The sequence below is a fragment of the Psittacula echo genome, assembly GCF_963264785.1.
Source record: "Psittacula echo genome assembly, chromosome: 7".
Classification (NCBI taxonomy): Eukaryota; Metazoa; Chordata; class Aves; order Psittaciformes; family Psittacidae; genus Psittacula; species Psittacula echo.
Window position 1 is genome coordinate 31321015 of NC_137740.1, and position 124986 is coordinate 31446000.

General features: G+C 37.9%; 1 protein-coding gene across 5 annotated transcripts; it reads left to right on the top strand.

Annotated features, from left to right (window-relative positions):
• Nucleotides 1–2425: 2425 nt before the first annotated feature.
• On the top strand, nt 2426–112213 carry PEX5L (peroxisomal biogenesis factor 5 like; the record flags this gene model as incomplete). 5 transcript variants are annotated; one of them, XM_080623679.1, is made up of 15 exons in its annotated part: nt 2426–2667; nt 68656–68721; nt 70505–70609; nt 86210–86321; nt 88159–88368; nt 89437–89563; nt 90730–90826; nt 97308–97403; nt 103999–104115; nt 106524–106667; nt 107515–107585; nt 109071–109268; nt 110567–110732; nt 111107–111264; nt 112009–112213. In XM_080623679.1, the coding sequence occupies exons 1-15, from the start codon at nt 2647–2649 to the stop codon at nt 112211–112213; spliced, it is 1893 nt and encodes a 630-aa protein (XP_080479805.1). In that variant the 5' UTR covers nt 2426–2646. The 5 variants fall into 5 exon arrangements, with proteins under 5 accessions (XP_080479805.1, XP_080479807.1, XP_080479806.1 ...); XM_080623683.1 differs by lacking the exon at nt 2426–2667 and adding an exon at nt 72070–72108 and having other exon boundaries at nt 68659–68721; XM_080623681.1 differs by lacking the exon at nt 88159–88368.
• Nucleotides 112214–124986: the final 12773 nt, after the last annotated feature.

Here is a 124986-nt window from a genome sequence, read left to right on the forward strand (position 1 = left end):
GGATCAGCCAGACCCTGCCAAACTGTGGCATCAGCATGTCAGTGCATCAACAAATTGTGAGATGAATGCACTTGCTTCTGATGCATTAGGAAAAATGGCTATTCCAACACACATTATACTATAAAATCTTATCTCTAGCATTTGGATCTTGCCAAATTCTACCAATGTTTGTCCCCCACCCACAAATAACATTGCATGAATTCATTCCTGAATTAATAATTATTCTACTATAAGTGTACTTTTTCCTACACTGTAGGAAAAAATTGAATCACGATGCATATAGTTCAATTCAGAAAAAATAGATACTGCTATGTGGTGATGTTGACAAATGTATCCCAGCTTCCCCCTCAGAAAAACGAAAGTGCCCTGTACTTAGAACAACTACAAAAAACAAATAGTCACATGCCTTGAAAACACTCAGCTAGTGTAAAAAACTTGCCCACTGACCCAGGAAAGGATAATCTGGACCTACTGTATTCAGAGTGAAAAGTGCACCTTCAAGATTACTAAAAGCTTAAGAGCTTAATACATTTCTGTTCAACAAACAGCAATGGCACCAAGGCTCCAAGTTTAAATGGGACTTACTTTTTCTCCTCTAGACCTAAACTTCCTTCTAAATTGAGCACTGAGGAAACCAAATACTTACAGATGAAAAATCTCTGCTCCATATTTTATATCGTAAGTGAAACCACAATAATTCAAATCTGATATTTTCATCTATGTAAGTGCAGTCACCTTTTGTATTACACACTGAAGTTTTACAGTCAGATATGTCTAAAACATGTATGGACAATCCCAAAGAAGTATTTTAAGCTCATCAGCTCTTAATTGAGGTTTTCAAAGCAGCTTAAGGGATTTAGACAAAAAAATATTCATTTCTTATTTCCTTTTATCACCAACACATTGCTAAACCAGGCTGTTTTGAAAATCTCAGTGAGCTGGATGCATATTCATTGGATGCAAGAGAACTGTCATTCTTGCTGTCTATATAAAAAATAAAACTCTCAAGCTTAAGCAAAAACATTAATTGGCTAGATACTGCTTGTACCATCACTGACAACTTTACAAACTTGTGTTCTGCAAAATCTCATTTTTTAAATCTGAATAGAAGACTTCAGAAAAGCGCATTTAGCTGAAACAAGAGCTGTGATGACACACATGCTGGTTTCAGGAATAAGAGATCTATTTTGTATTGCTCTAGTACTGGGACATGCTTAAGGTTGGATAGTTCTGGTCAATCAAAAGCATCATAAAGTTTTCTGTAGTTTCATAGTAAGACTTGCAAGCTCAGAGCCAAAAAATTGTACCATTTAGCAAGTTCCAGACACTGGTTGTTTTCTGTACTACTGAATATAGGTAAACTAGGTGGGACAGCAATTTGCAATGAAACTGTAGCAGCTGCTGGTGTTAGCAGATGGCAAGCTTAAGGTTTCAGGGAGGGGAGAGGCGAAAAACTGGATCCAAGATGATGCAGGTGTTGGTTTCAGGATTTAGACAGGACTGCTGTGCCAGTTTACAATGTCAGAATTTTACACGTATAGGCTATTATCAGAATTTTTCCTACATGATATCATCTTTGCTACGCGTTGAAAAACATGACAAGGCATATTACTAAAATTCCATTTAATTACATCTGCAACCTCAACATCCTTCTTGTTCTGCAATGCCAAACTTTTCCAGTGCTGCAGAGAGCAGCCAGCAGCCCTCTGCCAGCTGCAGCAGCGATGGGGAAGGGCTGGGAGCAGGGCGCAGCTGGCACTAGGTTTGGAGACAACCATTCCCTGGGATGCACCCGCTCCCCGACCCCTCTCTTTCCACGCGAGGAGGCAAAATTCCAGGAGGCCCCGTGTACCCGGTCCAGGTTTTGCTGTGCCCTGGCTATGGGACACTCAGATTTTTCTGTTCTTCTGCCTACTATTTATTTATTTATTCGTTTTAAATTGCTGCAGCGGAAGCCGCCAGCCCGTGGCGGGTTGGCTGAGTCGGGGGACCGCGGCTCCCTCGGGACTCCGGCAGGGCTCCGCCCGGTGCCCACGGGGCTCCGCGCGTTCCCTAGATACTGCGCGCTCCCTCTGCGGAGGGAGGGAGGAAGGGAAGGAGGAGAGAAGAAAAGAGGGAGGAGAGAAAGGAGGGGGAAGGGAAGGAGGAGAGAGCAAAGGGAGAGAAGGAGAGAGCCTGGGGCTGTCTCTGGGAGGCGGGGGGGGGGGGGGGGGGGCGCGGGCCAGGGCCGGCAGGCCGGTCCGGCTGGCAGCGGGACAAGGCGAGGCCCGCCAGCGGGCGGCCCAGCTCCGCTCCGCCCCGCGGCGCTCCCCACCCGGCAGCCCCGCCGCCGCCGCCGCTCGGTTCCGGCCCGCCTCCCCCCAGCACCCCGCGAGGAACAGCTCCTGTGCAGTTTGCAGCACCGCATTAAACAGGGAGAGCGAGGGGGAGAGAAGGGAAGGAAGCAGCCCGCAGCGCTGGGTTACGGAAAGCGGTAAAGGGGCTTCCAGGACAAACTGAATCATTTGCAAAAAATAGCTCATTCAGCAGGGTTAGGCGCCTTTTTTTTTTTTTTTCCTTTCCTTTAGTCTAGCAAACAGAAGTGCCTCTACCCCAGCGTACAGCCAACCTGTCGGCCTGAGGGGCACCTAAGCCAGTCGAAGCAGAATGTACCAGGGACACATGCAGGTAAGAGGCTGCAAGAGGGTGGAGAGGTGAAGCCCTCTGAAACGCGATTCTGTGAAGTTTCTGTGGGTTGAGCAGAGGGGAGATGCCACCCCGGCACCGTGCAACAAGTGAGCTGGTGCAGTGCGAGCATGGCACTCCAACTCATGGCAGAAGGGAAGAGCGTGCCTAGGGCTAACTCTGCTCAAGGGGACGGAGGGAAAAGGGGTTCTATCAACTTTGTAACTGGTAAAGTTTTGTGTATATTTATACATTTGTTATGCCTGCTTGTTCAAACAGATTTCAAGGGAGCATTCCAGGGTGAACAGTGTTATGGCATGCTTTAAGTGACACACGTCTCCTGCCATCCTCTTGATGCATCTCTTCCTGTATGTCAAGTGAAGGGCAAACAATAAGGGATAAAACAGAGCACTTCACTTGCTTTGCAAAATCTGCAAAGATTTCATGCCACACTAAAGCCATTGATTTGCACAGTGTGGCGTGTTTAAAGGTGATGGATTTCTGTTCTTCCAACATGGGATGAGGATCGATTTTGCTGAGCCCTGGAATGTCTTCGTAGAATTAATTAAAACACATTTCTGACTGACTTCAACATTTTAGACCAAAATCTTGTCTCATGATCCTACTGATCTGTATCACTGTAACAGAAAATGCCTCTCCCTGATAAAAAACATAGTAGTGGCTTGGACATGATGACTTTAACCTTGACTCCCACTCTCCTTCACATAGCTCTTCCTTGGAAAGCCAAGTCTGTTTTGAAGGGGGAGGAAATTCCAATCTGGAGTAAAGGTTTACACTAATCTCCCAAATTCATTTCTCTGCTCTCAAACCCAGTCTGGCTTTGTGTTCATTGCCAGGAATGATCAAATGCTTTTATCACGTACAGTGGCAGCCTCACATGTAGTGCTGTTAGTACTAAGGTTGTTTACAGAGAACCTGCAGGTTTAGTAGATGTAAGCTGACCACTTCTCCTTGGTGTGATTCTGCCCAGTATTTCAGTATCTGCTGAATGGTCATCAGGGATATGAAACTTAAGTCAATGTCAAACACAGGGTTGTGTACAGTATGTGAGTTGAGGACTCTGATTCAGCACTCTGCTTTCTAGAACTGAGTGATAAGAGTTACTCTTTCATGTTTGTGTTACCTGATCTCAACAATGATAAACAGCATGTCATAATACTGCTTGTGGTAGGAAAGCAAACAGGTTTTAATAAGAAATGTAGTCAATGGAAGGAGAATATGTATGGCTGTATAGTTCTGATAATAAGGTTCAAGTATGCATTGTTTATATGGTAACAGAAACAATCCTATAACTAATGATACTGACTTGGACATTGCCAAATAAGTATTTATATTGCTAAGAAAACAGAAGTTCTTTGCTATGAGTTATATATTGTAAGGTTGCAACAAACACACAACACTTTTTAGAAGGAACTGTAAGTTAATATTGAGCTGTCTGGCAGCACCCTGAATTTTCTGAGTCAGTAAAGGGTTGAAATCAAATTTGCAATAGGAAAATCAGGTCAAAACGTACAAACATTTTCTAGCCCAAATGTCATCAAATTCTAACCAAATTCTCTTTATAAGTTTGCTGAATTAAAAATGCTATTCATATTGAGTACACTTGTTTTAAAAAAAACCCACCTGAGTTCATCAACCAAACTTTTTAATATACTTCTTTCTAACAGGAAGCATTAATGTTCTTCAGCTAACACTTAAAAATAACTAAAGCATTAGCAAAGATTTTCATGTTTACTATATCCTTAACTACAGCCTTTAAGTGAGTGGTACAAAAACAATGCAGAGCTGATTTCTTTGCAGTGAAATAATCCACTGTAGTGTTGGAACACAAGCTGTTGAAGTTACCATAAAAGTACAGTATCAAACCACACACTAACAAAAATGTAGGCACATTTAAGCATTATGGGTCCTTTCTTACTGTCTCCAAGAGTTCTGGTAAGATGTGTATTAACTTGGGGGAAACTGTTTGCAATTACCTGCCAATTTAAAATAAGGTGAACCATAAAACCATCCAAACTTGAGTGGATTAAGTCAGGCACCTAAGTAAGTACCTGGAGTCCCAAACAAAAATAATCTTGTTTTTAAAGAAACCGAGCACTCACAGAGCTCCCACTTCCTTAAGTGAAACTAGAATGTTTAGCTGGGCCCTATCTGGCTACTTAAGCATCTACCTTTATACATTCAAATGCAAAATGATGTTCCAGTAGATAATGCCTGATCCTACACTCTTTAAAGCAAAAGCTCTGCTGGTTATAGTGATCAAACGTAGAATCTGATTTAGAATGCCAGCCGTCATTTGCCTTTTTCCTACTGCTTTGTTCTCAGACATAAAAGTAAAATAATAAATAAAAATAATAAATAATAAATAAAAATAAAGCAGAAATAGTTCCTTAGTCAGATTACTTTGAAAGATGTTTACAGAGCCCATGTTTTACTAAGACCCTGCTGTAACTCAGGTAATTCTTGGAAGACTTCTGTAAGGTGAGAATATTAACAACTGTAACTACATAATTAGCATAACTATGGAGACTATAGAGAATTTATCTATCTTGAATGGCATCAAGCATTATCAGCTTCAGTGGGGAATTTCTGACTAAGCTCAATAAACTCTGCATGTGTAGATGAAATACCTTTTGCATTTAAGCACCGCTGAAGTTCAGCACCTAAAGTACTTTACTACATCAGGCTTTACTACATATATCAGTATGTGTATCTGTTCTTGATTTTTAGGTTGTAGCACAGATTAGTTTTGGTTATTTTTCTTAATCCCAGAAAATCACTTAGTTTATTCAAAAGACCTAGGTTGTGCTTTCCCTCTTACTGTTTTATAAATGAATCCTTACAACACACTAAAACTAGAGAGGTCCCTAAGCTAAAATTCCAAAGTCAGTTTCAAAAAAGAAAAAAAGAAAAAAGAAAAGAAAAGAAAGAAGTTACTGGTTCAAACCACTGTCTTACTGCCTTTACATTTCCACGTACCTTTCTACAGAGCTAGCTGTTTTATTATTTATGCACAGCATACTTTCACATAAAATACTAGGAAAAAGGTGAAGTGGCCTTCCAAAGAGCCAGGAATAGGATGCAGAAAAGCACAGTGCCATAGGAGCCCTTTTAAACCTATTTCACTATCATAATAAGCATGAGCATTTGATTTAACTGTATTTACTAACCAGTTCGGTTTACACAGTAACTGTTTAAAACATAGCAGGGACTGGCATCGGTTTCAAGGCGCATAGCCACTTCTTGAAGCCTGCGCCTTTAAGGTGAGGCTTCTGCATGAGAAAGAACTTCAGATGAGATGTGCAGACTATTTGCCTACAAATGTACAACTTCAGTTATGTAGGAAGTCCTGTTTAATTCAGTAAACTCAGGCTACAACAGGATAAAACCTGATGGATACAGGAGCACACTCTAGGATTACCCAGATATGGCAAAAAACCTGAGTGTAAATCAGTGTAAATAGGACAGTGTGTGCAATCCAATGTGTGCTGGTTTCCATGTTCTTCAAGGAAACAGTAGCAGACCAGATGGAAGCAGAATATAAGCAGAGTTCATCCCACAGTCACTGTTCTAACATGTCTATAATTTTAACAACCAACAATAAGATGCTTTCAGTTTTTTACAGTATATTATATACCTGGTATACAATATACTTTTAAGAAGGTTCTATAAATGGATGGAGAGTAAATTAAAATCACAGAATGGGATTTTCAGCAGCATTTGGCTTACCAGGAAATTCAAAATAAATGCTTTCAAAACTGTTTGCCTTGATGCTGTATATAGTCAGCTTTCTCCAGCACCGGTGCTTGAACAGAAGTACTTCACCAAATGTTGTCATGGGATTTTACGTATGGCAGTGTTATGTTTCAAGATGGCTTAATTTAAACGAAGCACAAATGTTGACCACACATGGCTATCTGAGTTCCCCTGACACTTTTTCACAAGAAGAGACTTGTTAATCACGATGCCTTGGCCAAGTTCCAGGTTGGGTAGTCTCCTAAACTTTTAATTGCATAGGCAATCAACATCGTGCCCTTAATTGTTTTGCTGTGTTCTGTATTATTAAAGATAATTTAACATTCTGCTATTGGCATTTCATATTCACATGAAATGATCCATATTAATCATTCATATTTCAGTAAGATTTTGGTCAAACTCAAACCTATATGATTGTAGTGGGTCTAAAGAAAAATAACTATGTACACATGAAAATTCTGCAAGATGAAACCTCAAGGGCTTCACATGTCGTACTGGGCCTGAAAAGTGTCGCTAAATATTTTAGAGTTAGAAAAAGCATTTTTGCATTGAATTCCCAACACTTAAAACACAGCTGACTCACTGAGAGAAGTGAAGCAGAACTGTCTCGAGATCAGCTGTAGATGCATGTCCCATCTTTGCTTATTTGATAACCTATTACAAATACTGTAATAGTGTTGGTTACACTGCCACCTGAAATAAGCAAACCTCAAGCTATTAATCAATTATAAATAAAAAGCAATCTCTCAGCTATGCATTTTGACGTGAATATGCATTATACGTGAATAAAACAGATCACAAAGAACATGAACAACAAAATTTAATTCAGTGCTAAATTGAATTTTTGCTCAGCTGTTAAGATCAACATAAACTTAATTACTTTAAGCTACAAGGTTCTAAAATCTGGGCACATAGCTGGAATTCTAATTGATCCCTAGTGGTGTCGATGAATCATAACTGCTAGTTGAAATTCTATTACATTGATTATTTTTCCTTATTATAAGCCTTTTCCAAAAGTACTCACAATATGAGGACAGTGCTTACGGTGGTGTGTTTTCCATTTTGTCTTGATATTTTCCAGTTATTCACTAGTAGCTTTTCAAGTTTTGAACAGTAGATTATGAACTACTTATAAATGAAGTAAGCTAAAAATAAGCAGCTCACTTTCATTGAAAGAAGTTCATTCAAAGAAAGTAGGTGATAAACTGCTTTTGGCTAAGACACATACTAAAACTGTACAAATTATGAGTATTTGTAGTGCTGGTATAGAGAAGCATTCCTTAAAGCTGTTAGGCAGTTTTACAAGTTTTAGCAGAAAATCTTGCAAAGGCTCAGGAGCTCTTGGCACACAGTGTATTTTTGCTGTATGCAAATGAAGAGGAACTCTTACTAACTAAATAAGGATCCATCCGTCTATTCTGGAGTTATGTTAATTCAAAACACAGAAAAACAACAATCCCCAGCACTGCCATTTATTTATACAAATAAACCAGTATGTAGCTTTTACAAAAGAGGCACTCTTTACTCCAGAAATTATGCTGTTTTGTTTTCTTTTTATTATCTACCACTATTGTCACAATCTATGACAGCATGACACAGTTGCTAGTTTTTTAAACTACACATCTAGCAACCTGGATTTTACCTCAAGCTTCGTCTTATGACTTCGGCAAGCCGAGTCACCTTTCCACTCATCCATATTGCCCCACCTATGTTGCCTACTCTGAGCACCTAGCATGTAGGCTAAGCTTGAAGAGCAGTTACTTTTTTTTTTTAAATCATGTTTTCAAATACCCTATAATGCACCTGCACAACTACTAAAAACAAGAACTGATGATCATTAGCAAAATACTCAGCTGCATGAAGACTTACCCAGAGAGTCTATTTTGACAACTTGGCTTATATTTATTTGAAAGTTTAGGCTTACGCATGTTTGAAAACTAATTATTTTGATGGGACCCACTGTTAATATATCAGAGAGAGAAAAAGGCAGGCCAGCAGTGTCAGAATGGAAGAATGTAGAAGAAGCTGCTATGCACAGGAGGAGACCAAAATCCTGGAAAAAAGTCCACAAACTAGATCAGGATGAAATCTACAAGTAGGACAAGCTGCATTAAAGGAAAGATGAGATAACCACATAGAGAAGTTGAGTTTCCTTTAGGAAATGCTATTCCATCAACATTCATCTGTATAATTTCTGATTTATAATAATAATAATCTTATTTATAAGCAAGCTGATTCTCCAGAAATTGTTTTTATTATTAAAAAAGTGGGGGGGTTGTGTTTAAATCAGATCTGTTTAAAATGATTTTGTTTAACTTGCCACACTTTTTGCAATACTTAGAAACAAAAATGGTAAAAATATTAGAGTATCACTTCAAATCAATATGACCATCTTTGTTTTCTTACATACACAGCCCAAGAAGTATCTACTATTTGTTTGTGTCCCAGTATGTAAGTTTGCACAATTTCAGAGACAGCTGATACTGCAAAACTGAGAGAAGTAGTTCTCTTCCACATCAGGTGTCATGACAGTGAAGTCAGGAAGTGACTTTCTGTAGTTATGCATTTTCATCATTGTCCAATAACATTATTAACAAAATGCCTAAGGATTGTAAAGACTGTATTCAGCAAATTTTTCTACCAGGTTACAATTATTATGAGGAGATATTTCATTACTTCCTTCTCAGGCTTTTGAAATACTGAGTCACTGGTACATGAGTTTCACTTCCAATAGTTTTATTTGCATATAAATAAATTAAGTAAATACTAAAATATCAAGTAATTGAAACTTTTTATACTGAATGAAAAAAATAAAAACCCAAACAAACCAGGTCTTCTCAGATCCCTATCCCCATGAACAGAAAACACAACCCAAAGTTTAACATTTGCCCCTGAATGTGATTTTTACAGAGTCTGCACAATTAGTCACGAGTCTCAGCGTTACTGCAGTTCCTCCTAAACTGTTTTTCGATTAAACTTCCGTCAGGTTGGTATAATAGGTGTAAGCCCCAACTTTTCTCCCTTCACTTCTCCAAGGCCTATCAACACTTAAACAGATTTGCCAGTGTTTCTTCTCTGACCCTGTTCTGTCTGTTCATTTTCTCCTCCTTATCCTGGTTCAAAGACTTTCTTGAGATGTTTTTCCACCTACCACATTTGCACTGCAGTTTCATTTATGCTGCTTACAGAACAGCAGCCATGTCATGACTGTATGCTGTGTGCAGTGGTGTCTGGGTCACCTCTCGGCAGCACTTGGTCACAAGGCAAAAATGTTCCACAGTGAGGTTCACTGCCACAAGTAAAAAGAAACAAGCTCTTGGCTGAGGACGTGAGTGCCAGCAGAGCTCACTGCTCACAAACTAAATCTAGATAAGGAGACAACAGGGGACGACCAAGAAAAGGGAAGTAGCTGGCTTTAAAAGAGCAGCTTGACTTTTTGCCTACAGCTGCTACAAAGTTTGTAGTGTACAGCAATGCACATGAACTTTCTTTCCTCACATGTTATCTCTTTTGGAAATCCCTAGGGAAAAATAACCATACTACAGTATTTGCAAATTCCTCTCTAAAATATGGGAACTCTCTACTGTCTCATGTTCATTTGTCTTTAAAGCAATCTACTATCTTCTGGTAACTTGCCACTGTTAATTTCATATCAGTTCTTAAAACACCTATTGTCCCAATGTGGATGTTGAATATAACGCAAGTTACATACATACTAATGTATTTGGGCAACATTTTTCAATTAACTTACAAAACATCTATGCTTTTAGAATCTGTCAGTATAACAACAAAAGCATATGTGATAAGTACTGTGCAGTGAACTCAGACGAACAATCTTTCTTGATTACATTAAGACTTTGTTTTCTGTTATGAGATGCATAACGAATTCAAATACTCTTATCCACTGACATTTAGATATGACAACTTCAGAATGATTTTGGCATAAATTTATTTTAGGACCAGTCAAAGTTTTGTTTGTATTTTTTTCTGTAGATCGCTCATTTGGCTTTACAGAAAAGTTTTCCAAAGCTGAAGGGAAAAAAAAAAAACAAAACCAACTTCAAAATTTGCCTTACCAACATTAGAGCCAGCTGTATCTTTAGATGAATGAATATAAGTGGAAATCATACTGATATAAATAAGAGAATAATTGGCTTCCAGGGCTTTTTCATGTTAACCTCTGTCAGCAGTTGGGTTCCAAAGTTACAGTGTAGAGAATACATCATGTCCTGAATAGGGGCAGAAAAGCTGTTACAAATTGCTTTTTTCTTACTCAACATTTTCCAACAAGTATGCGTATCAAGAAAAAGGTTCAGGAGCTCATTCTCACTGCTGTTTTAGCCAACTGAGAGATAATACTTGCCTGCTTAAGGCTACCCTGGAATATAGGGATCTATTTCTTAGTAAGTAACACTAAATATTTAAGTTCATAAAATTTACTAAGGTCAAGTTTTCTAATATTAATACAGGAATAAGCAAAGGCTATAATAAATAGAAGCTGTTTGAAGATTTTTGAGTTCTATCTAAAACTGAGAGAAAACATCACCTTTTGATGCAACAGTAATCTGTCAGAGATTTTAAAATCCAAGAGAGTATCCCCTAATAGGAAGATCTGAAAAAAATCAGGATCTGGTATTTTTCATAGAAGAACAGATTGATATTATTTATGTATAGTAGGACAGCTTTAGTATTCACAAATGCTTTGGACGCTATTGTCACGGAAGTAACGACAGAAATGTCATGAAAGTGATTAATGAAATAATAACAGGTGTAGCTTGACATGTGTCTCATCAAATTGACAGGTTATTTCTGCTGTCATTCATTGAAGTTTAACAAGGAAGATAATTTTCCAGGTACAGGCTTCAGATATAGACAGATCTTTCAGCTTTTGATATTTGTCATCTAACACTCCTTCCAAGAACCAGGACAATTTTAAGAAGGCTTTGAAAAAGAAATACAAGGAAAAATGTTAGGTAAAAGAAGGGAGGAAAATTATGATGCACAACAGAGAAAAATAAGGCAAAATAATGGAAACTAGGAGGGAAGAAAGTGCTGGTTTTGTTCTGAACAATAGATTTTCTTTTTCTGTAAGAAAACATTATTAATATTACCACTGTACTTAATCCAGGTAATGTACACGATGTGTCAAGGTATTCAAAACTGGAAGGGATGCACAGGCTTGCCTGAGCCTGTGCAGCAGAACAAAAAGAACAAAGGAATCTTAATTATTAGGAAACAGCTGGATCCTACATGGAAATAGTAAAAGAAACCTTATCGCTGGAGCACTCTCAAAAAAAATTATGTGCTGTTCAGGAAAGATAGAAAACCAAAGGTGTTGGTCACATTAGGAACCTGCATACCAAGAAAGTGAGGGAAAATTTTGTAAGACACTTCAGTTGTTAAAATGTTAACGCTAAGCCAGGAACACACAAGGAATGAAAATAAAGGCTCCTGAAAGGCAGAAGGAAAAAAGTAAATCTTGCCTAAAGTAAAACTTACTTAGATCGTGAAAGTGTATTGAAACAACTGTTGAAAGTTTTTTAGTGACATGATTAAGAAGGAGGGAAGCAAAACATAACCACAGTGGCATTCATATTATGGATAACCTAATTTGTGGTGCAAAGCCCAAATGGTTATGAGGATATGAATCCTGCAATTATTACAAATGTGTGAAGCAAAAGCTTATGCAGAGGTGCACGCTATAATCCCTATCCCAAACTGCTGAGGGGACTGGAGTATGAAACTGAAGACTTGAGAACAAATACTTAATAGCCTAGTTATAATTCTGTTCAGGACAATAGAAAATACGTCAAGATTTGAGATAAGGTGAGAAAAATAGTGAGACTACTAACAGCCCAGATACCCATGTGACTATCCGTAATCTGCAAGGTTTTAGGGGTCAAACTTGAAGGAAAATTAAACAAACAGACAGAAAAATGGTAAAAATGCTATTTGAATTTATCAAGAGGAGATAATGTCAGGCTAACTTTGTAGCATTTTCTATTGTCATCATTGGGTTTTTTAGGCAAGGGAGACTGACTTACCTGTATGATCTTTGGTAAGCATTTGTTATGGTGTCACAAAAGAAATTATTAGTGAAGCTGGATAAAGTAAGGAATAGTAGAAGATCTGTGAAGAGGGCAAGAAACTCAGTCATGGGGAAATGAAAAATAGAACATTAAAGTAAGGACTGAGGATAGTTTAATAGGGAAGATCTCTCTGGATGACTGTTGGAACTGTTGTCAGATGTTTCATCCATAAACATATTAGAAACAGGAGTATGTTGATGTGCTCGGAAACATCATCAGTATTGGGAAACATCACCAGTACTAATGAGTTTAAGGTTACTATATGGAGGGAACTGTGCAAACTTCAATGATACAAATGCAATTAAATTTAACAGCACAATATGCTGTTGAACATCAGTAACAAGAAATTTCTACCCTAAGGTGTAAACTATCATTTAGAAATGATCAAGAAGACTTGCACATACAGATGACTATAAGCCATCAATATGAAATATCCATAAAAAAAAAAAAAAAGACAGATGCAGGTCTAGCTTTGGAAGAGTTTTTTCAGAATAGTCAGGAAAATATCGATGCCAGTTTACAGTGCCACTAGCAAATTTTCAATTGAGAATCTCATACAGATCTGGTCAAGAAGAGAGGCATGGAAACAGGTCCAAAGAAGGATGATCAAGGAGAATGGAAAGTCTCTTGTACAGAATATTTTGGCTTATTTTGTTGAGCAAAGTGACAGCTCAGCAGGAGCATAATCGCAGCATGTAAATGCATCAGAGAGATAAACACCAGATATGGAAAACCCTAAATTAGCTATGGACAAAACTGGCACAGGAACAAATGGATATTAACTGGCTGTGAATAAATTTAGGTTGGAAATTAGAAGAAGGTTTCTGATCATTAAAACAATCAAGATTTCCAATAGCCTTCCAACTGGAATAGTGGAGGGAAAAAAACTAATTACTTTAAAGGTAAAACACAATCAATTTATGAAAGACTTTCTATGACATGCTGCCTGTGAGAGCAGAAGACCGAGCCTCAATAATCCAGCAACCCTTCTTGTCTTCTGAAATTTATCTGACTTAGCAGAAACAACCTGACTCCTTTTCAGTAAGAACAAAATCCTCAACTTCAAGAAGTCAAAAATCTTCCTATTATGGCTGTGGAGGGCTTGATTGTCTTCACAGCTTCAGTAACCTCCTGCTAAGACAGCCATACATGCAGTGGCAAAACAGTCTCACTTCTCCTTCCATTGCCTATTCCAGAACATCTTTTTGACTACTCCTATTACTGAGCTTTACACTTAGAATACTCTGCCAGCTTCCTTATGGAGTCTCCCACTCATCTGAATGGACAGTTTTGCTACACACAAAACCTTAATAATCAGAGGAAATATATTTCCCCCATACAACTAAAAATGGTTCTTGCTAGATATATTGAAGCTTTTCCCCATCTTGTATTCATATTCCTGCAACCAGGCACTGAGAGTTTGAAATCACCAGCTGTGTTAACATTGTGTAACAATAAGCTGAAATTCAGTTTAATAAAAGCCAAAGTATATGTGCATGAGGATCTAAACTAGAATGCATCAGAACCAATAGGGATATTTTCCCTGACCTCAAGCAAAGCCAGGATACAGATTTTTCCCCATATTACCACCAGATCACTTTTCTCTCCTGAGCTCCAAAAATAAATGCAATAGTCATTATTTAGATCCTATGCTCTTAAATAAGAGAACTCAGTGCTCTGGTTTGCAGTCCTAGTCAGGAAAAACTACTGAACTCAATAACTGGACTGTTGACTTAGAAGGGATCATAAAATCCTTATAGTCAGTCCCTTCTAGTAAACCCAGAAGGTTATTTTTGGGTTAATTCAGGCTTATAAAACTACCTCAGGATCTCATTGCAGGGGTTCCTGTCCCATCTTGGATTATGATGGCTTCAATTTGCATCCCTCAATGTATCAGGCAGACAGGTGTCCATAAACACTCCATCAAAACTTGATTACATCATTATAGCCTTGCAGCTAGCAAGTTGCTAGCAGTTGCTGCACTGCAGTTTACTGAGCATCATGCTGCTACTCATATTTTAGAATTTTAGGAGTCATGCCGCAAGGAGTTTCCAAATAGGTGACATCACTGGATAATGGCCAGTCAAAGGTATGCAAAAGCATATTAATAAATTTACTGCACAAGGAAATAGGATGGTCTTTTGATGAGTTAAGTACTTTATCCTGCCAGTACACAAAAAATGAATGCTTATTTTCAAAGAAAAAAAAAAAAAAATTTATGTGAATTTACGAATTACAGTGTTTACTATTCCTTGCACACACACTTGACACTTGCTCAAGTTCTATCCTATATAAGTGTCATTCACAGAATTAGGGAGAAGGATTGTTATTGAAATGGCCAACCAAACATGATAGGCACAGACTAGAAAACTACATCCATCAAGACAAAACTTGTCAAACGGCTAAAATATATATACATAGTGTGCCCACACAGTTGGCTGAAGAATTGCAAATAGAAACATGGGAATAGTCAGGTTTTACTGACTTTTGTATGGTTATATTCACAAGGAAATTGTATGTTTGGCTTATACTAATAAACAATAAATGATCGACACTTTTCTTCAACTATAGTGAGTTGAAGGCCTGCATGGTGCTTTTGATGTATCACTGCTGACAGGCATTCTTTGATTTCTAAACTTTCTTGCTAAATTATCAGTTCTAAAAATTTAAATCATACCTAGCATTTCAGCAAAGTGGTTGCTTCAACTGCACGATCATTTGGACAGTGATCAGCAAGGAGTACAAAAGAAACACATTTACACTCCCATTACACTTAGCACTATTTTGTTGGGGTTCACTATGACATTTATATAATACATTCTGTTTATGTTTTATTTTGAAATCACTGAGATGATGGCTGTACAATCATTCCTACTTCAACTAACAATTATATACATACCTCTCAAAGATCTGCTAATACTACACAGAATACTCTTAAGTTAGCTCGTCAGGTACAATCATGCACCTATATTTTTTCATGGGGTTTTTTTGATTCTTTATAACTGACACTTCTTGAAAAGCAATAGAATTGCTGCTTGAGAGTTCATCAACACTTGTCATTTCTTGCTCTTCATATAATTGTTTTCATAAAGAACAAAATAAATGTATTACAAACATTAAATACGTTTTGCTCTAACTTATATTTAGAGGTTCTCACTAAATACAGGAGAAGCAATTAATTAGTGTACCTGGTTACAATTTGGTTCCCTCCAGTTTTAGTTTTTGGCAGTCCATCAGAATTTGGGTTTATGGGCAGTAAAATAATTTCTGAAATTTCTGACTTACAAGAAGCATAATTTCAAAACAGGAATTTCATTGCAGGTTTTTATCTTATGTCACCTTCTTATTAACACTTATTACTGGCAAAGGACCATGGCACCATGTACTCATGTGCTGCAAGATTCATTTAAAAAGATGCTACTCTATGTTCAAAGAAAAATTTATTTTTTTTTTTAATTTTTTATTTCATCCATTTTCCCAGCAAAGATGAGATTCTCCCAAGCGTGCATGTGCCAGGTCTAAGTCCTTCACTGGAACCGCAGAGGAACTTACCTGCTGGTTACAAATCTCTTACACTGGACCAACCCCAAATGCATTGTATTTTAAATGTAAGTTCTGTCCCATAACTTTCTGGATCCACATGCATAATGAAGTAGCCTCCAATGGTTATGGCAGTAGTACAGAGGGATCTGCAGTTGAGTTCCTGCTTTGCTGTTGCCATAGATTTTCTTTATGAACTTGGACAAGGCACTTATTGTCTATGCGACTCTGTTCGCCATCAGTAAGACAGGAATAAAAGCACTTTCATCTTCACAGGGTGTTACCCAGATGTATCAAAACCTATAGAACCACACATTCATGCAGTTATGGAGACCACTTGTGTGTAATTCCTAATCAGATTTTTTATTCTTATAAAAACGAAAAGTCATCTTAGATTTGAATCCAGGCTTACATTTATTTATATTTTAAACCAAGCTTTTTGATAGATCTCACACAGAAATTATAGCGTAACAACACGCTATATGATTCAGTGCCCTTCACATAACTGAATTGGTAAGGGAGTTGGAGATACATACAGATAATGGAATCCCGAATACGAGAGGGCTTTCTTCAAAACAGGGAAACACAGCCAAGTAAATTTAACTCTTCCTTCTGGGTGATTGCTGATAAGTCGTGGATAGAACAATGATTCACATAAGAGAAGCAGATAGGCACTACAATAACTGAGAACCATAAATGAACAGGAAAACCAAAAATAACGAAGGAACTCTGAAGCACAGTCCAGTCAGGAACATCCTGCTCAATAACAGCATACAGAACTGGGCACAAATTTCACACCATGGAAGTGGGAGCAGTACAGCACAGTCAAACCCCCAGTCACAAGGGGGGATGAGGAAGAAAGTCTCATTCTGAGCCAGGTTCAGTGTTTTAAAAGTGGACCTGACTGAACATGTACTTTGGGAGATAGTGCAGGAACACCCTATGATTTTATCCATTGGTTCTATGAAACTATAACGTGATTTTAGCACCACAATGTCCCAGTCTAATCCCAGCTATGTCTGGCTAATCAATTGTAATGCAGTTCATTCAATGCATTATTTCATAACTGTTGTATACTCAACATATGTAAAAAAAGGTAATACCAAGAACACAGTTAAATGGAGTGACACTGTGAACCCAGTCTTAATTTCCACTGCACTTGGGTACACCAGCAAATTATACAGTCTTCAGGAACAAGCTTACAACATTGCTTACCTTGGTTAGGAAGTCTTGTTTACCTGTCACTTACAGTGAAAGATTATATAGTTTCTCGATTTTTCACCTGTAATGCAGAAAAATAACAATGTAGTGCACTTAACTCTTTTCTAAAACAAGATTATTTGGTTTTAGAGTGGCTTCTAAGGCTGGTAACACATAATATGATAATTATAAGAGGATAAGGAACAGACTGGTGTTGAGCTATGGCATGCAAAAAAAACTCAGCTACTGTACCAATACATTTCGAAGTGGCTTTTCAGGATAAAAAGCTGTGAAAAGGCATGAAGAAAAAGAATTTATTCAAAACTGTAGAGCCTGTTTGAATAATACTGAGAGAAAGGGCATAGAACTGGTGTATGCTTAGAAACAACAGAGCACACCACTTGGATCATGGGAGGATGCCTAACACAGTAATTAGCATGCATATCAAGCTGAAATTTTGAAGAACATCATGAGATAACATCTCAAAGACTGTTTGATGCCTGAGGAAAGAGGTAAAGGCCTCAGAAAGAGACATTTGCAAGACAATTAAGATATTTTAGTCTCCATAACTAAATTCATATGAAACACTTTAGTGAACACTGGAATTAAGAGTAACACCTTTATATTACCTGGAGTACATCCTTGGCCATGTGATTCTTAATGTGTTACGGCGTCAAAAAGCAGCTATGAGAGTGGGCCAACCAGTTAAGATAGCTGAGACACCCAGTTTCTGCCATTACAGCCCTTCTACAGGAGAAGGCAGATGCCAAAAGTGTACTAAATATCACTGTGGTCACCAGCTGCTTTAACATTATGTCTCTACAGAGAGACTGCAACTTGATAACTGGTATATATCTCAGTCTGCTCCATGGGTAGAGGAAGATACATACATTCAGTTCCACCCTCATTTCTTAAGCTATGCTAGGACGGATGGCTTCAACAAAACTTGCTGGTTAGGGTTATAGCTTTTGATTTTATTTCTCAGTTTTGAATGCAGTTTTGTTATTAGACTACATAAGCTGCAGGCTACTGCTTGTAGAATCCCCAACCGGCTCTCCAGGGAAGATCACCAGCCTCTTGGAAAAAGTTAATAAGGAATGATAAGATACTTAGACCTCAATTCCTTAGGGATTCTTGTTTAGGAAGGGGAGGGAGTCCTGAGTCCTATTACCTCTCTACCCTGCACCACCTTTAGAGTTGCTGCTACTACTAATGATCATATCAAAAAAAGGACCTTAAGATCATCTAGTTCCAACCCCCCTGCCATGGGCAGGGACACCTCACACTAAACCATGCCACCCAAGGCTCTGTCCAACCTGGCCTTGAACACTGTGAGAGATGGAGCATTTACCACTTCTTTGGGCAACGTGTTCCAGTGCCTCACCACCCTCACAGTAAAGAACTTCCTCCTTATATCTAACCTGAACTTCCCCTGTTTAAGTTTGAACCCATTACCCCTTGTCCTGTCACTACAGTCCCTAATGAAGAGTCCCTCCCCAGCATCCTTGTAGGCCCCCTTCAGATACTGGAAGGCTGCTATGAGGTCTCCACGCAGCCTTCTCTTCTCCAGGCTGAACAGCCCCAACTTTCTCAGCCTGTCTCCATACGGGAGGTGCTCCAGTCCCCTGATCATCCTTGTGGCCCTCCTCTGGACTTGTTCCAACAGTTCCATGTCCTTTTTATGTTGAGGACACCAGAACTGCACACAATACTCCAAGTGAGGTCTCACGAGAGCAGAGTAGAGGGGCAGGATCACCTCCTTCGACCTGCTGGTCACGCTCCTTTTGATGCAGCCCAGGATACAGTTGGCTTTCTGGGCTGCGAGCACACACTGCTGGCTCTTGTTCAGTTTCTCATCAATCAACACCCCAAAATCCTTCTCTGCAGGGCTGCTCTGAATCTCTTCTCTACCCAACCTGTAACTGTGCCTGGGATTGCCAGTTGCTGAGCTATACCCCCTCTGACATCTGCAAGGACATACAGATGTAATTAGAAGAGAATCTGGTGCAAGATACTAGAAATAACGGCTAAATGTAATGGATTAATATTGAAAAGCTGTTTAGCAATAAAAGAAAAATTTATTTTTCACTAAATGCTGAAATACAGAACGTGCTTTAAAAAAAGTCTTGAAACCATTAAACCCAATCATTAAGACAAAGCTACAGAGCACTTTTTTCAGAAATAAAAAAAAAAGAACAAAGGGCACTGCTGCTGGCTAGGTATTTGTTAATTTTTCATGTGAATTTATTGCATATGTGATTGAATTAGTAGCACTGACAGGAACCCATGCACAGTAAAAGCTTCCTGTTACTGACACAGCACTGCTCAAGCTGTACAGTCCTGACCATTTGCAATACCGCTACTGAAGCCCTGAGCCTTTCTGTCAAGCAGAGTCTGCAGAGCACACTGGAACTGGACTGAGCGAGGTGTCCATAACAAAGATTAGAATGAGACCACTCCACTTTTTTATATTAATGACCTCATTTGGACTCTGATGCCAGGCTCCGGGGAGGAAAGTCCAGGGCAAGCTAATGTCATGCTACCAAAATACTGCAAGGTAAGTTTGGGGGAAAAATGTTAAGAGGATTTCGTCGTAAAGAGACTAAATGCAAAAGGGGATCAGAAATAAGTAGCTTGCAGAAGAGACGATAAGGCACAGAAATCAGAATGATTTCACGCCTTTGAGTGGGAAAAGAGGGTTGTTTTCAGACAGAGGCTGAGCAGTGAAATCTAGATCTTCTATCACAGAGCAATAGGTTGCTTCTGAACAGGGAAGCTTTGATAGCAAATTAGGGGAATGCAAATTGCATATCTCATAACTTAAGCATACAAGTCTATTGCCAGACATTACTATCTAAAAGGAATATAGGTATCACAGCTGCTATGAAGTCCTCAGGGAGGCTCATAACCTTTTGGGAACCCTTTCTCCCTTCTCTGCAACGTATTAACCTTTTGACCACATCAGTGCTTGGATCCGTGTAAAGAAATCATGCACACAGACTGCAATAGTTGGGGTAGTGGTAGAAACAAAACTGTGCAAAACACTAAGGATTCAGGATGCTGTGTGAATTCTGTATGAAAATCTCATATCCAAGAACTGATACAGATCTTAAAAATACCCAAAATATTTCAGATGCATTATGAAAGTGAGGATGAGCAGCCACGGGGAAACATTTCATTGCTGTCTTATAAACTAAATTCATGTAGTGTCTGCTTTTGACAACTTACAAGAACATAATACGAGATTTTGCTAAGAGTAATACTGCTGGATTTAATGGTGCTGCTAATGGAGTAAGATTTTTCTTGGAGTAAGGGTGCCATAAAGCAGCCCTCAGTCACCACTTCCCGTTTACTTCCTGTGGTTTATTCTCTAGAGTAAACACATATTTCTCTCACTTGAAACTTCTGCATATTACAAAAAAAACATTGCTTAATATTTTCCTTTTCACACCATTCATCCTCATAGAAGGATTCATTTTAAGTGAAACGTCTTACATGTGGAAGAGTGAAAGAATTATAGTCCTCCTATTACCAGATTGGTAAAGCTTCACTTAACGTGTTCTTCTTCAATGGGTCTAGACAGCCTCTTCTAAAATTTCATTTAGATATCATCTGTAATTCATTTGAACAATTTTAGTTGCTTAGTGAAGTTAACTTCAATATTTTCCTGTTTATTGATAGTTATTGCACTGCTGCAAGCAAGGTATTTCATTTGATGAATTTCCACATGGCTAATCCCAAAAGAGAGAGCACAAAATACGAAAGAGGCCCAAATTAAATTCTAATCAAATTTAACAATGGCTGTGGGGGAAATGAGGAAATATTAGTTACTCTAGAACCTCAGTCTCATGATTACATGAAAGATGAACAAACTATCTTACAAGAATATAAGAAAGCAGATAGGATTTTTAGAATTCTCAGGTAAGCTAAATTATAAGAAACCTTATAGGCATGGAGAGCGCACCCAGCTCAGGACCTGTGTAAATAAGGATATGAAAGAATCAGTTAAAAGTCTCTATCTTCTTGTTCCAAACACAGCATCTCAGTTCACTTCCAGTGGACAAAAGTGGCAGTTAGAGGAACAACCCTCAAGGCAGTGGCAGCCTCTTGCTATATATGGCACAAAATGATCTTACAGTGTAAAAGTTTCTGTTGCCTTTGGAGGAACCAGAATTTTACCTCTAGTCTTGTGGGAGGGAACTTTTAGAAACTTTTTTAGAAAACAGCTGGGTCAAGAAACAGTAAGGCTGCTTTGTAGAGTGACCTTAAAATCTATTCTCTTGTTTATGTCAAGAATGTGTATTCCTGTATATTATACTAAGCAAAATATAGTCTACCTACTCTAAATTAGTTTAATCATACATCTATTTTAGAATTTTCTCAGAAAGTTCCTGGCAATAAGAGTTTTTACAGTCCAGTTAACAGAATAGGAAGTGACAGTCTCTAAGCCTGAAAACAATGCCTAACAGTAATCTGGACAAGGCTGCAGATAAGTAACTCCTCTCTTTCTTATACATGGAAAGGTTATTTAACTAGCTACATAAAAGTGGAAGAACCATTTTTACCCACATAATGGAAGCAAAAGACAAAGGAGTTTGAATCTGTCAGTAAAAGAAATAGGTTAGCATATGTCTTCATTTGAGAAAAAGAATAAGCAATATTTAAAGACACTAAACAGACTACAGCTGGAGACAACCCTCTCATCAAGAGAATGCTAAAAGCCAAGGAAAGATGAGAGGAGAGCTGAAAGAGGAAATGTATTGTGCTGGTAAAGCAAGGTGTCAGAATAGCTGAGGTCAGCAAATGTGTTGACTCTACTACTAGCCTCTTATTTCCCTATGCAGTGGAAAGGGAAAATACTACACACAATATCGCCCACCCCCAAAGCTTACCATTTATGATAACCAAGCCAATGCTACCAGCTCTTACAATACTACTATTCTGTGCTTTCTATTTACATTCACTGGATTCATTTCTGTCATGTTAACTCTATGAAGACACTAATTTCTTGTATTAATTCCCTTCTTCCTATCTATTAACATAAATAGTAGTGATTTCTGTGTAACTAATACCAAAATGAAGTGCACTGACTTGGAAATGTATTCTGTGTACGTAGAAAGAAATGGAGTGACCTCGCCTGCAAAATACATTACTACAAGTTTGAACATTTACCTGAACTTGTCAGTTAGGGAATATTAAATTCATAGAAGCTTATATATTTTGGAGAGTATGACATTTAAATTCTTTCACAAAAATTATTCAATATCACTAATTCAAACCAAAAGACTTCTACCATATATGTTTTTAATGCTGGGTTAGAATTGAAGGCATGTTTTCACTATCCCTTCATGACAATATAAAGGCAAAAAAATCCCCCTAGGGATTCAGTAGTTGAATCAACTTGTTTATGAGGTAAAGCCTACTTGTTTTGTTTACAGTAGTCTCAGCAGACCTCAGGTAATGTAATGATTCTCTACTTGGTTGCTGTCAGCCTTACTTACCAAGCTCCTTCCCTTGACTTTCTAATATTTTGACCAATTTTTTTTTTTCTCCTGAGCTCTTTAATTGTATTTATCCAGCAATAAAGTTGATACTTAATAATTCACTGACAAGATTATGTGCCTGTACCTTTCCCTTGCAGCTGTATTTACTCAAAACAAAGCTATTCAAATAAGCCTTAATCAAGACACATCATTCTACCACAGTATGTGCGTGCAAATCTACTCAAATCCCTTCAGCTGGGAACACAAGCAGTGAAGCCCCAGACTAACAGGGCAGGTGACTAGCATGGCAAACGGAGTTCATTGATAGCTTCAATGTCACATTTAGCTGATTTAAAAGTCACCTGGGCTCCCCCTAAGTACTCGGCAAAAGAGATATTGTTTTATCTGTGCCTGTCAAATCATAGTTTGGAGTCATGTTTGGCAGTACAGCTCTTCCTAATCTAATGTTCTGTTGAACAAACAGTGTAGGTTTAAGTCTTTGTCCTGTACTGTAACTGTTTGCAGCTGGGGACTGTAACTGTAGGTCACAGTGAGCAGTTTCCTGACAAGCAGTGGCATGTAGAAAACAGTGTCAGTTGTTATCTGGAAATTCCTGGGGAAAGACATCTTTCTTTCTTAAAGCTTATTTTATTACAATTAGGGGTTAAATTACAGTTGAAACTATTGGAAATCAAATTACTAAAAGTTAAAATAATGAAAACCTTTATCAAGAACTACAGAGTGCTAAGAGTTTTGCTTAACTGAAACCTATCTCCTGAATACCATCCATCAGTATTATTTAAATAACATTTTGACAATCCAAACTATGGGGCTTTGAGCAACCTGGTCTAGTGAAAGGTGGCCCTGCCCATGGCAGGGGGTTGGAACTAGATGATATTTAAGGTTCCTATCCACCTAAACCATTCTATAACTCTGATATTGAAGAGTTTTTACAGAAACTAAATGTGATACACAAACACCATTTGAGGTACTTGCGATTCCCCCATATGTCAGACTTGGCGGCATTTTGTCACCCTACTCCATGTAACTCAATTAAAGCTAACTTTATATGAGTGCACACAAGTTAACAAGCTGCAGCTGTACTTTTGAAAAAGGAGATCATTTTACTGAGTAATGGTTGATACACATTCTTTTAATTACTTTTACTGCTCTATCACTCCATTATGTCCCACAAAAAATAGCATTTAAAGTGCTTTCTACATGAAAAGCGACTATGAGATGAAGTTAATTCAGTGCCTAAGACTTACCAATACATCAAACAGTGACAGTATAGTGGAAAGAAACAACAAACTGCTCCAAGAAAATAGCTTGAATGTCCTACCATGAGACAGAATCTTTTATCCTTTGGCTTTAAATTGTGGATCCTAAGCACTATATATATATATGTATATATACACAATGGGCAGATGCTAAAAGTAAGACAACCATTTTTAAACCCATGTAAACACTTAACAGTAAACTCATTTTGCCAATACGCTGTTGTGGGAACTTTCTGGTAATCAGAATTGATCTGCATATCTGAGTCGATTACAATGAGTGGACAAGGCCACAACTACTGCAGTTCACACTGCAGAAGGTGTAACATTCTATAACTTCTTAAAGTAAAGCTCTATATTTTTTATCAGTACAGCAATCTGAAGTTCAAGCATCTTGAACCATTTCTTGCTTTATCTAAAACATGAAATGTATTTAAAATGAAAGTTTTTCTGTAAAACTGGCATTTATGGCCCAATTACTGCAGAAGATAATGGGACCCTTGTGGGAAATAAAGCTAGTTGTGTAGGACTTATGAGGGACATTTTCCAAAGAGTATACTTTTGAATATATCCAGCTCTATAGCCATATTTACTTGAAAATGGTGATTGTAACTATGTGACTACTACTCTCAGATGGTAGATTTAAGAATGAACCAAAGAAATCAATCAAAATATGATTCTGCGTGGGTTTTAGCTCATATGTGTATACAAGAAATAAAAGAATGGAACTTTTCTAAGAAGGCGACTTGTATAACTAGTACTTAAAGTGGAGAAATGCAGGATTAGACTGAATCATTTGGAAGGTCACAGAAAGAGACTGCAAAAAAATTGCATTCTGGCTTCCTACCAGACTTACAATGAAAAAAATATTTTGTGATATTGTGAAAATTGGTAGAATTGTGATCTTTGCATAGTAAGAGCACTCTTGTCCCAGAAACTCAATAGCTGTGTCTTCATTAAAATAAATTATAAATGTGTTTTGGCAAAACAAGATTTTCTTCATATGTGTTTGTATCTACATAACCAGAAAAATAAAATTAAGGGATATATATTACAGTAATGCAAAGCTGCCAGTAAACACCAGCAAACAATCTCCAAAGGAATTACAAAAAGTTTTGCTCTGTGTATACAGACTTTAATATTTTCTTATTAAACCCTCTGTCTTGAATATGAACCTTAGTACCATGCTGGAAATCATCCCATACAGACCTCAGAGTTAGCATATCAACAATAAACATTTCACACCAATATTTTTTGGTATGTTTTCAGCCCTGCACATACTAGAGATCTTTTATTAGGATTCCAAGGTATTTGAAAAGTGACAGCACTATAGAAGACATTACTGGACACATGGTTCACTGTGCCTATAAATACAGTCCTCTATTTTCTGAGGTTCTCTGTGCCTCCTTTTCCCTCTTTATAAAAATTCTTCAAGGACGGTACCAATCTACCTTACAGAGTGGTTAAATTCACTGATGCCTATCAAATTCTAGATCTTTGGATTAAATAAAACTGAAACAGGGAAATGGTACTGTAATAAGCCTTGGCAAATAAAGTGTTCTAAACTAAGGTGGAGAACACACTAGCTTCCCAGAAGGCATGCAGGGGGAAAAGGAGCTATCCTCTTCTATGCAAAACACAGATATCTTTTTTTCATACATTTGTAATTAAGGTTAAAATCAGACTCCACGTAGCTGCAAATTAAATGTCTATCCCCTTTTCCCATTTTCATCAGTTTTATGTCATAATTTACAGTGCATTTCTGGCCTATCTTGAAGCCTTTCATCTGAGAATTAGCTTTCTCAACTCCATTCCCTGTCTTCCAGACCTACACAAAATGCAGAATTTACCTGACTAATTCACTGTCCTAACCACATCCTTTTCTTCTTAGGAGTCTTTCTATCATGCATGACACATTTAACTGCTCCACTTAATGGATACATGTGAAAATATAATCAAGACAAAGCCTTTAATTACCTGGTCAGTGTAAAAATCACGCTCAGAAAACCTTTCAGACCTGCCATCGCACATTTGTCCATCACTGTCCCATTGTAAATATATTCTGTCTTTAGCATTGCATTGAAATACCATGTCATTTTAATGTACAGTGAAATTTGAGACTGCTTCATACCAGGTTTTCATTTTATGTAATCTGGATCTTGAAATACCAGGAACTGTTGATTATTATAAAATAGCAAGATATTTTTGAGGCTTAAGATAGGAAATACTAAATTGTACACCATTAAAAATTATTCTGTACATCCATAGCCTAAGTCCAAGAAGAACATATACACTTTCACTAAAACCTCCAGGGCTGTGTGAAAAAACAGCTCAACCTGTTAAGAAACAGCCCACATCAGCACTTTCTGCAGTATGACCTAGCTACTTCATCTTACTGAGCTTCAGTGTGTTTTGCTGGCTGGCAGAAGTGAGCAAAGAGATACTTGAGAGAGAAGCAAAATGAAAGTTGGGGTGAGACATTAGCTTGAGAAAGCTGCAAAGGGAATCTCTTTATCTAGCTCCCTATTTCTCCCGGACTCCAAGTGAACTGCAAAAGCTTGCTCATTTTCCTCACATACACACAAGAAAAATTAACTTGCATCTCAGTCATATGCAGGCAAAGTACAACAGTGGTCAAAGAGTTCTGCCTTAAAATACTCATTGGAGTAGTGGGTGAATAGCAGAAGGGGGAGCCCAGCTCTGCTTAGAGGCTTGTATGCAATCACCCAACCACACTGAGGTTGCAGCAGCAACAAGTGTTGTACTTACCGTCTTTCTTACATGCATGGCTTTATCAGTATAGTATCTTTAGCAATTCTGACTTATTTCTAAATGTAACTGGAAATTGGGGCAATAGTTTTATCTCCATCTTGTAAATAGTAAAATGTAAAGAAAGAAGTCACTTTTCAATTGTCTGTGGCAAACTGGAAGTTAAAGCAAAATTTGTATACCTAAACTTCAGTATCTAAATTAGGTCCCCGTGTGCCTCTGAAATCCCCAAGCTTCCTGTGAGAGCAAATGCAGGCTATAACCTTCAGTGAATTAGTTAAGACAAGAGCCTAATGCTGGTCTGTATGAACAGCCATTCACTGACTCCCACACAATCCCACTCGACAATGCCGTGTTTTTACTTCATCTTGTTCCTCCCTCTCCCGAGAGTCAGTGCCTGAAAGAAGCATGGCATTTTGCAATTCCAGTAAGCCCATGGCATGTCTGAGGGTGATCTACAGAAAACTCCTTCTGCAGCCCCCCAAGAAGCAACAACAATTTGTTTGACAAAAAATCATGCTTTTAAAGCACAACTGGAACACAAACCAATTTGCAGACAGCAATTTTAAACAAATAGAAAAGTTACATTTGCCATTGCAAATCTTAACATTGTACTAGAAATCTTAATGACAGACATTGCCTGTCTGTTTTAAAATTGGTTCACACGCACAGAAAGGAGTCATAGAAAATCATAGAATGGTTTGGGTTGGAAAGGACCTTAAGATCATCTAGTTCCAACCCCCCTGCCATGAGCAGGGACACCTCACACTAGACCATGTCACCCAAGGCTCTGTGCAACCTGGCCTTGAGCACTGCCAGGGATGGAGCATTTGCCACTTCTTTGGGCAGCCAGTTCCAATGCCTCACCACCCTCACAGTAAAGATCTTCCTTATATCTAACCTGAACTTTCCCTGTTGAAGTTTGAACCCATTACCCCTTGTCCTATTGCTACAGTCCCTGATGAATAGTCCCTCTCTGGCATTCTTATAGGCCCCCTTCAGATACTGGAAAGCTGCTATGAGGTCTCCATGCAGCCTTCTCTTCTCCAGGCTAACAGCCCCAGTTTTCTTAGCCTGTCTTCGTATGGCAGGTGTAGCGTAACACGCAGCTTTTCTCGACCTTTCACATCTAGGAAACAGTAATATTACAGTGGCCTTGAAGGGCTTTCAAATTTCATTTTTCAAAATATAGCTTCTTTTTAAAGAAAAAATTCTTTTTAAAATAAACACTTACACGTTTCTAACAGCCTACAGGCAGCTATCCTGAGAACAAAGTCTGAGAAATTAAGCTAAATGCAGTTACCCTACAGGTTATGTTTATGCTAGTAAAAGGTCAGGAAAAGCTCCTGGGCACTGGACTGCAATCATCTCTACTGTTAATCTGCCATTGTGGTCCCTGACATGCTTTTGGCCCATATTAACTTGCAATTTTCCAAACAATTCCCAGGCATGATTCAGGAAGTGGCAGAGGACATTAACCACTTCCAGTGGCAGTTTGGTTGTAGACTACCTTCACAGGGGTAAGAGTTTGGTAGTATGCATGTCAGTTCTTCTATGCCAGTTAGGTTCAACAATGAGGAATGGCTTTAGATGCCTTTAACTTCCTAGGACACATGTAACCAAAGGAACTAAGGAACCTTCAATTTCTTCCACTTCAGCTTAAGTCCAAACAACACATACTCCATGAAAGGAGTCATTTTTGGCTCCAAATACTGACACCTCTCTCCTACTTCAAACACGTCTGCTCTCAGCAGAAATGAAGGCTTCTCATGCTGGTTTTCTATGGACTGATTCCAACAATATGGCACGTACGGCTTTTAACTGCGAAACAGACCACTATGATTATCTAGTCTGATTTCCAATAATGCAGACCAAAGAATATGGCTGGTTCCTCAGCCAGGTCCAAGAGACTGTATTTGGAATTCATCTGTGAGAAAACCAAGCAATCTTGATAGAAAGAGGAGACAAAGCTTCTGCATTCCTCTGTGCATTCACAGTTAACCAGTATACAGCAGCACACTTCAAACACACACTTTTGGTGAATTTTCAGCACTGTTACTTGCCTTGCCTAATCAGTTTTTCCTAATTGCGTAACCCAGCACTAACTGCATGGTCATAATGACTTAGGAGAAACTTTTGATTGCCAAGAGGTAGAGAAGGTATTTTGCTTTTAAATCTCCAAGTTGAAAATGCATTAATAGAAATCATAGCATGTCCATTATGCAAAAATATGCAGAATTATCTGAAAATGAACAGTCAGCAAAGGGCAGGTAGACTGTGCTGATATCTCCAGGTGATATGTACATGTTGCTGTCTTAGCCGTTCTCAGCAGTTTTTTTTGTCAAAAAAATAGATTATGCTTTCTGAAAAGAAGTCATAGGCAATCTAATGCTTGTTGCAGATTTGCAGCTAAGAATTTGTTAATTAACCTTTTCTTCAGACCAGGATACAATAAGGGTTTATTCCCTACATAATTCTCATATGGAAAGCCCTGATATTAAGTGAACGCTGGAGATTTAAGCCAATGATCATTTTCAAAAACTGTATCTGTAATAGACTATGTTTATAAAGAGTGACTGTGTGTTTCCAAATACCTGCATAAACTACTGTTTGGCTAAAGACACTTCTTATTCTTACCAGTCTGCTTAGCTTATGCTTTCCGTACCCAAGTCCTGTTATGGACAAATGTTTGGAGATTATTTCCTTGCAAGACTGAATCTCATTCTCAATTGATAGATAATCCTCACATCAACTCAGTCTTTTTCTAAAACCAGACAAACAATAAAACAAACAGCTGTCCAAGGGGTCCAATCTAATTTGACATTGTAAGGAACATCACCACTCTCAAAGCTATTCCTGCCAAACCCAAACTCTCTTCCCTGCTGATGGACGTGTTTGGGTTCTTTCAGTGCTAGCAGCATGAAATAATATAACTACTCTAGCATACAGCATGACATCAGATCTGTCATTGCAAGCCAGAAAATCCATCACACTGAGACTCTGTTCCCTCAAACAGTCATTTACTAGAGATCACTGAGCTACTTATTTATGCAAACTCTTCATGATACTGTACTAGACCATGTATAAGAGAAAACTTGTGCAAAGACAACTTACCTCCTAAGAGGCTAAAAAAAGAGTCCTAAATGCAAAAAGGAACACTTGTACCTACCTTGGTCATAAGACCAACTTGAGAATACAGCTGCTTTTGAGAGTCTCACAAGTGCTATTTTTGAAAGCCTGCAAGAATGCCAAGGGTCTGCCACCCTTGTTACTGTTTCAACTGGCACATAGTGCTTCAGACCTTAGGATTCAGGATCAATTATATGCTTGAGGTCCTGAGGAGTGAGCACACAAGCAGTTGTGTAGTCCTAGAGCTAGAGCAATCTTTGCACACCAAAAAGGAATTGGTGTGGTTCATTAAGGGAGCAGTGCTGTGCAGCAACAGCATGGGCACATACAGAGTATTTGAAACAGGTGCGTGCTACAAGCTAAGCTCAGGGTTTTCCTTTTATCAAAAGTATGTAGACCAGTTCAGATGCACTGTTTTGAAGAGAACAAGAAAAAAAAAGTCCTTTCCCTTTGTGTGCTCCCAATCACCTGAAAGAAAGTTGTCTAGATATATCCAAACATAATCACCTAACTGTGGTTTCTCAATTACAGTTTCCTCTTCAGCACAATTCACTAGCAGATTTCTAAATTGGAAGCCCAGTACAAACCCAATTGCCTTCCAAATTCGTCTGCTTGGCACAGCAATAAAAAAAATCCCAGATTCAGTGTCGTTAATCAACCTACCCCTTATACAACTACTTCCACTGTGAGCTCCACTCATGCTGTAGGAGTGGATCACAATCTGTTATTTATCATTTGGTTTTGATCAGAACTCACTTTGGGGAAAGCAAAATAGATAAAAGAAGAAAATTCACTTTGATCAGAACTTATTTTGCATAATCTTGATTACAGGACTTTACTGGTGTTTGCAGTATCTGACTTATCCCTTACCATCCTAAGGAACTCATTAAATAAAATCAGCATAAAATTAAAATCCCTGTAATTCTTGAAATTTTAAAATTATTTGGGATATAGGTAAAGTTTAGCTAGCACTTTCTCCCATAGAGTTATTAAATTGATTTTATTATTACTGTCATGTTCTAATTGTAATTAGATAGAATTGTAATTATCTAATAGTAACTGCAGTGATATTATTGCCTTGTAAGTATTTACAAGCACCTAACCATGTTTATACAAAGACCTCCATATGCCTTGCTGGTTAAGTAGGAATATTATTTTTTGAATGTGCAGCAAAGGGTGGTGACTTGCTTCATGAGTGCTAATCACAGAGGAATGAGCAGAGCAGAAGGTGAATTAATGATAATTATGGTATCTGTCTGCTTAATCATTGCTGCTAATAACACAGGTGAGGACTAATGCTTCAGTAGCACAAGGTCCCCTCCTGACTTGCTCTACAGTCACCATATATGCTCCATCTTTTTGTTTCCTTGGGCTCACTGGATTAAAATAATAGGGAACAGAGAGGAATGTACTGAGTATAGCCACCAATAGATCAAGCTCTCTCCTCCACACACTGTGCCCATATGTATTGCACAACATAACAGGTTTCCAGGTCACATGCCATGAAAGAAAAGGCAAACACAGCTTTTTGCTTCCTAATCTGGCAGAATTCACACAAAACAGAGAGGCAAAGTACAGTGACCTCAGACCTCAGTTCAGGTCCTTATAGGTCGTATTTAAATCTGAAATCAGTCAAAATTCTCTGCAATTCCATTAATTGATGTAGCTTGTTGTCAACATCAAGAATAGATTATAAACATTTTTTTATTGTCATGTCGTAGACTCTGGAGACCATGGGTGCAACCCAGGGTAGGACTTTATTTACCAACGTTTATAATGAAGAGAAGCACAATCTGAGAGCAATATCACTGAATGCTCTCACAGAGGAGTCATCAGATGCTCACCTTGTATAACTCAGTATAAGCTTTATTTGCATCAATTTAATATCTGATATGTAGAGAAACCCTTTCCAGAGGGTTTCAAATTGTCTCTCCCAGAGAAATTGGGAGGGTAGAATTTTACTTACAACATCCATATAAATACTCTTTTCCTCATATATATGTATATATACACACACAAATTTTTTTTTTAAGGAAAAGTTTCTCCTCCTACTGTACACCTAGGTAGATTTAAAAGAAGAAAAGGTTCAGTTGGCAGCATCTCAACTTATGTTTTCCCCCAGTGACCATATCTTACTTCACATAAGTTTGAATCCTGCGAGAGAAAAGTGAGAATGTAGAAGATCAGTCTTCAAGCACTAATGTAAATGATTGGTTCTGACACCAGTAAAGGCATGTTGTTTTCCCTCCAGGTTGCCTGCTTTTCACATAGGCAAGCAAGATTAGAGACATTAAAACTGCTTTTCATATGGGGAGGTGATAACCTGTCTTCTCAGAGTTATGTGATTATCTGAGAAAATGTGCAAAAAAAAAATGCACAAGAAACTTCCTGAAGTGCATTGTTTTGTAAGAGGTTTTTGTCTTCTGGTTGGAATATTGTTCATGAAAAGAGTGTATCAGTATCTCTTTTAAGGATAAAAGAAGCTATGTCTTTAAATGCATACTAATCAAGTGACTTTAGTAGTCAATGCAAAATGAAAATCGGAGAAAGTTTGTGCTTGTTGATTTAAATGCTGACTACCTACACAAAAGTTGTAGCTCCTGTAAATCAAAGTACCAGCCAGTGAAGAAAAAGTTAGAATTTCAGAATCTGGAATACTCCATGTAAAAACAGTACTCTGTCTGTCACTCACAATCAACACAAAGTCTCTGGATAACATGACAACCAATAATAATATACCAGGGAGGTTCAAAAAATCTCCCAACAGATATTTTGCCAAATATCTGACAGTACACTAGATGGGCATCTCTCACTTCACAAAGCAGTGTATGACCCCAAAGAAATTTCAGGTCTCAGTTCTATGAAGTACTTCACAGTACCTGGCAATTAAGAGTATCGCCAGTACCATATTGGTCTCATGTTAATTGTGGTACCGTAGAAGTACTTTGATTTCAAATAATGGAAACTGAATCAATGGTGGGAAACAAACCATTTCAATGGCTGATATAATTTCTGACATTCCTTAGAAGATTCCACTTCAGTTAAGAAACTGGATGAAGAGCAGAGGGGAAAAGAAAACAGTGGAAATAAAAAAAGTGTGAACTCCTGATTTCTTTTTCATCCAAACAGTTCGAATCAGCAGTACTTTGCTGCAAGGAAGTCTTGTGTTTATAAAATTATAATCAATTCTCAAATCCTAAATCTTCAGATGAGGAGTGAAAAGATAGATAAATGCAAATATTTTCATTATATTGTATTAACAAATTCCAAGGAATGGTGCCTTACTAATTGCAGAAATATGCTTTAATCAACACATCATTAAGATATATTTGCTTTAAACCCTCCAGCATACACTAAAGAAATGTGCTTCTAATCTCTTTATCTGCTACATATTTATTTACAACAATATCAAAGTGTCCACTTCAAATCAAGCATATAATAATGACATACATCCACACGATCAAGTGTTGTATTAAATTCTGCCGTTCTGCTTTGAAAAAAGGAACCACTGAGAAGCAAGCCATTTACCACACCACTTTGCATGGCCCCAGGATTCAGTGTCTTTTATGTAAAATGAGAAACGTTACATTCTAAACAACTAAAAATCAGGCCTTCATCTCAACTTAGTTTTCTTCCTGTCAGTTGTCTCCCAGGAGAAATACTGCCGAGCAGCCAGATTCTTAAGGTATTTTGCATGGTATGTTTGAGATCCTCCCACAAAACCAGCCCAGTTTATTTTTAGATTCCCTTAAATTTATTTATTGATTTAGGAGGATATGAGAAATGGGCATACAGTGAAGAGAGTTTTATAAAAATGGTATCTTTTATTAGATTAGCTGATACAGCTTGAAAAAGCAAGCATGCTTTTGGGCACAGGGTGCCTTCTTCAGCAAAATCTAACAATACAAGCAATTTCAGTTTACTCATATTGTTGGCAATGCGATTATGAAATAATGGAACTAAGTAATAAGAAGGGTTATGTTGAAGGTTTATTTAATTTGAAATTTCAAACTTCCACATGAAACCAAGTGAAGTACTTTCATCAAGACTATGGGGGAATAAAACATAGGATTTCTTTTAACTTCACCTTCCTTCCCCTCCCATGCTCATCACTGCTCAGCAACCTGACTCTCACTGTTGCTGCTAATCTTAAGTTCTAAAAAAGCAATAGCTATTCTAATGTTTCCATATAACAGTAAAGACACTATTGTCAGTAACATTCCACAGTTACTAGATACATAAAAGAAATGGTGAAATATCATTGTTTTTACACAGTCTTGTTCTTCTCCCAGTTTCTGTTAGGAAAAGACTAAGTTCTTGAAATTCTTTACTGTGAGGGTGGTGAGGCACTGGAACACGTTGCCCAAAGAAGTAGTGAATGCTCCATCTCTGGCAATGTTCAAGGCCAGGTTGGACAGAGCCTTGGGTGGCATGGTCTAGTGTGAGGTGTCCCTGCCCATGTCAGGGGGCTGGAACTAGATGATCTTAAGGTCCCAAACCATTCTATGAATCTAAGACTAAGAAGACAGAACGTGGGAGATACCCAACAATTGCTAGTGTGACTGCAACAGACTGAAAAACAAAGTGCAGTGAATAGAAGGCCATCATGTAGCTTCACTATTTAAAGTTCTAACAATAACAGAGAACCTGCACTAAAAGTGAAGAGGACAGGGAGCTAAACAAGACTAGAGAGAAACCACTGAGACCAGTAGGGAAATGGTCAGGAACAATATGAAGGTAGACTGCCTGAATGCTAAAATGTGTAAGAAGGACTTATAAATTGAGGAGAGTAAAGAAAATACCAGACAGCAATCTCATTAATAAGTGGAGATCAGCCTCTGTGGTGATTCCTGGCAATGCCACTGTGATAGCTTACAGTTAGATTTTTCCACAACAAAACACAACTGCACCACTAAGCAGAAAGACACCATTTTTTTATAAGCAGCAGAAAAACAAGTCAGCAGTGTTAGTCAAAATCATCCTAATTAATTTACATCTAATTAAATGTGAAAGTCCTGAAGAACTAGGCATTTATTAGATATACTACAGCAAACAAATCGAGTGCAGCAGTGATTATTGTACCAGTACAATGTTTTTACTCATCTGCATCAAGAACAAAATTTGGCTTTCTTTTGTTTCTGACTTGCTAGGAAACTTCTTACTGAGAACAGGGCCATGAAAGCAGCATTTAGACAGAGAAAGGCTAGAGGCTTTGCAGCCTGTCTCAAAGCACACGAAGCTGGAGAAAAGATAATGATGCACTTGGAACAAGAAATAGTCCGGTGAGGCATCAAAGCCAAGATCCACCAGACTGCAAGGGAGGAATGTGGAAAGCGTCACTGAGTACAGGGGATGATGCTGTTCTCTGTTTTAATTTTCATCCATGTTCATTAATAGAAAATATTTATATTCAGTATTTGTTAAGCAGAAAATGAATAGGGAGAAAAGTTCTGGCTGGTGTTATTACTATCTCTGGTATTAGTGAGCTGCAGAAACTGCAGGCAAGTTATTTATCACCTTTTAATAAGACACTGCCTAAGACACTACCTAAAACACTGAGGGAGAAGGCAGTGTATTTCAAGTCTCTAGAGGCTACCAAGTTAAAAAGAACATTACCTCTAGATTGGAATTGAGAGGTTCACTCAGTTCAGATAGATCTGTTATTATCTAGGATTATTATAAAACAGCATTGGAAATGAGTGTGGCCACACTTCCCTGCTCTTCTCTGCCCTCATTGTCATACACATACTGGGATTAATGGTATGGGGATTAAAGTTTGCCTGTGAGCTAAAAGAAACAAAGGGTATTTCTGTATCTCCTCAGCTTTTGTTCTTTTACTTCTCTTTGATTTGAATGATTCCATCTGTAGAACAGGACCAAAATAGTTCTTTACAGTTCCTGCAAGTGTTACTGTGGCTTTGCAGCTCAAGTACTGGAGAAGGTCACATAAAGTGATGCTTAACAATAATAGAAGACAGAAGGCATAGCTCTTTATTCACTTTCATCCTATACTATGCTTTGCTAACCTAGCTGGCATGATCTTTAGGAAGCAGTTTCATTTGTGTTGTGACATATGGTTTGCAAATTGCATCATTAAAAACACAGCTTGTCTTTCCCATGCACTATTGGCAGGAATCTTTATCACTTAAGCAATCATTTTATTATTGTGAATATTCTGAAAGTCTTTGTGGGGAAAAAAAAATGCTTTAAGCTGAGATAGAGAGATGAAATCTTTACAGAGCACTTGCTCATTAGGATTCTTACCTTCCCATTAAGCAGCAGAAGCACAGAGAAGCACGTTGCTGAACAGGGCATCACCCAACTCAGAAGTACTGCACTGACTCCTGGAATCTATAGCTCAAGCTGGGCCGCAGGCACCTGGGGAGAGTGCATGCCTGAAATCAGTAGTCACAGTCATTAGTAGCTGGAGCAAGAGCTGCTTAAGAAATCCAATGCTCATAAAAGGCTGATTTGGCTTATTTCTGGGTTTACAGAAATCACTTTATTAGACTCTTCCTTATTCCCATCTGATACCCAGCACTTCCCTGTTAAGAAATTGAGGTGACCTAAGTCTCCACTCCCAAAATATAGAAAAAGGAGGAGCATCAGTGCCCTCTCCAGTGTGCAACATTTAAACTCCAGAAGAGAGGTATCCCATTCTAGAATATGCCTGCAGAACCCAAACCAACATCTGTCGCTTTCAAGGTGTCCCCAAAACAACAGATATAGGATAATCTTCTACCTTAATGGCATTTCCATTCCTTCCTGCTGAATTTGCTCCTCTGTACATGGAATTGATTAAATATTCATAGCAACAGTCAGAAAAGGGATAAAAGCAAACCTGGATATAGCCCAACAGCCAAAGTAGTTGTGCTAGAAAGAAAACACACCCAAATTTTAGGCTTTCTTTTGTTGATCAGTTGAAAATAAATAATGAAATGTTCAGTAGAACAGGGGTCTGAAACTCAAGATATTCCCCCCTCAGTTTTCCCCACTACTAGGCTTTCTCTATACGGATATATATATGCTTTCTCCAGTCCACTGAAAAATATTTATTCCACACAAATTAGAGTTGCTTCAACAAAAAAGTAGCAAGAATGGCTTCCAGTTACCCCAAGGTATCCTACATTTTGGCATGTGAGTACTCTGATGGGGTAAAGAACCTTAAATAATTTGGGGAAACAATAAAAAAGGACACAGGATTCTAGCCATGGCATTACTGAGTGAAAGAGGAGGATGCTATGGTCGTGTTGACTTGAAATACTCTAAGAGGGCCTCCCAGATTAAACTAAGACAAAATAGACATGAGAACACTTTTTTTATTAATCTTATAGATGCAGTATGAGATAGTTCAGCACTATCAAGATGGAGATGCCCAGAAACAAAATAGTTGAGAAACTGCAAGATAATTAATTTTAATGTAATGACCTCCTTCCCCTCACCCCCACCCCCCAAAAAAAAAAAAGTCTCCAAAACACACAAAGAGCTTTCACCTCATTTGAAAGGTCATTGGGCAAGACAGCATTTGATTAGGCAAATTAAATTTAGAATGTATGTGCCTAGAGTAGATATTTTGTATGTAAAATCCGCCTACCTAAAGGAAATCATCACTACAAGAGAAAGACAACACCTAGAAGAGGACACATATACAATATAGAATTAATATTTAACAAATTCGAAAAATAACCAATCCATGGACTCAATTTTGGAGACTATATAAAGTGGTAAGCAAGAGGGACCATCTTGGTGCAAAGCCACGAAGAGGGAAGAAGATTTCACAAGCATTCAGAGTCCTTCTGGGCCTATTCCACACTTCTGCTCAAGCATGGGAGGCTTTTTTACCTTCAATTAACCGTAAAGAATGCTGGAGCTTTCTAGCAAAAAACGTATGTCACATTACATATGACACATACAATACATATGGGCAAATATGAAATCAACAAAAACATGGCAACATATGTATTCTTGAAGCCTAGGCTGAAATGGTAAGAGGTGGGCACTAAAAGCTGGGGCTAACAGTGAAATACAGCTGTACCAGGGAGCGGGAAATAACCTCCCTCAGCAGTATGTGCTATACACTATACTCTGAACTTTAGTGCAGTATTAATTGCCCTCATATATCAGTGTTTAAGATACAAAGTGCAGAATAGAATCACTTAGGCAATTCAGTCCAAGTAATTAGCTATTTTACATCCTTTCTGTTGCAAAATAATGTGATCTCTCATTTTATGACTTAGAAAACCATTCAGTATCAATTTAGTGATAATATATTAATAATTGTGCCATGTTACAAATAGATGATGTCATGTCCATAGAACAGCTTATTATCAAGAGGACAGATCCGAGATGCAAATCACTGAGAATTCAGTTAAAATCAAATAGAGAGATACTTTACCATTCACTGAGCTGTCTATTGACAACATTCAATAAAGCATCAATTGAATGCAAGTTGTTACATGCAACTGTCACTTCCTCAGTCATACAATCTGCACAAGTTGCCCCTTTCCTGTACACATGCTCCTGGCCTAATAAACAACAAAATCACATACAGTGAATTCCAGTTGACTTCAATCCAAGCAACCATGTACCACAGAAAGGAGACATTTTCCATAAATTTCTTTTTTATTGTTATTGCATCATTTTCCATTTTCATCAATTTGCTTTTTGGTCTCATTCCATTCTTTTTTAAACAGCTACCCCCTGGAGTCACGCGATCATATCTAGAGCTCTCCTTTTACTTTGGAAAAATGTTTGAAGGTTTTATGGTTGTTGAGAGGAACTTTAAAATGCAAAGACTTAACAAGCCAGAAAGCAAGTAAAATAATCACCAACTTCTACTGTCTTACTACTTTTAATGGATTGGCTTGTATTTCCTGAAGGATTCAGAAATTAGAATCATAGAATAGTTAGGGTTGGAAAGGACCTTAAGATCACCTAGTTCCAACCCCCCTGCCATGGGCAGGGACACCTCACACTAAACCATGCCACCCAAGGCCTCATCCAACCTGGCCTTGAACACTGCCAGGGATGGAGCATTCACAACCTCCCTGGGCAGCCCATTCCAGTGCCTCACCACCCTCTCAGTCTCTTCTGGACTTTCAGTGCCACATTAGGACAACTCTGAATTTAAACATGAAATTTTCGCTTCAAAGAGCAAATTTTCAAAAGGTATACATCTGAAAGTAGGACAAGTTCAAGAACTTGAGAGTATAAAACTCCTCAGGTTGAGGAGTTTTACTTGTGTGTGCAAAGTGAACTATACACAAAATCCTAGAATGCTGAAATATATATATGTGAAAAAAGAAAAAAAGAAAAAAGATCAGTCATGTTTAAGCTGATTTGATTTGACTGTACCTGGAACTGTGAATAACACATAGTGGAAAAAAAAAACCCAACTTATTTTCTTTTAAAAACAAAGGTACAAATATTTTTATTCTAGTGACTTAAGAGAGAGTTGCTAAAGCAATAAGATATCCTGATGAGAATAGTCATTAAAATTTGGCTGGTACTATGTCTATATAAGTAACAGTGAGCTGAAAAAAGCTCTTCTGATCTTTTTCACTGTAAGATGGGCTTTTCCATGTCCACATTGCACTCAGTTGAAAATTACCTCCATATAGGTGAATACAGCTGCAGCACCCTATTTCATTCTTGCTATAACACCACAGGAAAGATTTGTGAGTTTACCTCTTCCTTTCTCAGAATTGCCAGGGTTCATATTTTTTCCTCTGATCTCTCCTAACCCCCAATTCCAACACTGAAAAGCATCTTATGATAAGCAGCCTTCCTGTGCTTAACTGGGATTGTAGTCAGATGTGAATCACTACCCAAAGCTTTTTTGCACCTTCTCTCAGCTGTTCCAACAGTATTTGGCTTTGAAAGATGTCTCACTATATATTAAGCTAGGGAAATGTCTAGGGATTGATTATTATTATTAGTGTGCTGTAAATGTTTTTTTCCTATTCATCCTGCTTAGTTTATTTTCATAACCTGAAAGACTGTGTAAAAGATTAGCTACATAAACTAATTAGCTGTTACCAAATCTGCATTCCAAAGAGGGATCTGCTGCTTACTGAAAGCTGCAAGAAGCAGGTGACTTCTGGTTTCTTTGAGCATGCTAATTTATACTGGGCTTTAATCTAGAAAATTCTTTTAAGTTCTCACCTCTAAGTTCTCACCTCTAAGTTCTCATCTCTTTCTTGTGATAGGCGAGATCACAAGATTCCCCTTGTTGAAGGGGACAGGAATGCCAGTAAATGCAAATTCCCATTCTGTGGAAAGTTGTATCAAATTTATTGTGATATAAGAAGCATGAGTATTCAGATTTGTATTTAATATGCAGAACTTTGTCTTTATAACTTTGCACACAGAGTTTCTGTTAGTACAGGCTGAGCACAGATAAGTTGGTATGGCTTTTATTTCTTTTTTAACATTTTTCAGCCTTTAAGTGTCTTCTCAGGATCACCTACTGGGTTTCATCTTTGATCTATGCTTTCCTGACTCTGCTTCTGGAGCTGAGATCCAAAGCTTCCAGCGTTTACCCTACCTGAAGTCCTAACCAGCTACAAACATATATATGTGTGCAGCAGACACCTCCTTTAGGACTGCCTTTTTTGTTCTTCTCTAGTATTTTCCCAAAATCAATAGCCAGTCTTAATATGAATGCAAAAGACAACATCAGAGTCAAGCTCTTCTACACCAATTTGAGGTCAACAGACAACTTCAATTAGGATTGGAAATATGCACACTTTCTCTTTTGTAGCCAAACTATTCTCTCAATTTCAATGGAATAACTCCACCAACCTGAGTCCTCATGGACAATCCTGTATGACCTAAGTTTGTACTATATGCAGTAAAAGAATTAATGTAACAGTCATTTAACTGAAAATTAATGTAAATTGGAAATGTCAGTGTATTATTCATAGAATCATAGAATAGTTAGAGTTGGAAACGACCATATTTGTTAGCAGAATGGATATATTTCAGTTTGTAGACTTCAGCTGGCTTAGAATAAACTCTGCAACTGTGGAAAACATGTATTCCTGCTAAGCTTTTTTCAACATAATAATGTGTAGTCTCAGCAATTTCTTGTCCTCTCTGGGAAAAGCTGCAAAGCACCAGTGTATTGTCTCAGACTAAGTGAATTCAGCATCTGTTTATGATATTCTCAACAGAAAAGTTGTTTCTTTTCATCATCTGCAGATGCAATTATAACATCAAGGCCTGCAAAATGTTCAGATATGAGATGTTTGAGACTAGCAAAAAAACCTACAGTGAAAAGTTACCTTTTTCATTAAAAAAAAAAAAAAAAAAAAAAAAATCCCCTGAGTTCCTCTATTCAGAACCCTTCATCTTGAGCATAAATATCATGTAACCGTAATACTTTGCACATTTGTTTCACCTTCCATCTGAGCCTCTCAACTCACTTTGCAACCATAACTGGATTAAGCACAGGAGGCTGCTGGACTTCTTTGCCACACATTCAATTTGGTGTCCACCAGGAACCTCCAAGTCCTTTTCTACCAAGATGCTTTGTAGCCAGTTGGCCCCCAGTCTGTACTGGTACAGAGGGCTATTCCTCCCCAGCTGCAGGACTTCGCAGTTTCCTTTGTTGAACTCATGAAATTCATGTCAGCCATTTTCCCAGCCTGTGACCAGGATATATATCCATCCTCATTACAGATACAGGACAATTTGGTTTTGGTTGAAATAATGTTTGCACTTTTTCTTAGGACTCTGCCTTACTGCTAACTTTCTCTAACTCTGCCCTTCTGCCTCATGTTTCTCATACCAACATTTACATCTGGTTCACAAGTCTACTAGAAGCCTGAGTAGGAGGCTGACAGAAGGAGCAGTCAGAAGGTGGGCAGCAAAACAGGAGATACTTGCTTTGTTTTTCACTTGCTTGGTGCTGAGCTGATAAAGTTCCAACTAAGAAGCCCAGACCAAACAAGACATCTGAGAGAGCTCAGAAGGTAGGTAACTGAAGGACAGACTTCAAAGAAGTGAATTCTTGTGTGCAAGATAGGTGATAGGTGACCTCCACCTTATGCAATCTAAGTAGATCCAAAGATAGTTTTTCTATCACTAATTAAAACTACCCAAAAATCTACTGCCAGTTTTCAGTGGGATGGTTCTGCAAAGATGAGTAAGTGTGAAGTTACAGGAAGTGGTGTAGTTTCTGATCAGCTGGCAGTTACTCTCAGAGATGATTTACGGGAGAGACCTCATCTCATTTCTTGCCACACAACAGTGGTCAAATTTAGATTAAAAACTGTATAAAAGGATTACATTTTACCGTAAGGGTAGTAAAAGATAGGGTTTAAGTAACTATTTGTTGCAAAGAAATAAATTATTCAGGGACAAAATCTGATCCAGAATGTCCAAGTGACTAAAGAGCCATCCAGACATCAGAAGTCGATTACAAAACAAAGAAAAAAATACCACCATTACTTTTTTTTGTTGGCTATATATTGTTGCTTTATTCATTAATCCTTAGGCCACACTAATGGTTTTCCACCTGTGGCCCACAGAAAGGGAAAATTCACAAATAAGGAAAATTCATGGATAATATCTAGGGAGACTGAGAACTGCAATGTCACAGGCCTGAATTCCTTCTACAAAGGTCCATAGATCCACTAGAAACTATGCAGGTCTTCAAGTGAAAAAGATTCAAAAATAGTACCCCCACCTCCCACCCAGGAGAGAAAGAACAATTCATTGATCAGAAAGCAAGCTTAGGAACTGGTGAAAAATACTCAAACCTCTGCTCTGCCATGCACTTCTGTGATCCTTAGCAAATCAATCACTCTGTTCCTGAGTCTCTACCTGCAAAACAGGGCACATGCATCCTTATCTCTACAGATCATTGTGAGAACAGCATTAAAGATATGCACTTCAATGTACAACTGTCAATAGATGTCACTAAATGGAGGGACAGCTGCCAACTGAATTATTTCAGAAATATTCATAAAAGAAGCCACCTGTAATTATGAGGGGATTAACTGGCTTTACCACACTGTGGAAGAAGGAATGTTAGAAACAGTGTCCAGTCCACTGTGTAGTCATTTATGAGCCAGTTATGAATAAATGATTTTTGTGAAAAAATATAAAAAAACGAAAACCAAAATTATCCCTTAAATGTGATATATAAGATTAATCACAGGATAAAAATCAGTCACTCTGTATTCCACTCTTCAAACTATTTTATTAAACCAAAGAGCCTATAGAAAGCAAGAGAAAATCAGTCAGTAGCTTAAAACAATTTGGGATATGCTCAGCCACAGCATAAAAGAGACCTCATTTTGCACTCAAAAGGAAGAAAGTACCTATACAGGACTTGGTTGTTTCACAATTTCTAGATACTAAAAAACTACATTAAAATGCCTCCCATATATATTCGTAAGGGCAAAGACAGCCAAAGCTTACAGTATTTTAAACAGTATTCCACAGCCATTTTCTGGGACACTGTAAATTTCCTGCTCCAGCAGAAATGCCAATGCACAAAGTGTCAAAAGATCTATCCTACTTTGTGAATTTACTTGTCAGTATGGAAATACAGGTTCAAAAAGGGTATAAATTGCAAGATGTTGCTGATGTAATTACAACTGCTAGTAACAACCAAAGATTTTGTCCCTGATGTCCAGGGATACAAGATACAACTACGAAGTACACAATAATAAAAAATAAAGTAACATTAAAAAAAATAATAAATCAAGCTTGAAGAGGTAACATAAGGGACAAATATTTTGCAATACACTACAAATAATGTTGAGTATTCTGAGGGCTTTGGTCAATAGAGACTCTTCAAAAATGCAGTTAGACATTGAGTCATTCCAGTCTGCTAAGGCTTACATATTTGTCTTAATCTATTTGTGCAAGATCTCCTGGCCTCTTGCCTATACTGTGAAGTCAGAAATTCATGTCTGAAAATGCCATTCTGGATTCCAGAGAAGGTGTTACATAGTGCACCACAGACCATTAAAAATGCAATCTGCACAATTCACAGTATACAGGTAGGATAACTTCCAATTCCAGCACCCATATGCTGAAACAGGCAGGATTAATGCTGGCTTTGTCAGGGTCAACACAGATCTGGCAAGGATATGCAAAGATAAATATTTGTGAAGCACTGAGATACTGCAGTGGTAACCACAAATAGAAAGGTGATGACAAAAATAACCTTACTCCTAAAACATCTTTAGAAGCAATAAAAAAATCTCACTAGGGATGATCTTGATTTACTCAAAAATATGTGAGTGATATTACATAAAACAAGCAAACACAATTAAAAACATCATTCAGATCTCGTAAATAAAGTCCTGCAATATATCATATTTAGTCAGCACCGTTTATGTAAAGCCTTCTGTAACAATCTTATTTGCTCATTTGCTTGGTGGCTACATTTCTGAAGTGGAATCATAGAATGGTTTGGTTTGGAAGGGGCTTTCAAGATCATCCAGTTCCAACCCTCCTGCCATGGACAGGGACACCTTCCACTAAACAAGGTTGCTCAAAGCCCTATCCACCCTGGCCTTGAACACTGCCAGGGATGATGCAGCCACAGCTTCTCTGGGCAACCTGTGCCAGTGCCTCACCACTCTCACAGGAAAGAATTTCTTCCTAGTATCTAATCTAAATCTAACGTCTTTCAGTTTAAAGCCATTCCCCTTGTCCTGTTCCCACATGCCCTTGTAAAAAGTCCCTTTCCAGCTTTCTTTTAGGTCCCCTTTAAGTACTTCAGGAATCATGGGTCTCCTATAGTGAAGGTTTCCTGAGGTTTATCTTTGAAAACAGTATGCCCTATCACCGATAACTTTCTCAGAAAATGGTCTCTGTATCTTGGGCAACACTATTAGTTTCAAGTTCTATTTCAAATCACATAATATATGCTGTCTTCAGTAAGATGACAAGTCTTGGAATAACATGATTTTCTCAGTAGAAAAACAGGAAGAATATAAAAAGTCTATAAAAGCAGAAGATAATAAAGAACTTCAAATTAAATATCTGCAGACTCTCAAGGCTATTATAGACCATTTTGTCATTTGAAGGGATGGTGCAACGATTTAACATTTACGTTAGATAGCTCTCATTTTGCCTCCCAAAGCACAACTGCTTTTAACATCGTATACGCAAATGAAAACAGACACCTGAAGCTGCATGTGTGGTCAGTCAGTGCTCATATTCAAACCCGTACATTTTCTCAAAATTCTAATGCATGTGGATCTCAGAAACTTCTTTGGCTAAAATATTTCAAAGGAATAAGATTGAAAAGTTGCTAATCAATTGCTACAAATTACTTGAATGCTGATCTGATCAAGTTAGTAACACTTTTATTGTAATGCCATTTGTAACACAAATTGCATTTCAGTCTGCTATCTTTCAGTAATGAATATAGCAATTTCTTCACAATTGGTTTGTAAGAGTAAAGTTCAGCAACTTTGCTAGGAAAGAATATATAAAACATTCAATTTAAGCAACATTTATTAGTTTCTTATAAGTTTCATGTAAAGTGTCTATATCTGATTTCCATTACAAGTGTTTTTAGAAGAATTCTGCACAACCTGATTATGGGCACAATAATAATCCAGAAAGTCTTCAAGAGGATAGCTGATCATATACCCAAAAATTAAAACTCTGCCCAAATTTTAGTCTACTGCAACTTGGACACCAACAAACACTCAACAATCTTGTAAGCAGGTGAAAAAAAGACCCTTAGAAATGAAAAAAGACATGGTCTTTTTTAACTGAAGAGTCCATGTGTTCATGTGCAAACGGTTGTACCTTGTCTGGGACCTGCTTACCTTTCAAATACAGTTATCCTCAGCGTCAATTTAGAAAAGAAAAAAATTGAAAGCTCAGCATAAATTTTCATTAAGCAAAGTAGTAAGCAAATGGTTTCAAAAAGTTAAGTAGATATATTGAACGAGAGGTTAATAGCATACAAAATCAAGGAGAAATAATTTCTGGCAGTAAATTACAGATTTCATCAAGTGCGTGCTAGCACATCTCTTTCTCTCAGCCTTTGGCAAGATCATCAACCATATCTTATCCTATTAACTATCTTTTCCTTATTCCCTGTATTTTGTCCCAAGACAAGGCAACTTCCGTACCCAAAGTGTCTGGGAATATATAGCACCAGATCAATGCCAGTATCTCTGACACAGTATGTTATATCCGTGGAGTTAAATTTATTTACTTGGCAAACTCTTTCTTCCTTCATATATTATCACCTTTAGCTTACAAAATTTGGTGATGATTAACAGAGTGCTGCAGAGGCTAATGTGTAAGAGATGTAACTGGAGGGCTTGAATAAACATCCACAATGCCTGAGGCTTAAATCCTGACACAGAAATGCATACACATACATATGCTTTGAGTTCACTACCTCAAATTTTATACAGGGTATTTGCTACTTGCAACAATGCCTATAGCAAGGTTCAGCTCAAGAAACCCAAAATAGAACACAGAAAGATCCCTTACTCAGCCAGTCTTCCTCTATCAGCTTTTAAAACTGTTTCTGGCTCTGACTATATTTTTCAAGTTTTTGCTAGAGCTGCATCCATCCAACCAAGAAGCACAGCACCAATACCCACATCCTGAAAGTAAGAAATCACACAGAAGCTGAGTACTGAAAACACGTCGGTAACCCTTCAGCAGACTGAAATATATTTAAATAAGAATCCATTCAATAATTCTGAATAAAAAGCCAACAACTGAGAATGAAGGACTGCTCACATGTGATTTCTCAACACAATGAAAGGACTGAATACTCAACCTATCTCTAGTATCACTGATATAGTAGCATATGATTTATTTACAACAAAATAGTCACTGAAGAAAAAGGTTTACACTCCAAGTTGTTAACCTTTTAGGCATGCTTGCTTTCGTTTGAAGATTTATTTTAACTCAATGGTTATGTGGGTGACACACTAGAAAGTAAAAAGATTATCCAAAATCTGCAGCCTAATACTGAAAACTGGTTTTAGATTACACTTAATCATAGATTTCAAGCAAGCATGCAAGTAGGGGCCAGTGCCTATGTCACAGTAAATATGATTGAAAGGAACATGACATTCAGAAGAGACAGAGCCTGTCTGCTTCAGGTACACAGGAACTACTAGCTTCATAAAGCAGAAAGAAAACTCAGTAAGCCTGGATCTATCAGAGGACTTGTGTGATGACATACACTGAACGATGTTCATCAACACAAAGAATTTACAGTCTAAATCAACTACAACACAGGAGATGAAAATTAAGAAATGGAAGCATGTGGCTGTTTTTCTTGACAGAATTTTACACGTGAAAAATCAAGGTAATGATAGTCATCGGTACTCAAAGGGCTGCTTGAAAACAGTGAGTCTGGAGACATTTTTGCTCTCCTACAAGTAATAGAAATTAATTTCTTAGTTCAATAATTCTGTAAGGTACCAAGAATTTTTGAGAAGCATGAAAATTAAGATGATGATTATCTCCTAGGAGACAATAATCTTCAGTAGGCTCATCCTCCTGAACATATTTAGCAACTCGGTAGGGTTCAGTTTTTTTATAGGAAGAATTCAGAGTTTACCTGTGCTTTTAACTGTCTCTGAAGGGTGGATAACAACTGAAGGTTTTATAGAGCTGTTGAACACCAGTAAAGTGAAATTATAGGAGAGGGACAATTTACGACTATTTCTTGTTTATAGTCTCCTGACATAATATAGCAGCACTATGTATTTCTTCAAAAGCCTTGTTATTTCCACAGCCAGATTTCATGCTTTATTTTTTAAAGCCATACTATCAACTCCACCACAAATCATGTAAACATTTCTCTTTTCAAAACAAAGGTACATTTTCAAAACAAGGTAGACATTCAAAACTCCCAGTCAAAATCTAAAGGTCAGGCATTTATATTTTCACTAGTTAGTAACTTTCCAGCAAAAGTCCCATGTTTCTATTTAGCACATTCCTCACTTTTCTAACATTTTTTAGCTTTTAGAAAACAGAGGGTGATATACCATCTTCTAGTGGGAACATGGGTGGAAACCAGTTATTAAACAGAGTCATTTTCTCCTAATACTGAAAAAAAAATAGTTTATAATTTAAAACATTTTTGCCTTGTGTAACACAGAATGATCATTGCAGGGGGATTGGAACTAGATGATCTTAAGGTCCCTTCCAACCCAAACCATTCTATGGATCCTGTAATTTAACATTTTCTTTCACTGGAAATGCCCAAATAAGCCACTGTCTCCTCTGCACAAGAGGATTGCTCGTACGTATCAATCCTGAAATGTGTCAGAGATTTTTGTTTCTTAGACCCAGGCTAATCTTAGATCATCAGCCTTGCCTTTGGAGTACATCTTACAAAAATTAGTAAAAGTGACAGGCACAGAAAGCGGAGCAGATCAAACAGCGAAGTTACCATCAGCAATTAGAGACAGCATTCTCTGAGGCTGCTGCCTGCAGGTGCGGGACCCTCTTGCTGCTCCAGACCCAAAGGCCCTGAAGCAGAGCAGGAGGGTGAGCAAGAACTGAGGCAAGCATGACAGTCTGCCAGGGCTGGCACCTCCCTGCACTGAATGGACTCTGTTTCCGCATTCCAGTTCATACTCTTCCCTTTCAGATACCTAGTTACTCACTCTATCAATTTCAATGTTTTCATATTTCCATCTCATTTCCATTTCTTCACACCTTGTTTTCCCTGAGTCAGGAATCAGTTTGCTGCAGTTCCCATTTTCAGGATTATCACACAGTACATGCTTTCTTTGACAAACTGGAGATTAAATACTGCCACCATTTGTCAGGAAGTCATTTGCCAGATGGCATCTATAAAACAGGAACCTCAGACAACTTCAGAAACATTGTCCCTCAGTTCTTACCTAGGTACAGAATGATTCAGAGGCAGAAATACACCATGGGTGGCTCTGTGCTGCCTCATCTCAGACCTGCTGTTCAAAATCTAAAACTTTTTTTCTTAAAAGGAAGTAAATATCAAACTCAGGATAAGATAATAGAATCATATAATAATTTAGTTTGGAATAGGCCTCTGGAGATCATCTGATGCAAATCCCTTTGCCCTGCCAAAGTATGGCTATTTATATAATACAAAAGGAATCCATAAATCTGCAGGAGATTATCTTTCCATGCAGAGTCCCATACTACAATATCTTTCATAGGACATAGAAATTAACTGAATTTATAACAACAGCACAGAATTAACAACTTTTGTTCTTTTGATACCCTGTGACTGACCTAATCATAGGTTTTAACTGGGAAATGTGTTCAAGCTCCTGTGACAAGAGCTAACAGTATTTCCAAATACAAGTGATTTCCTGCCTCACACGTGGTTTAAGTCCCTTGTATCCAACAGACAGAAGGAACGAACAGTTACAATAAAAGAACAAGTATTGTACTTTGTCTTCCTTCTTGCAAAGGGCAAAGAGGAAGTTTTGTTCAGTGACACCATAGCACAGGCAAAGTAACCAAGAAGTTGTGTGATCCCACTCTTCCACACACGGACAGCAGCAGCCAAATGCAAAAGACATTTAATTAAAACTCTCAAGTTAGTTCTTTAAGTTTGGAGTGCTTCCACTGAAATACATTCTCTCACATAAAAGGAAAATTATAATTAGTCAGTATTGTGAGACCCACTGACAAGAGCATCAATGGGCTTTCTGATGCTGCCTGCAGATTTTATTAGTAATCTATAAAAAAATACTATTTTAAGATTATTTTAATAAAAGTGATAGAACAAAGTCAAATAAAAAGCAACAGACAAGCTACTTTTGAAAAACCCATAGCTATCATTTACAAAGAGAATTTTACCCAATAAGCATAATCTAAAGATCAAATGCCAGGTACAGTCCAGATCATCCATTCCTTCCAGTGTGAATAAATTAAACGAGATTCAAAACAGAGATTAGGATTAAATTATAGCACTTGAGTTAACTGCAAATAGCTTTGGCATTTGTGCCTAGAAATCACAGCTATTACAGCATCAGCAGTATTCACAAAACTGGTTATAAACACTTTCAGAAGGAACCCTGTGGAAAGCTGCACCCTGATAGAGCTGTCTGGGCCACCTCTTCAGCTGCATTTTCTGTGAGTACATGCCAAGTACAACATTTTGAAAAAGATGAAACTCTTTAGATGCATCAAGGACTCAAAGTTCTCTCTATGGCAAAGCAGATTTAATAACACCTTTGAAGAAAGCTCTTGAGGAAGTTAGAGAAGCCACTAGTGTATTACAAGTAGCACTTCCAGTGACTCAATTCCAGCACCATGCTGTGGTGCCCTTTACTTCCTCCATTTAACACAAAGCCTGAATCACAGTAGTAGCAGGCAGATAATAGTTACATAAAGAGAGCTAAGATAGGAGGACAGTAAGAAGAAACAAATTGTTTGCGCTCCTCCTGCTTGTACCAGTATCTGCAGTGTTCCTCACTCAGCTCCCCCAGAAAGGATATACAGAGGTCAAGGCTGTACCCAAAATCTGTACTGGGCAGACTGATAACAGAGTGATGAGCTTGTCTGGTGACAGTGCAGAACTGTCTTTCAGCATGACCCATGAACATGGGCTACACTCAGCTATGAGCAACTCTAACCTTTCCATTGACAATTAGGCCCTAGTCCTGCTTCTATATGAATGCAGAAGTCCACCTACATTTGTCAAAAGGAGGATATAGGATCACACATACTTCAAACTGGTTTATAAGATACTGCAACAAAAATACAAGTATATTTTCCTGGCAAAGATGCACTGAACACATTCGAGCTACTAGCTCAAAGAAAGGCATATTAAAAATTACTAAGACAATTAGGAGGAATGAGGCACTTGGCCTTCCAGGTGTAGCAGATTCACAGAAGACAACCCTTCACACTGGAGTTTTATAGAATGAGCATGCTGATTTTAACACACTTTTAAGGCTGAAGAGTTACACAGTATGGTGTTATTTTCAGAAGGTGCACAGACATAAACAGTAAGGGGGAAAAGATAGATTATTTCCATTTTAATTTTATTAGTTTTTTCCTCTGAAATTAAATTTAGACTTTGACAATAAATTGTCCTCTAGGTGAAGGGGGGGGGGGAAGTTCTTAGAGTAGATTTTAAAACTTCAGGGTTTTGGCATTCTCCTCCAGGTTTTTTTCAGCTGCTTGGTACCACCATGAGCAGCTGCTCCCAGTCACAGTGCACTTACCACTGCCAGACTGCACACTGAGAGCTGGAAATCTACTGTGAGAGAAGGATTGTATAGGGTAAAACTCCACAGGCTACTTTGAAGTCTTATTTAGCACTCTAGAGGTTAAGAATTTAATTCCAGGTTTTACTGGAATTTTACTTCTATGTTGGATTATGTTATAGACTTCTAGTCTCAAAAACAAATGTTGCATGCTCCATGCAACTTGTCACTATTTTGTGGTTTACATAAGCAATGGATAAAATAACGTGTCCACAAGGATCCTGCAAAATTTTGCAAACAATGTGACTGTTCAGTTTAAATTTTGTACCTACTTACATCTTTGTGTACATTTAGGAAAGCATGATGGATAATGTGATTAATTCCAAATGTGTGTATGTTGTTGAAATATAACCATCCAATAGTCAAAATCTTTAAAACTCCAATATTCATGGTTTTGTAGTTGCTGAATCTTCTTCCTGACTGGTCTTTTAAAAAGATTTCACTCTAGAAAAATTAAATGTCATACTTCACTGAGTCTTTTCACTTATTTAAGCAGTAAAAGAAGTTCATTATACAAGCTAAATCATACATGTTTAAAAGCTTAATTCTCTAGATCATGACTGTTAACTGGAGATATATATAAGTTCAGCTAATGTGTCCCTGAAGAAAAATGTTATGTCTCAGAATACAATGCCTCTTGCAGGCAGCAACTGGAGACAATATTTTCTAACCATGTGCAGTGCACAGGGATGCAGAGCTATATGATCCCTGCAGGTCATGTTTGTACAATACAGTTCTAGAGCTTAAGATGATCAATTTTTACTGTTTGCTACCAATTTGATCTTTATATCTCAGCAGGAAGTCCAGGTTCATTTGTAGTTCAGAAAGTGCCAAAGACTGGACACAGGGTGGTTTTGAGCTTTAGCAAATCACAGCAAAGCTTCTATTGAAAACAAATTGATAGGAGAACTCAGAAAGACACTTCTAACCATTACAATTCTTGAATGGTCGGGAACAGACACTATCCTTCCTCCACTGTGAAAAGGTTTAGGGAACTTTTTCTTGATGCAGAATCGCTTTGTATAGTTGCATATGTCTCGTAAGACTGTCAAAATTCAAGATCTACCTCCAATCATACCAAGGAAACAGAGGCAGTGATGCCAGCTAAATGCATAGGAACTCCAAAGACAGCTCCATTTCACCTTCCGTCAAAATAAGTACATAGGACATAGTACATAAGTTACAAGTGTAAGATGGTACACAGCGTGCTGTGCTGGTATTCCAATTTCACAACTACCATGAGACTGCTCTAACTTGAGTGGAAGTCTTCTGAAATCCATGGATGTTAATCATCACCTATAAATGCTAATAATAGTGAAAGCGCACTGCCATGAATGACTTACAATGCAGCTACAGTTCCTGAGCTTCACTTGCTGTAGTTCTTGATTGCTCCCATATATTTCAAGCTCTCTATGCTACAAGGTCTGCGGCAGACTCTTTGGAAAAACACTCTTTTTTCCCTCTGAGCCTTTAATCACAGACATGCTCTAAAAAAATTCAGTGCTGCAGATATGTGGGGGTCTAAGTAGAGAAACTTTCAATGTCTTATATATGCTGATAGCCTCACTTCATTATGTCTAACACCTTTGCTTCTTTATAAACCCTTGGCTCAGCTCATCCTGTGGCATACTTGATGAGGGCTGATGATTTGTCATCAGTCTTTCCTTCTCTTCTGACATTTTTCATTATCTGTGTTCTCTCTTCTGTGTGACTTCAGCACTTTTTACCACAACAGCTGTCTTGATTCTCCTGAAACTATTATTTCTCTATAAGTACACTTAATCCCTAGTGGTATTTGGAACAGGGAGATGTGGTGAAACTGATAAGAGGATTGTGAATTTTGTCAATATGTTGATTTTTTTTTTTTTTTAATCCCTGTGAAGAACAAGTGCTGGTAAGTAGTTAAGAGGAGTAGTTACCATGCAAGAGTTTCATGGCTTGGCTGTGCACACTGCCTGGGGCTACATCCAGGCTCTCCCATTTCTAAATATTCAAGATGGTTCATGATCATATTGCACTATCATTCACACAATATAACTGTGATCTTCATTTGCTGCTTGGAACCAAGCTTAGCCATATCTGGTTTCACATTAATAGCTGAAACTAGTTTAGAAAACCAGACTATGGAAAAATATTTTTCTCTTTTAAGTGGTGAGGGGGAACTGTGCTTACCAACTACCCTTTGTGCCACATTCCCTTCTTTCTTTCCATTTGTCTTTCACACTGTTACCCCTTTAGCCAGTATGCTGCTGTATGGCCTCTAGCCTTGGCTCACAATTCTGAACAACTTTTAAGAAGTTAATATTCCTTTCTAGAAGGGTTTCCTCACATTCACCCACCCACCAGGAAACCAGGAGAAAAGCATCAAACTCTAAGAAGTTGTTCTGTTCTACCACAGAGATGACAACTGCACTGCAAAGATTTCCTGCTGAGCACTGGGTTTGCCATAAAATTCAGAAATTCCTTTACACCCCTCTAGTCCTGCTGGTTTTATTTCACTCACCGCTAACATTATGTAGTTCTTATGAAATGAACAATTGAAAAAGGAGATAGGATTTTTGTTTCCTTTGGAATTCATCCATAGAAATAGCAAGACCAACAAAGAAAAAAAAAAAAAAAAGATATGTCTGATGCAGCAAGCTCTGAAGTATAAAAAAAAGCAGCCCAACAAAACAAAAAACTCCTATTGTTTGAACATATGTGAGTTGGTTTTAAGTGTCTACATTTCTTTTCACTGAGATGCCTGACCCACATGACAGAGTTGCATGCAGTTCTTATAAATATTCAATAAACATATACTTTTCAGGGAAAAAAAAAAAAAAAATTGTCACATGATTTATATGTTCCATAAAGCACATTTCCATATTTTCTTTTAACATCAAAATTATGTCATGGAAGCATTTAGAAGATAAACCAGTAAGAGAATCTTTTTACACATTCCTTAATGTAGGAAGCTTGATGGTTTTACAACATGCAAGTATCCTGCTGAGAGAGTACAAAAGTGCTAAAGTGGGACAGAACTTCTAAATCAATACATCATTTACTGGGAAAAAAAAAAAAAAAAAAAAAAAAAAAAAGACAGACGTGGACTTAATAAAACATCACACTTGATCCAAAGCTAAATATTTTCATAATTTTGCATTGGACTGATAGTCACTTTAGTTGTGGGTCTGAGAACAGAAATTTTTTCATTATTTGCCAGCCAGCCAATAAACCAAAGACAACTACTCACACACTGGAAGAGGCACATGCAATTTGGATATGAACAGAACTTTTATAAGCGTATTCCCATAGCACGCAAAATGATAACTGAGCAGAGGTCCCAGCAGTCTTCTTGCTAAGTGACACTGGACACTGTCTTTGGACATTGCTTTATTGTCATTGTCCATTGTCCACTGTCACTGGACATTGCTTTATTCAGATCATCTTGTAAGGTGCTCAGTATTCCAGACCATTCACACATCTTTTTCTAAACAAAGATATGAAATCAATATATGAACAAGTTAGGAGGAATGTCAACATTGTACAATAGCTGCAATATAATACTTGTTCCTAAGAAGCCACAGCTGTGCTTTACTGGCTCAAAGTTTAATTCTAACTTGGCTTTTTCATTAGAGAATATTTCACATCCTGCTTTATGAATACTACCTGCTGCTTCTAGGTATGATATTCAGACTAGTGGGCAATACATATCAGGACAAACCTCTTGCTAGTCAAAAAATGAAATGGAAATATCTAAGTTTAGTTCTATAATAGAGATTCTGACTCAACATGTAATTCTCAGAGGATGAATTTAAAATGTTGATACATCTATTGTAAAGTAAAATTAAGGGCCAAAGACCAGCCTTCATTACAATTTTATAGATTACTTCCTAGAAGGGCTTATAGAAGTAGTAACTTGAAAAAGGTAGCAAGTGGTTATCTGTAATTCAACAGTTACATACAGCAGAACAGCACTGTGATAGCAGGCTCTCTGCTACCTTTAGGGCTGTACTATAAAGAATAGGAAAGTAGCAGGGGAAGAAGAAAAAAAAAAAAAAAAAAAAAAAGGAAAAGAAAAGAATAGGAAGGCCAGCACTGAATCATAAGGCTACTGAAGGGAGATGCAGAACAGAACTGAAAATTCACTAAACCCTCTCTGCACAACATCACAACTGTGTGGACCCAGGAGAAGAAAGGTAGCAGCTTTCTAAAATAAAACATTCCTCTCCAGATCTACTAATGCCATCATTGCCTGCAGGAATATTCTGCACTATCTACTGCACTGGAGAAATGAAGCACAGATATGATTAAGTGAAGAGCAGAATGTTTTCGGTAGATGTACCTCATGAGGCAGGAGTAGGGAGCAAGTCAGTCTCTCAATCTAAGTCTGAGCTGAGAGGTCAGGCAGACAACAAACACATTCCTCTCACTGAAGAGCAGCACTAGGGAGCTCCACAAGCAAAATATTACAAATTCCACAAATTGACTTTTTGCATTACAAATATATATATTTTAGGATATTCTCTGTGAGATACAAGTGATGTACGAAACAAAGAATTTATTTAGATTGGTTATATATGAAGTGAACTAAGGTAAGTGAAATATTATAACCTTAAAAGCTATGAATTATTAAGAATTACTACATCACATGGTACCATAAAGGCTAGAAACTTAAAGCTACTTTCTTAATGGTACCAAAACTCCTTGTTTCAAAACCTTGCAAAGAAAGTCCTCCTTTTCTTAGCTCCTACAGTATTGGTAACAATTTAAAGTCATCTATAATTTGCTGCTCTGGTGACATCCGTAATACTTCTTATTAAATAGCTAGCTTGAAATAGTCACAAACAAGTCACACTTGGTAACAGGAGTTCTAAATTAGGCAAGTACAAGACAAACAAAATCCTGTCGTTTGTTCTTGATCCTTCTCTTGTGCTCAGGAAGAAAATTGCACACATAGCCTTTGATTCACAAACAAACAAGGAAACTTCAGAAATTTGAAAATGGAGCACAAAATACAAGCAGGTTTGTTTTTTTTTCTTGCACATGTCTGATCTGCATTTATTCTCAAAAAGCTCACTTTTGCACAGAAGACAACTTCTCATTAATTGATTTCCATCTATCTATATGTATGAAAACTAACACACGTATTTTCACATTTGCAAGCAGATCTTGAAGAGAATTTCTAAAAATTCACAGCCTCTGTTATCTTCAGGATGTTTAGAGAGCGTAAAAAAAAAATAAAATAAAAAGCCCATATGCAGAAATAATACACAGTTAATAATGTTGTTGAGTTTTCATTCTTGAAAAGTAAAATTTAAACTATATTCTCACAGGCAATAAAGAAATAAAAGGTCAGCATTGACAAAAATGACGACAAAAAGAATTCCCAACCCTTTGGAGAAAACAGCAACAGACTCAGCAGGCATACAAGGAGTTATTTCTCTGCTTGTGGGAGAACAGGGACATGAAAGAAATAGGGAGGGTTTTTTCCAACACCTTCAGGAAACACAGTAACATTTGAAAGGGATGGCCTTTGATGTACTGGGAAATAAGAACAAGTTTTCAGTCTACGTTAGCCAAAGTGTCTTCAATCATTGGCCCTGTTACTGACCAAAGAAAAAAGAAACTTATTCTATTAATAAAATGAGACAAAATGTGTGAAAAACATCAAGTGCAGCTGATGAGAGGACAGTGCAATTCAGGAAGAAGTGTGTGAACATAGCTCTAAGCTATCCCTTCCCACTTCACTGACCATGCATGAATCAGCTGCTTGAATTTTTTATTGTTTGCTAATGACTCCGTGGATGCTTCATGTTAAGGTGTGAACAGAAGGGGGAAAAGAAAATCCTGGCCATGCTGTGAACACTCTTAGTTCAGCCTCTATAGAGCAGCCACAGCTTGGCAGGGTTCTAAACAAGGCAGCCTAGGTAACACCCTCCCTTACAGGAAAGCACTGGTATTTTCTGATTCTATGAGGCATCTTACATAATTATAAATAATCCTTCCTCACCCTGACCATGCAGGAGCTACATCATGTCGATACCACAGGCTGCCTCCCTCCTGGAAATCCTCATTCCCTCATCTCTGCCAGATGCTTTCTAGCACCGATCCCTTGGGACAAAGACACATTTCTCAGTTCACTCCTCTGCTCATAAATATATCTCCATATCAAGGAATGATTTGATTCACTCTCTTTACAAATATGCAATTTTGTTTAGTTAATAAGCAAGTTTCTTACAGCCTGAGCTTTTGGCAGTTTCTCTGGTACCTCAGCAACTCCCCTATAGCAAACTTTCAGTTGAAGCACGTCACTGGGCTTCTCACTGCTATCACCATCTGCGACAGCTTCTTTCTTCCTCAATTATGCTTATGCTCTCTGGGCTGAATAATAATGTTGCAGTCCTTGCCAGTCTAAGCATATGCCTACATATTTTTTCAAGTAATTTTTATCAATCTGAGTTGACAATGCCATCTTTCACATAATTTCACTGGGGTTTCATCAACATGAAGTGTCTAAAGCTTAATGGTAAAGAGTCAAGTTTGGATCAAGATTTTCTTATTTACAAGTGTTTCAGAGTGAAATGAAGCAGCAGTGTGTTTCAGTGAACACAAAATTTAAAGTGCTGCCTGAATAGACCAATTTCAGACAGTCAGACCATCATCACTAGAAAAGCTATGTAAGGCCACTGTACCCTCTTCCTAAACCCATCAGGAGACAATATAGTGAATTACTGCTGGACTAAACCACCAGCAAACTGGTGCTTCTTTTCAAATACTGGCTCAGTTGCTCTCCTCAGTAAGTAGAAACAGAAGTCAAGATACATATAGATAGGTATATTTGAAATTCCACCACTTATCCTCTACACCCAAGGCTAACACCTATCTCACCCACCCTGGGGTGCCATGCTCCACTCCATGTGTTTGTCAGCTACACCCTGGTCTATTACTCAGTACAAATAGCAGACACAGCAAGCTGCTGCACTACTTTCCTTCAGATACTAGCTTGCTAATTCTTTGATAGTAAGCACATTTATTGAGGCTGTCTGCAAGGAATTCAGAGAGTGGTTAACTCATGCCTACTCTTCCACCTGACCAAGATTTATTTTGATGTTCAAGAACAGTCTGTGCTAAATGAATGTGTTGTTGTGGAAAGGGACACAAGCAGCATACAGTACTGGACTACAACAGTAATACAGATTCATTTTTTTATAGAGCCTCTGAGGAGAAATATTTCTGACAATAGCTTAAACTCTACAGCATTAGGTTGCTATGCCCTGAACTACAGGGAAGATCTAGTTTAGCTTTAACTACATAGGACAGACTGGCATTATTTTTGACATTCCAGCTGAAGAGGCAGAGTCCGCTAATTAGCACAACAGCACATCCAAGGATTTTCTATGTACCAAAAGCCACTTTTGAAATACAAGCAGTATCATTTACAGCCCAAGAAAGTGCTAAGGAAGCTTCACAGCAAGCATAACTGATGATTTAACAATTCTTTGCATATAAAATTTTAATTAAGACGTTTGGAGGATCAAGAACCTCTGTAAGAGGCATTTACAATTAGCAGCTTCTTTTTACTACCTGGTCGCAGATATCATGCTGTAGGTAATCGCAGAGTTATTATTAAGCAAAATTATTACCCTACCAGGCAAACGAAGCTGGTTTAAATAGTTGTTACAGTGTGGAGTCAGCACCTTTTTAGTTATACTGTGGACTTGTAGATATCCCCAAACTGTTAGCAAACAATGGTGTTTTGAAATCCTGTTGAATTACAGAAGGGGGGGGGGGGGACCAAAAAAAAGATACCTTACTTCTCTAAAGAGGAACCTGACAACATAAGCATATGTAGACTGCAAAACGTAGTGTACTTTATAAACATTACTATATAATTTTTAAGTATACATTTTAAAAACCTGTAAACTAAGTACTTTTTCTTTTTTTTTTTTTTTTTAATAGATCCTTTAACTTAAGTACAAATAAATACGCAGGTAAAAAAAAATGATGAAAAACAGTGCTTTTGACTGCATTGCAGTAACTTGATATAGGAGAGGGTGAATAACTGTTTGGACAGAACAATACAGAGCATATCTGATATCACTGATGTGCTTGCTATTGGAAATAGAGATACTGCTTTCAGCTCCTTATAGAACAAGCCAAATGCTAATTACCATCATGGATGTAAAATGAAATTAAAGCCACCGAAGCCAAGAAGAATACTGAATACTTACAAATATATACAAATGAGCAGATTTGTATAAATGATGTTACTGTTATGCTGAAAAATTATCTTACAAAATAAAGATAGAAGAATGACCTTTTAATTGTCCAAGACAGCTGAACTTCTGATGAGGACTAAAAGCAATTATCTACTAGTGCACCTACACCTTTTCATTTCTGTAATTACAGCATTTTTGTGGTATTACTAATAGAAAAGTCCATTCTTCACACTAATAGTACACATCAAAGAATCAGGAGTATCTTTTAAGAGTACATCCTTAATACCTCAATTTTAAGAACTCACTTCCTGAAGGTTTCCAAACTCTATGATAAATGAGGGGCAAAATGAAGGGACAGTAGCATAATCCTCTCTAAATGGGCTTATACAATACTGTTAATGCAGCTTTTGCAGCATTAACATACTTCGGTAGTTCAGATGAGATCATTCCAAAGCTGAAACTGTGTGCAGAGGCCAACTCCAGATCAGGGACATGAAGATATTTTGCAGTTATACTGTTATTCCAGTGCCCCATCTACCACTGCTACTGTATGATAAGTGGCAACCTGCTATTTTTAGGGAATAAAAATAAGGGGGTAAACATATTTTACTGTGTGTAAAAAAGCAGAGTTTTATTCTAGCATATACACAAAGATTCAGAAATCTTTGTTATCAAGAACACACAGCACAAGAGACACAGAATGAATTTGGAGTCAGTGATACATCATAAAACCCCATTACCAAAGCACTATAACAGTTCTACGTTTATCTCAATTCACTAGAAAGGATTCAAATCTTAAGGTTGCAGCAGAAAAATAATATAATATATTCCAGGGTATAAAATGTTTATATTATGGTGGGAATCAAATGTTTGTATTAGAGAAAGTGCTAAAACTATCCTGGCAGCATTCAGAATGATGGCTGGAGACGACTCAAAGAGGTAAAGAAAATTAAGTCCTAACATACCTTGGTCTGTTGTTTTCAAACCTGCCATCTAGTATGATAAGCTTTTATTATCCAATACGCACAGGTCTAATCATAGGGCTGATGAAGAAATAACAGCAATCTGCTTCAAGACAATATAGATCATAACCCTCCATCTACCCTGGTTTACTTTTTTGTTCCATTCATTCTCTCCCTCACCACCTTTATATCCCTTGACATAGTAGAATCACATATGTTGTTATGTTGGGATTAAATATATTTTAACATTCTATGTTAAGAAAAAAATCCATTATTTTTGCATAGCATTTGAGCAAGGCGTTTAAGAGTAGAAAACAAAAATCCTAAACAGAATTCAATCTTTTTCTGTAATTATTATTCACAAATTACAAAAGACTTAAATTCAAGGCATGGATTCTGATCACATAATGTTTACCCCAGATTTATAAGACTCAAATCCTGAGATTTTCATCCTAATCTTCAATAACAGATTAATACTGGTGAGAATACATTACAAAATGTCTTCTGTGTCCAAGCTGTCTGCATTCGTAAACAAAATCAGATCAAAATAACAGTCATTTTAGAGGTAATACAAGTTTGAAATGGTTCTGAAGTTAGGCATTTAGCACGAGACTTGCACTAGTTCATTTATTTGAAAACACATATTATCCAAAACAGTATGCAAAATTTTATCTGCCTCTGAGGTAACAGGGCATCTGAACATTTGCCCTTATTCAACATAATTTCACCTTTTCTAAATAATACCACCTTCTTTAAAGGCTATTAAAACAAGAGTAAACCCATCCTTACAGCTACAATAAACAATATAGGCTCTTTAAATCTGGCAATGTAAAAGCCAGAGGAAACAAGAGACAACTGCGATGTCCATCCAGTGGTTTTGATAAAAAATTCTGTTATATTCTCTACAGGTGTGCCAGTTCTTTTCTGTGCAGAAAACCATAGTTTCAGGACTTAAATGATCTCAAGACTCCACAGAATTCCAGCTATAGGATATGACTGGATTAGTATGATTGCAGAACCTTCTTTTAGCTCTATAAGAGATTTCTTTTTCCTTTAAATTGTTTTTTTCTTTGCCTTTCTTTTTCTCATTCTAAATCTCTGCCCAATCTAGAGGAAGGACCCACAAATAAGAATATTGGGCTAATGTGACATAAGTCCTTTTTTGGCTACACAGGCATACAACTGCGAAGTGAATGGTTTTATAATGATACCTGGAACAAGAACAACAAAGTACTTAAGCTTGCAAACACTGGGGGGGGGGGGGGGGGGGGGGGAAATTACACATTTCTTTATGTTCCAGGCAGAGAGAGCACAGATTATACCATTTTAACATCAGAACCTGCATCACTTACTTTTTTAGAAGAACTTGCATCATATTCCAGGCACAGTTACACTTCTAGTTGTCTTTTATGCATACATAAAAGTATTGTCATACACTTTCAAAGTCTCATTGGCCCCAACTGAAGAAGTATTAAAAAAGAGAACCAACCCACAGACTGATCTCTACCCAGAGATCATCCACTTTTTTCTCTGCAAAGGTTGGAGTCTGAGACTGAAAACAGATTGCTGTGAGTGACTCAGAGGTCACCTTTTACATGAGGCCAAAATACTTCTATGTTGCCACATCTAAGGGCATTTTTTAATTGAGAAATTTCCGCAACATCAAGACACAACAGTTAATGTACAACAGTTTTTGAGAACAGCTGGATCTGTCTTTTTTTTTTATAAATATCCAGGAATGTTTAAGCTATGCCACAACTCCACATTTTGTTCCGGTTAACACTGCCTTTCCTATATTAGTATCAATAAAGTAATGTTTTGACTTTCAGGACACCACACCTGAGCAAGCAGGAACCTCTTTCTAAGTAATAGACTTAGAGGCACAGATAATGCAGAAGCAGATCCAAGCAAAACTGTCATAAGGAACATTCCCAACATCTATAAACATTTGTGACAAGTGTACAAAAAGTTAAATGCTTGTCTCAAGTTCTGTAGCTTAAGCCATTGTCTGAGGTTAAATAAGAACAGTTATTAATTTCACTGAGAGTTATCCCATCACTATATCTATAAAACATTTTATATGACAGCCTCAGAAACAGTTGTTTTGTAATCTTCAGGTAGCTCAGGACAATGTTCTATAATCTGAATTTTCTATAAAGACTATTCTGCATATCTGCTTTGATAAGCCTTGGATTTTTCCAGATAAAAAACCCCACCTCTAAGTTTCATTGCTCTTCCTAAACAATTCTTTTATAAAAAAGCACATGCTATGTATGTATTTTTCTAACTGTCCTGTTTACTCAATTTACTATCAAATCTCTTTAGTCTAAGCTGTGGCATTACATCTTGAACAGCATTAGCACTCATAGAAGAGTTCTACATGTCCACAGATTACTTATAATCCATTGATATCAGATGTATTAATTTACTCAACATTCTGGATTAACATCCTCTGTGTCTGGGGCAGGGTGTGAAAATGACAGGTCAATGACAGATGCTTCATATCTACATACATCTTTGACTAATTCTTAAGGTATATTAAGAACAGTATGTGGAAGAGGGCATACTGTATGCTAATAAGAAACCTTATGTATTTATCATAAATTCTTCCATTTGGTATTTATGGTCCAGTGACCAACTTGTGTCAGCTGCAACATCTGGCTCATCTTGTGAGCCAGCAGAGGAATATAAGGAAAATTTGCTAGACTGTGCTCCCATCTCCCATCTCAAGATGAGCATATGGAAGATTATTGAAAACTATCTCCTACACAGTTTCTTTTTTACTGAAACATTGGTAATTATTAAACAGAATATATGTGTGCCAAATGTTTTAAGGCACAGATTTTACTGCTTTCTCACTGATGTGAACTCTTGACAAACTATCACAGTTCCAACACATGCACATCACTAAAGTGGTATTATTTCTTTAGTAGGAAGTGGAATTTAAATTATCATTCGAAAACACCACATAAAATGTAATGCCCAACTGCTTGTACATGTGAATAAATGTCATCAGAATTACACTACCTTCACTTCTGTGCCATGGAAGTAAGCTCTACATTACACACACACACCATGGCAGATCCTGTCTGACCGACATGTTCCAGGAGCTCTCTGTGCTCCTAAGTTTATCATTAGTGCCTGCCACTGCTGAAGCCCTTCACTCAACATGAACTCCACCCTGGAAAACTCCACTAAAGAAAACATGCAAAGAAGTGCACAGGGGGGGTTGGAACTAGATGATCTTAAGGTCCTTTCCAACCCTAACCATTCTATGATTCTGATTCTAAAACTTTAAGTCATACCAAGAGAATATGTTTTATCAGTTACATGTGCATCAAAATAGCATGTCAGATTTACTGTGTAGCCATTAATCTTACAACTTCTGCCACAGACTGTTAGTCTGGGTTCTCTGAACATTTCATGAAACAAACCCGTTAAGAACTGCGTAGCAGCTTTCAGAGGTAAAGAACCCCTACATTTTAAAGAATAATACATTATGCACTGGGAAGAAGCGAGTCATTATGTGCGCAGTCAACACATATTCAGATGATGGACAGTACATTAGTCACCAGTCTCTTTTGAAAATTATCTGTGCTCCTTGAATTTCACTTGAACTAGTAAGTGCTAGAGGAATGCCTTATTCTAATTCAGTACATGCATTTTCATAGTAATAAACTAATTCTGTTATTATCTGTACATTATGAGTAGGGCTTATGATACTGAAGTCAACATAAAATTAATTCAAACTGAGGGAGAGAAAAAACTTCAGTATTAATTCTCTGCTGAAGACTACAGAACAAATCTGAAGTTGCCAGTTGCTAAATCAAATGATTTCACAATGTTCCCTGACACAGACTAAGCAGAGAGAAAAGAAATTCTACAGCTATTCGCTGAAATTGTTGAAGTCAAATACAACTGTATTTCAGAGTTAACCTATAAGCATCAAAATGAGACAGCTTCTAAAGGAAGGGCAACTGTAATCCAACAGTTACCGACGGTCAATAAACAGAAAACCTAACAATGCCATTTCAGTGCTAATGCTTCTCAAACTGGAATGCAATTAAACCACTTGTATTGACATTTAAAAGGACATAAACACAAGCCAAAGAAGGTAAATGTAAATGTTTGTGCTGATTAACCTTTTATCAGCTATTATCTTCTTCTGTGCCAATTTTCTTGTATGCAGTAAAGTCTTCCCATAATATTGAAATCTGATACTGAATCTGTTATTCTAGCAATATGCAAATGAAAAGAGAAGGACATGAAAGATGTAAAGTTTGAACTCAGTATGGATTTAGCTGTTTCACTATAAATTACTTCTTAGCCAAGCCTTCCTATCCCTGATTCCTTCACCACAGCCAGCATATTTCATCATAATCTCATAAGAATGAGCTAATAAAGGTCATGAGTCCAGAAAGACAACAGAAAGTTTGACAAAAGGCTCTAAAGATGCACATACAATATGGAAATACTAGCTCAGGACCTGAAAACTGGTCTACCTTGACAATACTACTTCCAGTTCAGGACATATGTGTCTACACCACAGCCAACTGAGCACTGCTTAAAGGAGGTTATGCTCACATTTACCTCAGGTATGAGCTGTAGTAAGCTCATAATAAAAAACTAACAAGAGTTTTGATGAAACAGAATTTGTTTAAATAACCATCTTGTATTGGTTCATAACAGTACTTCACCATGTGGTTTGTCATTATTTTCAATAATATATAAAATGCAAGATATAACACCACTAGAAATCAGTAGAAAAGCATAGATGATTAGAAGTCAGACACATGCAGAAAACATGAACAGAAAAGCCTGAGAAGGAAAGAACAAATAAACACAGATCATGTGTGAAATCAAGAGCTCACAGTCATAATGTGAACACTAGAACTCGCATTGTACCACTGCATAGCAGTGTATGCTCATTTTGAGAGGTAAAAATGTTAGCACTGCATAATTTTAAACAGTAAAGCAGAATTTGTCCCTTCATTTTTATTTCTAAATTGCTCAAAACACAAAGATTTGTGGTGCCTAAAGCCCATTTTGAATAGGCTGCTTAATTACTTCTGTAAGTCTAATATATCAGCTGCCTTGGGATCTGGACAGCAGCCAAGCATCCCAAGTTCAACACATACAGTAGCTCTATCTGTTCTTTATCCTAACACAGAAGGACTAAAGCTATTACAACTTGAAGTTACCAGTAATGTATCTTTCATAAAGTTTACTTTGGGCTTGTTCAGCCTGGAGAAAGAAGCCTTTGGGGAGACCTTCCAGCAGCCTTCCAGTGCCTAAAGGTGGCTGACAAGAATGCTAGAGAGGGACTTTTTACAAGGGCATGTGGGGATATGGCACAGGAGAATGGTTTTAAACCGAGGGTAGATTCAGATTAAATATTTGGAATAAGTTCCTTACTGTGAGGGTGGTGAGGCACTGGAATGGGTTGCCCAAGGAAGTGGTAAATGCTCCATTGTTCAGGGCCAGGCTGGACAAAGCCTTGGGTGATGTGGTCTACTGAAAGGTGTCCCTGCACATGGCAGAGGGGGTGGAACTGGATGATCCTTAAGGTCCTTTCCAACCCAAACCATTTTATGATTCTATGACAAAATCTTTCCCCCACCTATTAAAGCTATTAAAAGAGTAGATCAGTACTTCAAGACATTCTGGACTGAGAAGTACTCAGTGGGTTTTGGGTGGGTTTTTTTTGTTGTTGTTGTTGTTTTGTTTTTAAACACACTTCTATTCAATAGCCTGATGTGAAAAGTTCAGGATAGCTGGTTATTTTTTTGGGAGTATATTCACAAATACAGCAAGTTGTTATTTTGTTTCTCCTTAAACAGAAAGGAGAGATATTACATGAAATCAGTAATGATATCATACAGGTACTGGCACTGGTACTTTTTTCTATCAAATGTCTTTACAGAGGAAGCTGTGGTAAAACTTGAATTTTACAAAAGCTTAATTTTAAACATGCCCATGTTGAGATGATTTCCAATAGCTCAGTGAATAGAGAGGCATTTAGTGTCAAGTAAAGCGGGAACAGCTTGCTAGGATCTTCGGAAAATAAATAGAAAAGCACAAGTTTATATAAAGGCATAATTTCTTTATGCATACTTTAAAAAAGAAATAATCACCCAATCACTCAATTTCTTTCTGTTCACTTTCTCACAAGAATAAGTGGTAAAAATATTCCTGAAAGGTGAATTTGGGACTCCCGTACCTTAAATACTTGTCAAAGGCAAACTTACATTATCAATTTAGATAAAAATCCTTTTATAGCATAGAAGATGACAAAGAATTCCTGTAATTAACCATTACAGTTTTAAATGTTAATGCCAAAATGTTAAATATTCACATGGCATTGGCTGTTGGCTTTTCACATATGAGAAAAGATTTGCAAACCGCTGTAATGAAGAATTACAGATTTATATATTATTCCACCAAACAGTAATGTTTCAGGTATTGGTGTAATGGGTTAAAACTTAAACAGGGGAGATTCAGGTTAGATATAAGGAAGAAGTTCTTTACTGAGAGGGTGGTGAGGCACTGGAACAGGTTGCCCAAGGAAGTTGTGAATGCTTCATCCCTGGCAGTGTTCAAGGCCAGGTTGGACAGAGCCTTGGGGGACATGGTTTAGTGTGAGGTGTCCCTGCCCATGGCAGGTGGGCTGGAACTAGATGATCTTAAGGTCCTTTCTAGCCCAACCATTCTATGATTCTGTGACCATGTATTCATTCTAACTAATCTGCCCATCATGACTTGAAGGTGATCTATTGGTCCCATATATTTAAAGAAGATAAGATTTACTGTACGTGAGCACAGTTACAAAGATATTTGCATCGCTGATTGAAAAAAAAATAAAAAAACAAACAAAAAAACCAAACCAAAACCACACAAAACCAACCGTCTGCTGTCCTAGAAATTTATATCAATATGCTCTTACAGTAGCTTAATTACATACTCACTACTAGTTGCCACCTCTAAATAGTGCGACTTGTACACTTGTACAAAATTTAATTTGTAACTTTTCAGAAAGACCAGCTGGAGGAAAAAAAAAATATATTGTTTCCTTACAAAATCTTGGCAAATCAGTATACTCCATTGAAAATGTTTACTGCTATCCGTTATCCGATCCCAAAGGACAAACCTAGAGAAACCCTTATTAAGTTTTCAACCCTATTCTATTATAAATATTTAGCATCATGGGAATACTCAGATATCACTTAAAGGGACTGTTTCTCTTTAAGTGTATTGAATAACAAAATACTGACATGTTTTCTTAAGTAGTACGTTCCATGTAAAGAAATTATATATTTTTTTTTCATCAATTCATGTTTGTCTTGTTTTGTACATTGGTTGTCACGCTCTGCATCACGACTGTTTCAATCTATATATTGCAGACAAATAGGGAATGATGAAATACTAAACTGTTGTTTACATGAGAAAATAACCTATATGCAAATCTGCGCTATCAACAAAATGTTCATTTTAAAGACCTGGCAAGTGTAAAATTAGCTGTTACAGAATTACAGGGTTTGAGCAATACACTACTGTAACACATGGCAAGCCAAAACACTAAGAAACAACACTTAATATTGAAGGAGGCCAAGTAAACAGCATCTTTTACAAAATATATATTAAAAAATAAAATGGTTATTGTAATAAATGTGCTAGATATTATCATTTCAATTATCATTTCAGCTACAGTTCACACCAGTAACAAGGGTGTTCTAGACATATAACACCTGCTTTTATTCCTCTCCAATTCTTCTCCCTAATCACTCCATAGGCAAGGACTGAATACATAATATTCACTATGGCAAGCAGAGACCAAAATTTTCAAGTTTACATACCTCACACTGGACAACAATATCCATTGCTTGCCACCAGAATTAAGAACTGGATTTCCAATGAATTTGGCACCTGTGTATCCCTCCACCAGAATCAGAGAATTTAAGCTATTTCACTGCAGTGCCTTTCTCTTTGGTATCCAGGAAATTGCCTACTAACTTCTTGTTTCGGAACAATGTTTTTCATACTATAGACCACGTATAAATAAATCAACCTGACTCACATGCAGTCTTACAGGAAAGCTAAAAAAAAGACCTAATAAAGAAAGTTATATCAAATCACTTGCTTTGACTAGCAAATATACGAAGTCTGCTCATAAAAAATAGCACAGTTAGTCATCAGGTTACTATTCTACATTGTACGATAGCCACTGTAAACTGATGAGACAGATTTTATGCATTGTATCAACCACTCACTCCCAGGGTTTTGCAGTTACATTAATGAAAGGTTAACAGCAGGCACTAATACGAGTATCATGACTCTTTTCAGGCAGTAGGTGAAACCTTGAAGAAAAAGTGGCTCTGTCTTCACAAAAGTGACCTGACCTTTGCTTTGGTGGGTTTTTACTCTGCAAGAAATAAAAAGCACTGCATGCTTTCCAATGCATCCTTTCTAGCTGATAAACTATTTTGCTCTAGCACTCAGCACAAAAGGACTACATTTTCTAAAGATCAAATAGCATGTTATTAGTGCTAGCTAAGGATAGCTCCATGCGTCATACTAGAAACAAACTTCATGGACCTGGAATGTCATATGAATCACGAACAAAGAAAATACATAATTGGCCAAGAACCTTTGATATGGTTACCAATTAGAAGTAACTCTCATTGAATTAAATATATTTAATTTTACAGTGACTTTGCAGTTCTTTGGATATCAAAGGCATCACAAATCCAGCATGCTTATCTTTTATGACACTTCTGCTCTGAAAATTTCTTGCAGCATGCAAAGAACTCTGTAGGGTAACTGTGATGTGTTGCACAAGCAAGCTAACCTAAGATTAACTTGACTATTAATAAAATTTCTTCAAAACCCACAATAGTATGTAATGGTTTTACCTGCAACCGATTAAATGTTTCTGAAACAACCTGTAGTTCAGTGCAAACAATAGAGGATGTTTTCATTGGACACAGAATACCATGACAGTGAAAGTAGTTCTAGTATATGATGTGGTAGCAAAGAACCCCTTCTGTTAATGGACTTATAAAGTATTTAAATATATTAAGTTTAGTGGAAAATGTTGCTTTTATGGAGCCAGATCCTGCAGTCTTTGCACAGCTAAAACTTCCATGGAAATCAATGGGAGCTTTTATAGTGTAATATTAAGGACATGCCCAGGGTCACTAACATAATATAGTTCTGCTGTTATGCTTTTTGTGCATGCTCAGACTATCTCTGTCACTTGCAAGAGTTCAAAATACAGAAATTTGTGTGAAATCAAGAAGATAAATACCCTTCTTATATAAAAGTTATAGCTTCAAAGGGAGCATGGCACAATGTTGCTGCATTTTTCTTTGGCTAAAATATTAAATAATGTTGAAATATTTTACTTTTGTCTTGAATATTTACAATGTAGTACGTGAATTTAAAGTGAAGTTTAAAAATTAAAAAAAAAAAAAAAATCCTTACATTAAATTCAACACCATTGGCCATTTTGGGGAGAACTGTGACAATGGCTATGATGGCAGAATTTGGCTCCATATATTCTGTTAGCAAAAATAAACCCCAGACTGTTTATATGATGTAAATTGCTTTTTAAGATGTTACTAGAGCTATAGCCACTGTGGGCCCAGACTTATACATTCGAATTTCATGGAGAGTTTGCCTCAGTGAACTACGAGGAACTGCGCTTTATTTGTAAATTCAGCTCAATGCTGGTTTTACAGAAAAATAAATAGAAAACTAAATAAATAAACCCCAAACAAACCCAGGTATTTCAGATTTAAACGCTTGGGTAACTAAAATTACCTCAGGGGACTGACCCTGATATGGATCTCATATGGAGACCATACCCTGCAGGAGGTCCAAACCCTTGTGCTGGCCCTGGAGTATTTCCAGCAGGTCTAGCCCCAGCATGGCACTGCCGTGTTCCTAGTGACTTCACTGGGGCAACTCTGACACAGCCACATGACCATGGCTAGGCCCCTCCCACGCTGTTAACTGCCAGATTCACGAATGATTTGTCACTGTAACCATTTTCGGACGGTGTTTGTGTATTCTACTTTCAACCACGCTTTGGTTCCAGCCGCCAACATCTGGTCGGTTCTGGGGTGTGTTGGGACGCGGTGGTTGCCCGGCTCGCTGCTGACTCGCGCCATTGTTGATTTCGCTGTTGTAGGGGAAAGGCGCTAGGGCGGCAGATAAGGCTGTTGCCATGGTGATGAAGGAGATTCCGAGGGAGGAGTCTGCAGAGGAAAAGCCCCTCCTTACTATGGCATCACAGGTGGGCGGAGCGCGGGGCCCCGAGCAGGCCGGGGCACGGCGGGCGGCCTGGCCGGCGCACGGGGAAGGCCAAACCTCCGCGGGAGGCACGGCTAGGGGGAACCTCACCCGCTCCTCGGCTTCCCCGTGCCTAACGGCAGCTGCGGCAGGCCGGGCTGAACCCCCTGCCCGAGGAGCTCGCACCAGCGGCACCACGTTTCCTCACCAACGCGGGGGAAATAGCGTGGGGTAGACGGTGCAGTCGCTTGGGAGTTAGATGTTTTGACTTGAAAATTTAAACTGAAATGCATTTTTCCCCCCAAATAAAGGGGTCTGTAAAAAGTACAGTGTACGTCACTTACCAGAAGGTTGTTTGCAACCAGTTTAAAATTTTAGTTACAATTTATGCCATTGATATTCACACCACAAATACCTGCAGTGCAAATATATAATACTCATATTCAATGCATATATAAAATAAGAAACAATCACTTCACAGTAGTGTCATTTACAGTGTCTCAGGTCCCATCCCTAAGCTCTCACTGCGATTTCACTCCTGGTCCAGGTCAGATGTTAATTTTGCACACCTCATTGCTTTCATTCCTACAACTCTACTTGAAAAATGTAATGTCACACCACCAGACCTTGCACCTGGGAGCAGCCATTGAACTTTACGTGGTTTCTTCGGTTTCTTGAAGACCATGACTGAACACTACCATAAAACACACCACTTCCATCTTACTACAAGAATGAATTTTATTCCCTTCCATCACTTACATACATTAATTTGTTCCCCAAGCAAATGAGTTTACCATCGATACTTAGTGCGCACAAGTTGTTCCTACTCATCAGGACATTTAATGGTAGTAATCTGAACATATAATTGTTTTTACGTGAGAGCCTTCAACACAATCCACAATCCTGTTTTATTCCTTTCATGTTTTAGGATTACAGCTATCATGTACTTCTCTTATGGAGCATCACAGATGCCCAGCACTAATATTACACATACATATTATTTCTGATTTCTAATATTACACACACATTATAGAAATATCATCTACTCCATTGGAAACCAGGTCTGGCAATCTCCTTATCAGCCCCTGTTGGAGACCATACTTTGCTTGTGGTGAACTCTAATGCCTACAAAGCAGTTGCACAAAGGAAAAGGATGCTCCCTTTCAGGCATCATTTCTCATTTTCTACTAAGTGATTAACAAACAATTAGAAACAAACAGAAAATGCTGCCCCTTCTACCCCACACTCCCCCTCAAAAAAAGTGCAAAATTTCCATTGACTTCAATAGGGCCAGGAGTTCAGCCTGGGTTCATTAAATGTTTAATGCACTATTTGTAGTCTTTGTCTGTCAGTCTACTCAGCAGCAGTCTTATGATAAACTGATGAGTAAAATGCTTGTATCTGTTAGTCAGTGTAATTTCTTCCACTAAACACAAATACCTACTTCCCTGCTATGCACCAAAGGGGTGCAGAAGCCAAAAGGAAGCAGAATCAAGTGAAAAAGTGAGTATTTCCCATAGCCATCTCTGCATCATGTATGTGTGATGTGCAGTTATACTACCATATTGCATACATCATTTGTATCTTAATTGTCTGGCTGTAACGTTTTGAGATGCTTCCTCTTCAGTGTATCAGTGTGAACCTCTCTCTGAGACCATTCCTTCAGAACAATGCGTTGCTATCTTGTGATGCACATTCAACCATCACCATCAAAGTGTTTGTCTCTGCTCTTTACATGATGAAACAGATGGATGTGGTTGCTGCTCACAGGGTAAAACATGCAGGTTCCAAATTGGATGCAAAACTCCCAAGCCAGACTAAATTGGAAAATAAGAGTAGGGCCCAGTCTTTCCAAAGTTGCCACCAAACCATTATGGGCACGAGTATGTCTCAGGAAGTAATTGTTTACATTCGGTATCTATGTTGCTCCATTGCTACAGTTAACTAAGCAAGAAAACTGCAAGTAAAATGCAGGGATCAAGCCCAGATAGAGGAGCACTGGCTATTCTAAAACCAAAAATAAGTAAAAAAAAAAAAAAAAAAAAAAAAAACCACACACAAAGTGAAATCTCTTATTTCCAAAATCCTTGATGAATAGGTTAACCATGTCTGACCAGAAGCAGACTCCACAGGAAGTGTAAGTGTAACCTGATACACAAAAGACGCTCTAAATCCTCATTTTGAGAGTAACAGTGTACTGAGACCCCTGAATTTATACCTTGAGAGATGCCTCTTTGCTCTGTTCCTCTGGAAAATGTTAAAAACATATCCAACACAGAGCAAGCCAGAGAAAGATTCACATTTTATTGTTATGCTCCAAGCAAAGCCCTGCTTGTAAAATACATCACTTACTTGTTGACATAAATACTGTGAATTAAATTCTAATAAAGCTTCCAACACAGAGATTATTTTATATCATCAGGTATTATTTTGTATCATCAGATCTGGAAAGAAATCATCAAATAACATGAACCAACTAAGTAATGCAGACTGCAGTGGGGCTACACCAATACGTGGCAACTGGGAATTTAGACCATCATCCCACCAGTAATGAGTATACTACAATAAGTAGAGGGGTATTCTTGGTAATTGAACAGGCTGTTCAGCATCTATTTTTGTGATTTTGTCTCAATTTCATTTAACAAAAGTCACTTTATTGGTGTGAGAAAGTATTCAGTAGCTGCCAAATTTAATACTTGAGGATCCACAGAGTGAGCTTTCGATACTAATGGGATTTTGTAGAACATAACTCTGTATCTTATTGCTGTCTCTGTCTTTCTGAAGATAATTTAGAAGAGACTGGAACAAGGAAAAAAAGGTATTTTCTTATATAAATAGAACCTAGAAAAAATGAAAGAAAGGTTGCCGAAGATTCAAAGATCAACTGGAAGTTCAGCAATGAACCAGTATACGTCTAACATTCATTTATCTAAATGAATGACAAAAACAGTGCATAAAAGTTTGATTTAAATTCCAGAATAAAATTTATGTTTAACCTCTTCATGCATTCTTTGTGCTTGTCAAGAGAAAAAAACCCTCACTTCAGAATTACTTTCTAATGAGAAATTTAAACCTAAATATCCCCTGGAGTCAAAGTTTAATTGTACAGTCAGCTATGAAATACCCAATACACTACAGGTCAGACAACTTTAAAGGTTCTGAATCAATAAAGTACTTCGATCCACATTTATACTTTAAAATATAATTAACTACTTCACTGAGCAGTAAAAATTGCACATGTTTACATGCCTTGCCAGCCTAATTTTAAACAAACAAATCTCAGTTTCACAAGAGTTACTTGTCACAGATTCATCACACATAATTTAAATTCGTCACTGGAGTACATAAATTGGAAAACTAGCAATGGTAGGATCCCTATAACAATAATAGAAAGAAAGAAGACCTGCAGGAGGTGATTCATGTCCAAGACGATCCGGTGGCAAATCCATTTCTATTCCATATCAGAGTGTAAATCCATGAAAAAAATTACCAATAGGGAAAAGAAATGCAAAGTGTATATATAGAAAGCTATCCCCACTCCTGTTTGTAACTGAAAAACTATGGAGCTGCCTACTAAGAATTTATATGAACATTTAAATCAACTACATTTAAATTAACTACTAAATCTGATATTGCTCAGAGTACAATTTTGATATTTACCACTTATATTTTAAAAAAATACAGGACATTTAGGTTTAGAATTTGAACTGGAAAGAGGAAATTTTTTTAAAAGTTGAAATTATATTTTAAGAAACTGGCTGAAATTCATCCTATCCCTTGACAAATGCAGGTTATACCGCATCAGCTTAAACCACATCCCAATTAACTCCACCAGATGAGTAAGTTTTTTTATAGTCTTTCTATAAGATTCTGTTTAGTATTCAGAATAGGAACTGTTTCTTATTTTTTTTAAGTGATCTTCATTTGCATGCAATTAGTTGATCCAAGCATATTTATATTTGCTCAAGGGCTTTTGAGTAAAATACTCTAGCATTTCCACTGCCTAAATTCCACTGTTTTGGTTTTTCAAGGCTTTTTGTTGTTGTTGTTGTTGGTTTGGGTTTTGTTTGGGGTTTTGTTTGGTTGGTGGTTATAGATATTTTCCTGGTCAGATGTGGTTTTTATTTTGTTCTGGGGTTTGGTTGGTTGGGTTGTTGAGGGTTTTTTTTGGGGTTTTTTTGTTTGTTTGTTTTGTTTTGTTTTGTTTTTGTTTTTTTAAAAAAAGAACAAAAACACACACCTCTGATAGGAGATTTTCCAAATTCTTCCTTTCAATTTTATAAAGTAAACAGAGTAAAGATAGATAATATTCATTTCCCAGTGGTGTTTGTAGATTTTCTGGTGTGTGTCTCAAAGGCTCACTACATGAATTTGATTGTATAATCAGTTTTTCATATAGAAGTTAGCAGTTCCATTTGAATCTGTCATGTTAATTCTAAGCTTCTTCACATTAAGACTTGCATTGACTTACTCCATAAATACTTACTAAACATTATATCAGAATGGTGGAAAGTTAAAGCAAATAAAATTAGCTTCCTTTATACTAATCTAAACCAGAATTAACTCCACTTTAACTAATAGATAAATATTATTAAAAAAAAAAGCAAAAGTCATGTCAGTTTTAGATAGTGACAGTAATTAAATTTGGACTTCAATAAATCACTGTACATTGCAGTATGACCTCTGAGTCGCGATTTCCTTACTCATCCTAGGAGGACTAGACCTGATATCCAATATCATATTTTTATATTCTTTTTAAAGGATTCTTTTTTAAAGGGTTCATGATAAATTCATTAGTATTTTCCATGCATCTCAAATCCATCTCATTTACTATAATAGTTTTGAATAGTTTAGCGGAGGACTTCTAACTCTTTTTCATCTGTTATTAAAACATGATAAATTGAAGAAGAGTAAAAAAAAAAATACAAAATGCGTGCTTAGCAGTACAACTAATTAGTTCTTTACCTCCAAGTTAAATTTTGCTCAACACTATTATTGCTTTTAGGGCAGCAGTACGCATAGTTTCAGCAGAAATAGCCTCATGAGTATAACAAAGTTGCCCTGACAATATGCCCAATAGTTACAAATTGGCTTGCCTAAAGTTACACAGATTTCTGTCGCATAAATACATTTTTCCATGAAATAAGAGATTCAATTTGAAATTACCATGGGAATTGATGGTGTAATTTTTTCATAACATAAAAAAATGTTTCATACATTCTAAAGTAATTTACCATTCTGTAAAGACCAAGATCTGGACAAACATTTTTTGTAAATAATATACCAGTTTAACCCTGATTTTAGTTTGATTTATTAGTAGGAAGCAATTTTCAGAAACCTGTTGGTTCTTCATTCGCAAATACTCTAAATAAAAATATACTATCCTGTTAAAGAGCTGCAAGCCTATACTACAGTTGGTTTATATTCAATGAACTCATTGCTTGTACGCTGAAACAGTTCTACTGAATTGCAAGTCCAAAAGAGCTCACAAACAGCTTTTGAGTTTCAAGCTCTTCAATCTGCAGAAAATATTTCAAAGCAACCACACATACCGTGACAGACTCCAACAGAAAGACTGTATAACCTACAAGAAATTATGACTTGGTTCCTATGACTGCCCAGAGTAACACATCCGAAACCACAGCCTTATTCTAGGTATGCTACAGAACTTTGTTTTAAAAGAAAATTCCACAGAAAGCACAAGAAAAATCCATGCTGTTTCAAAAGAATTGCAGCCTGTATACAAAGACACAGCAAGGGTGCAGGAAGGACAGATTGCATGGGAAATGAACAAAGGGTATTTTTAACACAGCTGAATATTGGTAGGAGCGGCATAAGCTTTACCAAAAATTAAATGTTGTGAGAAGCTATGTTATTTCTGATATTGTTATTTCCCTCATCTTCATCTTTATAATCTTTATGCTGCAAACATGAGGGTCTGGCCTTAAGCAGCAGTTGTGCATATTTCATTTGATTATGTACCCAACTCTGAATATTGCATAAGGCTGCATACAATCCATTCCTGCTGAAACTCTTGAACTTATCTATGGATCACTGGTGGTTCACAAAGAAATTGCACCTGCAGCTCAGTTCTATATGCTGTCAGTCTACTTTCAGCTAATGAACAACATTAAGTAATTCTCCAGTATTTTGTAAGCAATCATCATAGTTGTCCCCAGAGATGCTGCAAGACAACAAATGCAATACCTGCATTGTGAGTGAATCATAGAATCATAGAATCAATAGTTAGGGTTGGAAAGGACCTTAAGATCATCTAGTTCCAACCCCCCTGCCATGGGCAGGGACACCTCACACTAAACCATGTCACCCAAGGCCTCATCCAGCCTGGCCTTGAACACCGCCAAGGATGGAGCATTCACAACTTCCCTGGGCAACCCATTCCAGTGCCTCACCACCCTCTCAGTAAAGAATTTCTTCCTTATACCCAATCTAAACTTCCCCTGTGAAACAGCACTCTTCTAGTTTCCATCCTCTGCACCTTACCTGAAATCATTTGAGAACTGTGGTTCTCAAAGTCAGACTTCCTCTTCAGCTGGAGTTGCCACACAAAGTAATTTCAGTGAATGATACAGAAACCAGAATCTAGCATCACAAGTTATCATTTGTTTCCTGTAGATACTATCATGATACTCGTGCCTCCTTCCACAGTACAGGTTTCTTCAGGGCTTTCTCAACAGATAACTTTTGATTCTGTAGCCTTCCTGTTCCACTATTCCAACCTGCATTTATTTAGTTTACATGTCAAATCTGTTAATCCTTCAATTAACTAGCAGGCCATTTTAGGAGTACAGACTAGGTACTTCCATAAACTAACATTAGAGAAATAATTTTTAAAGAAACACTCTATAACTTCTTGGTGACTATATTCAAGGATTTCTAAGCATTTGTGATGAATTAATTCTTAATTTTGTATTTTATCACCATTCTAGAATAGTTCTTCAGATAGTGATACAAGGAAGGAGAGAGGCTAAACCACAAATCACAAGTTAACACCACAAAGACAATTCATAGCCAAGTGAGGGAAAAAAGAATAAAATCATCTAACACCTAGGAAGTGAAGGCACTCCATTTTAATAAACAGCTTCCTTTACTTAAGAAGTGTATAGAGCATGCAGATATTAATGCAAGAGACTAAACCACATTTTTATGAGCATAGCAAAGACCAGATTATCAGTCACAGTTGAAATATTACAGGAGTAGCTTTCCTCTCCTTCCTCCATGGCTCTGATCCAGCGAAACAGTCTCATGCTTAACCTTGAGTTTTGCAGAACACTCTTAAGTGATTTGCTGGAGCAAGGCCAAAAGGCAAGAGCCACATACAACTCTCATGTTTACTTTCCTTAGCCAGACCGAGGGGAGCAGAGGGAAAGAAATGGTGAACTGCAAGATATTTCATTTTACCTTGCAACAATACGACATAACTCATATAGATCAGTACTTATAAACACAGATAGAATGCTGCTGTGACTGCAATCACAGCAAGAATTATCACCAAGCAATGCAACTGCTGTTTATGAATATGCAACACAAGCATGTTATCAATTACCAATTCAGACATCAAGCACAGGTTTTAAACAACAGCTAGCATTTAAACATCAGTTTAAATATCCAATACTGTGTATATAGTAATCCTCCCACAGCTTCTCCAACTTTCACACAAGCCCTCTGTCACGTGTTTGCATTAAGCCCCACAGAGGTCACTTGGCTTGCATGATTTCAGGTAAGATATTGTCACTTCTGATTCACAGGCCACTCCACACACTTCCTACTACATAGTAACAGGGTGCCAGTTACTGCCTGCTGAGTGACACGAGTCTTCAGAGAGGCAGCAACACCAAAGCGCTCTTTGCAGGAGGGTGAAATGAATTTGCCTCAGCTTTAGAGCTTCCTGCAATTCACATTAGGTGGAAGTCAGTTATTCTGTGTGCCATGTGAATTGATTCTCTGTTCTTGTGTAAACCAAATATTTTGCTGGCATATCAGTTTTGCTGGGGCATAAATTCACACTAGAGTGACAGAGAAAAAGTTACTATCACCCTGCCATAAGGATGATAGAAAAAGTCAAGTAGTGATAACACCTACTATACAATGGTAAATAAAGTGCACGAGGTTGTAATTTTGACTCTAAAATGTTTATAAACATGCTAGAAAAGTGGGTGAGTCATGCAATTTGGACTTCTAGCATGAGACAGTGATTCTGTCAGGAGTTCCCTTTCCAAACCTTCCTCAGTGAGCAGAAAAGGTCTTGCAGTTCTTATCCTGCCACAATAATGATGTGCAGACATAACTGTCAGGGCAGTATTTCCAGTTAAGCTCTAAAGAACAATAACCTCAATTTCTAGTTGTGGTTCACATTTATCAGTTTTTCAAAATAGCCAGTTAGTGGAAATTAATTCGTTTCCTCTTATTGTAGTGAGTGCCACCAAAGATCGCCATGTACCAGATGCATGCAGAGAACCCATCTATCAAGAAACCACTGCTATTTATCATCCAAATAATTAGTGACTGAAGTTAGTTGATGCCTTAGTAGATGCCTCTGGTTAAGTTAAAAAAGCAGTGTAATACTTACAAGCTACTCAGTCTAACTCATTCCCGTATTTATCCAGTCTCACCCAAACAGCAGACAAGTTTTCCAGAGTAAGGTTCAAAAATAAAATTTCCCCAATATAAAATCTGAGTTAAAATGTTCCTGCTCTCTCCCCTGTTCATTACCACATGCTGAGCTTTCTAGGTCAGATCTTTTCAGTCAGCAGCCCAACCACATTCTCACCAGTGCACTGAGTGAGCAGTACTTCAAAAGATGCAAGTGCCCAAGAACAGCCTTGCTGCTGAACTGTGCAGGGGACTACCCATTAGTAGTTAGGGGCTTTCTAAACTAATGCCTTGAATAATTCAATCAGCCTCAAGTGACAAAATGGTTCGAATCCAATCCAACCAACTTGGGTAGCTAATCACATCTCCATTTTAGATGCCTCTTGAACCAGTCCTTCTAAAATAAATTCCATTTATTTTTGGGAAAGCTAGGTGCCTTTGAGATCCTCCTGAAGGACAGCCTAAATGAGGCAGAATCTCCCTCTGGACTTGCTTTTCTAGGCAGTTCTCCTATTGAACATGGAGGGAATTTAGGCACTTAAGAGAACTAGTTCACTATGTGCTCAAAACAGGTGCTAATTAGCTGCCTCTGCCTGACTGGAACCCCCCAATTTAGATACCAAAAAAATTATGTTAAAGGCTAGCATTATGTTATGCCTCACTTTCATAAAGAAAAAACAAAACAGCATGTATTGTACACTACAAACAGATCAAGACCAGGAATGCAGTAAGAACGTATAAAATAGGATATCAGGACCATACCTTTACCGACAGCCTCAGTGCAGTCCAGCGCTCCCACAGCATAAGCCCAGCACTCTAGGAAGAGACAGCAGACAAAGTACTTGTAGCCATGAGCAGGGCAGGTTGTGCAGATGAATGTTATCAGCTGCAGTTGTGACATGAGGTAGGAAGCTGGTCCTCTCAGGGGCTCCCCTGAGCACCAGCTGTGCTCCAGCCCCCTCTACCTTGAAGCGAAACTAAGGTGCTTTGTGGGAACTTTTCACAACAGAGCCCTGTCAGCTGCCCACCCACCCCTTTTTTCTTTTAATTTATTTTAGATCAGGCTACTCCTGAGGTATTTCATAGCTCTCTTACTACAAGACAAGGAACAGACTAAGAGCAAAGCAAAACCAAAGCCACAGTATTTGCTGTATACATACATAACCTCACACTGTCTCTAGCATAGAAAAACACACCACCACTGCCATCTGCACTGCAAGAAGCACCTGTATTAAAACCATTAGCCAAAGACCCTGAAAATGAGCAGGAAACAAGTTCTTACAGGATAGCAGGGTTACCACCATAGCAGTAGCTGGGTGCCCACCTAGGGAGGTGCCAGGCCTGAGCAGAGGTGGGAGAACAAGGGAGAGAAAATAAGGCCTAGGAAGCTTTATGGGTGACTGCAGGATAGAGGAAGAGGCCCTGTGTGAGTGATGAGAATGCCTAAGACCAGGCTAGATATTGCCTAGAAGGAAGAAATCCCTCTCATGGCCACTGGTCCCTCTCAGGGAGCCAGCACTGCATCTCTTCCACAGCAATGCCTCCCCCCTGCCCCAGCACACCCATGTCTAAGCCCACCTAGGGCTTAAACATGGTTTGACACCAAACCAGCACCATTCATTGGGCTTTCACCTACCCTTCAAGCCTGAGAATCACCCATAGAAAGAATTGCCATGAGCTGCTACTTCCTCTTCATCTCACAGCAGCTCTGGAGGCAGCATGGAGACAACAAGACAAACCAGAGCACTGGAGAAAGAAGAACTCAACAACAAAGGCAGCTACAGGCAATAAACTACATCAGCTGAATAAATGCAGACAGCTGGGGATGCAGCACGTGACAGGGCACAGAAAATAAAGAGCAGGTGATTCCCAGGAGTGCCCAGGCTGTGTTGTGGCAGATTTGGCACGCAAAGAGTTGTGGTCAATGGCTCAATGTCCGGCTGGAGACAGGTAACGAGTGGTGTCCCTCAGGGATCGGTGTTGGGACCGGTCTTGTTCAACATCTTTGTTGGTGACATGGACAGTGGGATTGAGTGCGCCCTCAGCAAGTTTGCCAATGGCACCAAGCTGTGTGGTTCGGTTGATACGCCGGAGGGAAGGGATGCCATCCAGAGGGACCTCGACACGCTTGTGAGGTGGGCTGATGCCAACCTGATGAAGTTTAACCATGCCAAGTGCAAGGTCCTACACCTGGGTCAGAGCAATCCCAGGCACAGCTACAGGTTGGGCAGAGAAGAGATTCAGAGCAGCCCTGCAGAGAAGGACTTGGGGGTGTTGGTCCATGAGAAAATGAACATGAGCCAGCTTCAGTGTGCGCTCGCAGCCCAGAAAGCCAACCGTATCCTGGGCTGCATCAAGAGGAGCGTGACCAGCAGTCGAAGGAGGTGATCCTGCCCCTCTACTCTGCTCTCGTGAGACCTCACTTGGAGTATTGTGTGCAGTTCTGGTGTCCTCAACATAAAAAGGACATGGAACTGTTGGAACAAGTCCAGAGAAGGGCCATGAGGATGATCAGGGGACTGGAGCACCTCCCGTATGAAGAGGCTGAGAAAGTTGGGGCTGTTCAGCCTGGAGAAGAGAAGGCTGCGTGGAGACCTCATAGCAGCCTTCCAGTATCTGAAGGGGGCCTACAAGGATGCTGGGGAGGGACTCTTCATTAGGGACTGTAGTGACAGGACAAGGGGTAATGGGTTCAAACTTAAACAGGGGAAGTTTAGATTGGATATAAGGAAGAAATTCTTTACTGAGAGTGTGGTGAGGCACTGGAATGGGTTGCCCAGGGAGGTTGTGAATGCTCCATCCTTGGCAGTGTTCAAGGCCAGGTTGGATGAGGCCTTGGGTGACATGGTTTAGTGTGGGGTGTCCCTGCCCATGGCAGGAGGGTTGGAACTAGGTGATCTTAAGGTCCTTTCCAACCCTAACTATTCTATGATTCTATTCTATGTCTCCAGCATGGCAGCCACCACTGCCTGACCCAGCCTCTGTGCCTTGTCTCAGATCTCTGCTAAGTAATTCCTGCTTTGTGTATATTAAAAATGTGTGGCTGATAACAGCCACCAGATAACACTTCTGATTCTGCCAAAGCACCAAAACCCCCATATACATGGTTTTCGTAACAAAACGTTCCAGTAACATTACTGGGGTGAGAAAAAGTACTTTTTCCTGTTCTGCTGCTGTCCAATAGCAGGAGTCGGTCACAAAAAATTCTTTTGAATTTAGAATGAGTGTTTTATACAGTTGAGTCTATTCAGAGGTATTAGTAGTAGCGAACATCACTACAGAGTGTGTGGGCTTTCTCTTTAATTAAAATGAATTTTATAAAGAAAAATTAAGTTCTTAGGGGTATTATGAGAGTTTATGGCACTCACTGACTAAATTAGTACTCAGAAATCAACAGTTTCACAGGCTGAGCCTATACCATTTGGCATGTGTACAAATATTGCACACATAAATACTGGCTCCTGCTGCTTCCTCCAGCGCTGGTTGGTGTTAGGTGGCTTTCTTAATTTCACTTTGCTTCTCTTGTCTGCAGTATAAAGATAATACTTCTCAGCTCTGCAGTGGTGCCAGGCTTGATTCATGAATGTTTTAAAGCATTCTGTGATTTTCACCCTGAAAGGTGCTTGAGAACCATAAATTATTACTTTAATATAGTTTTCATCTCATGAATGTTTTATAGTACTACTCCAAATTCATGCCTGATATAACTAATAACTTGAGCAGAATTAAACTAGGGATAAATTCGGTACAATATATGAGGCAGCAAAATCAAATTCCAAGTGTGAGGCAGAGGGCTTACCAAGTAGTACTGCATACACAGTAATGTCAGAAACTCACCCCCCTGCCTGCTTACCTACAGGAAAATTATCAGCTCATGGCATTCTTTAACCTGTTAAGGTTTGATTCATCATTATACGTATGCTTCAGGCCAAAATCATATTTTTCTAATACATTCTACTGCTATACATATGTAGTTTGTATTTACTGAGCATTAGTAGACTTGATCATGTCTTTGAAAGCAGATTTTTTCCCTTGCCACTCCTGCAACTCCCAGTCCTTAGCTGTAAGAGCATAGGACACAGGACTAGCAGGGATCCACTGGGCCATAGTCCACTTCTCAAAAGCAACCACATGGCCAGTTTAGATCTCTGGTTTTGTGCCAACCTTTCCCTATAGGTGAAATAATTTTCCTCCTCCAATGTCACCTAACTACTCTGCCTTTATATACACATGAAGAGTAAAATGTAAAATGTGTTATTTCTCTGGTCATGTGAATGGCCCACGTCTGATGGATTTGGTGTAAATGTTCACAAAGCAAATGCAGCAGAAAGAATACACCACTTAGTAAAGATAATTTCTTGGTTTTTTCTGGTAAAATGGATGAAATGTGTATTACCACCAATCTTTCTGTTTGCTGACAGAATTTTGTCAAGGGACTTTAAAGAATACACTGCTGGTATCAAACTAATGAAGGCCTGTTACTGAGCATGTTTTCATTCTATAAACAACATAATAAAGAAATTTCTAGGGATATGATAATGAGCTTTGAAAAGAAAAATATTTGCTAGACATCTGCGACTTCATTCTTCAGCTGAACCTTGGAGAAATTCAGAACTTTGTTGATTGTAGTCTCCTTCCCCTCTGCAACTCTGATTCTTAGCATTATTGCCTTTCCAGTTGGTCTTCAGATTTTCCATTCTTCACTGTCTCCAGTGAATGATCTTGGCTGTCATGGTTCTTATAATACTTCTCTATTCCCTCCTTTACCGATTCTTTCCTATTAAAGAAAATTTCTACAGAATGTAATGGGAATCTTGATGAGCGTTCAAATCTTATGTGACAATGTAACCTACTCTAGAGTTTCTTACAGAAACAGTATTTTCTATGAAGTTTTTACATTTAGAATGATTCCTATAAAACCTCTATTTCCTCCTGCCCCCCTGTCCCCCTTCCAAACAGGACTTTTCTTTACACTGTATTGTATCACAGAATAGATCGTTGAAGATCCAGCTGATCCAGAGGCTTTGACAATCTTTCTACTGGATGCTATGTTCACCTGAACATGCAGCTAGTTGCAAAAGTGCCACTTTTAGCTATTATTAATGCTAGTTCCTAGAATGGGATGAGTAAATGCAAAACAAAAAATTATATTCAAATATTTTTTTGCTGATAGCTGGATTTAATCATAAAGAAACTTTTGAAATACTAAAATTAACTTGGATAAGAATTAACTAGGCATCCACCTTCATTTTTTCACCAATAGAAATGAGAAAGGACTGTCACCAAATCATAAAGAGAAAATAAGGTCCTCTTAAGTATTAGGTAAAGCTCAGACCTGGAGATAATGTGGGTACTGTAGAGCCACCTTTAATAGAAATCATAGGCGTGCAGCTGGCATAAATGCAACTTCTAATCAAGTATTGAGATTTACTCAATTAAGCAAGTAACTTCTGAGTGTTGAATGAGTAACCTGGACAATCAGTTGAGAGAGTTGAAAAACCACATCATTAAGTCACCTGGAAGATGCACCTGCAGTCTGAGTTTAGCATAGGAAGAATTAGAATTCGGACAGTATCATTGCTAGATTTCTAAATTAAGTGCCCATATTTGCATGTTCTGCTACACACAGTTGGGCAGGCAATCACACATTTGTCTTCATGCTACTCATGTAAATTGTCAGTGCAAAATTGTAAGGTCCTGGGCAAATTAATTCGTGCACGTATTATACAATCAGTCAGCATTAGGTACATTAGGTACCAGGCTAAACATTTGATCCATCAAAATAATGGACTTTTTATTTCAATAGCTCTGGTACATAAATCAACAAAAAACAACAGTGAATCTAAGTATCTAAACTGTTTGGCTGTAATAACTTTAGAGGCAATCCTACTATTGAAGTAGCTAAATGACAGTAATTAACATATATAAAATGAGGATAAGTAAATACCTTTCTTGAAGTTTTGCTCTGTCTCAGCATCCTAAATTTAAAAGTTCAAATACGTCTGAGAGAACATTTTGAAAATTCAGTAGTGGGAAAAGAGTAAGAACAGAATGAAGAGAAGTAGAGCAGGGAGGATAAAAGTAAAGCTGACACAACTCCAGATGAAAGCAACAGACAGAAGGAAAACATGACTTCACATTATTAAAGATAAACACAGGCCGCACCATCAGAAACCCAAACAGCTTAGCTTAGGCCTTGATCCTCCAGTCAGAGCTAGATTGCAGACAAGAGATTTTTATTTCTGAAACTCTCTTTCTGGTTTGTCTTTTTAATCCCCAATACATGAAATAGCCTGTAATACAGAGATTTCTTTTAGGTACCAGAAAACTAATGCATTTGCACAAATAAAAACTGTATTACGAGTCTTCATCTAACCTACCACTCTGGTTAGAGTTTATTTCCCAGATTTTGCTGACATTCATACAGTCAAACTTCATGCAGGAAGTTCATACATTCACCAAGCTCCATCCACAGTCATTCATATGTCTTTGTACTGCAGAGAAGTGTTTTGTGTCTCAGCAGGTTATTGTTTAATGGGCTAATGCATATTTGTTAATGAAATGGTATTGTGGAAGTTCTATGGGGAGGCATGTTACCTGTAAAAAAAAAAGAAAAACCCCTTCCAAATACTAAAAAAGCTCTGCTTAGTCTCATGGTGGAGAAGGCTAACTTCACCTATTGATTTGAAGGGTGTTACACCAGGCCTTGTATAATTTAGCCCTATAAGCAATACTATGCAATAATTACAATGAGAAAATCACCTTGCTGCTTTATTTTTATGCAATTTGGAAAACTGGAATATAATTTTCCTCCAAAAGAGTGACTACAGTTTGTTATTTTAAGCCCAGAGCTACATGTCTACCTTCTAATTGCAGTATCTTACCCTCTCACAATCAAAAATAAAGCACATGGTATTGTGAGAATATGTTCTATTTCTTTAAATTCTGCATGCCAACACCACACTCTTACCCTGGGATTTTTTGTTGGTAGCTGGTGAATGAGCAACAAGAAAGCAGACCACTTCTGAGCCCCTCCATTGACGACTTTCTCTGTGAAACTAAACCAGAAGCTGTTGCAAGACCTGTAACATCAAATACTGCAGGTAATCAAAATTCTTTACTATCACTCACTAGAGAGAAATAATTTTAATTTTATCTTAATTATGGTACATTTTTGTCAAGTGATTTCTTGATTTGTTACTATTTGCACAAAATTACAAGCTGGTACTAAATTATAATTGCTTCATCTATTAGTAGAAAAAGCTTTGTTCATGACATTTGAGGGCAAATCTGATGTGATCCAAATCACATATATTCTAGCAGATCTCTGGTGTTGAAGTAAAGCGAACTTGTTTAAGTTCAAGAGGAAGTACATACCAGTTTGACCAATTCTCAATCTGTTTTTGCAAAATTTTAACCTACAGGAAGCCACATTTGTCTGGCTTTATCCAAACCCATTACTTCTTCTAGACTTTCTGTAATAAAAACTTGGATGGGATGTCAGAGAGAAGAGATATCAAAACAGTTTATCCAGGCTGAGTTTGGTCACTTTTTATTAATGAAAGGATCTAACACATTTCTTATCTCCCTTGTGTTGCAATGAGATAAGAAGATAGTGAGATATAGTGATAATAAGATGTGAGCACGTAATAAAAAGTAAGAGTGATTCCTGAAAGCTTTTTGAATTATACTGAATTGTATTTGAAGTATATTGTCCTTTGGAATTGGCCTCATCCTATTCAGTATAGGACTTTCTTTTGTGCAAAGGAAATCAATGTGGTTGAGCAGATCAACTAAGTTACAATAAAATCAGCGTAGTACTACTATGTTCTGTTGCTGTCTCATTAAGTGACTTGGCTGGTTAGAAGCCATTTAATTAAAATCTATATACATGCAAATTATTAAATGAGTAACTGACAGCTGGGTGATTATCTTCACATTTAATTAATAAATGTCTAAAGCAATATGCAAGTCCTAATAGCAAAATCCGGAACACTGAATTAAATAACAATAGTAATATTTTTTCCTTTTATATATAGCTAAAGATATTACAAGGATCAATAAAAATATTTCAGGTTGTTTAAGAGTGGTGCTTGTAAAAACTATCTATAGATACTATATCTGCCTTGAATATTTATCAGACTGGGGGGGATAATTGCTATTATTTAATAGCAAAATAAAAATGTCTTATTCTATGAAGATTGATGAAATTCACTGGTTTTCCAAGAACACAGATAAAGCAGAGCAAGAGATAATACAAACTGATCTGTCAAAGACACCTGCCCTATAAAACAATGATAAAGAGGGAGGATTTTTATCTTTTATGTGCAAAAGAATTTTAAATGTTACTCTTTAAGCAACTTTAAATGAAGAACTGAGACTGAACATGCCTTTCATGCTGATACAGTGCTTAATAGAAATAGCAGTAGAATTTATAACTATATTCTATATTTATTCCTCAAAAGACAAACAGCAACAACAGTAGAAACCATTACTAAAAGTACCATTACTCCTTTATGACCCAAGAAATCCACCTAGAAACTGTCTACTCTTCAGGTTTTCCCATAATGGTATGTAGCATAACAGTAGTGCCTTATGCAGCTACTTGATAAATTATGGGATTAAACCAAATCTTATCTAAAAGCTCAGTTGCACAGGGAACTCTCACAGTATCAGATCTAAGATTTCTTTAAGGTTTTCAGAGGAAAAGCCTTTTATGCAAATTAAGCTTTTTTAAAACTGCATCCTGTTAAGCACCTGAAATCCCTAATAATCAATTTGAATATACTGGTTAACATCCAGGAAACATCATCAGCCAGGACATATACATTTGCTGTAGTCAAGTGGAAACACATTTGTATTTTTTTCCAATTAAACCAAGTTTTTTAAGTGGGCTGTTCAGATTAAAACAACATTGAATTCTAACATTTTGTCTCCAAGTATTATCAACAGGTCTGGATCTCTTGGATCTTAGTGAACCTGTCTTACAAAGCCAAAACAAAGCAAAGAAATCAGAGAATCCATCAAGAAGTGAAGGCTTAAAAGCTTCAATCCACAGAAAGAAGACAGACAATTCTGACCTTATAAGCGTGGATACTGAGCAGAAAGCCCAGACTGTCAGAGTTTCAGACAAGTCTTCACTAGATTTAGGTAAGAGTGTAGCTATTTTATCAGTGCTAGATAGCCTTGCTTAGCACAAGTTTTTCCTTGCTACAAGATAATGAGCAGGACCAGAATTTTTGTTGCACCAAGGAGGGTAGCCTTTGTTCCACATTATAAACTACTTGAAACACGTTAAACTTGAAACCTGTTTTGCCTTTGCCATTTTAAGCTATGAAGTTACTAAATGTGCAAATTTCTTACAAAAAATAATTTAGTCAGGGTAAAATGGTAGAAAAATCTATAGAGGATTGATAAGAAATAGGTAAAGGACACAAATCATCCAGCCCATGAATATCCTTTTCAGAACTGCAGATGTCAGAAATACACATTAAATTTGTAAATACTACTTTATCTATGCATACAAGGAAAAAAAGTCCCTTCTCGATAGACAGCTATGTTTATACAGGCTGAAAAAAAAAATAATAATCCCAAACACAACTTAATATCCTGCCAAGCATGATCTATAGATAAGATAAATTAAATTTAGTTCCATCCAAACAAAATTACTTGCACCACAGCTGAGAAATTTGCAAGGTAAATGTAATTTATACCAAGGTAGCAGATTTCCATTCATCAGCACAGAAATTCTTTTAGAGAACTTTACCCTCAAACACGAGGTGAACATCTGATTTTTGCAAAGCAAGTCCGACATATGACTGAATAATATCAGTTGCCTACACAGTCATTTTTAAATGGTAGTCACTAAAAAGTTTTATTTTTACAATTTGACTATAACTAGGGAATTAAAAATATCCAAAACTGTCAAATAGTATAATTTTATCAATAGACCTAAATTACTTATAAATTACTGATTTTAAGTCAAAGAGTCTCACTGACATCCTGACCATGAATACTAACAGAAAAAATGTTGTGAATTCCAAAATATTTTCATAGAATATCAGCTACAAAGGTGCACAACTTTTCTGTTTATTGTGCCTTAACTAAAATACAGTCTGGCGGCACCATTTTCTCTATAACCTCTTAATGGAAGAGATAAAATTTTCTGCAGCAGTTTCTTTGAAAAAAATAGGTATTTTTTCTTTCCTTGTTTTTCAGTTGATATTCAGACACAGCTAGAGAAATGGGATGACGTCAATTTTCATGGAGACAGGAGTAGCAAACCCCACCCTTCTGCAGAGCGAACATCATCATCATCTAGAGCTCCATCAAAAGAGCTTTTATGGTACAAATTTTTGCTTTCCTTGCAAAAAATATTTCCAGTCCAGCTTTCTTAATTCACAGAAATGATCGCTTCATGACAAGTCTTATTATTAAGTCTGTTATGACTACGTTAAACGTGTTCAAGCAGACATTTTGGGCAATGTATCATAAGCAAGTACACTATATAATTACATTTTGCCAGTAATTTTCAATGTTGTGAAAAGCAGCAGGTGCAGTTAGTAAATAAATGATGGTGAGAATTCTACAGAGGCATGCAGTGATCTAAAACTAGCTACAAACGTGAGTAAAATCAGTAAAAAAGGATACTTGGCCGTGATATGACAGTCACTGGATATCCACTGTATTTTGGTTTTGCTACCAAGAGGGCAGAATTTCTGTGTATAAATGGAAGAAGCAAGATAAAATATCCAAGCCAAGTACTACCTCTTCCACGCAATTCAACTAAAATTGCAGGGGATGTAAATGAGGGAAGAATTGGACTTTGCCTTTGGGAACAGTTCATGTAGATTAGTTCTGCTGCCTTCCTGATATGTAAGCAACACTCATTCACTACATTATGTATCACCATAATTAGCATTTTCATACACTAGAAGCAGTTTTCTGAACAAACAATTCTTATCCTGTATCTTAACCTGCACTTTATCAGGGTGTTTCATTAACTTAAAGCATTACACGTTTTGCTCAGTGAACTCAATTTTGGTAATCAGGGTTTTATTTTCTAGGAAGAAAGACTATTAGGATATTGTGGCACAAAAATGGACATATGCCAAGGTGAAGTTTTGTAATGTGGTGGTTGATTCTTAGTTACTGACTGCAGATACAGTATTCTGTCATTGCCTAACCTCATTCTGCCTGGCTATGAAATAGAAGCATAGCATTAGAGGCAAAGTCTTCATCCCATCATACTAATTTCATGCCAATACATACCATGGACTTTACTGGTGAATCAGGCCTGACTGTTCTGTTGTATTAACTACTGTCTTCATATGACTGAAAAGTCCAAGAGTGGAAACACTGAGAAGGGTCCAGGCACTTTTGATAACTGCAAATAAAACAACTCAGTTAAAAGAAATAACCTAATTAATCAGTATGTGCTTATGAACCTGAAAGACATAAGGAAGCATGGCTTAGTATGCAGTGATAAGTATGTAAATACATTGTTTCTAGGTCCACAGAAAACAGATCACAGTCTGAGCTGACTAATGTCAAGAGTGCCTTGGAATCTGATTCAACATCAGAATTAGAACTTGCATCTGCAACACAGGTAAGAGGATATGGTAGATTCATTAACAGTAATAAGACAAGTAGGAATTGCACCAGTGGTTATCTGTTTCCATTCTGGAAGAACTATATAAGAGATATTTTCAGCATTCTACAGAGGCTTTCATCAGTTAAAAAAAAATCATACAACCAAATCTTCACAGAGCTTCCAAATTAATGTTATGAAAATAAATCTGCCAGTGTCTCAAACATAAGTTTAATACTGCAGTGAACTGTGACCCTCCTGTGCAGAAGGACTTCAAACTACAATTTATAGCATCATCTTTTCTCCATTCCTCTAGTTCTCAAATTCAAACTTCTAGTGGCTTCCTCTCCTTGTCATATATCTGTTCTCAAGGTCTTTTGGTAAACCAGGAGTCCCCAGAACTGGAAAACGGCTAAGGAATACAGGAAAGAATCACTAGACCAACTTTCATTAGCAATTTATCTCCACAGGAGGGAGAGCAGAGTGGGCCAAGGGCATTTTCCTGCTGGAATGGGAACACTAATGAAGAAGTCTCTGAGTTGAAAGTTCCTAGATTTGCCTAATTGCACTGTCATACTGTATTTTAGACAGGACTTTGTGGAAGTTATTAGTCAGAGTTGTATGGGGTTTACATATGCATGTATGCACATATATTTTCAAACATACATTATATATGCATGTATGCATATGTATGTACAAACATGCATTATATATTGCGTAGACCAGGTTGCTATACACCTTCTTACCCGCTTCTTATTTTTTAATCAAAAGGTTTCAAGTTCAGCCAATGCCACTAGTAGGGGGAAGAGAGAGATGTTTGGTAGATTAACTTTTAGTTGAAAATAATTTTCTCCTCTTTCACAGCTATTTTTAGTCCTGGACTTCAAAACATTTCTGTCAGATGGAAAATCTGGAAATTCATGGAAAATAAAAGCCTCACTTGAAATTAGAAAAATGAGACACCAAAGTTCCAAATGTCTTTCCTGAGATTATGTATGGAAGTTTTTTTTTTGGAGAAAATGTAAACACAACCCAGTTATTAGGATCTATTCCTGTGTTTTGATTAGGAAAAAAGTCTCCTTTACTTCCCTGCCATCTTTACATTATAAAGAAGTTTTTCCCCTTTGGAAAGCCTAACACTAGTTGAAATGCATGATATTTTTCCTGTCTGTGCAATAGATTTATACAGTTTAGTAATGGAAAAGGTCTATTGCATAATATCATCCACTTGATGTGTTTTCACATGCTTTTGACCATCTTATCTTTAAGTACCTCTAACCCCTTTTTAGGAGGCTGTTCCTCAGCCTAATAGATCTAAATGCCAGGAAGTTTGTGCTCAACCAAGATGGTGTGTAAATCAACTAGACAGTCACAGAATTTAAGTGCTGTGGCTTTCTGTAAAAGCAGTTACAAATTTAGTATTTAACATAGCTACTTTATATGGTCTATTTCCTGTTTATCTTCCACTAGAATAACTGCAGAGGCAAAAATCCACATTTTTAATCCAGTGTAAGTTCAGTCAGCTGAGTCTCCATACTATTTTCCAAAATTACTAGTATTTCAAAATAAAAATATGTGAAGTTGAATCAGCCAACTTGAAAAAGAAGCAGAGTATAAAATTGTTATCTGTTGTCCTGGTATATTTCATGTTTTGTTTAGTTTTATCGTAAGGTGTTTTTTCCAAACTTGTGATCCATTCAAGTCATGAAATGTTGTTAAACTGGTAATCAGTAGTGCACAGAAGTGACCTGAAGTGAGATTGTTTTCTTATTCCAAGTAGCTTACTTAGAAATTTAGTATTTTAATTCACTGTCTGCTTTGTCCTGCTTATACCTGGGATGTCACAGTATCACAGTATGCCAGAGATTGGAAGGGACCTCAAAAGATCATCTAGTCCAATCCCCCTGCCGGAGCAGGAACACCTAGATGAGGTTACACAGGAATGTGTCCAGGTGGGTTTTGAATGTCTCCAGAGAAGGAGACTCCACAACCCCCCTGGGCAGCCTGTTCCAGTGTTCTGTCACCCTCACTGAGAAGAAGTTTCTTCTCAAGTTTAAGTGGAACCTCTTGTGTTCCAGTTTATACCCATTACCCCTTGTCCTATCATTGTTTGCCACTGAGAAGAGCCTGGCTCCATCCTCATGACACTCCCCCTTTATATATTTATATACTTTCCCAACAAACACGCTCATCTGTCTTGACTGCATTCTTAATCTGCTTGTAAAAGAAATCACATTGGAGCTTTTATCAAAGCATATGTTTTCCATAATTTGTCCTCTATAGATCTTGTCTCTCTCATTTACGGGTAACTTTTGCATATGCAACAGATTCTGCCATACCCTAAAGATTCATCTTGTCAAACTTGCTGCAGATTTCCATCAGCGGTTTCTCAATCACCTTCATCACTCATCTTTGACATGTTAGATTTAGTTCCTTAGAGTGAAATACTAAGTAACTAGATCATATTTTCATTAAAATTATGCAATCTTCTTAACAAAATCCTGTGTTTACCAGCACTTATGCCAACACCAAATCACAAATGTAAGCTTTGAATTAATAAGGAAGAAATGTGTTTGAAGGCTGGAATGGGCAATAGCATGGTACCTGTCACTGGGTGCGGCCCTCTTACTTCTCAGCATTCTACTTGCATCATATGTTACCTATTATTAACTTGTAAATTGCATTGGCCCAAAGTATCTTTGTTCTTTATCTGCCATTCTGGAAAGTTCCTTGCTGCGCTTTTATTAGTACTGAGATACCTACAGTGTTTGGGTGGTATTGAAAGCTTATTTTTTCTCTTATAATTACAAACTGCAGAGGGAGATAATATGTTCAATTGTATATGCATGAAGTCTGCTCATATTTTAACTTTCTAAATACCTCCTTGGGCATTTTAGATATTTTATTGCTCACACAGAATGTGTACACAAAACCCCTGACATGCTAAACAACCATACCTAATTCTAGCATGTCAGCACTCTCAGACAAAGTAATACACAAAGCTCATAAATCTTAGAAACCTGTAGTTAGGGGCAACAATATTTAGAATGAAGAATTTATTCCCCACTTCTCGCAGATAAGACTAATGACCCCAGTTCTCTTTGAATGTGCCAGCTGATGAAATTAAGAGCTACAAAGGACAGATTTAGCTCATTATTTGAAGACCTGCTCAAAAGTTAAGACTATAATTTAAGCCTCTCACCAACAGTTAAGGTCCAACAGCACATAAGCAGACAACAAGCGCAGGAAAGTGTGTGCAAATGCATTGGAATGGAAGATTTTGTCCCTGAAGACAGCAGCCAGTGATCAGCTACAGCACCTCCATGGTAGAGTGGTGAGCATATCAAACCACAGTCTATGCGGAGTGTCCATGCCTCAGACATACTCATTCCACCCTGACCCCTACCTGCCTTGGGCTGCCTTTGAGGGAGGGAGCTGCAGAGTCCCACTCCATCACCAGCTGGAGATGTGAAGTTCTCCAGTGCCAGCACTCCATTCCCATCCCCTCTGTCCCATACTAGCAAAAGGCAGCATGTTTGTTTTAAGTGGGGTCTTTCACTTCTGGGTATCACCACTCAGAATATGACTGCATTGTCTACATCCAAATGCAGCTTATATGGGTCTTATTAATTACTTCTTTCTTTCCCCTCTGGCTGTGCATCTAATGGAGGAGAAAGCATATTTCTGAGGGGAATATGTGGGGACAGTGTGTATACTCTGACATGCAGCAGACATGCCATGCCCCTACATGGTACAGATGTAGGGGACATCAGCATTTTTTGTTCTTTTCCCCTTCGCTTCTCTACTGCCCCGACAAGCACACTCTCCCCTCTACAGCACTGCTTAGTCTGAGCATCATGATTTACAGTATTGTCCTTGACCTAAGGAAACTGCAGTCACTGTAAACAAAAGATTAAGAAGTGGAAGTAATCAAAGTTTGCAAGAGCCAACTTATAAATAATGAAAAGTCTAGGAACATAACTAATGTCTAGCAACAGAGTTTTGTGTCAAGAAACCAAATATAATTCTTTGATCAGATTACAGGTCAGGTTGATAAATGTTGCTGTGTGATATTCTGAAAGATGTTTGAATTAATTTACCATATTCTGATTTTAAAATTAGCACCATACCATATGAATAAAGCAGCTGTTAAACAGACAAAAAACTGGCTAACCTAAGATCTCAAGAACAGTAGTTATTTACTAGGAATTGTAATCACATAGGGGCTCTTCTGCAGTTCCAAAGAGAAACCATGGTCTTTGGTTTTATTGATCTGAAAATAAAGATGCAAACCATTCCTGATAAAACTGGCATATGATGCAAAAAATGTAATGAAAAATATGTAAATAAGGAAGTCATTACCAGCCAGTCTTGAGCTGATGACCAATACATCTGTACAAAGACATATTCCAATACAGTCACAAAATCATACATTTCAGAACAAGAACATAGGCTCTACCTACTACTTGCTGGAAGGCAATTTGAAAAGAATCTACTGTTCAGAGCGTACGAGGATGTCAACATGACGTGTGCGGTCTGTGGCAAGAAGAGCGTGCAGAAGCAGGCATAACTAGTGGGAGACAGGCGATCACCCCATTTCTGTATAGAGAAACAGCAAGACAGATAACTGGAATATAGGGTTTTCTTTGGCTGTCTGTATAGCTATTAAAAAAAATAAAGAGGGAGAATAAAAGAGACACAAAAATGACTGAAATCAGAAGAAAATGTCTCATAATGAGGTAATTTAGAATCTCAACCTCTTTATATCATTTAAAATACAGTTAAAACCTGATTCGAGACATCAGTATCTTTCCAGAGAGAAAATACTGGGTACTAGAAAGTTCTTTAGACTACTGGAAAAAGAGTAAAAAGTGATAGTTGGAAACTGAAAGGAAAATTAATAAGAAAAACAAGGACAGCAATTAAATGAATTTGCAAATAAAGTGATAAGATTAAGGTCTCTTGATAACTTTAAATTAAAACCACACATCTTCACACCTTCCTCAAAGACATATTCCAGACAACCTCAGTTTATTCTCTGTGGAACATCAGTTTCAGCTTGCAGCTGCTGAGAGACAAATACTGTCATATGATATATAAACAAATAGATGACTTGAATCAGTTGTCTCTTCTGCCCTAAATTCTATTATTCAGTAAAATAACTGGTTTGTGTATAGGACTGGGGTTTGGTATGTTTTTAATGACAACCAGGTATCTCTTCCTGGCCTCACCAAATAAAAAAGTACTTTTCCAACAACACAGACCAGAGTCAGTGTGAAAGCCGAAACAACAGATCCTCACTGTAGATCTTCTCTCATACTCTGTGCTTCCTGTCACTTGCAGCGAAGTCCAGAAGCCAACACAGAAGAATGCATGCAGTGCCCACCACCACCACCTCATCTCACAGAAATTGTGCAGGATCATTCTCTTCTAACCTCATGTGTATCATCAACCCAGTATATATTTCACTCATCAGTCTACCAGAGAGACCAAAGACTCAGGAACAAACAGAAACTTTAAAGCTAGATTGACAAACAAACGTCATCTTTTCTAGGTAAAAATCCACACAGACATACCTATTTGACCATGCATTGCCCATGACTTATATGTCTGGGATGTTTCACCCCAACAGTGCATATTCCACTTGCAATTCCAGTCCAGTATGTGTGAAGTGAGCAGAATTAGTGTTTTAACAATATGGCGCAATGAATATTACAAGTACAGTCATCAGAAATATAAATTAATACATTAGGGACCATGGTCAGGCAAATGGCTAATGAGTTTAACCTCTGACAAACATGAGGAAAGGGATTAGCAGTCAGAGCTCTGCTTAGCAAAAAAGCACTTTGTGCTTTCCTATGCTATAACTGAATACTGTTTGGTTTTGTACTGGGTCTTTTGTGCAAAAAAAAAAAATAAAATGTTTTAATAAAAGAACAGGGAGAAACTTGTCATGTGCTTCCAATGGGATCAACTGATAGTAAGGCACAGAAAAGAGAGCTGCTGATTGTAAAAAGCATCTGTGCTTCCAGTGAAATCTGTAGCAAGTGTGGCTCTCCAGTCTGGTCTCAAAGCAGAATCTGAAAGAAAACCACAAAATATACAGGGAAAATTAGAGGTTTTCTTCCTGGAGCATACAGAGTGGAATGCATTGCCATATCATAATATTGGAGAAGGAACAATTAAGGTAAAAGTCTTACACAAAATAGTCAGCTCTTCCCTTTGTAGCCCAACTCTCACATTGTCTTTTCCTGGAGGTGTCTATGTCTTTCACACATCTTGAGTAAAAATGAAAGCCTGGAAAAGATCAATTACTCTGCTTCCCATGAGGAATGATCTCTGCTACAGTGTAAGAGAATTCAGAAGAGTTCATGCAGGGATGGCAACTAGTTTTGCCCAAGCAAAAGACCATTTCAGGCTGTAGGCAATTTAAGGAAATAACTCAGAAATGTGGCAGAGAGTATATCATCCCTTTCTGATTTATTCTTTTCTCTTTTAGGCACGATCAACTAAGGAGCAGCGTTGGGGAGGGCCTTTACTCTCCAGAAATCACTCTTTGGAGGAGGAATTTGAAAGAGCAAAGGCAGCTGTTGAGGTATTGCTCCATTTACTGTTTTCATTTGCAGCTAATGTTCTATGGATTTCTTATCTTGCAGCACAGGTATAGGAGAAAGTTGGAACTGGATTGTTTAAAGCACAGACAAGATACATTGCCTGGAGTTACTAATTTAAAATAGCAGTTTCTATCTTAAAAAATAAATAAATAAATAAGTTAGCTATAAATGAAGATTAGACAGAACCAACTTCTCAAGCTCAACTTTTATTGCTATAGCAAGTAGGTCAAGAAAAAAATCCCCATAAATGTAAGTACTTCCAAATTTAAAGAGTGAAACATATTTTTTCCCCAGGAACGGAATATGTGCGTTCAGTTATTTAAGCTTAGCCACAGACCTGTTCCCCCCAGTGAAAATGGAATTCAGAATCATTGATAAGCAGGATGATTACCTGCTGTCATGGATAGCTGCATGTATAGCAGTAACCATGCATCAATTTTTATAATTAGTGGCAGAATGTTAAACACAGGAACACTCGTTTCTTAACGAAAGGTGCAGGTATTTGGATAGTTCTCCTATTGCACTTCTGGTTTTTTTCACTACTTTTCCAACATGAAAAATGCCTCTTGAGTGTTGTCCTATGTCACTAGTCCTATCTGAGATCCCAATCCTGTCTAGAGACAAGATGGCATATATAGTTTTTTAACAGAAACAAAGAAAAATTAAATATAAGTATTGATCTTGAGCACCAAATCTTCTCAGGGGTTCATTTGGTAACCCTTCAAAATCCCATCACCACAAAGAGCAAAGGCAGCTGCATCCAACAGAGGACAAAAGTTCAGTCTGCCTTATGTAACAGCTGCTGAAATGAGTTTTTGGGGTGGAAAGGATAAGGCTGTGAAACTAGTTCCTCAAAACTGGTTATTTTTGACATAAACTGTAGTCCCATTAGTCTCAAAACATCTAGAACACTTCAGGGATATTTGGATTTAGGTTTGAATTTTAGTGCCTGTATTTTAATGCTCCTCTAACTCAAGTTTTATACCGCTGTAATTGCAGTGTTGGCATTTGAACTATTCTAGATTAATATTGGTTAACTACAAACAAAACAAGGGCAAAATCATATGGTGGCTTCTAGCTAGAATCAGGATTTCTCATTTAAAAAGTTAATTTCATTTTCATGATATGCCAAGGTAAGAGACTGCATGGTTTCTACCATGTTTTCTTAGTATTTTACTGGACACCAAAAAACGTCTTAGCATACAAGGCTAAAATGAACACAATCCGTAAGCTAGCTGTTTTATGAACTATAAACTGAAGACATTTTTCTTGTATTTTCTGAGTGCACTGGTTTTTTTCCTATCAAATAGATTCTGTATAAAAATCTGCTAGTGACACTGATGTCACATATCATACACATTTGCTCCTGGTAGGAAAGGAGAGATTTGCTTTCAGATTGCCACTGCTTAAAAGGCTCTAGATGTTACTAATTGAATAATTGCATTGCAGACTGATCCTTAAAATGGGACAGGTTGTGCTGTAATCTGTGATTGTGAGACAGGGAATCTGATGATGGATATCTTTGTGTTACAGTTAGTGGTTAAGCAAATGATATCAGTACTCTTGCAATTGCCAGAAACTACGTGTGATGGGGAGTTCTCAGGCATTCAGCAGAAATAAAAATTAGTTGAGGCCAACATCAATATTACTGAATTACTTTACAGAGTAAAGTATGAAGGAGAATATATAGTAAAAAACACACCTGCACATTAAAAGGTCATTCTGAGGCAACGGACTGTTAAATGCTTTAATGTAGCCTCACAAAACAGCTATTAAAAAGAATCTAATTAAATGCTTAGCTGGCAGTCTTAAATTATTTTTTTTTTGCTTAAAATAGAAACTTGGTCCAGGTAGTTAAAATGTAAAGGAAAGGATTCTTCAGGATCTTATACAGCAGTTAATTTCATTTGCATATGAAAAGAGTTGGATTTTCATCATAGCTAAAATGAAGTGCTAAGAAAGCTAGAGTGATTGAAATAAATTGCAGCCCATCTCAGAAAGATTAGTACTTTCTTAAGCGGAGAATAGATATAGTTCACAAATTTATTCTTTAGGCTTTGGATATTCCTGTAATATTCTTCAACTGGGAAATCTCCAAGTGGCAAGATTAGCCAGGAAACTGATGAAGAAAAGGAAGAAAATCTCAGGTTCTTTGTGGCCTAGTTTGAAAGGAATTAATTAACAATTCAGTAAATGAAGACACCAAACTTTATCCTCCACCCAGTATTCACTTTAGAGCTTTGGGAATGGTTTTAACATGTCAAACTTTGAGATTAATGTAGATCTGCAAGGTAATTCTTTCATAAGAAGGTTTAAAGATGTCTATGCTATTAGGGTATCTTTTAAGAATAAAGAGGTAAGTAAATCAGCTTTTTAAACAAGAGGGTGAAGATTCCCTTGCAGTGATTGGGTGTTTGCAGACTTTGCTAACTTTTCTGTCATTCTGGAAACTGGATATTTGATTTTTGCATCACCCCTTTGCTATATATGAGGGAAGCACAGATAGCCTAAAGTCTTCATGATTTCCACATGTGAGTGCCATACCAATTATGTTTTAATGTAATCCTTCTAACAATTAACTGTTTTACCAAACATTAGTACTTCTGAATTTTTTAAAAATGCAAGCATGGGGATTCAGGTCCATCCTGTACCTATATTCTGTTAAAATCATTTTTATCATCCACCATCCTATTGGTAACAAGTTAAATAAAAAACAAAGAAAGTGCAAAAAACTTCCAACTGAGAAATGTTTCAGATGGAAAAGAAAGCAATTTTGATATTTTCTTATTCCACAGTTTTTTGATGTAGAGATGAAATTGCAGATGCGACACTGTTTTGTGAGCTTACGCAAAAGAAAATTTGAGCTGTCCTCAGCATCATTTTATTTACGCCACCATGCCACAAGAGCCATCTGCTGTATACTATACTGTTAGAAGCATCACACGTGTTGCAGCTAAATTATGAGACAATAGTAGGAAGAAGGTGGAATTAATTTATTCTAGACTAGGAAAACATAGTCCAGAATCATCAGCTTTTAGTTCCCATGAATACCAATTAGAATACTTTCTGTACCTATGGTATTCCTGCATCACTATTTCAACATCCCTTTTGGATGTGCCTAAGATTGCCTGAAGCACATTTTAAATTGCGACCTAGGGGCTTAAGTATTCAGATGTGTTTACTTGGTAGTCTCAAATCACAATGGGAACCTTTGACTTGATATACATTCTATCTCTAAACTTTACTAAAAAGGCATATTTAAAATTTTGTTTTGAGAAGATATCAGCTAAGGAAATCTTATGTTAGCACATAAATTTAACTTGCTGTGTCTTTCACATTGAAGAGTATGTTGATGCAATAATTCAAAGAAAGAACAACCACAGAACCTTCCTTTCTCTGCATTCATCAAGACAGAACGCTGCAAATTAATTTCTGGCAGTACAGGACAGGCAAAATTCTACGGTAAATGTTATAAAAATAGGTAAATTTAGAAATCAGCCAACAATATTCAGAAAGTACACCACCCGACACCACCACCTTTCTTTGTATCATAGGAAGCAAAGAACCTGGAAATATTTTGCTTCACATTGTTTAACTGCTTCAGCATGTTTTTAAATACTAACAATAAAAATAGCATCTTTGACAAAAATGCAGAATTTTCTGCTTGGAAGTAGTGAGATGGTATGAGCATTTTTCCTGGTTGTCATTCCACTTAACTGCTGCAGCTGACCTGAGAATGTGTTAGATGTGTTCAACTGGTATGAAAACTTTCAGTATGTCCAAAGTAATTTGCCAGCATTAAGGTAGCAGAAACATTCTAATGAGATAATTTGCACCAGACACATAGCAAATAGAATTAAAATTAGATCTAGGAGTCTTGATACAAAGCCATACTTTCTGAAACATTCATTCATTTAACCCTCCTGCCACTGAAGTCATTGAAAAAATTGCTACTAAGGACAGCTGAAACAGACATAGCCCTTTAAACAAAGTCTGTGTAATATTTACAGTCCTCTTCCTCAAGGACGTTAAACAGCTCTGCTATTGACGCTACTATTTGTCACAGCAACATTATGGCATTTTACCAGGTGCCATAATTGGGCACGATCCAGTTGCTCAGTGCAGCTCTGCCATACCAGTTTTGGAAACCCCACATTCTCGGTGTACTTAGAAAACTGTAGCTGGGACATAAGCCCCTTTGGCCCAAACAAGCAAATCTTTGCTTATATTTGCAAATTAGCAGCTGGGTCCTGGCCTGTGTCCAAGTGGCATGTGATGCACTGAGACACATTCTAGCAAATCATGTCTTCTCCCCATTATATTTTCTCTCCACCTTTCGCTCACTATAGATAGACATTAATCATGGCTACTTGAATGCATAGTAATTCATTAGTTTTTTAAGTGGAGTATGTACATAGTGAACTTCTCTGTGAATTATAAAAATGTAATTAAGCAGCTAAATTTGAATTAAAGACTTGAAACCACTTACATGCTTGCTTACAATCTGCAGAAATGTGTTTTCCAAATGCCGGTGCTGTATCAGGTATGTTTCAATGTAATCTTGCTAATAATTAGCTGTGTTTTACCAAAACCTGGTACTTTTGAATTTCTTAAAAATGCAAGCAGGGGCATTTAGGTCCATCCTGTACCTATATGAATCAAACTACTGATTCATAAGGGATTATTGTGGGAAAAATATACGCAAAAAGTCTAATATAAATATTATATATATACTTACAGAAATATCATTAATTCTGTAAGATTAAGAAGGCATTACTAATTATTTTTCAGTAGTGTTCCTAATATTAATCTGTAGGAAAGGGAAATTTCCAGTCCTTTACCTCCTCCTGAATCTCAAAATTACTGCCAGTAAAAACATGGTCAAGTAATTTTTTATTCAGGGCAGTGCAGATTTGCACTGAATGCAAAATAGTTGATAGAGACATCTGTTGAACAAGGTAGTTTAATGGATTCAAGTGCCTCTGGTTATGGCTGATATGAGTAAAAGAGAGAGTGATCTGATTCATTATCCTATCCTTTTCAAACCCTAAATGGACAATTCAGCACAATTTCTCAACTATTTATAAGACACTATTTCCTTCAAATTTGGAATAAAAGCAAATTTTGAAACCTTGGAAGTTGTCATTTAACAGAGTTTTCAAGTTCAGTTCACTCCAATGACAAAGAGTGAAATCTCTGCAGGACTGAATGATTCACATTTGTTTCCTAATCCACAGAAGAACATAGCAGGTACCTTCACAGATCCATTAACTGCCTAATTCAGACATCTGTGAGTCTCCTGGAGCAAAGTGCTGGATATCAGGAGGCACATGATGACATTTTGGCAGTAATAGTGTGTACTTTCCATTTCCCAAGTACCTTAAGAGGGTTGTAACAAGCAATGCAATCACAGACTAAGCTTTGTGTTTTGCAAATCATGACTGGCTATGGAGCAGTAGCAAAGTGGTCAGTTTTCTAAAGAAGATGCAGACAAAACTATCTGAACCAATTTATACTACCTTAAATTCATTTTGATTAGCAACTCACTCTCAAACAGTTCTGTCTGAACCTCAATAGAATTATTTGTACTGTTGTCTCTGACATAAAAAGGCTGAGAAACTGTGCCCTGCATAGTGTCAGTTCACTGAAGTTCTGGCCATGACCTTGTAGGAACTGGAGAACGTTGCAAAGATTCATAGTGCTGAACATACATTCTGCTATGGAACTGCTTTTCAGGGATTCTGACTGATGTCTGGACCCTAAAAAGACAGCACCTTAACTTGGATTCTCCCCTTTTTTTCTTTTTTTTTTTTTTAAATCCTAGTTCTGTTTCTTGGCATCCTTTTCTAGGAGCTGTCGTAGTTCCCTCATTCCTAAATCTCATTCCATCATTTCTGTTTCTCTTGTATATGCATTTTCCCTCTTCTTTGAGGGGAATGTTAATCTTACAGTAAACTCTAGGTCCTCTTACAGACTCCACTCACCAGCACAGTATATGAGGTAGTATTAAGATTTCGCCATGTCGAAAAGCCCCATTTGCATTAATTCTCTTGTGCAAACACCCTCTGTCTCAGCTTTAACATTACTCTTTTACATAATTGAAAATGATGTTTAATGTACCAAAATGGGATGCTTGTTCTCTTTTAAATGGTTTTATCTATTGTTATTCTTTAACATAAATATATGACTAGTGTTTTGTTTGGGTTTTTTTAATTTCTTTTTTTTGGCCAGGGACAAGTAGCATTCATTTCCTTCACATTTTATGTAATAACTTGCTGTTAGCATCAGTAAGGTGCAGTGTAAGCTGCTGCAAATCCTGCTTCAAACAGCACATACACTGTCTCTGAGATAAAGAGTTTCTGTTGATGAAATGCATTCCAATACAAAAGAGGAAAATTAATTATGGAATTCCAAATACGAGCTGTAACACTTCAGTCAATATGATTAGTAATAGAATTAATACTGCTCAGCAGAATTGCCAGACTCTGACCACTGATAGAAAGAAATTAAAAGCTTACCATTTTATTTTAAAGTTTTGTTGTTCATTTCTTCCCTTTTTTCCTCTTTTTCTTCTAGTCAGACACAGAGTTTTGGGACAAAATGCAAGCAGAATGGGAAGAAATGGCTCGCAGAAACTGGATTTCAGAGAACCAGGAAGCACCAGGACAAGTCACCATCTCAACCATTGAGAAGGTAACACAAAGGTTTTTAACATCCTTCCTGTGAAACTTTGAGATGAGTCTCAGCTATTCAATGCAACCCAAGAAAACTCTTCGGACACAGAAGCCAATTTTGCCCAAAAGAGCTCATTCTCCTTGACTGGGAGTGGGACAGATGAAAAAACCTTATCATAGTGAGAACACATTTAGACTTGCACACTGCCAGAATTCAGCTAGAAGGATCACAAAGCAAACCACTAGATTATGGGCACTTTTGAAGATGGGCACTTAAGGAAAAGCACCAAATAAAAAAATCTCGGTTGGCACATTCAAACACTGTTGAGTATAGAAATTCCCTCCATCATATGTTTTAATTTAGAGTCATAGAATGGTTTGGGTTGGAAAGGACCTTAAGATCATCTAGTTCCAGCCCTCCCTCCATGAGCAGAAACACCTCACCCTAGACCATATTGCTCAAGGCTCTGTCCAACCTGGCCTTGAACACTGCCAGGGATGGAGCATTTACCACTTCTTTGGGCAACCTGTTCCAGTGCCTCACCACCCTCACAGTAAAGAACTTCTTCCTTATACCTAACCTGAACTTTCCCTGCTTAAGTTTAAACCCATTACCCCTTGTCCTATTGCTACAGTCCCTGATGAAGAGTCCCTCTCTGGCATTTTTATAGGCCCACTTCAGATACTGGAAGGCTGCTATGAGGTCTCCACACAGCCTTCTCTTCTCCAGGCTGAACAGCTGTCCTGGGTTCAGCAGTAGCAGTCATTTTTCTCCTTCTTAGTGGCTGGTGCAGCACTGTGTTTTTGACTTCCGGCCTGGGAACAGCGCTGATAACACCAATGTTTTTAGTTGTTGTTCAGTAATGTTTACTCTGACCAAGGACTTTGTGAGTCTCATGCTCTGCCAGGGAGGGGAGGAAGCAGAAACAGGACACCTGACCCAAACTAGCCAAAGAGGTATTCCATACCACAGCACATCATGCCCAGGATGTAGAACTGGGGGCAGTTACCCAGAAGGGCTAGATCACTGCTTGGTTGGGCTGGGTTTCAGTCGGCAGGTGGTGAGTGGTTGTATTCTCTTCCCTTGTTATTTCCCTTATCATTATTATTACTGGTGGTAGCAGTAATGATTTGTGTTATACCTTAGTTACTGGACTGTTCTTATCTCAATCCATGGAAATTACATTCTTTTGATTCTCCTCCCCATCCCTCTGGGAGCAGGGGGGTAGCAAGTGGGGGGAGTGAGAGGGTGACTGTGTGGCTGATTTTACAGCCAAGTTTAAACCACAACAACAGCCCAAACATTCTCAGCCTGTCATGGGAGGTGCTCCCCTCATATGGGAGGTGCTCAAGCCCCCTGACCACCTTCATGGCCCTCCTCTGGACTGGCTCCAACAGTTCCATGTCCTTTTTATGTTGAGGACACCAGAACTGCACACAATACTCCAAGCGGGGTCTCACGAGAGCAGAGTAGAGGGGCAGGATCACCTCCTTCGACCTGCTGGTCACGCTCCTTTTGATGCAGCCCAGGATATGGTTGGCTTTCTGGGCTGCGAGCGCACACTGAAGCCGGCTCATGTTCATTTTCTCATTGACCAACACCCCCAAGTCCTTCTCTGCAGGACTGCTCTGAATCTCTTCTCTGCTCAACCTGTAGCCGTGCCTGGGATTGCTCCAACCCAGGTGTAGGACCTTTTACTTGGCTTGGTTGAACTTCATAAGGTTGGCACTGGCCCACTTCTCAAGCGTGTCCAGGTCCCTCTGAATCACATCCCTTCCCTCCAGTGTATCAAGCACACCATATAGCTTGGTGTCGTTGGCAAACTTGCTGTCCATGTCACCAACAAAGATATTGAACAGGGTCAGTACTTGATCGGTAATTTGATTTTTACTGTGTAGCTGATATTAGCATACACCACTTACACTGCAGCAGCAAGGCAAAAATTTAAAGAAATACTAAAATAAACTCAGGTGTTTGCAACACTCTTCTGTATATTGAAGGTTAACTGAAGATTTCAGAGTATTAACTGAACAGAATCAGGTTACAAGCACTGCAGGGAGTCCACTGCTTGGTGTGTGCTCTTCACCACCAAACTGGATCAGGCTCATGCTAGGTTCAGTTCTGCTGTTATTGCACATAATGAGAGTCGTAGCCATTATCTTTGATGGGCGCAGGAGAGCCCAACATGAGTACCAGTAAGTATTACTACAGAGCTAAAGTAAAAATAAAGAGAGCAGTAACATAAATGTTCAGTGATGCTAGGTTTCACACTTTTTGTCAGTGACATTTTGGGGAGAGAGGTTCATACCATTTTCATAGAACAAAGCATATTTACATTCAGTTGGGAAATAGTGAGTCATTTAATTTTACAGAGATGCCATTCCTTGCTACTGTGCTTCATCATGGGTCCATTATCTCTTCTCCAGGGTTATTATTTCCATACTGAGAATCCCTTCAAAGACTGGCCTGGTGCTTTTGAGGAAGGACTGAAAAAAATGAAAGAAGGTGACCTGCCGGTTACAATCTTATACCTGGAAGCTGCTATTCTACAAGAACCCAATGATGCAGAGGTATTCACCCATGTGCCTTTTATTGATAAAGGAAAAGGGGACTCCCTTTAGCGTGCAATGATGGAAAGATTTCAGGGCCTAAACCTTTGCTGGTCATGACTGACTGAAACAGGTTGAATGCTAACAGTGGTTTTGAAGTCGTGTATGCCTTGAAAGGTGAGCTCTTCAAAAGATGAGAATCTATTTTTGAAATAGTATCATTTCCAAGTTGTCATTTAAGAGCATTCAAAAGATACAATATTTCAAACCTTCTTTTCCTGACATTTTCAAACTATCTTTTAAACACTGCTATTGAAAAGATGAACATTTTTGGTCTAACAAGAATGTTGACAAATCTTTAAAAGTTACATTAATTTCTGAAATATTGATGTTTTCAAAAAATATATATGTAAAGTCTGTTTTCTGTGAAACGTGAAAAACATTTACTGTGTATCCAAGTCTCTTTGAATCTATTACTACATTAAATTAACCAGCAGTATTTTGAAAAGCAGAGAGAATCCCCAGACATTCTTGAATCCCTTAAATCTATACAGCTTCATAATTGTACTTCCCTGTTTTCCATAAAATTCTAGCAATATGTAAAACGTAATTCAAATTTAAGAAATCATCATGTGATCACTGACAGAATACCTTTGCACTCATTCAGTATAAATATTATCAGTAGCAAAGATATTCAAAACTGCACTGAATTGTGCTGTTGGTATGCACACTGTTGAAACATCTGTAGCTAGTGCTGGACAGATCTGCTATTTTTATTCATCCTGCTGCTTAACAGTGATATTAGTTGTAACTATGCTTGCAGTTGGGTATATATAACAAAATATCACCATGATGATTATTTTTGCAGGCCTGGCAGTTCCTGGGTATAACACAGGCAGAGAATGAAAATGAGCCGGCAGCCATTGTCGCCCTCCAAAGGTAGATTAAGATAATTGCTAAATAAGGGGTCTGATGAGTATTAGGTAACACAGACCTACATATATTTAACATCATACTTATCTTGTAATATGAAGTATTTATTTAACCAAGTAAAGCACTGACATAGATATACAAATCTTCCCAGTGACTGATGGATGACTAGTGATTAATATTGCTGGCTTATTAAATAAGTGCAATATTTAATTTAGTAATTTAAGTAGTTGCACAAAAAGAAAAGGTACATGACACGATAAACATGAATTAGGCCTACTGCAAATGAAGTACCCTTTTTATATTCTAGCCACTTGGAATGTTTTCTGTAGTCTGTCCTTTAATGACATTTTTTTAATTGGAACGAGCTCACTTTAGCTGCTGAATACTAAACCGACAACATTTTTAGGCTGATAGAGATGCAAAGATCACAGTATGCTTGTATGTAAAATGTCACTTCCAAAATATCAGTATTATTATTGTCCTTCCATAGTGGGTACCCTCTCCATATTCAATTGCATTAGCAATGCTAACCATCAAGCCATTTCACCTAAGGATACTCCAACTTAATATGTAACTTATTAGCTTGCCTGGCTAAAAATCCAAGGAATTGCCTGATTTCAGGCTTGCTCATCCCCACCATTCTGAAAGAAGCAAGAGTGATGTTCACAAAATAGATGAGATTCTGGTTTTGGTTAATGGTATATAACCATAGAAAGACCACCTGAGTTGATTGTCTTCAGCCTTATAAAAGAAAAACTGGGAATTCAGCATGACTGAGAAGATTCATATCGATGGAAGAAATTTTGTGTTCAAAATACTTTTTTTACATAGCTGCAAACTATTTTAAACCACTCACTTGAATTTACATAAAGCTTCTCTATTTACTAGACAGGTATTATAAAAATGAATCTACCTACATTTACTCATAACCAGAAGGATGGAAACAAAACTTATATGCATACGTTAATGTAGGTGTGTATACACAACAATGTGCATGCATACATGTGTGTATATACCTACTCATAATGCACTTACCACAGAAAAATAAGACAAAATCCACTCTTTAAATATATTATTGGGTATATCTTACTTGTCTGAGTGATTTTTTTTTTTTTTTTTTTTGGACACAGATTCATAGAATCATAGAATAGTTAGGGTTGGAAAGGACCTTAAAATCATCTAGTTCCAACCCCCCTGCCATGGGCAGGGACACCTCACACTAAACCATGCCACCCAAGGCCTCATCCAACCTGGCCTTGAACACCACCAAGGATGGAGCATTCACAGCCTCCCTGAGCAACCCATTCCAGTGTCTCACCACCCTCTCAGTAAAAAATTTCTTCCTTATACCCAATCTAAACTTCCCCTGTTTAAGTTTGAACCCGTTAGCCCTTGTACTGTCACTACAGTCCCTGAATTATTTTGAAAGAAATCAAGAATTTGTTTGGCTAAAAGAAATACCTCAATGTATTTTTATTTTCTGCCCTTTAGGTGCTTGGAACTACAACCGAACAACCTGAAAGCTCTGATGGCCCTGGCTGTAAGTTATACTAACACTGGCCATCAACAAGAAGCCTATCAAGCTCTAAGAAACTGGATAAAGCAAAATCCAAAATACAAGTATATAGCTAAAAGCAAAAAAGGGTCTCCAGCACTTACTAGGAGAATGTCTAAGGCATCAGATGAAAGGTAAATGCAGTGTAAATCTCAATGGTGGAAATTTTAACAACATTACTAGAAAAGATGATGGATGCTGTTTCCCCTTACTCTGGAGACATTCAGCCTATTCCCTCCAATGGAAGACTCAGTATCTCTAGTGGCAGGAGTAGTGAACCAAGATAAGACAATTGGTTTAGTAACTGAAGGGTGTATCTTATACCATTGGTGGAAGGTAAAAAAAACCCAAACAAACAACAAAAACAACCACCAAAACATTAATAAAGAAGCTAAAAACTCAATTCCCATCACTTTCTCCTGACCCTGTCTGCTACCTCTGTATTCCCAAATCCTGCATCTTCATTTTTCAGCTGCTTCCAAATCCATACCAGGCCTGTATCCTGCTCTACATGTGTGTGTTCTCCCTACTGTTAAACATATTCCTATATCCCTACCATGCCACTAGAATCCAGGAATGACAGCCATTTTTCAGTGGGATGTGGCTTCAGTTCACTGCAAATATTGAGAGGTAGCATCTGCTTGTTTAAAAGCTATTCTGGATCTAACCAAAGAGATAGTGTAGTCATTTTATTTGACTTCAGCCTAGCACACTGTAATGGGAGCTGGCAGCCATTTTAAATAACAAACAAAATCATGAGTTGGCAGCCCTTCATCATGATTTCATGAGATTGATAAATAAGTACTGCTGAATTGCGAGATGCATGATACAGTCATTACAGGCATAAACATAACTTACAGAACTAAATCACAGGGCTATCTCACTGCTTGTCATTTTGAAGACAGGCCCTTATCACTAAGAAGCCCTGGGCTGACAAGATAATTTAGTATAAGCAAAAATAAACCATAAAGTTCTGCTTAATTGATAAGTGTGTTATTCTACTTCGGCTTCATCCCACTGACATCTGGTGGTGTCAGTGCAAAGGTTTTGTGAATTTTGGCATCTTTCTTCCAGGGTCTTGACTGGTCACTTGATCTATTCCTCTTTATAATGACTACTATTTTTGCCAGTAAAGAATTCTATTACATCTGAGAAACTCGTCTAATTTTAACACTTTAATAAGCCTTCATATTATCTCAGTTGGGTTCACAGCTGCACTATGACTTCATTATATAGGTGAACTTTTTTATTCCTGCACCTGGAAGTTAATCTGTGCTGTGATGAAGCTTATTTCCAAGTTATGTCTCTTCTGATAAATCCCACTATAAGGATTTATAAATTTATTTATAAATTTATTTGGCCATGTAATCAATGCTGCAATATTTGTAAAGAATTGTAAAATTGAATATTGTTATTTTTCACCCTTATCTAGCTCATTACTTGAAGAAGTAAAGGATTTGTATCTGGAGGCTGCTCACCAGAATGGCGATATGATAGACCCTGACTTGCAGACAGGACTTGGAGTTCTTTTCCACCTGAATGGAGAATTTAACAGAGCAATAGATGCATTTAGTGCTGCTTTAACTGTTCGACCAGAGGTACATTTTATGCTTTTACATTTGTAAGAATTCAGCTTTTACAGGCCATTTTCTTTCTCCACTCTTGATCCAGGTAATATTAATGAGATATCACTTCAGCCACTAAAATTTTAATATCTGAAACAGAAATGTTAATTACAAGATAGTCCCATTTAGAAGAAGATTTATATATGTCCAATTTCTAGCTGTGTTCTGATTGATTGTACTAGTTATATAAAGTTATCTATAATCAGGAGTCAGAAACTCACATTCTGTGTCAATTATAAGAAAATATGATACTGTTATTTTCTGCAGTCCTCCTCACCTTAGAAGCAAAAAAGAGCTATTATGTGCCTTTTTGACACCTACAATAGAAAACTCATTTTCTCATTCAGGACTATACATTATGGAACCGTCTTGGAGCAACTTTGGCAAATGGAGATCGAAGCGAAGAAGCTGTTGAAGCCTACACACGTGCTTTAGAAATCCAACCTGGCTTCATTAGGTCCAGATACAATTTAGGGATAAGCTGCATCAACCTAGGGGCATACAGGTAAGTTACAAAAACGTGCAAACAAAAAAGTGAGGAATCTTAACTACAATGTGAAAATTCATTTTCTAGCTAGAGCTATCTAAGAAAAAAGGAAATATCAGATTACAGCTCCTTAATCTCAGCTATTGTAAAAATTTGTATTTATTTTTTAAAAAGTACTAACAAATCAATAATACTTTTCTTATAGCCACAAACTCTACATGACAGAACTACTAAATTTCTATTAAAAGAAAATAAACCCCTCATTCAGCAAGCTGCTTAAATATTTTGTTTAGCTCTAAGTCCAAGTACTCTTCTTATAAACAATGGGACTGTTCCCACACTTAAACATAGTCCTGTGCTTAAGAGCTTTTCTAAAAGAAAATGTAAGAGCCTGTCCAAAGGAAACTTCAGTTAAACTGCTTCAGATAGTTAATCCCATCAAAACCACTTCCAGTACATTCTTCAGGAATCAAGGGTGATTCCAGGGTGCTTAATCCAACTGTCAGTGTAAGCCCGATGACATGATGAAGGGAAGCTACACACCAATGAAGACAGTATCCCTAGATGTATGAATAGACTGAGCTCTGTATTACTAGCCACCACATCCATTTGTTTAAAGAAACTCAAGAAAGAGTAACACAAAGAGACTGATGAACTACATTGTAAAATAATGTACTTGAGTCTACCACAGAACTTTCTAAGGCTTTACTCTAGCTGTTAAGCAAATTACATTGCTTCTTTCTTTTGTCTTCTTCCCTACAGAGAGGCTGTCAGCAATTTTCTCACTGCTCTCTGTTTGCAAAGAAAGAGCAGAAATCAACAACAGGTTCCCCATCCTGCTCTATCAGGCAATATTTGGGCAGCACTTCGAATTGCTCTATCTATGATGGACCAGCCAGAACTATTTCAAGCTGCCAATGTGGGTGATCTAGACATTCTGTTAAGAGCTTTTAATCTAGAGCCATAATAAAAAAGTATCCACAAATCAATTATATTGTATTAGGAAACAGAGAACTCTTTTATGTCTCATCTCAACAAGACCACATTTTTCGAAAAATCATGGCTGTAGATCAGTAAGGAAGTTCCCTTGGACATTACTTAAAAAGGAAAAGTTCAAAAGCACAAAATATTGTACATAAATTCAAACTCAAAGGATTGAAATGAGCTGTGGCTAATCTGACAAAGCCCTGAACTATATGAAGTAGCCATTTCTAAAGGAACTTCATCCCATGCAAGCTCTATCTCTCGATATATACACAGCTATACAAAGAAAAATATATTAAAAACAAAGCTAGATAATCATTATTGCACAGTAGAATGGAAGCAATGCATCCAAGGAACCTGCTTACTAGCTCATCGCACTATGCTGATATCACTTTGCCCTACAACGTGGATTCCCTGTCCTTTGGCTTCTTTGTTGAAAAGTCCTCTCAAGGTCCATTTTTAACATAGCTCTGAGAACAGATGCATGTAAAATGGATGTATTTTGGTTGAATATATTTATTAGCTGTCAATCAAGAAAATTTTTGCTTCCAAATGTAACTTCGATTAATTTGGGCCCAATCCTGTAGGCTCATAGAGTTGTAAACTGTGTGCAATGTTAAGAGAAACATCATGCATGGAGGTCTATGGGATCAGGCCACGTACATATGGGAAGGCCAAGTGCTGCCAGCAGAAGCAGTAATTTGCACTAGAACTGTTGCTCTTCAAACCAGCTATCCCTGATCTTGCACAGAGCACGTCTGCTTCAAAGGAGCTCATAGCAGGATCTGCAACTATGTACTTACGCACTTTAATTTTTCTTTTTGTAAGATAGTGCTATGCTTTTAGTTACTAACAACAGAATGTACAGGATAGCCTCATTGGCATAGAGGACCAAATATAATTTCCTGAAATGTGATGAGAAGGTTTTCAATATTCTTGTGTTTAAAAAATGCAAATACAGTATAAACTGCGATATCCATTAGAAAGATCATTCTATTATCATCAGGTACTGCACACATACATGCATGTGCATGCACATACATGTTGTACATGAATGATGACATTTCAGAACATATAAAGCCACAGATCTTTACTGCAAATAAAGAAGAATCTTCATAGGACTTAATGCCTGCAGACCATGCTCAAGGGAAAATTTTCCCTGAAAAAGTTGGTCTGTGTGCTTGTACGACTGAGACTAAGATTTTATCCTGCTATTACAGCAAGTAGTAGCAAAAGTCTCAGTGATCTCCATGACAGCAGACTAAATCCTTCGATAACATCAGTATTCGTAGCCTCCTAAAAATGTATATATATACACATATATACATATACATATATATATATATATATACACACACACATCATCTTAATTTTCCCTGACTGGATGAATGGGGAACTTATTGGGGCATTACATGATGAAGGGATTAATTCAGCTACAATCAAACACATTTAGCTCAAAGTGAATGTGTCAAAGACAGGAATAGAAATTTTTAAGGTAATAATTTTCAGTTGCGGATATTTTTCCTACACAGTGAAACATAAAAAGCCTAATCAGATGGCTACTATGTTGCTCTGTGGTCAGAAATTCAACGTGCAGAGTAGGTACTGAAATGTGTTAAAGTGGGATAAATAGCACATTTCCTACAAACAGCCTTAAAAGAAAAATCCAGCTCAAAGATCACGCAGAAACAAGCTCTGTGGGAATCGGACAGTTTCAACAGTACAAACCTAATGTTTCTTGCACCTGTCTGTTATTTTGAACAACCATTTAAAGGAAAATTCCAGGTAAGACTGTAATCACTGTATCTAATCACCAAGTATAGTCTGTTAAAAAAAAATAATCAATTTTCATTAAAAAATAGAAGGCTCACCTCACACTCTCTCCCACAGAATACAGATGCTGAAACTGCTACTGGAATTTTTTAGTAGTGCTTTATTAATTCATTCTTTACACATGTATTCCTATTTAGCTATCAAGCATTTCATAACTGATTCCTGCAACTTTCTCTAAGGATCTGTTATCAAGGATTGACTGGGAGTGTTGTTTTAGTTAAGTGGGCTGCTGTATGCATATCTTCTGATATCGGTTTGCTCCTTTGCTTTGATAGTGATGTGTGATAAGGCAGAGCAAAAGGTGCAGTGCAACTGACTCTGGAAAGTGGTAAGAAAGAAGGGAGGCATCTTTGAGAAGAGGCTGTAAGGTAAAAGCAATATGCTTACATTTTGCTTGATGCCCTGCCATCACACAAATTCTTCCAGAACATCCTCTGTGCTGTGGTGTAGGATAATCAGTACTTATCCAGAGGAGCTGGCTGCTCAAGAGCTTTATTTTTATACCTTTCAAATAAAATAAAACCAACTTAACTGCTTGACTTCTCAGAGTCAGAACGACAAAGGGCATTTGATACTGATACCAGTTCACTAAACCTCTTCTCTATGATGTAGGAGAGTAACACAGCAATTCTGTTGGGAAAACCTAATGCAAATCCTAATGTCCCCAAAAAGAAACAGACCAAGTAGGCAATTTTTGATATATCCTGGAATGCTCTGCTCAAAACTGTATTCATCTGCTGATACGTGTCCACACCCACGTGACTGGTGTGAGAAAAGTTGTCTGTGTAAACCTAGAGACAAATCAAAGGGCTGAACTCTGCCTCCCACAGGGATACTCAGGCCCCCAGTTCATCACAAGCACTGCAATCCTGCTCTACTGGACACAGGCTACAAAGCCTATCCAAAGAGACTGTGTACACTCTTGGAGGTTGGCGTATTTGCTCCAATTAACCATATACCACTGACCAAGACACTGCATGAGGGAAAGACTAAAGCAGATAGAGGACAGTGGCACATCTCCTTACACTAGACACCAGTTCTGGCCTGGTCTGTATGGGGGAGTGGCTGGTGACTGAGCTCACCTCACTCTAACAGCTCAGGCTCAGCAGCTCTTGGTACTTCTGGAGACTTCTTCAGTATCCTGAGCTTTATTGTCCTCCTTTAGCCTTCACTGCCAAGTACTGTCAGTGCAGGAGACATGATTAGATACAGCTTTGATCTGACTTCCTCACACTGTTTCTCAAATATCCAGCAGCAAGCATGTATATTTGCCTGAAACAACAAGAGAAAACATGTGAGGAGGTTGCAGCATTTTAACCTGAAGAGAAAATTCATCTACTCAAACTTCTAATCAAGCATGAGGTAGGATAAGCAAGGCAGCTGCTGAATAGTAGTAGATTGAGCCTGAAGAGTGACATGGTAAATCTAGGTCCTGTTCTCAGTGCTCCCTGTGAGCTAAGCCAAGTCAAAACCTCTTGCCATCTCTGACTTGCTCAGATGTGCAAGGAAGGAAGATGGGCAATTAACAGCCACTGCCCGTGATGGCACTACCAAAGAGCAGTTGAGTGCCGCTGTCCCACAGACCACATGGGTCAGGTCACCATTCATGTAAATTGAAAGGTAGCATACGAACACAAGGTTGCTCAGATCTACTTAAAAAAACAAACTTTAAGTTCACACAAGAGAGTAGCAATTTAAGCAGATAAGAGACTCGGAGACATTTCAAGATAATTGTGCAGCATCTACGGGATGATGACAAATTAATGTTACAATGGTTTATCATCATCTCTCACTTCTGTTTCCCTTTCCTGTTACTCCCCTCTTTCTCCAGAGGTGATTTATCACTGCCAGGTAATTGATTACAAGTGTTTTTGAGTCTTCTATTTTATATTTCACACAGTTACATATTGTTTTCCCAACCCCAGATTGTGAATGTCTCTCTCCTCTGCAAAGCTTTATGAGTATTTACGACCTGTAAGTCTGATCCATCAAGCTGCTGAACAGTGAAAGTCTGTAGTCTTCACAGGAGTCATTTGCACTTGGCATGATCAGTTCATGTGCCCGTATTCAGTGACCAGACAAGGGCTGGCCTCTGATACAACTGCACATGCTAAACAGGCACTGAAATCAAAGTGATTATTTATGGAGTGAGGTCGTCCAATGAAAGTAATAGGCTCATTTCTTGCCTATCTTCTAAACTGCAATGTCTATTGCTGCAATATAGTGGTTTATGTCAGTTTCAAGAATCAATCTGATCTTCAGGTAAACACACACACATCTGTATCTAATAGTATTTTCTTATGATGTTGTGAAACACAGCACTTGTAAAAATATTGAGTGGGAGGTTCCAATGACAAAACCTCATATGAGAATATTGCATGCAATTACATTAATAACCACACTGAAATATTAACACACAGCATGCAGTAATAATACTTGAATATATGTTTACAGAATGCATGCAGAAGGCCAACTCATAGGGCATTTTTAAACTATTGACTGGTATCTTCTATGGGATATTTTAAAAGTACTTTGCATCTGCCATACTCAAAACTGAGTTGTTCACGTTACTTGGAACAGATTAGACCAAATGCAGAGCCCTTTTTAAATCCCATCCTTAGAAATCACTTTGTGTTGTGCATTTCATGTCTGCTTCAAGTGTTTATTTAATGACAGACATGTAGTAACAGCTTTGGCAGACATGTTTTAGTATCCTCTTAAGAATTAAAAAGCTAAATGTGTGCAGCTTTCACTGTGAAGCAGGTGCTTAGACTTTCACATTTTCTTCTCCAAACCACAGAAAAAGATTCCCAGAATCAGTGAAACAACTATTGTCCCAGTCCACACTTACTTACCATGGCCAGGCTTTTCAAAGTTGCCCACTAGCTCTGAAGGCAGCTCAGTGTCCAACTGTCTTGTTTGAAATATATACACATAAAACTTCAGAGGATCTGAGTATCTGCTGCAGCCACTGATTTCAGCAGCAGACACTGAATTCAGCTGAAAGCTCAGGACATGAAGTTACACATGAAGAGCTAATGAGCCAATTTGAGAACTTGGACCTGTCTGTCAGGTGAAAAGGAGGACCCTGATAATACCAGCAGATCAGCCAGGTGATTCTAGGAACATCCATACAGCACAGGCCTCCATAACACAAAAGCCACCACAACAGAAATAATAACCAATGAAATTACTGGCAGCCAGAGAGGCAAAGCCTGAAGCCTAAATCATTGCCTGTTGGAGCCAGTGAAAACTGAAGTGAAACATAAATTGGTTTTACATCTCCTTTGCCCAAATATGCATCTGCAAAATGAGATGTATTAGTTACTTCTCATGAATAACCTGCACAGTTGAAAAAGGCATTTCTGGTCACCAGTGTTGTCCTAGCAGTCTGTACAGTGCATTTATGTAATAAATGCTTATAAAATACCAATACTGAGTATTCACAGATAAGTGATAGACAAAATGCACTGCATGTTGTGAAAAATAAAAAAGTGGTATGCAATACAGTACTACCTACTAGTCAAACCTTATCTAGGCTAGAAATCAGATTCCTTCATTATAGTTCTACTGGTTTTGGGCAGGTGAAACAAATGAGAGAAAACAAATGCCACGCATGAAGAGATCACTGACACTTTGAACAACCCTAGGCAAAAGGAAAACAAGCATGTCACAGAATCCACAGAAAGTTTCAGAGCCTCAGCCTACAAAATAATAGGTACTACACATGGGAAAGAGACTGAAGGAATCTAATTTTCCTAAAATAAACCTTATGAATGCTTGCACAAGTGACAGCCCACTGAGCAAGCTTGCATGGTCAAGACAATGTGCTTTGATCTTTATTCCCCTTCCACATTTACAGAATGCCATTGACATTGATAAAACTTTAATTTAAATAGCTTTTTTAATATCAGTAATCTATTGTAAACTCAGAAAAATCAAAAGCATTTGTAAGTATATTTTATATATCTGGGTATAACATAACTAGAGCAGAAGAAAACTAGTTTTGAGAGGCATTCTGTGCAGCTTCTTCTATATGCTGTAAACTGTTTGAAAATCTTTGTGATCTTGCATCAGGTTTTTTGGCTTTATTTTTAAGCCAACATACAGGAAAGAAGAGATTATAGGGTTGGCAGATACTTTCACCTCGGCCATCTGAGAGCCCTGCTGCTGCAAAGACTTACATTGCTCACTTAGACTTAACTATCCACACAAAAAGTTAAGTGCAAGGCTTAGCAACCAAGTGGGCAGTGGATGCAGAGGTGGGAGTTCAGCCCTACACCTGAATGTTTACATTCCGTTACCAAGGTTCATATTGACCCAGACTGAGAATCTGAGTGTAAGCACATACGGAGTAAAAGATTAGTTTCTTACTACAGGTAACTTTGCCTCTATATACTTAGTGCATTATCAGCTGTGTATAATATTAAACACAGACCTGTAGTTTACTGATGCTTTAATTTGACATTTTCTTGCACTGCTGTTTAAAACAATCTATTTCCTCAAAAAGGGATGATGCGCATATTGGATGTGTTAAATTTATTAAGGTCATAGATGACTATTTGCAGAGCGCCACATTTAATGTAGTATTTTTGTACTATAATGGAGGCATGCCTTCCTTGGGTTCTTTTCCACATATTAAATTGTATTTATTTACCTGTATTTATAACTGTGTGATTTTTAAATATGGTTTAATAATAAACTTTGTCTGTGGCTTCAAATATTTCAAAATCTCCTTTCAATTTGAAAACAGTTTTGACTATAAATACTTGAACTGAAAGGAGGGATCTACTTCTCCAATTGGAATAAAGTATTATTTGTAATGAAGTGTTCTATCCCATTGCTTATGATGTGAGCATGCTTCTCTGCTTAAAAATTAAGAGCCCAGAGGATGCTTTTTTTATTAACATTTTTCAAAAATTAATCATTACTCTGAGGTAGAGTTGTTTTTCTAATTTATTTTTATTGCCACATGTTGATAATTATACTTACAATTGGGATTTATACTAGTTGAGGTCTGGCCCAAAGGATTTTGCACATATACTCCATATGAAGCAAAACAGAAAAAAGTACAAAACCCCACAAACTTTCAATGATTGAAACTGTTATTCAAGCAGCTTCCCATAAATCACAGCAGGAGTTGGCTGGTTTTCAGTTTTGGCTTTCATGTGATGAAGCTGACAGAGTAGAAATTACATCGTCTTTACATTTTTGCTGTGGTATACTAACATGAGCAGAAACATGACAAGGACATAAAACTCCTGTACACCACCGTGGACAGAAAAGATGACAACCAGAAAGGGGGCTGTGACAGTTACAGCAGAGAGCTATTGGCAAATGAGGACAACACCGGCATGGATCTGAAGGCTGAGTCCCTCAAGGGACCTGTGTGATGCTCCAGAAAAACAAACAAACCACAAGCAAACAGACAATAACAAAAAACTCCATGAAAGACAGCCAGGATTAGCCTGTAGAAATAAAATTCTGTCAGGAAAGTTAAAGCTTTAAGCAGAACTTTCCAGAAAAATAAAAAAAGGAACCAATACTAAAACCACACTGACCCTCAGGATGCAAGTACAGGTGCTCTTGACACTGTCACTTTTTGCCGGGAGATTTTGTTGGTTTAGTTCTTACTGCTCGCATGTGCTAACAAGTAGCAGTAATGCCCATTAGTTACATGCTCCTGTAGCAAACACAGACCAGGAACACAACACTGTAGTTCTGAAGCCAAAGACAGTGGCTGGGAGAAAAGCATTAGTACTAAATCCTACATACAAAACTGCTCAAAAAAATCACTGGGAAAGTTTCTGGTAAAGAAGTCTGAAAATAGAATCACCTGCCCCACACCAGCTGTCAGTCATGCACTGTCTTCAATATTTTTATAGCATTCATCTTTTACAACAGTTTTCTGTGCCTTACTTATTCTTGTTAAGCTTGTAGCACACCTGCAGGGCAGGTGTTACTTCCCACTTCAGTGAGGGGGAGCAGAAACCAGGTGTGGTGGTAAACTTGTCAGTTATCTAATACTTCTTTCCACAAGCAGTCTGCAAAAGTTAACAGGTACAAATCCTGTGCAGGAAATCTTTGCACAAAATCTGAGCAGAGACCATTAGCTTGCACCAGGAGCCACATTTTCACACATCTTCCGTTGCTACAAGTGGTGTAAACACAGCACAGTATGACTTGACATGGTCAAAAAGGTCACCTGCCATAGAAAAGAAACCAAAATAGGTCATTAATTTTGGCCTTCAGGAGCTCAACCACCTTTAACTTCCTCATCATTCAACATTTCACATGTCCTCTATGTCACCTGTATTCCAATAGGTTTACCTCTCACCTCTTCTCCAGTTCCTGATCCCATGATCCTATAAGAAGATGAAAGGGTTGCCATCTCGCAGTCTTCTTTCTTGGCCAATTCTTGCATCTACCAAAGAATGCCAATGGTCACACTGCTATGTAAAGCCCTTAAAAGCCAGGAAAAAAGGCTTCTCCTTTACTGAACAGCAGGTGAAATTTCTAAATGAGTATCAGGAATCACAGACCAAGATAAAGCAGGAATTTAGGATTGAAATGACAACACTCTTCCACATGAACATTGCCAACTCTTGTGTTCAAAGAATATCAGCCGGCTTAAAAGTTAAAAACAAAAAACCCCAAATCTTACCTTAAATCCTATTTCCTAGTTTTGCCGTGGTTTATAGGGGTTTTTCTGTGGGATTTTCCCCTACCTCCTCCAATCCATACAAGTGCCATGAGCCACAAGAAATCAAGACTGTTAGAAACTTCTCTGTTCCCCATACAGTTTTTTTAAATAAAACAACAAACATGACCACAAAGAGTAAAAAAAGAGGCAACATTAAAACATATTCAATGTATTCTTCTTCAGACAGGAAAGACAGAAGCAAGAATCCACACAGCCACAAGATGTAAGAATATTTTTTAATTTAAAACAGTAGCAACAATGTCATTCACAACCATTCTCATCACAGACAAATACTCTCCAAAATGTTAACAGTGCTTCAAGCAAACAACTCTGAATGGTGCAAAATAAACCAGTACAGACACTTCCAGGATACAACAGTAAAACCACCAAAAATGAACAGAAATCAGAAACTGACCTCAGCCATTAAAGGTAGGAAGGGTGATGGGAAAAAGAATAAAAAGTTATGTCCAGTTACATATTTTGCATAGTCTTTCAATGCATGAAAACGAAGAAGAAAAAAATGGAGATGCTTCTAAAACAATCTAACAAGCTCTGGTTGCATCTGTATTCAGAATGTGTGCTACGACCCCGGGGAGGCTGCCCGCATGGGGGAAAAAAAAAAAAACAAACCAAAATAAATGGACTGTTGCTGGTATCTGTTAAACCAAAGTCAGCAGTAATGCCACTGAACCCACTACAATTACGAGTACAGCAGTCAAGAAACATCTAGACTTGTTTTTAAACTACAGCTTTGAATATTTTTTTATCTTATTTGTAATTCAGCTAGGAAGATTAAATAGGAGTTATAGTCTACACATGTTTTGGAGACTGAAGATTGAGACTCAGAATGAGAGGTCTACTGGATCCAGCACACTGCTAGGAATAAGAGAAAAAAAGGAAAACAAGGAAAAGTTGTTGAATTCTTCCTCCTTCCACCCTAACGTAAATGTATCATGTGAAAAAGTAAAAATCAGTCTGAGAAAGAAAAACATTACTATTTGCTGTGAAGTCCTGGCTTGCCATAATTCTCAGGTTAGATTGTCTCAAACAGCTCACAGTGATTTTTCTTCCTCCATCCTTTTTGTCAGGGAGCTATCAGCACACCTGACCCCTATTTTAGTACCTAGACACACAGAGTTTCCCCACCAGCCACTGCCCAGGTTGTGCATCAAGGCCTGGCCCAACACCATTAAGTGCATACAAATTTTAGCAGGCAAAGCAAGATAAATCAGTCAACTATTCAGTATAGTCTGTCTGCGTGTGGCTTCTGCATGTTGAAGTTGAAAACAAAACTCCTCCCCCCACATCAGGCTAAAAAGTCAGGAGTTCATACCCTGCTTCTCCAGATTCATGATGTTCACACACAATCCATTACAAAAATGACATGTTCTTAACTAGCCATTTGAAAAAGGAGGGAAGCCACCCTAGGAGATAATAAAATAATTCCTTAAATAGCTGAAGAAGTTTTAACATATTTTTCAAGTGCTGTATTTTAGACGATCCATAAGCCTTTCCTCTCAGCTGCTCCCTGCATTTCTGACCCACTGGTAGGCAGGCAGTATGCAAGAGTGATGAACTGAAAGGAATTTCAGAAGCTTAGCTGCTACAGTTCACCTATCACAGACTGTGAACGGCTCTCCCCTTTCATTTACCATTTCCAGTTTTTCACATGCCAGCTTTCTAAGTGTGCCTCCCATTAATCAGTCCCACAGCACCCCAGGTTCAGGATGTACCGGACAAATGGTTTGCAAGCATCGAAGCTCCATCCTTAATTCTGTGAGACCAGTCATGTTTCCAGTTTAGTAATGAACATGGGAACTACTCTGTTGACCTTCATTTACCCAATGCTTCCAACTAAAAAAGTAGTGGCCACCAGATCTTGTTAGTTTATAAAACAGCCCTTTAAGTTCATGAGGTGAGAGGGAAGCTGTTGTTGAGCTTCCTCAGAATGTAATTGGGCATTGAAAAAAAAAAAAAAAAATTAAAAATAGAAGCAAAGGAGTAGAAGCCTTTTGTCCTTTTCCTACTGCCAAAATGAAAGAGCACAAACATACACGGAAGTTTTATTGTTTCACTTTAAATAGATGGTGCATCACTGCATAAATTGCTGATCTCGTTTTCAAATCTGTCACTTTCTGGTGAAATACACAAATATTTAAAACCTGGAAGAAGCAAAAAAATTACTGGCAGCGTTTTTTTTGTCCAGAACTGGTGGCTCAATAATGACAAGACAGCTGAGTCTGAGAAGCCACTTATTAATGTGCTGGGATGCCACTCTTCTGTGTCAATAAGAGCACGAAGTGCAGGAAGCTTTCCCAGCAATTAGGTACCATTTAGATTCTACAGAATTATTGCACTAGAATTTCTCTCATAATCTTTTAAGATCATAAACTGATATAAAAAACCAAAAAAAACCAAACCAAAACAAAAAAAACCACCTAGCCGTGGGTTTTGGCTCTTCATTAGGCTATATGACTAAAGGAAAAACTATACTGGAAAAAATAAAATGCCCTACTCATAACATCATTTTTAATTTTGATTCTCTTCTGTAGCATGTAGCTGCCTGAATTTTACTATTAAACTTGCAGGTGCTAACAGCAAAGAAAACGTAACTACAGCTCCCTACCTCTCTTGAATTCTCTAAGGAGAATTTTTTTTTTTAATTTTATTTTTGACCGTTGCAATTTATTTTTAGGGCTCAGTAAGATTATATGAAGCAACTTCAGCAACAGACTCTAAGCAGTGGCCAACAACGTGAACCTTTGAGGGTTTTTCGGAATCGTGAAACATTTCACACTCACCATTTACTTTTTCTAGAACTAGTGTTCTCAAACAGTTTAAAACCTCACATACATATTCTTGCCTGCATCTGTGACACAAGCTGAAATAACACCGCTATTCCCCCTCTCATGAGAAAAGCAGGAAAAACCATCCCCTACCTTTATATCTGCAAAAAATATAGAAAACCCTCCATAATGTGTCTGTTAAAGAGATCAGATTATTGGTGTGTCTGCAAAGTTTTAAAAAAGCTGAAACACTTCAAGGTGGGGTTTTTTTTGTTGTTTGGTTTTGATGTTTTGGGATTTTCTAAGGGGGGGAAGGAGAGAGGGGCAAATCAATAAATCAGCAATCTTACTAAGCCATTTCCCCCACTCATGGATGGAACTAAGTATTTAAGCAATCTTTGGCAGAAAGCAGAATTGCACTGAGTGCTTTGTCAAGTTGATTTCAGATGGAATGTGAGTGGTCAAGACGAAAATTTCCCTGAAATAAATATAATGGGACATTAACACCTCCTTTACCTCCTTCATAAAAAATAAAATTTAAATAATACCCTTGGCTTTCCTAAGGGTATGCTGATGCCAACCTTAGGAAGTTTAACCATGCCAAGTGCAAGGTCCTACACCTGGGTCGGAGCAATCCCAGGCACAGCTACAGGTTGGGCAGAGAAGAGATTCAGAGCAGCCCTGCAGAGAAGGACTTGGCGGTGTTGGTCGATGAGAAAATGAGCATGAGCCGGCTTCAGTGTGCGCTCGCAGCCCAGAAAGCCAACTGTATCCTGGCCTGAATCAAGAGGAGCGTGACCAGCAGGTCTTAAGGAGGTGATCCTGCCCCTCTACTCTGCTCTCGTGAGACCTCACTTGGAGTGTTGTGTGCAGTTCTGGTGTCCTCAACATAAAAAGGACATGGAACTGTTGGAACAAGTCCAGAGGAAGGCCACGAGGATGATCAGGGGACTGGAGCACCTCCCGTATGGAGACAGGCTGAGAAAGTTGGGGCTGTTCAGCCTGGAGAAGAGAAGGCTGCGTGGAGACCTCATAGCAGCCTTCCAGTATCTGAAGGGGGCCTACAAGGATGCTGGGGAGGGACTCTTCATCAGGGACTGTAGTGACAGGACAAGGGGTAATGGGTTCAAACTTAAACAGGGGAAGTTTAGACTGGATATAAGGAAGAAATTCTTTACTGAGAGTGTGGTGAGGCACTGGAATGGGTTGCCCAGGGAGGTTGTGAATGCTCCATCCTTGGCGGTGTTCAAGGCCAGGTTGGATGAGGCCTTGGGTGACATGGTTTAGTGTGAGGTGTCCCTGCCCATGGCAGGGGGGTTGGAACTAGATGATTTTAAGGTCCTTTCCAATCCTAACTATTCTATGATTCTATGATTTAATTTTATAGTCAGAAAGTCTGCTTCCTTTAGCCATCTGTAATCCTGAATCTGTTGG